We start from the raw sequence: 144,179 nt of genomic DNA on the forward strand, positions 1-144,179 counted from the left end.
TTTGGATCTATACCCGTAAGTGGTATGGCTGAATCATATGGTAGTTCTATTTTTAATTGTTTTGAGGACACTGCATACTGTTTTCCATAGTGGTTGTACCAATTTACATTCTCGTCAAGAGTACACAAGGGTTCCCTTTGCTCCATATTCTCAAAAACACTTGTTTCTAGTTGTCTTGATAATAGCCATTCTAACAGGTATCAGGTGATATCTCATTGTGGTTCTGATTTACACTTCCCTGATAATTAGTGATATTGTGCATGCTTTTATGTACTGTTACCCTTCACTGTGGTGTTTACACATAACAATTTGTGAGAGAAATCATCATCATATAAAATATCACTATCATGCACATTGCAAAATATTACTGTATTTTAAAGCATGTATTTTATATATTATTTTAAATATATAATTATTTTAAAATTTATTTAAAATTTTTCATAATTATTTTTTAAATTCACATTTTTTTTGATAATGATATTTACAACAAAAATTAAGGTTTTTTTGTATGTTGAAGTGATCTCACTATCAGGCTACTTTACTCCATCTCGGTTTCTTTCTTCTTGAGTTCTTTATTTTAGTCCCTCTCATAATTACCTAGAATATGTTTAAGTAGTTTAAAAAAAACTCACATATGTTTACTTTATGAGAGTATCTGAGAATGTCTTTTTTTCTTTCACATGTGGAGCATTCACATTTTTTTTTTTTTTGGTGTTAAAGAATAGCTAGCTTATAATATTTTCAGTCCTCACAAATCTATAGACTTGTTTCATAATAATTCAGAACAGCCTGGGGCTAATTCAATATATTTTTCTTTTGTTTTTCTACCTGGATGTTTTTATGATTCTTTTTTTGGATTTTATGCTCAATATATTTTTTTTCCATAAGAGTGCATTAGGTTTTTGTATCTATTCCTGAACATTGTCCTGGAAAATTTTAACTCCATTTAGATATGCAGATTGTAACCTTTATCTCAGGGGTATATATGTAACTATATTTATCATACATTTGATTGTTGCTTCTAGTCCATTTTTATGATCATTTTTGGAGATGTGAAATAACCATTTTTGTACACTACATTTATCCTATTTTTATTTATAGTTTTCATGTCTGTTCTATTTCAGTGTATTCTGATAATTCTAATCAATTGATTAGTTTCTTTTCTTTTCTTTTCTTTTAAATCCACTGATATTTATTGGGGGCATCCATTCAGTGATGTAGCAGAAGGACCATAGCTCGGGCCTGCACCACACAGAGCACACCATGTCCGTGTGACCGAGAAGCCCAGCGCTTTGACTGTGACTGCGGCTGAAGGCAGGTACACCGCAGCTCCGTGCACAGTGAGAGTGTCCCTTCCTCTTCCCCACCTGCTGCAGCCGTCCTTCATGATGGCACCCGTGCTGGGCGGGCTCTGAACCGCGCCTTCTTCCCTTCATTTTTAACCACTCCTTCTTCAAGCCGACGGCGGTGCTTCGGAGGCCAGGCGTTGTGGACCAGGGCGGTCGCGGGCTGGACGCAGCGGTGCGGGCGCCGTCATTTCTCCGGAGCTCCTCCTGACACAGCGGAGCTTCGTCTTTGTGTCTGCCTCGGGAAGAGTTCACTTGCCGACGACGCAGAACTAGGACCTTTGCTTTCAAATCTTCATTTATCTGAGCAGCAACTCAGGGATTCTGTCTGAGCATCTGGAAAGCGATGGCCCTGGGTGTCATCTGGGAGTGCCCCATCGTGGTCAGCTTCAGGCTCGGTCCCTCTCATCTGGTCTTTCCTGTTAGTTTCCAGAGCTTTCCACAGACAGGCAGCGATGGCTGACCCGTAGGTGTCTAGCAGCTCGGAGACCACGTTTGGAGAAAGCGAAGGACCCTGGGTGCTGACATCCATGTTTCCCATGCTCTGTGCTCACGTGGGTGTTTAAGCCCCAAGTCAACAGGCCATGATGTTGTCTGCCTCCAGGACCCCCGATGCGTCCCCAGCATCTGTGTGTCAGGACCCGGTGGCCCATGATGTCGTCTCTTCCAGCCCCCCCTCCGCCCCCCCCCCCCCATGCGTCCTTGGCATCTGTGTGTCAGGACCCGGTGGCCCATGATGTCGTCTCCTCCAGGCCCCCCGATGCATCCCCAGCATCTGTGTGTCAGGACCCAGTGGCCCATGATGTCGTCTCCTCCAGGCTCCCTGATGCGTCCCTGGCATCTGTGTGTCAGGACCCGGTGGCCCATGATGTCGTCTGCCTCCAGCCCCCCCCCCCCCCGATGCGTCCCCGGCATCTGTGTGTCAGGACCCGGTGGCCCATGATGTCGTCTCTTCCAGGCCCCCCCGATGCGTCCCCGGCATCTGTGTGTCAGGACCCGGTGGCCCATGATGTCGTCTCCTCCAGGCCCCCGATGCGTCCCCGGCATCTGTGTGTCAGGACCCGGTGGCCCATGCTCAAGAGATTCCTGAAAATCTCATAATGGGGAAGAAAACAATGAACCGCCCGTTATTTTTCTTTACTAACCATGAAGTTGTGTAGGATATGGTCCCTTATGATGTCCAAGTGGCCAACGAGCCCATCTTGTCTCCCTGGTGTCTGCTTGCAGTGCCCCGGGTACTAGTAGTTACAGTTCTGTCCAAGATGGCAAACATCTTTCCCTTCCAATTATTGTGCCTCCCCGAAGGAATGCAGCAAGTTTGCTTTTCTCAGTCCAGTTATGTACCTGTCAATTTTTTCTTTCCTTTCCACGATCCTGACAACGGACACAGCAAGGTGGGGTCAGGGCGGCCGGGTCCCTGAGAGCTCTGCGGAAACACCCACCCACCGCTGCTCGGCTTGCCGGTCGCAGAGTCCTGTGCGCTCCCGAAGTGGCCGTGCTTGGGGGTCATGTCACGTGTGTTCCCATGGTCCTTGCGGTGCTGGGACATCAGCCACTCCGGGAGCACTCCAGGGTCCCCAGCTTCCGGCAGGCCCCGCTGGAGCACCCGTGTGCAATGAGGTCCTGGGTTCCTCTCGCAATCTCGGGCCCCGCGCGAATGTTCTGGAAGCTTTCCATGGCAGCATGAGCTGGATGTGTCTTACCACGCCGTCCTTCATGTCCTTGAGGCACCCAGACGGTGTTGGGCCTCTGTCTCCTGTTCTTGCGGACGGACATCCACCAGGGAACACTGGTGTCCTTCACGTCCCTCGTGCCCTGTGGAGCCGGCTCAGGCCATGATATCCCCTCTAACTGTGACTGGATCCTGCCTTCAATCGGGCCAACTTGATTAGCATAGCTTAGATGCAATCTTCTGAGGCGTTTCTGCTTCTGTAATGCTGTTTTTATCGATGGCTTTCTAAATTTTAATTTTTTTCTTTGCCTTATTCAGCTGTTATTTGTTTTCCTAGTAATATCAGGAACAGTCTCCATATTTTATGTCCTTAACTTTGCACAACAAATATCCAGGCCCAATGTTGGATTTTGTTCATATATCAGTCCAACCTGGTAGTTATCATAAACGCAGTCAGAAACTGCATTTGCATCCCTTCACTGTGCCCAAGGATGTTAACAAAATTCTTTTCTGGGAGGTTTTACAGAAGAAATTGTTAATGAAAGGTGACATTATCAGCTCTGAGATTTAGCAGCTCAAAAGTGCATTCCAAATATATTATAAATGGACTATATTTCAGTACAGTTTATTCTCTGTACCCAGTGATGTTGGTTTGGCAGGGGTCAGTGTTCCATTTCTAATTCTTCACTCAGCCTTTATTCTAGGTGTGTGTGTGTGCATGTGCATGTGTGCCTGTGTGTGTGTGTGTGTGTGTGTGTGTGTCTGTGAGGGGGTGTCTCATGTCTGCTTCCATGCTGGTACTACTGACCAATATGTCAGAAAACGCTCCACCACTGGTCCTCCTTTTATTGCATGTGGCTGTCTGATCGTCTGAGCACTGTAGCTGTCAAAAAGGGTTGTGAAATATTTTCTGTTCTCTTTTTCTTTTTTCATTGAGAGTAGGGGAGATTCAGAGACAGACTCCCATATGAACCCCGACCAGGATCCACCTGGCAACCCCCATTTTGGGCTGATGCTCTGTCCCTCTGAGGCTGCTAGCAACCAAGCTATTATTAGCACCTGAGGCAGAGGCTCCTCGGAGCCATCCTCAGTGCCCAGGGCCAATGTGCTCAAACTAACTGAGCCATGGCTGTGGGAGAGAGAGAGAGAAAGAGAGAGAGAGATAGAGTAAGAGGTATGGAGAGGGGTAGGGGTGGAGAAGCAGATGGTTGCTTCTCCCGTATACTCTGACTGGGACTTGAACCTGGGACTTCCACACACCTGGCAGATGCTCTACTGCTGAGCCAATCTCTGTTTCCTATTCAGCCCATCCTCCCAGGATTCATACTTTAAATTTGAGGGGTTCAAATAATTAATTTACTAGATCTTTCAGGCTTCAGATGACACTTTCTCAATGATTGTGGCATGGGAATGTCATCTTGCCTTTGTATTCAGTGTTGTTGCAGTTTCTTCTTGATTTTATTTTTCTTTAACCATTTCAATAGGGATTTGAGAAAAAACAGTGGTTAGATTTCTGTGCTAATATCATATAGTTAGCCTAGAATTTCCCAAACTACTATTTTTAATACCCATATAATGTTAATAATAGCTATCTTTAACATTTGAAATTTTCTGTACATTTGATGAGATGTACTATTCATCATTTTTTCTAATATGTGTAATTTTGATATAATAAATTTATTTTTCTTTGTTGACCTCTTTTTGTTGCAGATACTTGGTAATGGCTTATTTCCTGTCGGGGTGGAGAAGAAGATGGTCACTTCTCCAAGGCTGTGGCACCATGTGAGGAATGAAGGAGATTTCATGGTTTCTTTGTACAATCTCATTACACTCCAAAAGACAACATGTATTAAGACAAAGGGTTGGTTGTCTGGAGTTGTTGTTAAGCTGCAAATCAGTCCTCTGGAGCTCTGGAAAGAGCTGTTTTGTCACATGATCTGACTTCTAAGTGCAGGTCATAGGTTTATTGGACCCTCTGTGACCTCCCCAACTGGGAGTCCCTTCTCATTCTCATGTTACTATTTTTGGAGAAGAAAGGCACATGTTATTATTTCTCAAAGCTTGAGTTTATAAGCTCCTCATTAAAACACTGACCACTGACCTTTTATCTGCAAATGCTTGTATTCAAACATGTAACAAAGAAATTTCTGTTCGCCCTCTGGCATTCAAATCTGTGCAATTTCAATAGTTTTACAAAATGAAATGCTGTAAAAAAAAACAAACCCTGACCTCTGTGTTAAGCAACCTTATAGAAGAAGCATATAAAATGGACATTCCTTAAGTCCCTTAGTGTTGTGAGCTGTAGAAAGCAATAAATTGCCTTTGCAGATACTTGTAGTTCCTCAAAGATTGTCGGAGACTCAAAATGCCCCTATTTTCAAACTTTTTAGAGACTGTGCCCTTGTTTTCCTGCCTCTCCAAGGCTGTGGCACCCTGTGATATACGGTGCTGTTTCACTTGATGTATCACCTCCTGTGGACTGCAGCGTATGTTTTCTGTGCCAGTTATATCAAAATAAAAGGATCAGAAAAGACGAAGATTTTTCTCTAATGGTTTGCTTATGCTCACATATTTGTTTTTTATACCCAGCACTAACTATGCCCATTTTTTTCCTGGAGTCATTTTATTATTTTCTGCGGGCTTAGTGAATTGTTTCTGTGAAAATATTTTAGGAACCTCAAGAATGGACAGTGTGGAACTAAGAAATATTTGGAAGAAAACCAAATAACTACACTGCTGACCACGTTTACGGGAGTGATTGGGAATGAGCTGCACTGTGTGAACCCGTTGTTTGACTGACACTTAGATCCTCTTTGTGGTGGCAACTTAGGGTGCATGGAAGTACTGGGAAAAAGACACCATTCTGTCTTGTGGAGTCTAAGAATGTCCTTTCATCCTCAAAATACAGGAAGCATTTTATGAGTAAATCATGAAGCCCAGCTTGTAGAACTATGCTTTTTATAAGAATTCATAAAGCCCCAATCCCTCTTCGTTTAGCACCACTTGGGGCCACTCTGTCCCGTGGTGCTTTTGCTCTCTGGCACCGATGTAAGAACCATTTACTATAAAACGCATAATACAACACAGGTCATTATCCTGGGGAATTTTAATGTTAATTCCTCATCTTTTATTTCCCCCTAAATTTTTATTGACTTAAAGAGAGAAAAAGGAAAGAGAAACATAAAGACAGAGAGAAACATAAATTTGTTTTTCCACTTATTTATACATTCATTGGTTGATTCTTGTGAGTTCCCTGACTGGGGATTGGACGGGCAACACTGGCATTAACCAAATGAGCTATCAGCCTGGGCTTGTTTCCCATCTTTTTAAGGGATATCTCTCCTTTTGCATCATCTTTCTCCCTGGATTACTTCTTTTCTTCAAAAATATATACATGCAACTGATGTAAAATGAATCTAGAGCTGTTTCTCTTTAGGGACAAGGCTCTTTTAAATGTAGAGGATGAACATGTTCAAGAATGAGACACAGAAGAAATAGTAGTATGAGAGGCCATAGAAAACTTTTTATTGGTTTTTCTTTTTCTTTTCCAAGTGAGAGGAGGGGAGATAGAGAGATAAACTCCCGTATGTGCCCTATTGAGGATCCACCTCACGACCCCCATCTGGGGCCGATGCTCTGCCCATCTGGGGCCATGTTTGCAACCAAGCTATTTTTAGTACCTGAGACAGAGGCTCCATGGAGCCATCCTCAGTGCTTGGGGCCTATGTGCATGAACCAATTGAGCCATGGCTGTGGGAGGGGAAGAGATAGAGAGAAAGGAGTGGAGAAGAAGATGGTCACTTCTCCTGTGTGTCCTGACTGGAAATCAACCCAGGACATACATACACTGGGGCAACGCTCTACCACTGAGCCAATTGGCTAGGGCCTGGTTTGTCTTTCTATGCCTCTTTTCACCATCAGACATTAAGACAGGATCAGGAGGTAAACCTAAAGAATAATACAAATGATAGCTAACATTTACTGTGTACTTAACATTAGCCAGTAATTTTCCAAGTCCTTCCCATTTAGTAAAATATTCAGCCTTACAAGAACTTGGCCTATTCTTCTTATATACTCGAAGGGGAAAAGAAATTCTTGGTCTCTCTGGTCCATCCCCCTCTCAATGGTAGGATAGAAGTTAAGAATTTGGAGCCCAATAATTATTAGTAATGAGATGAGTTCCTCTGCCAGCTTCTCTTCTATGTGATAACATTTATTGGGGAGATAACATTTAACTAACTGAGAAATTGAGGATTCAAAATTTTGTACAATGCTTTCTCTGTCTCAGAGACATTATAAGTATATGGAGATAAAAAAAAGTCTGTGGACAATAAGTTCTCTACTTTGTATAAAAGGGCTTCTTTTTAATGTGTTATTGGAAAAGACAGCTTTTAATTTGATTGCAATCTTAAGCCCCTGAGCATATAGGTAGAATAACTCATACTCAATTTTACTGTTGCTCAGCAGTTGGGTCCTTGATTAGTTTCTTCCCTTTAGTCAATATTAGAGGAAATTACCGAAAGTAACTTTTTTTTTCTTTTTTAATGGCTTTCTGGATCTACTGGCAGTTGAATTCACTTAATGGGCATTTCAGAATCTATAATTTATCTCTCTCTTAAATTTTCTTTTAAAAATACTACTATTTCTCCCAACATAAGTACTCTTATGGTCTCCATAAATCTTAATGCTTGATTTTAGAAACGTCCTGAAGGTCTTTTCCCCAATCTGAAGATGACAGAATAGGATATAACCTAGCATTTCTGGGTCTGCTGACACTGAGGCCCCTTTATGAGGACCTTTACTTAATTTGTGAGATACAATGGAAACATACTATATGAAACTTTATAGAAAGATATCCTCTTACATACCACCATGGTTAATAATATGCTGCAAATGAATATACATATTTGAAATTTTCTCACAGACTCTCATCTAGAATTCAATGAACAAACTTTACCTGTAAAGTTTCTAATGACATTAAATGACAAATTTGGGGATTCAGAAGGATATTTTTCTGTTCCATTGGACCAACTGGATTTTGTAGTGATCTACAAGATTCTGCTTCCGATGTGAGGATTTGAACAAATATATATACACACACATAACACTTGAGACCTAAAGGTTTTTAGTGGAGGGAAAGAAATGGAAACCCTTCTTTCCCTCTTGAAAATGGTCTTTTTAATAAGAGAAATAATTATTACTCCAAAGATATTTTGTAGAAATAGCGAGGTAAAATTTCAAAGAACGGGAATTTATTTCTGCTCAGGACTCTTTGGTTTTAATGTTCAGTGCTCACTTGGTACACTAATCAATGCTGTATTGGCATCAGCTGATGCCAAGCTTTCCTGCTGCCTGAAGTCTAGTCTACTACTGCTTTTAATACCACCATCTATTTTCTTTGCTTGCCTCCATTAGAGAAACAGTTTCATCGCTTACCGGATAGACAGAAAAAAATATGGTCAGGGCCCTTTTGAATGGTACTATTGCAGTTCTGAAGAAATTAATAAGGACAGGAACAGAGTAGTGGGCAGTTATAAGTATCTTCATAGCAACATTAATCCTAACAGTCCCAACTGGAAACAATCCAAATGCCCAGTAGAATGGATAAACTTATATAATAAATCATGATGAATATGTAAATTCAGACAATAGAATGTCGTTCAATAACAATAGTGAAAAACATGGATAAAGCTGACATAATGTGGGCCTACGGACCCATAAACAGGAGAATATATATACAGCATGATTCTTTTTGTATATAGTTAAAGAAAAAGTGGCAAAACTAATTGATTTTGTTAGAACTCGAGACAGTGGTTACCATCAGGGCTTTCTGTCCTGTCTGGAACTGGGTTCTGGGATGTGTGGGGTTCTGGTAATGCTGTTTCCAAGTGCTTTTATTTCATGGATGGACTCTTTTTGCAAAAACCCATTGAGCTGAATGTTATTATTTGTACATTTTTTTATATCTCCATAAAAATTTTTACATTGGTGATGAGGAGCCAAGGGCAATGTGACAAGTCTCAATAACATGTTTAGTGACACGTGAAGTACTCTTATTTTAACAAATGTCTTTTTACTTAAATAACAGTCACGTCTATTCTAATTTAAGTGTCATATGATTGACTTGTTTTCTGTTTTGACAGCTCTTAAGAGGGAAGCCCAAATAGCATAAGGAGAGAAGGTGCTCTAATTTTTAGGAGCCCATCTATGATTAGAAAGAGAGCAATAGCAGGGGATTATTAATATTGATTAAAAATGATAAGCCTATACATCTCCTGGATAATTTCTAATTTATTATTTGGCTTCTTCTAGCTAAATTGTCTTCTGAAAATATAATGTAACATGTTGCCATTGTTAGTTTGTTAGAAAGAAGGAGAAAGAATCTACATGGATAAAGAAGGGCCACACATTCTCTTTACAAATGACCAAAGGTCACTCTCTATTTCATAACTAATGTCTTACTGAACATGGGTGAGTGGATTTTGTCTGCACTTGCTTTTTTCCCAAGTGGAGCAATCTGGGAAATTTTCATAACAGACTTTATATTTTAGAGCAGTTTTAGATTTGCAGGAAAGTTGAAACACTGATACAAAAGGTATTCATATATCCACACCCGATTTTTCCTATTATTCACATCTTACAATAGTATAGTGCATTTGTTACAATTAGTGAACTAATATTTGTGCATTATTATTAAGTAATTCAGATTTCTTTAGGTTTTGCTAACGAAGTCTTTTTGTTTGTTTCAGAATCCTATTTTGATACCACATTCCATTTAGCTGTCATGTCTCTTTAGGCTCCTTTTGGCGGTGACAGTTTCTCAGACTTTCCTTGTATTGGATGACCTTGACAGTGTTGGACAGATATTTTGTAGGATGCTCATTAGTAGAATCGTCTGTTATTTTTCTGACGATAAAGCTGAGGTTCGTGGTTACTGAAGGGAAAATCATAAAGGTGTCATTTTCATTACATCATATCTAGAGTACATACTATCACTATGACTCACGGCTGCTGATGTTGAACTTGATCAACTGGCAGAGGTAGCTTTTGTCAAGTTTCTTCAATGTAAAGTTACTCTTCCTTTCTTCCTCACCTTGCTTTTAATAGGAAGCAGACCAGAGAATGAATTACTTTTCCCTGTATAATCACGACCTCATACTCTCTGAAACATAAAACTCTCTTGCTTTTAAGAAGATAGAACTGATAGGAGAAATGACATGACCATCAAGATTTCTAACACAATGTTCATGGTTCATGTGTATTTCTTCATAGTGTTATTTCTTTGTTTTAAATTTTTCTTTTGGAAATGATGAGAGGAGATGATACTACCTAATATTTTGAGAATACTTGTGAAATTAACCTTTTATTCACTTAATCTGTTTGGATATGATTTTAAATTATCCACAAAACATGTTTAATACATAGATCTTTAAAAATAGTTGGTGGTACTAATATTGTTATGTCAGATTATTATATTTTATACAATATTAAAAATGTATTATTTTTATAGAAATCCTTACATTTTTGTATATTAGGTGAATTAGATTTTGGGATAATCTAACTTGAAATGAAAGTCCTGCTAAAACAGAAAGCTTACTTTTTACCAAGTGGGAGGGGACTCTCTCAGTGTTACTTATTCTTGGTAAAATTCAAATACTTGAGAAAAAATTACAAGTGCAACAAACTGCTGACATGTAAATAGAAGAGATTCTAGGTTGACTCAGAAAAACTGATGATAAGTTTTCTAGGGTTGAACAGAGGTTTTTGGGTAAAGTGTTATGAAACATAGCATTAGATAGCAAAGTAAGTTCACAATGATTTCCAATTTTACGTTCTAGTTTATAATACAGCAGAACTCTAGGTATGAAATCCTTTAAATCCTTTAGAATAAATAATTCCTTTTGCATTTGAGATGTATGGAATATACATACAAAATAGAGCAATACTTTTAAAAAGTTATGTTTATTCCAAAGAGTTTATAAATGAAATTTATTTAGGCAAGATTAATTAATATATTAATGTAATTTTGCAGAATAAAACTAAGTAATGAAAGATTAAACTATCTGTGAGATGCTGAATTGATCAGTAAATAACATGGTTAAAAAAGGATCTCCATTTTATTTTATATTAATAATGTATTATTAAATCATATTGTTTCTGATAACCTTGATTCTACCTGAGTTGACACTGTCAGGGGTAAAGGTTGGTACATTTGCATCTGACTTAGTCAAGTTGCCTGGTTTAGTTATACTCTAATGCATACCAACAGAGTTAAGGTCACTTTATTCAAAGGTCGTAGGATTACTTCCATAATTAACCTGGCAGAGTCATGCATGTCCTACTTGCAGTTACCAAGTTTAACAGCTTCCAGCTGATGGAGTGTTGGCTAAATGAGCCGTTGTCAAATTTTCAATTTTGGCTGCCTCTGTCGAAGTTGACTAAGCTTGTGGCCAGCGATGCCCCCGGCTTTCATGTAGCTTAAGAAAATTTAGTATTGGAAGAAAACCTGTAGAAATAAGGATACTACAGCATAAGTAGAAGAGAATAAAGTTGGAAGGAAAGACAGAAACTGAACATGTATTTATGCACATATATGCACATTACATACATTATATGTAAACAGTAGAATGGAGGACTAAGGTTTGAAACAAGGACATATATAGAATGTCAATTTGCTCTTGCTTTTTTTAGACAAATCTTATTTAGCTATTTATTTTATTATTTTTTGGGGTTTTTTTTCTGAAGTGAGAAGTGGGGAGACAGAGACAAGACTACTACTGTATGTGCCCGATCGGGATCCACCTGGCATGTCCACTAGGGGGCAATGCTCTGCCCATCTGAGGTGTTGCTTTGCTGAAATTGGATCCATTCTAGTGCCTGAGGTGGAGGCCGTGGAGCTGTCCTCAGCACCTGGGCCAACTTTGCTCCAATGGAGCCTTGGTTGTGGGAGAGGAAGAGAGAGATAGAGAGAAAAAAGAGGGGGAGGGGTAGAGAAGCAGATGGGAGCTTCTCCTGTGTGCCCTGGCCGGAAATTGAACCTGGGACTTCTCCACGCCAGGCTGATGCTTTACCATTGAGCCATCCAGCCAGGGCGCAAGACAAATTTTAAAGTAAGTCATTCCCTGGACTGAGGTTCATTAACATAACATTCGAAGCTAAAAGAAAAAAAAATCCAATTTTTATAGCTCTGAAAGCACAAAATAATGAAATGAAAGAATTCTAGATTTAGGAAATCTGGTGTTTTCCCAAGATTTTTTTACTCCTTGCTCTGGTGCGGTTAGTAAATCATTCAAATCTTTAGTGTATCAATTTGTTCATTTTTTAAAAATTAGGTTTGGGCCAGGTAATGAGTTTCAATAAGTGGTTGGTGGTATGTGCCAGCCATACATAAAATAAGTATATACATTGTCATAGTCGGTCCTCATAAGAATTCTCTGAAATGGTCTTCTACCAATGAGTAAACTAGGCCGAACAAGCCTAAACAGTTTACTTAAGGTTACCTGGCTTGGATGTGGCCAAATGCAGATTAGAAGGCAAGTCTGTCTTCCTCTAAGACTTTGCTCTTGAAAATAATGATAACTTTTATGCCAGATACTGTTTGGGGCCTGAGGATACAGCAGTGGGCACGAGAGACAGAAATCTTGTCTTCATGGGCGGCATCTGCTGGTGCAGGGGTTCCCACACTGCCGGGGCTCAAGGTACAACAACACACTCACGGGGTCCCACAAAAGTGTTTAATTGTTTGAGGAATCACGGTGATACCCATCAAACCCATGTGAACTCCGGATGTGACTGTTCCGTAAGCTAAGAGCAAGCATTTATTTGTTTTGAAGTAAGGGTGTTGTGGCTGAAAGTTCGAAAATCTCTGTTCTAGTGGGTTTTGGTAAGGGGAAATGGTTGAAAGGCCTAGAACATTTCAAAATGTACACCAAACAAAAGAGGCATTCAAGGCGAGGTACTCTATAATAAATTAACGTGGTCAGGTGACTGAGAGGAACTGTACATAGATGGGGGGTGGGTAAGGTCTGACTGAGAGGAAGTGTACATTAGATGGGGCGGTGGGTAAGGTCTGACTGAGAGGAAGTGTACATTAGATGGGGCGGTGGGTAAGGTCTGAATGAGAGGAAGTGTACTTTAGACGGGGCAGTGGGTAAGGTCTGACTGAGAGGAAGTGTACTTTAGACGGGGCAGTGGGTAAGGTCTGACTGAGAGGAAGTGTACATTAGATGGCGTGGTGGGTAAGGTCTGACTGAGAGGAAGTGTACATTAGATGGGGCGGTGGGTAAGGTCTGACTGAGAGGAAGTGTGCTTTAGACGGGGCGGTGGGTAAGGTCTGACTGAGAGGAACTGTACATTAGATGGGGCGGTGGGTAAGGTCTGATTGAGAGGAAGTGTGCTTTAGATGGGGCGGTGGGTAAGGTCTGACTGAGAGGAAGTGTGCTTTAGATGGGGTGGTGGGTAAGGTCTGACTGAGAGGAAGTGTACTTTAGATGGGGCGGTGGGTAAGGTCTGACTGAGAGGAAGTGTACATTAGATGGGGCGGTGGGTAAGGTCTGACTGAGAGGAAGTGTACATTAGATGGGGCGGTGGGTAAGGTCTGACTGAGAGGAAGTGTACATTAGATGGGGCGGTGGGTAAGGTCTGACTGAGAGGAAGTGTACATTAGACGGGGCGGTGGGTAAGGTCTGACTGAGAGGAAGTGTACATTAGACGGGGCGGTGGGTAAGGTCTGACTGAGAGGAAGTGTACATTAGATGGGGCGGTGGGTAAGGTCTGACTGAGAGGAAGTGTGCTTTAGACGGGGCGGTGGGTAAGGTCTGACTGAGAGGAAGTGTGCTTTAGATGGGGCGGTGGGTAAGGTCTGACTGAGAGGAAGTGTGCTTTAGACGGGGCGGTGGGTAAGGTCTGACTGAGAGGAAGTGTACATTAGATGGGGCGGTGGGTAAGGTCTGACTGAGAGGAAGTGTACATTAGATGGGGCGGTGGGTAAGGTCTGACTGAGAGGAAGTGTACTTTAGATGGGGCGGTGGGTAAGGTCTGACTGAGAGGAAGTGTACATTAGATGGGGCGGTGGGTAAGGTCTGACTGAGAGGAGTGTACTTTAGACGGGGCAGTGGGTAAGGTCTGACTGAGAGGAAGTGTACATTAGATGGGGCGGTGGGTAAGGTCTGAATGAGAGGAAGTGTACTTTAGACGGGGCAGTGGGTAAGGTCTGACTGAGAGGAAGTGTACTTTAGACGGGGCAGTGGGTAAGGTCTGACTGAGAGGAAGTGTACATTAGATGGCGTGGTGGGTAAGGTCTGACTGAGAGGAAGTGTACTTTAGATGGGGCGGTGGGTAAGGTCTGATTGAGAGGAAGTGTGCTTTAGATGGGGCGGTGGGTAAGGTCTGACTGAGAGGAAGTGTACATAGATGGGGCGGTGGGTAAGGTCTGACTGAGAGGAAGTGTACATTAGATGGGGCGGTGGGTAAGGTCTGACTGAGAGGAACTGTACATTAGATGGGGCGGTGGGTAAGGTCTGACTGAGAGGAAGTGTACATTAGACGGGGCGGTGGGTAAGGTCTGACTGAGAGGAAGTGTACATTAGACGGGGCGGTGGGTAAGGTCTGACTGAGAGGAAGTGTACATTAGATGGGGCGGTGGGTAAGGTCTGACTGAGAGGAAGTGTGCTTTAGACGGGGCGGTGGGTAAGGTCTGACTGAGAGGAAGTGTGCTTTAGATGGGGCGGTGGGTAAGGTCTGACTGAGAGGAAGTGTGCTTTAGACGGGGCGGTGGGTAAGGTCTGACTGAGAGGAAGTGTGCTTTAGACGGGGCGGTGGGTAAGGTCTGACTGAGAGGAAGTGTACTTTAGATGGGGCGGTGGGTAAGGTCTGACTGAGAGGAAGTGTGCTTTAGATGGGGCGGTGGGTAAGGTCTGACTGAGAGGAACTGTACATTAGATGGGGCGGTGGGTAAGGTCTGACTGAGAGGAAGTGTACATTAGATGGGGCGGTGGGTAAGGTCTGACTGAGAGGAGTGTGCTTTAGATGGGGCGGTGGGTGAGGTCTGACTGAGAGGAACTGTACTTTAGACGGGGCAGTGGGTAAGGTCTGACTGAGAAGAGTGTGCTTTAGACGGGGCGGTGGGTAAGGTCTGACTGAGAGGAGTGTACATTAGATGGGGCGGTGGGTAAGGTCTGACTGAGAGGAGTGTGCTTTAGATGGGGCGGTGGGTAAGGTCTTTTCTGAGAGGTGGCACTGGAAGTGAGGGCTGAGAAGGAGGCCGTGTGCAAAAGCCAGAGAGGCCAGCAAGGGGCCATGCCTGCAGGAGATCGGAAAAAGGAGGAGAGAGAGAGAGAGAGGGAGAGAGAGAGAGAGGAGTGCTGGGTCATGCTGGGCCCAAAGGACATAATGTGGAGTGTTTATTCTAAGTGCAATGGGAAACTGAACTACATTCCAGCTACACTGTCCAAAGAGTCTTCATTTATTTGCCATGTATCATTTTTCTGCATAATTAATACATAAAGTATAAATCCAAAATTGTTTAGATTTGTTTGTGCTTTTATGAATATCTTTACACTTACCTTGCATTATTGTCAGTTAATCTATGTTTCCTGTCACATACAATAAAAAAAATAATAAGTCAATGCTAAGGAAATGTCTGCAGATGCTCAAGGTCACCTGGCTAGGATGAAGTTGAACCTAGGAAAGTAAGCGGAATTTTACCTTATTTCATCCAAATGCAAAGTTAGCCAGTTTTTTTTTTCCCAAACGAACTGTTGTGGATTGAACTGTGTCCCCAAAAAGATATGTTCAAGTCCTAACCTCTAAACCTTTGCATGTGACCCTGTTGGGAAACACTGTCTTCTCAGATATAATATGTGGTTATATTGGATTAGGGTTGGCCCTAAATCCAGAGACTGGTGTTTTTATAAGAATGCAATGTGAAGGCTCAGAGACACACAGGGAGAAGGCCATGTGGAGACTGAGGCAGAGTTTAGAGCCATGCATCTATGAATTGAGGACTCCAGGGACTGGCAGCAACCATCAGGTGCTAGGAGAGGGGCATGGGAAGGTTCTCCCTCGGAGCCTTCAGAAGAAATCAACGCTGTTGACGCCTTGATTTGAGACTTCTCGTTTCCAAAAATGTGTGCGATTAAATTTCTCTTGTTGCAGTTCTTTGTCATAGCAGCCCTAGCACTCACTATAGAAGGCATTAAAAAAAGAACACAAACTTTCAAAATTATTATTTTGATGGTGCCAGGCTGTTAGTGGGACCATGATGCTATCAGGTTGGCATTTTCTTTTTCTTTAACTACATAGTTATTTTGATGCTAGAATTTGGGAAATGTTTATCTTTGTGTGTTGGCTAACATTCTTACAGAGGATGGCAATTAAGAAAAAACTTTTTTTCTAAGGTTGTAGAATATGAGAATAGACTTTCTTCTCATTCTTTTCAAAGTGCTATGTGTAACTGTTAATAGGTAGTATTTTTATTCTATTATATCAAATGTTTCTTATTAAATATATCCTTGTTTTAGAAATTAGATGAATTAATTTCTTTTGCTTTTACCTCTCTTTTTTTGGGTGAGAGGAAGGGAGACAGTAAAGCAGACTTCTGCATGTGTCCCAACCTGGTTCCACCTGGCAACCTCATTTGGGGACCGATGGTCCAGTACCAAGCTATTTTTAGCACCCGAGGCTGATGCCCTCCAATGGAGCTATCCTTAGCACCCGGGGCCATGCGTGAACCAATTGAGCCACAGGCTGTGGGAAGAGAAGAGGGAGAGAGGGGGGTGAGAGAAAGGAGAGAGAAGCAAATGATTGCTTCTCCTGTGTGCTCTGACTGGGAATTGAACTCAGGATGTCCATATGTTGAGCCAATGCTCGGAGTATACACTGAGCCACCAGCCAGGGCCATTTTGTTTGGTTCTGATATATACAGTAGGAAGAAAATGCTTTCATTTCTCCTATCCTGAACTATCAGGAAAGACAAATTGTCTCTCTATAGAGGCCCTGTCAGCAGTGAAGAGGTAAAGAAGCAGCTTGTTATGCTGTTGGGTAGCAGCATAGACTTCATGGGAAATTGATCTAGCTCACGTACATACAGAAAATATTGTTTTCAGTCGAGGGGGTAAGAAAAATAGTCCAGTTAAAACAAGACAGCCACATAGCCAGAAGTGGCACTTGGAAACATGACCAAATTTGACACATTGCACGGTTAATAACACTGTCAGTCACATTCATGAATTTCATATTGATGATAAGTTATCAATGAAATGTGATGACTTTAACTTTTTATACTATTTGTTTTCCACAGATGTAGCACATCAGAATCACCTGTGAATTCTTTTCATAATATAAATAAATGCCTGATTTTAACTCTGAGATTCTGATTCAAAGGTGTTAGTTGAGGTTTGGCTATGTACAATTTCAAATCCAGTGTATGACTCTGACATGCAGGCAAGGTTAAGAACCATAAATCAAGCATAACTGAGCATTGAAAAAAAGGTATTTTTCTGGGGGGGATGTTATAAAAATATAGTGTAGGGTCATCATACAATAAAATATTTTATTTGGATAGTAGAATTTTCATAAAACAAGTTTTTTTCCTAATTGTCCTTGTTCAACCGGTGATAGGGACAGGTTTAGAAGTTAATTTTCAACCTAAACTATCAATAGTATCTCTTTCACAGGCCAAGATGATTTATATTATTTCTGTTAAATGATTAGCTCATAAACTTTAACATCGGCAGAACCACAGGAAAGGATTGTGACAAGCTTACAATTAGTAAAAGCAGGGTATAGATAAGCAGGCCATTTCAAATTCTGAGGACAGTTGCATGCTATATCTCATTCAAAACATATCTATGTCACAAATTAAATGTGGTGCATGTACAATTAATAACTGAGTTGTTGCTCACAGGATGACATATGCTAAGTATGCAGAAATGATATAATTTGGAATGTTTAGTTTTAGTTGTCTTCACATTTCAGAGTCATTTTTTTTTCTAGATCTCAAAAGGGTTTTTGTTTTGTTTGTTTGTTTTTTGTCACTGTGGAACTAGGAGTTGCTAGATGCCAGGCCAGTAGAGCCTAATGGTAAAATGATCCTGGGAATATTAAAATTATTTCTGGAATGCAGTCTAAGATATCTTCTGATACCTTTCAAAACCAGTGTAGAGCTCATCACTCAGTCTGATGTGCAATATAATAAGATTTCAGTCAAAATAGAATATAAAGGACATATGAAGACTTCTGAGAGCCAGGTGCTGCGGCACTTTAAGAAATAGCCTTGAGACAGTAAAAGCTTGAGAAATGGCTTATTTTAAGCTCCTGTAATTAAAGAGAAATCATCAGGCATATGCATCGGGTGACAAGTCAGAGCTGCCAGAAATGGTTGTTTTTGCAGAGAAGGCTGGAGCATCACACACCGCAATAGCAGGGTTCTTAGTATTAGATCAACTAGTAGCAGGTGTGTGAAACACACACACACATAGCGCATGCACACACACACATGTGCGCGCACACACGCGTACACACACACACACATGTGCACACACGCGCACAGCTTTCCATGGGCCCGTGACTTTGGATAGGTTGCTCTGTGAGTCTGAAGGAACATTTATCTCACCTCAACAGATGCCAGTTATGTAAGTGTAACCGCTTTAGTGCTGCAGCGAATCTGATGCTGTTTTTCTGAGTACCATAAAAACTCCTTGTGGTGCAGCTGGGGGATTTTATAGACACTTCACTGAATATTGTATCTTTTTTTTTGTACTGTGCTCTCTCTTAATTCTAAAATAGTGGGCTATGAACAGAAATATGCTGTTACAGAGTAACAAACAGATCAATAGAAATGACACCCTTTGCTGAATGTGAAGTTGGATGATGAATTGAAGATAATTCAAAGGACAGATACACAGCATCTCAAGACACACACACACAGACACAGACACACACACACTGTTAGGAACACATATCTTGATGTTATATAGTACTTACTACTTTCAGTGACGTTTTATTATTGTTCTTGCCACTGACTGTCAATTCTGAATCAGATATTCCCTCTCTCATACCCTATATTGCCTGTATTGAATTCTGGCAAAATTATTTAACACACCACAGCAGATTCACTAAAAGTAAAAGCTAAAGACTCTCTTTGATGGTATCAACATACAGCAGTTCATTTTCTTTAGCTGTAATAAAGGAGGATGCAACTTTCTTTTGTTCCCAAAGGCTGAGTTGTTGTAAACTTATGGGTGAGTCGATTGTGGGTTTTGGTGTGATGAAACAGCACGGTGATGTGGCCAGATGCACAGACGTGGGGGCAATGTCGTCTAGGATTGAGTTCTCACACTTCCCCTTACTGCTGGGCAGACACGGGCAAGCATGTAAACCCTCTGTACTCCCGATTCCACGCCTGGGCACTGAAGCTAACACTGGTACCTAGCTCAGAGGTGGGCGAGAGGACTCAATAGTCCAATGATTGCTAAGCAGGAGAGTAGTAGTTAGCAGGAGCAGGAATGTTAACCCTTGCTATCCTGCAATGATTAAAATAGACTTTTCATATCCATTAGAACAGACTTTCACCTTTAATTTTCTTCCTTACAATTTCAATTGGTAAAAACAAAATTTGAAGGCACTGACATTTCATTTAGTATAAAAATCAATATACATGCAGAAAGTTAATTTCTGGTTACTTGACCTCTAAGAAAAGATAATGTATGCCATTATGCACGTGGGCAGGGTTTTGGACTGGGAAAAAAAAAGTATCAACCAAAGAAAGCTTAGGGTTAAAAAAGGATATTTTATTTAAAATGAAACTCATTTTTCAAAAGCTTTTCAAGATATTGATTTACAAATTTGTTAAGTAAAAGGAGAAGTGAGGCCAAATATTAACAAATAAGTAAGTATTAAAAATCAAATATGAACTGAGAAAATGAAGGTTAATTATTTCTGACAATCTGCTGTTTTAAAATTTTGAGTTTTGAAGTAATCTTAACCTTAATCATTTTGATTATAGCATTGATTTTTAGATTTATTAAAGGGAAACATATACCTTATAAAAAACATAAAAATACAAAATATATTGTAGAAAATGCAAGTTTCTCTGTATAGTCTTACCACTCTGGGGTAAAACTGTTAACGTTTTGATGTATTTTATGTGAAATTTAATATCCACTCACAATTTGAATCTCACTGTTTAAAAAAGAATGTCATAGCCTAGTTTTATTTTTATTTAAGACATGTCATTAGTTTGTCCACTATTCTCTGTAAAGATTACTTTTAACAACTGATTACTATTCCAGTATTTGTCTCCATTATAATTATTTTCACCATTTCTGTTTTGTTGGACATTTAGTTTTTATGGTTTTGCTATTATAAATAAAATTACAGTGAGCTTTCTCTTATAAAAATCTTTTATCTCATTTATTTTTGTTGTCTTCAAATAGATTTCTAGAAAGGGATTTGCTGCAACAAGAACACGATAGTTAGTACTCAAAAGACTGGTGGCCAGCTTGCTTTCCTTTTTCTTTTTTTATTATTAACTGAGAGTTGGAGGCAAAGAGACAGACTCCCCGAGGTGCGCGACCAGGATCCACCTTGCAAGCCCACTAGGGGCCGCTGCTCTGCCCATCTGGGGCCATTGCTCAGCAACTGAGCTATTTTAGTATCTAGGATGAGGCCACGGAGCCATCTCAGTGCCCTGGTTCACCTTTGCCTGAACCAATCAAGCCAGGGCTGCAGGAGGAAAAGAGAGAGAGACAGAGAGAAAGAGAGAAGGGGGTGGCAGCGTTGGAGAAGCTGAAGGGCATTTCTCCTTTTTTTCCTGACTGGGAATAGAACCCAGGACTTCCACAAACCAGGCCAACACTCCACCACTAAGCTAACCGACCAGCGTCCAACTTGCTTTTCTAAATATTCCAGTTTACACTCATGCCAGCAGCTTATGGGAACATACATTTCACTGAAAGCATGAGGACAGCAAGAATGATGATTTTCTAGAATATTTTTAATTTGATAAAAATATATGTATTGCTATATACTAAATATTTTATCCCCTCCAAATTTATATGTTGAAATCTAATCCTGAGTGTGATGGTATTTGGAGGGAGGGCCTTTATGAGATAAATTAGGTGGGATGATGTGAGATTTCATCACCATACTTAGAATAGCCCTCAATTTAAAACATGAATTACTCACTTCTGGACTTTTCCATTTAATATTTTTGGTTGACTATAGTTGACTGTGAGTAACTTAAACAGTGGAAAATTAAACTGCAGCTAAGGCGGGACTCCTATATCATTATTAGCTTCCAAAATTAATAGAACTTAAAACAATGGTCATGGTGGTTGCCTTAGCAGGCATAATGGCAACTCTAGACCTCATCAGTTATCTTTGTAAGAAAGGAATCATAATGTTAAAGAATTCATAACCAATAATTGAATTTCAAGTAAAATGATGTCAAACACAAAAAAATTATTTCTCTGTATTTGTCTTGTTCTACTGAATTATCTAGAAAACCTAGGAAATGTTAAATTTAGATTTTGATAATGGATAACTTTTTTTTGTCCCTGGAAATATGTTTTGCTTATGGTTTATTAAAAAATATATTTTGTATCATATTGTAAATGTATTTTTATATTATACTTCAATTTTGTTGTATATCACTTAAATAATTAAATATATTTTTTGAGTTATATGTCTCTTCAGCATTTATTAAGACAATTCTATGCTTTTTCTTTTAGTTTGTATAATCAGCACATTAATTATGTTTTTTTATGGAAATGTTTTTACAATACTAGAATTTATCTGATAATTATTATTATAATGTACTGTGATAATTGAGTTAGTAATATTTTACTTAGTTTTTTGTATCTATGTTCTTAAGTGAAATCAACAGTTTTTCCACTTTGTGCCCATTTTTCTGGTTGTTTTGTTTGTTTTAAGAATATGCTTGATGCAAAAATTGAGATATTTTATTATATTTCCAAGCTCTGGGGAAAATACTTGTGCCTCAAACTGTCTAGATCTCATACATTTCTTGAAATTAATATTTTTTGTCAACCCCCATTTTTTTCATGCTCTTTGGTTTAGTGTTGAACCATTTGTGTTTTAAAATTCAATTGTCTTATATATATTTTTTCTTTCTTTCTTCCTTCCTTCCTTCCTTCCTTCCTTCCTTCCTTCCTTCCTTCCTTCCTTCCTTTCTTTCTTTCTTTCTTTCTTTCTTTCTTTCTTTCTTTCTTTCTTTCTTTCTTTCTTTTTTGTATTTTTCTGAAGTTGGAAACGGGAGGCAGTCAGACAGACTCCCGCATGCGCCCGACTGGGATCAACTTGGCATGCCCACCAGGGGGCGATGCTCTGCCCATCCGGGGCGTTGCTCTGCTGCAACCAGAGCCATTCTGTGCCTGAGGCAGAGGCCATGGAGCCTTCCTCAGCGCCCGGGCCAATTTTGCTCCAATGGAGCCTTGGCTGTGGGAGGGGAAGAGAGAGACAGAGAGGAAGGAGAGGGGGAGGGGTGGAGAAGCAGATGGGCATTTCTCCTATGTGCCCTGGCCGGGAATTGAACCTGGGGCTCCCGCATGCCATGGTTAATGCTCTACCACTGAGCCAACCGGCCAGGGCTGTCTTATATATATATATTTTAATGTTTTAGCTTAAAGTTTCATAAAATATTTTTTAAGCCTTCTAACAACACCTCTGTATCTATTTTATCACTTTTCTTATTTGTTTTTCCTATCATTGTTCTTGACAGCGGATGCTTTGATACCCTTAGCGGCAGCCCCCCAGGAAAGGAGGGAGCCCTAAATGATACCATGGTTGTTTTCACTTCGCTTATTACAACTGCCTTTTCATTGGATGCTTTCAACTTTTTGAAATGGAGGGTTTTGAAATCTTGTTAGGGTTTCTTGGTATGTAGGCTTGGGGAAGAGACTGTTGTTAGCTGTTTTGGACTCATTGCCTCTTTCATTCCAACCATATATGTGTTCTCAGTAGCAACCATTATTCAAATTTCATGTGTGCAAAGCAACTCTGCTAGTTTCCAGTGGTGATACAGGGTTTTATTTATTTTTGTATTTACTTGCTGCTTTTGTCCAGCCTCTGTGGTGGGGAGGACTCGGGTTTTACCCAGGGGTTTGGTATGAAGGTTAGATGCTTCACTTACTTGACCATTTTATCAGGATTTTCACATATCACTTTTTAAAACAATTCAAATCAATTTTGGGGTTATAGAGTTGATACCGGATAAAAGAAAATGGAATGCGCATTGTTAACAGAGTCACGTAAAATAGAGTCAGGAGTCTATTAAGGAAGTGGGGATATGTACCTCTAGTTCTCAGAGCTGCTATTAAGTTTGTGAAACCTGATGCCAAACTAAATGCAAGGCTGAGCCATAGACAGCCTGGAGAAACAGCTGTAACATGGACACATGTTGACATTTCTTTCTTCCTTGTAGTTTTTTACTATCTCTTGTTTGGATGTTGGAACTAACCAATCCCTGTTAACCTAGCCAACAATCTCATCTGCATAAAAGCCTTACACTTTCTAATTTTCACCTTTCTAAACCCTGCCTCTCTTTGCTCTCCTGAAATGCTGGTTGGGTTACTACCTGGATCTGTGTCTCCAGGTTGCAATTGTTTGTGCTCAAATAAATGCATATTGCTCTTTATTACAACCTGGACCTCTACTTTGCTTAACAGTCAAACTTGATTTTTTTTCTCCAAGTACCCAATTCTTCTAGCACAATTTCCTCAATAATCTTGTCCATTTTGGATTGGCTGGTTATAACTCTTATATCATGTACTAATATGTGTATTAGATTTCATTCAGAATTTTTTTCCTCTATGCATTATTTTTATATAAGCTACGCATATGATAGCTTCATACTATGTGAGGAGCCACTGAGCCACTTCACCCACAGGTGTTGTAAGGTACCCAAAACTTCAGAATTAATATTAATATTTTAAGAGGCTTGGAGAACATTTCATTAATTTGGGTTAAGGTGTGCAGAGAAATTGTGAGAATAGTCCCTGTACTGTGTGATTGGCATAGTCAGGATGGCCCTTGGCATTGTATTGCAAATGCAAAGGGGAGGAAAACATGGATTCCCAGACATTCCACCACACCTGTGGGGGAAGGGGTGAATGGCTAGCTAGGTGCAGGGAGAGAAAAGCCAAAATAAACCTTTTCTTATAACTATGAACCATTTGCGGGCATTTGTCCTCACAGGAACTACCTCTCCTATGTAAATGCATGTAGTTAACACGTGTGATTCTGGACAGAGAGATAGCAGATGAACACTAGATAATATGGGAATGCCTTTTAATATGTAAAAAGATATCTTTCTGCCATTGTGTTGACTTGTAAATTTTGTTTTCTCCAAGAGGATGTATGGCTTGCAAATTGAACGTGGTCTTATCATGTTAAAGGACATATGACTATAACCAATAGTGGTAAGGGGCTCCTAATTACAATTTTTGCTTCTGTACTTCCCACTTACAAAACTATAAAAACTAAGTAGAACAAAGGGCCGGTGCGCTCTCCCTCAGATTTCTGTTTGGAGTTGCTGCCGCTTGGCCAAGCTAGACAATAAAGCTTTGGTGTGTAATCGACGGACCTTGTTCGTGTCTTCAACGTTTCGGGTCCCTCTGGATTAGGATTAACACTATGCATGACATTTCAGTCTAATTTTAAATTTCAGATACCTATACTTAAAAAAAATTCCTATTGATTTACGAGAGAGAGAGAATTAACTCATTGATCCACTTAGTTGTGCACTTATTGGTTGCTTCTGGTACATGCCCTGAGTAGGGACGGGGATTGAGCTCATGACTTCAGTGCCCCCCGGACGATACTCTATCCACTGAGCCACCTGGCAACGGTGACAACTATGCATTTTTGTAACACATTTTATTCTGTTTTATTCTAAACATGATTCTGTGTATCAGATTCGAAGCCCCTAGAGGGCTTACCCAACTGGGCTTCCCTATGTTAGCACAGTGCCTTTTTAATGTCGGCTGCTATCAGTGCTTGTGTCCGCTTGGCTAGGCTAGAGTACCCAGCAATTCAATTAAACACTGTTGCTGTGAGAGTATTTTGTAGATGTGGTTAACATCTATGATCAGCTGACATTTAGTAAAGGCATTGTCCTTGCCAATCTGGGTGAATCTCATCCAGAAAGTTGAAAGGCCTTCAGACTAACGTTTCTCTGAGGAGGAAGACACCCCTCGGGGTGCAGCCTCAGCTGCTGCTAGAGAGAGACCAGCTTGTCTACAGACTCACCTGCCCGCCCCATACTCTAGGGAGCCAGTTCCTGAGCGCGCTTTCCGAGCACGGACTGATCAGGGCTCTGTATTGATAAAGAATCTTTCTCTAGACAGTTTCCATTTCACTGATGCAATCTGCTGCATAAGAGCCAAAAACTCTTCTCATGTCATTTTAAGTATTGTGAAAATTTATAGTATTAATCTTAGCATTTAAACAGGAAAAAAAGGCACTTTTCTCCCACTTACTATGACACTAACTTAACACATACTGACACTTGGCACTTTTTCTCTGTACGAGCCAACAGCAAGATGCAACGTATACTGTATCTGCCCAAGGTGAGATGACAATCATCCCCCCAAAATGAGTTTATTATCTTATCTGTGCAAACGTCCTGTTATAAGAGTGGAATGCCGAGTAAAAAAATGGGGATAATTCACTTTAGCGTGACTTTCCCACCACCGGTGTCTTCTCTGGATAGCCTGGAAGCTCACAGAAGTGCTGTTTACATTTTCTGTTATGACAAGAAAAACCACGTGCATTACCGATTCATGGGGAATACATTTCCAAAAACGAGTCTCACTATTTTCTAGGGAACACGATTTGATGTGAGAATGGGGATACCCCTGCTTCTTTCTCCTTTTAGATACCACACCAGACTCCTGTGGCGGTGTTGTGTTTCCCCTTCCTGTGTGCGTTCACACGGAGGCATATCCATTCTGAAACACATTGGGATCGTCACCTTCTACTAAAAATACCAATTGCAGCAATGCTGAAAACGCAAACGACTTCCCTGTAAATGGAGGCACATTATCAGAAATTCTTACTACTAGTGCTCCACGGATGGGTATACAGAGCATTAAACTTATTCTCGCTCTCCTTTCCTGGGGTTATAACAACATTCTGAAGCACTGTATAAAGGATGATTATTAGAGGATAAAATCAATATCTCTGCACTTTTATCAGTCTTCAAGAGAAATCAGCTAAAGAGGAATAAAAGAGTTATTGTCTTTACTTTGAATTTTTCTCCAAGCTTGACAATAAACTATTTTTGCTTCAGAGAAAAAAAAATGCATTAGCGTCAACCTGGTTAAGAACTACAGAATTACACATACCTTTACTTTAACGTAGTTTATTGTTTGGCTTGGTAATAAATCTGTTTTAGCCCATGCTTCTGTTGTCTCTGTGTGTGTGTTTGTGTGTGTGTGAAACTTGCTGTATGATAAATGTCTTATTAATTAAACATAGCATAAATATAATGCAGTAGTCCGTAATTTGAAGAGTTAGGCATTTTTTAATTCCTCTGCAAGCTATTTTTCATACTATACATCCATATTCTGTATGCTTCCTACATAGAACAGTTAGAGTTGATGAAGGTAGAAAACTTAAAGGCATGATATGTGTGTATTATGTGTGTGTGTGTGTTTGTGTTGGAAATAATTTGTAAAACTCACAAAGAATTTACTAAAATTGAAAACTGTCATTTTAATGATCAGATTCCCCAGAATTTTTATGTCATTTTGGAAATACTGCAGGATAAGAAGATCCTTTCAATTATGCATAATTTTAGATAGAAATCAAAGATGAGACAATCCTTCGAATGACAAACAGACAGCCCAAAGTACCACATTTACATTTGCTTAGAAATGCCTACACCGCAGAAATATGCTTAGGTCTCTATACCCACATACACAATGCTAGAAAATTTACTTTTAGCCATTTATTAACTTTGGTGACCGTTTACACGTCTGTCTTCCATGAATGTCACTTCTATGCTTCAACCACCACCATTTTCTTGAATGATACTGTAATTCCAGAGTGTCTTCTTTGGTAAATTCAGTCATCAACATTCTGGTCTCAGTGTACTGCATATGTCAGTAGCATTTAACACAGTGACTTATTCTTCCCTCTTTAATCATTTGGCTTCCAGAACTTGTCTTGCTCATCATTTTCTCTTGCTCACTGATTACTCCCTGTATTATTTTCCCATTGCTACATAACAAATTACTACATATTTCATGGCTTAAAATAACAGCCATTTATTATCTTGCAGCTTTTGTAGGTCAGAAATTCTGCTCAGGATATCAAGAAGCTGAGCCTAAAATGTTGGTTAGATGACCTCCCCACCTGGAGGGTGGACCGAGGCAAACCCACCTGCAAGCTCATTCCTGTTGTCAGAACTCATCCCCCGTGGCTGTTCGACTGAGGTCCCTGGTCTCTTGCTACCTGTCAGACTAGGGTTGCTCTCACTCCCACAGTCACTTCCAGGTCCTTGCAAACTGCCTCAAAACATGTCTGTGGATTCTTCAAGGCTAGTAGGAAATTCACACTTTGAGACTCCCCCTGAATATTTATTCCCTTCAGAAATGGCCTGGATCTACTATTTAAGTGCTTGCTTGACTAGGTTGGGCCCACACGGGATCCTCTCCTTTTGGATTAACTCTCAGTCTACCGATTAGGGACCTTAATCATATCTGCAAAACTCCTTTGTCTTTGCCTGGTGATATAACCTAACCATGGAAGTCAAACCCTATGATATTCAAGTCTCCCTGCGGTCAAGAAGAGGGGATATGTACACCAGGGGGCAGGGATCTTGGGGCCCTTCTTAGAGTCCACCTACCTCACTCTTTCTCTGAACCTCTCCCATCTCTCCAAACTCTTCCTGGTGCTCCGGGGCCCAAGGGTTCAGATTTTGGTTCTCTTCCGTCTGTATCTTTGCCTGTCCCCTGGATGATCACATCGTTCTGACCTGTTTTAATACTAAGGCTGATAAAACCCAATTTTATGCACCAAGCCCTATTTCTTTTTTTTTTTTTTTTTAAAGTCAGACTTATGTATCCAACCATGTATTTGATTTGGATGTAAAAACAGTTATCTCAATATTAACCAATCCAAGATAGGACTTTATCTTTCCTCTCAAATCTGCATGTTTATGTTTTCCCTTCAATTCTTCATTTTTTTTTTAAAAAAAACATCTTATCAAATTACACTACTAGCCCTTTTTAAAATCTTTATAAAAGCAGTCTCCTTTACTTTTCCTTCCTGAAATCACTCTTCCACCTCTGCCTTACAGACTTTCCATCAAGATTAATCCTTTCATCCTTTGCACCACCTTTTACTGTAGGGGCTCGAGCCGTGGGAGAACATTCATACGCATGCATTTTTGTGCCATTTTGTGCTATTACAAGTAAATGGTTTCCAACTTCAAGAAGCCTCAGGGCTTTTGAGGGATAACTTAACTCATTCTAAGTCCTTCTCTCCTCCTGACATAAATTCCTTTAAACCTTTATTGTTCTTTTAACATTCTGTGCACCAACTAAAGTCCCCCACAAACAGGAGATGTCTCTCCTTCTAATATCTAATGCCCCCTACGTGTCTATGTATACTCATAATACTCATTTAATTCTTTTCTCAAGGTCTCAGATATTAATCCTTCAGTTATCTCCTATTTCCTTTATATTTTCAATGTTTTCCTTGCCAGTGGCTCTTTCCCATATCAGTGATTTTCAACCTTTTTCATCACATGGCACACATGAGCTAATTACTAAAATTCTGTGGCACAACAAAATATACATGCCGATCTGGCAAAAGAAAAATAGGTATAATTTTGATTCATTTACACCAGATGACTATTGATTGGTTGGTTGTTGTCATTTTTTTACTTGATATTCTAAGGGAAAAGAAAGAGGTCAATGCCCCTAACTAAATAGTCGGGTATGATATGTTTTAAAAATTCTTGTAGCATACTGTTTGAAAATCGTTACCTTAGCTGATACACATTACAAGTCTATTGGATCTAAAAACAAAGGCAAGAACAGACCATCTTGTCCTTGAATACCTTTCTGCGTGCTGCCTTTATATTCTTATTCACTACACAATCAATCATCTTGAGAGAGTGGTTTTATTTACCCTTTTTATTTTCTGCTCTTGTCTTTATTACATGACTCTAAAACCAGGCTTCTACTCCCACAATGCCATTAAAGGACTCATCTCTAAAGTTACTAACACTGCTAAATTGTCAAATCCAAAGGACACATTCACTCCTCTCTTACTCCCATCGACAACGTTACTTTCTGGAAACAACATAATTCTTTGGCTGCAGTCTTACTTCTACCTAATTACATTTCATTTCCTCAGAAATGTATTTCTTCATTGTTCTGTCTCTTATTTTTTTTATTTCTTTATTATTATATCCTACTATTTCCTGTAGTTTTCACTACATCAAAGAGTCTGGCAATATCAATATCTGAATTTACTTTTCAGATTTGTCTCATAAGTTTGAGATCCTTCTTCCAAATCTAGATGTTAGATGGACCCAAAACTTTTAATTACACTCCCGCATAATTCGTTATCTTTTTTTCTCTAACCACTTTTGTCCTTCTGATCATGGCACATTTATCTACCTAGGCACAAACCAAAAACTTGTGGGCAATCCTTTTATTTCATATTTATTTATTAAACACATGAGTTTGAGTGTCTACTATATGTTATGTATGGACTATGCTGAGTGCTGACAGTACATTAATGAGCCAAAGAGGTATAGTTTTTCTGCCATTTTGGACCTTAGATATTCTCATGGGAGGGACAAAAACAGGTAAACATGTAGATGAGTAATTATAATTTGGTAATAGTTCTGAAGAAATACTTTTCTCTGTCACAGACTAATGGTGAAAAGTCTACTCTAGATAAGGAATGGTTTTTTGGGAGTGATGAAAGCAAAGATCTTCCTTTGTAGCTAGGACAACAAAGGCCCAGAGGTATAAAACTACTTGTCTTATTATAGGGCCTGACAAGTCCTGAGAAGCAGACTGTATTTAGTCTACCCAAGAAGTTACCCAGACTAACTCCAGCTTGTGTTTCATGCTTATGTAAATTAAATCTTAAAAAGAAGCTCAAGGCTTTTCTCTACCCCCCTCATCTTACATCATTCAGAAGTTCATGCTTATTGGCTCTGATAAAATCTCCCACAGTTCCCTAATCTCTTTTCATCTTCCCTGTGTGTGCCCTCTGGAATTCATGATTAACAATTAGCCAAATGCCATGTACAGTATCTTAAACCTCATCTCCAAATGTTCCTTATACTTTCATTCTTGAATTAAAACCGGTTGTATTTTTATTCTACCATTTCTACTGATGGTCTAAAAGTGATGGCTCTTTTTCTTTAATAGCTTGAATACAATGGAGGGAGAGTAGATGTTAAAGTTTCTCTTCATGGCTAGTTCTGTCCAGTGTTCCTTCTTCCTAATCACACCCCCAGATGCCCCTTTGAAACTCATGTTATGAGCTTACATATGTCTTGTTCTTCTTTGCTTCAATTATTTTCAAACTGTTGGGACAAGTGATCAGTTTCTTGGCCATCTCAACTTCAATCAACATCTACTCCTCCAAGTGATATCATAGTCAGGATGGGTTTATCTTTCACTCATTCTTTTAGTAAAAGTAAAGTGCTTTGGGATGCCATATTCATTAGGCTTGTCATATTAGACTCCCCATAACATATTAGAATCTTCTGTTATTTTCTGTCTCATGCAGTCCAAAGGAGAGGGGAAAGTTCAGTGTATCTCACAATTTGGCAGAAGTTTGCAGAAAAAAGTTAAATTTGATATATTCATTTTGCTTCCTATTTCTATTTTCATTTTATTTTAGTTTTTTGCAGTTTCTTCACTATCTCTATAGCTTGGTGATACATTTAAATATATTTAATTTTTTCTGTATATCTATCTATCTATAATAATATAATATCCTATGGATCTGTTCATAAGGGGTATTCTATAAAAGTTATTTTGTCCTTTGTTTTCACTGACATGTCTTTAGATATTTATTTTTCCCTACTTATCTTTATTTATAGATGATTAAATTACATTTTAATTTAATTTTTATGTCTATGTATTCAATTGCCTAAATCAGAATGTTATAAGGACTTAATAAAAATATTCTGCCAAAAAATTTAAATTAATAATTTAATTTATTTTTTACTAATCAATTTCATTATTGATTATGACTTGTTTATTCTTTTAACTAAAAATATTTACATTCATTTTAGAACAGAATTACAGATGGTCTTTGACTTATGATGATTTAATTTAAGTTTTTTTGATTTTACAATGGTGTCAAAGTGAAATGCATTGAGTAGAAACTGTATTTCACATTTTTATTTTAATCTGTTCTGTGCTAGCAATATATGATATGATATCATTCTGTGATTTTGAGCAGTGACAGTAAGATGATTTCACCCAACTATAGAGTAATGGTAAGTGTTCTTAACACATTTAACGTAGACTAAGGTAAGCTTTATTTTCAGTAGTTTAGGTACATTAAATACATTTTCAACATTATATTTTCAACTTACAGTGGGTTTATAGGGATATCATAAGTTGAGGAGCATCTCCGTATTATTGCCCCAAAAGCAACTTTCCTGAGATAGCAGATTTTCATGACAACAAGATGATTTTATGCTCATAGAAGAAACTTTGGCTGTAAGTTCCCATCAGGACTCTACGAAGTCATTTTTATACATTGCTGTAAAAATGTCATCTAATGTGCTGTGTTGTGATCATGTTTATTTAGTTTGCCCTGTTATTCTCTTCCTTCCTAACACTAAATACGGTTTATTGCTGGAGTTATTTCTTTATGGTAAATTATGGTACACCTTGCAGTGTCGCTCTGACAGGACACTGGAGTGCAATTCTGTAAGTAATATAACCATGAGTACTCTCAAGGCCTCATCACAGCAACGCTGTATCTGGAAGGACCTGATTTATAACCTAAGAGACAGCCAGGCAGAATTTTGCAGGGTGAAAAATTCAAAACTCTAAATAGTGTATAAAAATAAAAATAAAATAGACTATATCTCATTGCATCCAATTATTAGTGAGTCTTATTTTTAGTTAAATCTGCAAGAGTAATGACATGAATTCTTTAGAGAAAAGGCACAGAAACAAATCTAAGTGGTTGTAAAAACAGTGAAAGATACAATATTTATCTCAGAATAAAAGTTAAATAAATGTACTTGAAAAGATCTATATAAAAGACATTTCACAGGGATATGAAGGAGGTTTTTACAGAACTATTTTTAAGATCCTTTATTTTGATAGTGTTTTCTACTGCTGGATATATAGTCAAATTTGAAAGAATTCTACAATTAAGCGATGACCTTAAAAGAAGAAAATAATGCTTCGTAAGATGGTAACTAGACTTATCCTGGGGATAATTTTATAGTGCATATAAATATTGAGTCACTGTGATATATACTTGAAATCAATAGGATATTCAATGTCATTATACACCAACCTAAAAAAAAACAAACTAATGCCAATGTTGTCAATAACATGAAGTAAAGTAATTCTCTTACTTTCTTATTGGGAGCACAAAATATTGCAAAGTTTAAATACCTTTTATAATTTAAAAATATATTAAACAAACAAATTCATATTACCCCACAATTCCTCTTTTATGTATTTATCTAAGGAAAGTCAAATCACATTGTCACAAAAAGTTTTATACAAAAATTTACATAGAGGCTCTACTCATAGTATCCAAAAAACTTGGAAAATGCCCAAATATCAACAGGAAAATGAATAAATAAACTGGAGTCAATAAAAAAGATGATACAATAGACTGTGACCTTATAGTGAAATATAAATTATTTAAAAAATGGAATTGGACCCTTACACTATACATAACAATCAAACCAAAATGAATTAAACATTTAAAAATAAGATCTAGAAATATAAAATGCCTAGAAGAAAACAAGGGGGAGAAGATTCATGATAGTGTTCTTGGCAATTGTTTCATGGGTAAGGCATGAAAGCCCAGGGAATAAAAACAAAGAAGTAAACATGTGGACTACATGAAAATATGAAGCCTCGGCACAGCAAGGAAATAATCAACAGAATAAAAGGCAACCTAAGGAATAGGGGAAAATATTTGCAAACCTTATACCTGACAACAGGTTAATCTTCAAAATATATAAAAACTCATATCATTGAATAACAATAAAAAACCCTAATAACCTAATTAAAAAATGGTCAAAAGACCTGAGTAGACTATTCTTCAAAGAGTACATAATATAGCCTACAAGAATATGAAAACATGCTCAGTCATTATCATCAGGGAAATGTAAATCAAAACCACAATGAGATATCACGTAAAACCCATCAAGATGGCTATTTTGGAGATATTGTTGGTGGGAATGCAAAATGGTGCAGATGCTATTGAAATCAGGATAGATGTTCGTAAAAAAGTAAAAAATATTTAAAAAATACAATTCAGTGATCTGAAATCCTCCCAAAATTTTAATCAGGATCTTAAGGCGATATTAATGCTTTCTTGTTTGTTGCACCTTTATGATAGGCAAGATGTAGAAACAACTTAAACATCTATTGATAGACAAATGGTTAAAAATGTGATAATATATGTATATTATCTATATATGTGTGTATCTATATATATAGATACACACACACACACACACACACACACACACACACACTATTCATCCTTAAAAAGAATGATGTAGTATGTGACAACATGAATGAAACTTCAAATCTGACATCGTACTTAGTGAAATAAAATAGTCACAGAAAGAAAAATACTGCCTGATTCTACTTCAATGAGGTATCTGGAATTGTCAGATTTGTAGAATCAAAGAATTAAATGGTGCTGATGGGGGGTGGGAGGTGGAGGAAATGAGTATTACTAATCAATGGGCATAAAGTTTTAGTTAAGATGAATTGGCTCCAGAGAGATAAAATCAGCACTGTGCCTATAGTCAATGATAGTGTACTGTACACTTTAAATTTTTGTGAGGGTAAGCCTTATGTTAAGTGTTCTTACCATACCAAAATTTTAAAAAGAGGAACTACTGGTACACTTACAACAGAGATGAATGGCACAGACATTATACTTACTGACAGAAATCAGAAGCAAAAACATTTATAATGCATGATTCAATTTAGATGAAATTCTAAAACGAATGATGAAGATCAGAACAGTAATTGAATTGGGGGTATGTGTGGTATTGACTTAAAATGAGCATGGTTTAATGTTACAGTGTGACAGAAATATTTTATATTTTGATAGATCTATGGACTACATTTCCACAAAACAGCCATACACACTTTAGAAGAACATATCCAAACAAAATCATTTATTGAGCACTTTGGATGTTATACAGGCATAGTACAGTATTAGACTATGGGAATAAAAGGTAATTAGTAATAATGTAAAGTGAGATAACGGACTCATTCAGATTGATAATCATAATGTGAACTGTTTATCTTTCCACCAGTAGTAAACAAGGGTTCCTTTTTCTCCACAACCTTTTCCAGCACTTGTCATTGCCTGTCTTGTTGATAACAGCCATTCTAACAATTTTGAGGTGATATTGCATTGTAGTTTGGACTTGTATATACTTTCCAAATAGCCAGTGACGTTGAACATCTTTCCATATATCTATTGGAAATTTGTATGCATTCTTGGGATAGATATCTGTTCAGATCCTCTGCCCATTTTTAAAAATTGGATTATTTGGTGTTGAATTGTATGGGTTTCTTAGATATTAATCCCTAGTTGGAGCTGTTGTTTGAAAATATCATCTCCCATTTGGTTGATGGCCTTTTTGTTTTGTTGTCAGTTTCTTTTGCTGTGCAGTGGCTTTTTAGTTTGGTAAAGCCCCATTAATTTATTTTTGAAGCCTTTGAATGAAACTGACAAAAGACAGATCACAAGTAGAGAAAAATTTATTTATGCATAAGGAAGCAAACCAAAGAAATAATTTGCTCTTTAAATGGTTGAAGTTAAAGGCTTATATACCTAACTAATAGGGGAAAGGGAGGAGAAAGAAATGACTTTTATTGAAAGAATAAACAGCTTTCCTTAGGAAACAAATGGGTTTTTAAAAGAACATATGAGAAATAAGAGAGTTTGTGATACTGTTTGTCTATGCAGGTGTGAATATCTTTGCAACTGGAGAGTGTATTTATGGTAGTTTACTTTGGTCTCTCTCCTGGAGTAGAAGCTGCCCCAAAGAGGAAATTTTTGGCAGTTCTATTTCTCAGAAATATTTGCTTTTATTTTAGTCAGTTAAAGGGAATTCTAAGAACTCTTCTTTTTGTGTCTATTAGATCTCATGTATCTTCACCTTAAAATAATCTTTATACCAACTCTTGGTCTTCAAGAAGGTCCCCAAAATATTTTTGTTTCAAGTTGCAGTGTTTCATTTTCCAATAAGGGTGAACATACTCTCTTTTGTTTGATAGGCTTTTGGATTTCCTGTAGGAACTATTCATATCTCCTCAAAGGGGCTTCTCTATCTTTATCATACAGATTACTTTATTACCTTGTGACTCAGATCCCTGATGGGTTCAAAATTATAATTTTGAAGTTTTCCTAGCAGAAGAAAGGGTAGTTTACAAAGGGCGCACATGGTGGTGGTGGTGAAAAATGCTAAGACAGCAAGGAATGATCACTAAAGTTTCATTAATAAAATGTGAGAGATCAATGTTAGGAAAATGAAACGAAGGCTAGAATGTAAGAGAAGATTAGAACCTGTCTAATGAAATGCCTGTAGTTTAAAGGACAGAACAACAGTCACAGCTAAAATACGTACACCTGGTGTCTCTTTATTTTTCTTCGTAAGACACGTCACTAATCTATTGGCTGTATTATACACAGTGATTAAGAAGCTGGGTTCAGAACCAAACAGTCTGATTTTGAATCATGACCCTCCTTCCTAGGAGCCATATTTCTTGGGCAAGTTTCTGTTCTATGCATCAGTTCTCATCATACAATAGGGAAGTTAATACTATCTACTTCACAAGGTGGTTTTAAAATAAAATGAGTGCACCCGTGAGACATGTCACTACATTTAAATACAGAATGTCTGCCACTTCCTAATCACTTAATCACATCTACATTTTTAAAAATTAATGTGGGAACTTAGAGGAGTGCTTTCCCCAGGGTAACCCAACATTAAATAATAGAACCTGGGCTGAAAACTCCATGCTCTTAATCTCCAGAAAACTGATTCTTCTCTATGTAATTTCTCTTTAGTCACATTTTTTTTGGTCATTTTTCATATCTTTGAAATGAAGGAATTAGTTAATTATAATCTATATTCATTTCTAGCAAAAAAATATGTAATCCACATAATGTAAATTTACAAATAACATGGGCTCAGATTTTATTTTCTAAGATAATTTACTTTTATACTTTGTATGTTTAACCATATGCTTATGTAAGGTAAATCATTTTCTTGGGTTCAAAATCAAAGAAAATATAGGTAGTAATCCAAAGAGGTCTTATTTAAACCTAAAATCATCTTTCTAGACTTTGCTCATATTCTACCTTCCCTAGAGAAAATTCAGTTAATGTAACCTGTCACACAAAGAAAATAAAATCTATAGATTTTTTTTTACCAGCATCCAGCAGCTAATATCCCTAAAATAAATAGTACATAAACCTTTTTCTTCATGTTTATGCTTAAGGCAGCTTTATTGGCTGCTCTTCCGCAAGACATATTATCTTTTTACTTATACTACAAAGTTTTATAATAACAGTCTACTTTGAAATTATCTGTCAATAAACATAGTTTATATTCTGCATCATACAGCTATAAAACGAGTATATTTTGATTAAAGAAAAAAGATAAAAACTCAGCATAAAGCTTAGTTAATTACTACTATGACAGGGAATATACATGATTTATAATAGATATTCAAACGAAGAGTTTTAAATTGATCAGAATTCCAAGTTTTTACTCCGTCTGTATAACATTCAGCTCTAGACCTCTCCTAAGGCAATACAGTAGGGTAGAAGTAAATAGACCTTGATGTGGAAGTCAACACTAGCCATGTAAACACTAATGCTCACAAAAATTAGGGGATATTTTATCGCTTCACATTCATTTTGAAATAGCCCCTAACTTTTGTGAGCAGTATCTACCATCAACCATCATTACATCCTTTCTTGATGTAACAGCTTCAGTTACTGCTCTAAGTACTCAAGTATAGCATTTGACCTTTTCTTTTTTTTTTCTTTTTCTTTTCTTTTTTTTTAATCTACAGAGTGTAAACCTATGGTTAAATAATTAAACGCAGTAAGATAAGATCAACCCCATTAAATCAGTTTGAAAGAAGAGGCAGTAAATGCAAGGCTGATGAGAGCTGCAAACCCACTGTGTGCTGCTGTAAATGCAAGGCTGATGAGAGCTGTAAACCCACTGTGTGCTGCTGTAAATGCAAGGCTGATGAGAGCTGTAAACCCACTGTGTGCTGCTGTAAATGCAAGGCTGATGAGAGCTGCAAACCCACTGTGTGCTGCTGTAAATGCAAGGCTGATGAGAGCTGTAAACCCACTGTGTGCTGTTGTAAATGCAAGGCTGATGAGAGCTGTAAACCCACTGTGTGCTGCTGTAAATGCAAGGCTGATGAGAGCTGTAAACCCACTGTGTGCTGCTGTAAATGCAAGGCTGATGAGAGCTGTAAACCCACTGTGTGCTGCTGTTTGAATAGTCGTTCATCAAGGTAAGAAAAAATAATAAGGAAAACAAAACAGAAAGAAGCACAGTGTTTAGGACATTATTTTAAACTTCACTAATTAGTTTACATTTTATTTTGCAATAAATTGGCAGCTGAATTAGAGTTCAGGATGATGCAGAGAACATTTATTATTATGGGTTATTAAGAGATGATGCTTATCATAGTGAGATATAGCAGAATATATCACCCCAAAATAAACCACTTCAGAATAAGGATTATTTTGAGCTGAAAGCAATTGAGAAGCAGCAGATGTAAGAGGAGCTCTCTGACTCCCTCTATGGGCCTAAAAGAGGGATATAACTTCATAAAGGTGTCTCCTGCCCTCATTTCCAGAGACAACCCTAGACACTTACTAGCCCAGAGACAGCACCAGAAAAGTCTATATAACAAGGCTTGTTAAAATTAGCCCTTATCTACCATTAGTTTCCCACATATTTGCCTTCCTACAATTTGTTGCCCTAGAAGATCAAACACTTTTCTTTGTCTTTTTCTCTAAAAATGTATTGCTTTTTTGTTAAGGTGCTTATATAGCCCGAGTTCTAACCACCCTTTTAAGTTACGCATCATGAATTGTTCCCATGTGTGTGCATGCACAGGGTAATAACTTCTGCTTCTCTTTCTCTTATTAATCTTTTGTCAGTATAATAGAACCCCAGCAAGAAGACCTATGCTGATAGAAGGCAAAGATTCATCTCCACCCCTCCTCTGCAATAGAGTGCTAATGAAAACAAAAAGCCTGAGAATAGTAAATCTATGGGTTTTTTTTACTTTGATTATTGTACAAGAAGGAAGGAATAGAACTCTTCTCCTACCAAATAAGCAAAGATGAAGGGAAGAAATCAACTATTAGATGAGAAAAATAAAAAAAAAATAAAATGAGTGAAAAAAGTCTTAACTGCTGTTTCCTTGAAAGATTCAAAAAAAGGACACCTCATCGATTACCTAGTACTGGAAAAAAAAAAGAGAAGATGCAAATAAATAAAATGGAGGATGCATTAACCCATTCACTCATTCAGAAATTATTTCTGAGAATAATTAAAATCAGTTGAACCATTTTTCATGTGTTTGCCTATGGAAAACTGAATTTTGTGTACACTGTAGCGTTTCCTTTTACATTATGTGTTACTTTCAACAGTCATGAAAGTAATGTGCTACTTCGTTAAAATTTCTGAAAATGTAAAAATAAAATAGAGCTAATGCAAAAAATGACATGTAATTCTTAATTTTACAATCCTAGGATGCTGTTTAGTTTATAACTCTTTTTTCTTTTTAAAATAAATAAAATTGGAATATATATCTATGTTTATATATATTCACACTTTTGAACTATTTATTTTCCAATTAACATTATATCATGAATGTTTATTATTTTAAAACTTCTTTGAAGAACATAACTTTTTATGTGTGTGTGTGTGTGTGAGAGAGAGAGAGAAAGAGAGAGAGAGAGAGAGAGAGAGAGACAGGGACAGACAGGCAGGAATGGAGATGTGAAGCATCAGTTCTTCATTGCCTTAGTTGTTCATTGATTGCTTTCTCATATGTGCCTTGACCAGGGGCCTCCAGCTGAGCCAGAAACCCCATGCTCAAGCCAGAGACCTTTGGGCTCAAGCCAGCGACCATAGGATCATGTCTATGATCTCACGTTCAAGTCAGAGACCCTGCACTTCAGCTGGTTAGTCCGCGCTCAAACTAGTGACCTCGGGGTTTCAAACCTGTGTCCTCAGAGTCCCAGGCTAATGCTCTATCTATTGCTCTAACACCTGGTCAGGGAAAGAACATAATATTTAATTATTGTAACATATTTACTTCTTTGGAAATAACAATTTATTGTTTGCTTATTTTGTTTTTAATGAATAACTTTTGCAAATAGTATTTTAGTAAATAATTATGTTAAAATGTTTGCTTGGCCCTGGTCAGTTTGCTCAGTGGTAGAGCATCGGCCCAGCGTGTTGATATCCTGGGTTTGATTCCTGGTCAGAGCACACAAGAGAAGTGCCCATCTACTTCTCCACCCCTCCTCCTCTTGCTTCTCTCTCTCTTGCTCTCTCTCTTTCCTCCTCCTGCAGCCATGGCTCGATTGGAGCAAGTTGCCCTGGGCACTGAGGATGGCTCCATGGCCTCTGACTCAGGTACCAAGAAGAGCTTGGTTGCTGAGCAATGGAGTAACACCCAGATGGGCAGAGCATCGCCCCCTAGTGGGCTGCTGGATTCCTAGCAGGATGCATGCAGGAGTCCATCTTTGCCTCTCCTCCTCTCACTGAATAACAACAATAAAAAAATGTTTGCTTAAAAACAATTTCCTTGAGATAAATTGACAGATTTCTTAAGAAACAGTATTACGATCAGCTATCTCATTCTGATAAAGAGAAAAATTAGAATTTAAACATTTAAAATATTTATGCTTATATCACTGCTTTGAGACTTTGAGACGCGGTGTTCATTAATTATTTTAAAATTTATAAGATGCTTTTTGTCCTTGTGTTTTTGAGTTTCTATCTTTTACTAGTGAAGAAAAACTAATTCAATACCAAAAAATATGTAAAACTTAGAAGTAAAATAACCAAAGCCAGTTAGGAGAGAAGCTGTTTATGGTGTTGTGATCTTGACCTGGATGGGGGAAAGAGCAGGCTCCTATTTTCAGGGGCTGAGGCAGAAGCTGTTTAAGGAATGGAAGTGCAGTGGGGTGGGGGAGGAGACGGAGCCACGAGCTTGGTTCCTGGATGAAACTGCTACAGAGCATATCTACTAGTTTAAGTAGCACTTTGAAATCGTTAACATTTCCCCTTAAAATGAGTTAGTGAAGTTTAATTTCCAGCAAAAACTTACAGCACAGAAGGAATCACTAACATAATACTTCCTGCTAGACATCAGCCATCCCGATTCAGACATTGAATACCTGTAGTACCAAACACTGGCATTGAGGCTTCAGGTTTGTGGCATGCTTCCTTACTGGGCCACTTTATTGCCAACAGATAGGTCTAGACTTCCACAGTTTGAGAGTTAAAAGTAAATTTATCTTTTCTACATAGAAGGATTAAGATGCATTATTTCTCAGAATAGATCTATGATTGTCTATAATGGGCTGAAATGAGAACATCGGGGCATGAATATATTCAAGATATTTAATCTCATAGTATTTCTAAAGTATTAATTTCATTCCAATGTTTAAATAGATTTTGGAGGGGGGGGCTGTTAAGTGCAGAAAAACAGCAAGTGAAAAGATTCCCCATGATTCTCCCTTCCCACTTTCTCAACATATCAGACGTAGTTACTGCTCACATTTTGATGTGTATTTTTTCCGGCCTTCCCCCCACCCCCACTCAGTCTTTTAAGTACATATTTCATTATTTAACTAAGGCTTAATTATATTGCAGTGGCAGAAAACTAAAAATAGGACAACACATTTTTGTTGGTCATATTATACGCTTATTATAGATCAGCTGGCACTTAGATCTTCAATGTCTTGAGTCCGGATTTCAGGCTGATGGGCAGCTTCATACGGGCTTGTGCTGCTCTTGTGGTGGAGGGACAAGAGAGGAAGGAAAAACGTGGGTAGACTCTTCCAACCTTCTGTTTGGAAGTGACTCATGTCACCTCTAGTTACGCTTCATTGATTAAGTCAAATCCTTGTGGCTGAAGAGGCAACCCAGAGTGTAGTCAAGCTATTGAAGATGTAGTGACTTCTAGATTAATGGCTTCTCCAGTGGTTTTTGAGTAGCTCTATTGTGACTGATTAATCAGGGCCAGTAACAGCAGAGATGTAATGAACCCGTGGAGCCAGACAATCCTTTATAGAATTCCTTTATTTTACACTTGCTTTGAACATTTGCATTTTCTCCGCCAACAGCACCATCACAGGATTTGAGGATTAGCTAAATGACTACAGTAAATTTGAATGTACAATATTTGAATTTCTAAAAATGTACCAAGTAAAATAATGCCGACTTTAAACAATTCTCTTTTGATCATTGCATTTTTTTTTTTTTTTTAGACAAAACAGAAAAAGAGAAAGGAGACTGGCGTTGGGGCATGGAGTCTAATCCACCAGTGTCAAGGTTCGGTAGGAAAAGACAAAGGTGTGCACTGTCCCAGATTTCTGCACACATTGTTGTGTACCAGGCTGGAAGATGTAAGCCCTGCTAAGAGGATAGACACTAGCTCTAAGAGGATGGGAGAAGGTGAAGCAGGGCCAGCTGTGGACCAGGTGCAGCAGAATCCACCAGGAAGGAGCGCTGCTCCTGTGGGTCAGCTGTGGGCAGCAGACTGGACAGTTCACATGTAAATAAGATGTGGAGGTTCCAGTGGTTCTACGGCAGCGGCTTCATCTCTCTTTTGGATCATCACAGAAACAGCCACCTGGAAATTAATGCTAACTTCCAACAGATTAACAGGCATGTGAGCAGTCTTTTGTCAGAGCTGGTCCGCGGCCATTAACAAGCCCACTGTTGTTGTCTCTTTCTCTCAGCCTTTGGCCACTGTAATTTAATTTAGACCATCTCAGAATATTATTTTTCCTTGTCATGTTATATGATGGTTTTCAGAATGGTGCATTTAAGCCACTCAACTGCAACACAAATTATATGTGAAGAGCTAGAGACGAGTTTCTTCAAACCCATGTCGCAGCTCGAAGTATCAACGTAGATACCTATGTCAGAACTTCACAATCTACCTCTAGTTTTCAGTCTACCTGTACTTAAATAAGTTTGCTTCCTATTAGTCATTTGATATAATTTATAATTTAAAAACATCTTGCCACTGAAAAGGTAAATTAATTAAAGTTACACAACTTGCATTCCAATTTTTCTACACTTTAAACCAGCTAGACCATTCACTTGAGAGCATATTGTTAAATGGATTAGCAGCCGAAAGGTGTTCCAGCAGGGCAGTTAGATAGAGAATTAGAAGGTGTTTGAGATTCCTTCCAGAATTCTGATCTTATATGTCTCAGAAGACTATTCTAGATTCTCCTTTGATGCTATTGCGGCAATGTTGTCTTCTGTTTTCTGTTCATAAATGCCTGTAGGAGTTTCCAATTTATGCCAAGACTGCAAATTAGCACAAGCTGTTGCCTCCCTCCAGCAAATCAACCCTAGGGAAACTATTGAGGAAAACACAATATGGCCTCGTAAAACTATGAGAGATTTCTAGGAAAAAAGAAGGCTACTTTGAAGTGACAAAGGCAGGTAGGTGACTGCAGCTTGCAGCGAAGGCCTTGTGGCTCAGCTGTTAGAGCCTAAATTGGAAATGAGCAGTTTAAATAGTGTCGTAGCTTCCCCTTGTCTTTACTCTTACGGCAGAAATTGGCAGCGGTCATCCAAACGTCTGAAAACCAGAACATCAAGTGGCCCATAATCCTGCTGGACATGTCCTTGGGGTTAAAAACAAGGCGGGGCAATACTTTGATAGGGTGGAGAACTGAGGAAAAGTAACTGTGAGTACTGCCCAGCTCTGACTTTCTCTTTCAGCCATTTCCCTCTCAACTTCCAGGGCTGATGGATGTCAATCTAGGGAGATGCCTTTTCCTCGGCGTCTGAAGGTAGATCATTGGCTGGAAAGCTGATTGATGTAGCGAAACCAAATGGGAGCAATTACGTCTGGCTGTAGTAAGTGGAGCTCTTCACTTCAATGCCCATCCCTTCATCCACAATTGTTCTCAGAGTACTGGTCCAGGCTCTTTCTTCTGCCCTTTCCTGATTCACATGAACAGTTAACCTGTCCCTTTAGGGATGAGCCAAAGTAGTAATGATAATAATACTAATAGCTAAAATAAAAAGGTAATATATTTAAATGAAAACTATAGGAATACAACATCTTCAAATTAAAACCTACCAATTGGTCAATATATTAGCTGTCGGAATTTGAAATAAATATGTAACAGGAACAGGGAAGATATTATCAATATGGAACAAGATGTGATCAAAATAATCAAGTAGAAACATTAAGTGTGAAAAAGTTAGTTGAAATAAGGAATAATAGATGGATTGCCTAAAAGCACAGATACCGCTGAAGAGTAAATTTATCATTTATAAGATAATTTCCTAGAAGAAAATAAATATGATAAAACAGCTGATAAACACAAAGACTAGAAGATGGACAAACATCTAGATAATGGTTTTGAGAGAGGAAGAAAAAAATTGTCAAGGTAAATTTCTAAGAATTAAAAGATTAAAAAAGAAAGGTTTTAAAACCGATATATCTAATGCAGTGTCAAATGAAAAACTCTTAAGGCATTTTGTAACAGTTTGGAGGAAGTGGCCTATTGAAGTGATCTTCTTAGAAGAAGTTACTACATTCTGAAATTAAAATTCGCTAACAATGAGTATGCTATAGTGATGATATTATGATAATCACCTCTTTGGAGAAAGAAGATCAGGATGACTAAGGGATCAGAGTCACCCAGAGGTGACTGATCAGAAAACAGAGGTTGGCTGATAAATCCAGCTAAAATTTAAGGTCCAGCCCAACCAGTGACATTCCTAAAAGTCACATGAACTGGAGCAACCAGTGGTAGTCCTACTGCGAGAAACAAATGCATAGCCCTCCCGCATACTGATAGGCAAGAGGCTTAGAGACTAGTAAGACTATTTAGGTTTTGGCAGAATTATATTTATTAATCAATCCTATTGGCTTACTTCACAAAGACACTAGAAATCTGAGTTGGAGGGGGTGTTAGCAGAAACAAGTATTAAGCATAGTGGAACAGATGTTTTCACTAGATGTTTGTGATCTCTCTGCTCGGATAATATTTGAAGTGTCTGTAACTGGTACGCATACAGATGGCAGGGATTTTCAGAAATTGAATAGGGAGGGCTATACCAGGAAGTTCTTTTGAAGTATCAGACAATTCTGAGAGCCAGTATACAGATAATGCCTTGAGTGATATCAATGAGACATTCCACCAAGAAGAATGTAGCATAGCAACGCAAATTCACCAAGAGGAAACGATATAGTAGAAAAATTCTAAGGGGAGGAAGTTCAGAAGGCATCTAACACTTACATTAGCAGTTGCTTCACTAAATTTTTGGCCATAAAACAAACCTCAACAAGTTTAAAAGAATGTACAGACATACCTCAAATATATCGTGAGTCTGTTTCAGACCCCCACAGTAAAGTAAGGACCACAGTAAAACGAGGCAATCTTTTAGCAGATAAAAGGTCTTCAATTTGTGAAAAAAAAACCCAGTGTCTGTGGAGCAATACACAGCAAAGTACCTTAAAACAAGGTCTGCCTGTACAGAGTATATTCCTAGATCATAATGAAATTAAAGTAGAATTCTATGGTGTAAAATTTTACTACTTTCTTTTCACTTGAGGCATAACACACATATAGTAAAGGGCATAAAATGTGCTGGTCATAAATTTACCCCACAATGGATTTTTACATATGCCTGCATAACTCCACTGCTCTAACATGTTCACCTGTGTTACTCCCCAGTCAGTTACTACTTTCCTCCCACCACGAGGTCACCTATATACTGACTTCTACCGCAACAGGCTAGTTTTGTCTCCTTGTGAACTTTGTATAAATAAAATCATAGAATACATAATATTTTGTAACTTTTTTTTTATTTGAAAAAATGCTTATAAGGCTCATCCTTAATGCTTTTCTTTTTTCTTTTATAGATGTGTAGTATTCCACTGTCAGAATATACCATGATTGTTATTTGAATTGAAAATGGAGGATAACAGGAGCTCGTATTTGCTCAGTCTATCTCACAGGAAAAGATTATATGGTTCTCACAATATAGTACATCAAATCTGTCTTCTGTTGTGTGAGGTTACACTGTCACCCTTCAAAGATGGTGAGTTACTTGAGAAGAGCATTATGTCCTGTTGCATTTTCTGTCCTTGAAAAGTATCTGACTTAGTACAGATTATGTAGTGGAAATTCAAAAATAGAATGTTCAAAAGCAGAAACTTTAAATTTCTGTTGCAAAAAAATAAATAAAATAAAAATAATAGCAAGTTATTTTCTTCAAAGGCTAAATATAATTACTCTAATACCAAATGGTGTCGCAAATTAAAGATGTTATATATGTGTGCTGATTTATATCCATGCCCAAATAAGACTTCATTTTGAGAATCCACTTAAAGTCTAGCTGCATTGAAAAAAAATTGAACTTCACCTTTTATTTTTTCAACCTGTGTTATAAAAACTTACAAAGAATGTATAATTTACATAAGCAGTGATGTAGTGAGTAGGTTTGGCAAAGAAAAAGGTCTAACACTATTTGCAGTACAAGTTATTACTGACCTTTCATAATTATTGTTACTGTAATTTTAGATTAAGAGATGATTTAACTTAACTTTTCCCGGAGTGATCTATTTTTATAAATGGATTACAATTAATTATTATAGCATTTGGATAAAGCATTAGCATCAAAGAAGGCAAGCTCAGCAATATATTTAATTTTGAACACACTGTGTATGATGATAGAATCTGCTCTGCAGAGGCAAACTAAGGGGAAAAACAAATGTTTAGACATATTATTTGCCAGAATGGAGCAATAGCATTTTGCAGTAGATGATGCTGTGATTGTGTTATTTGTTCATTATTTTAGTTTTTCTTCTTATATATCAATATATCAAGTAACTAGTATTTTAGTGGTAGATTTTTTAGACAGCAGAAGAGATGTTAGTTAAGACAACTATGCTTGTTTCTAGTGTATTAAATTCAGGCACGTTAAAATGTGGAGAGGTGCTGAGGAAAACGAAATGCTATTAAAGTGTCTGTGTCTCCGTGATATCCCCAGGGAGATTCCTCTCAGTTGAAAAGTTAGCTTTCACAAAGCTACTTATAAAGCCATTCAATGGCTGGCCTCTTGCTAATGGAACTTTAGAGGAAATAAAACCTAGTGCAAGAGGCAAAACAGCAACAAAATCTCTACTCAGGAATTTCAAAGGGCTAAACCTAAGTTAAAAGGTTTAAAGGAATGTGAAGAATGTATAACATGTATTAATAATTGGAAGCTGACATGATGTTTGAGAGTTGTGGGCATGCTGTCATTTCTATGACCTTTGAGGAGAAGTTCACGTTACGTGTGACCACAATACTCTTTTAAGTGGAAAACGATAGGATGTGGGTTGGAAGAAATTTCTCATGTGAGTAATTAATTATTCATAGAGAAGCTGTAGGATTACTTCAGGATATTATAACATTATATTGTAAGCAAAATATCATCCCTTTTTGAGAAAAGGAAATAAAATTCTTAAAAAAAGATTAAATTAACGACAAAACTACGTATGATTTTGATGATTAACCATCTTCTCTGGTTTTCCAGAGACCAATATATTTGAGAGTCATTCTAATGTTCTGTATGCCAGGAATAGATCTAAAAAGGAACCAACCTGCACATTTTGAGTGAGGTAGTAAAGATGTAGCTGATACTTGAATAAGTAAAAAGAACAATTGTGCTTTGTCATCTATCCGTATTAATTTTAAGCAAATTAATTTGGTTCAGTGTCATTTGGAAGAATAGATATACTAATTTTTAGGAAAGTTTTGCTTAATAAAAGGGATAAATATTAGGAAAATCTTTGGCCTAATGCCTGAAGCATAAAAAAAATTCTCATTGTTTTCATTTAGTTCTGTTTTCTGCAAATTTTTGTTTTGTTTTGAAATGGATACTTGTTATTCTTTTATTCTATTTTATTGAATTTGAGGTGACACTGATAAACAAGATTATATAGGCTGCAGGTGCACAATTCTATAACACATCATCTATATACTGTATTGTATGAGCAAAAAATGAAATACTTTTTATATTTATGGACATGTAACAAATGTTAATTTTTAACAATACTTTGATAAAAATATAAATGATATTTTGAAATAATAAACAATGTAAAATTAAACACAAATTATTTAGGAAAATATGTTTAAGAATGATTGGGCCTCTTTGTTTTGAAAAATGATTTTGCTTGGAAAACTCTAGAATGTGTTTAGAATCCATCTGTCTGAGGCTGATTATCTCATGGTAAATGCTCGTCATTTTTCGTATCAGAACAATCTTTACCTAACGGAATCTACTTTTCAACAAATTGGATTTTTTCTTGGAATTTTCCAATATTCACAGTCTCAAAATAAAAAAGAAAATAAACAAATAGATAGAATGCCCCCTTAAATACTCCCCCCACAGGAATAACTATTTAAAAAAAAACTGTAGACGTGATAATGAATTGGATGCTTGAATGGAAAATACATTTAGCAGTATACCAGGGTGCTCATTTAAACATTGGCCTATTGCTAAATGAACCCTAAATCACAGGACATTTGGCCATCAATTATTCATTTAATAAACTGTTATTATGCTAAAAAAGGGGGTAAAAATTCTGACAAAAGTCATAAGACAGGCCTGACCTGTGGTGGCGCAGTGGATAAAGCATCGACCTGGAAATGCTGAGGTCGCCAGTTCGAAACCCTGGGCTTGCCTGGTCAAGGCACATATGGGAGTTGATGCTTCCAGCTCCTCCCCCCCTTCTCTCTCTCTGTCTCTCCTCTCTCTCCCTCTCTCTCTCTCTCCTCTCTAAAATGAATAAATAAAAAAAGTGCTTTAAAAGTCATAAGACAATAAATAATAGTTCTAGGACCAAAAACCATGTAATTCTCTATCTTGTTTAGACTGAGTTCAATAACAAATTTTTACATAATAGGAAATCGGCAGTAAACCACGAGACTCCTCTTCACTTATAAAACCACATAGAATAGTTTAATTTTAAAAAATGTTCAATTTATAAATATATTCTTCTGTAAATAGGTGTTTTCTCTGAGGTTGTGATTTATAGTAGTAGGCCAAAATGATATGAGTAAACTAAAAAAGTTAAGAACATATTTGAAATACCAATAATGCTTAGAAAAATTAAGTAAACCCAATTCACAATTAATCACAAAATAAGAGAAATTCTTACCCATCAAATTGCAGAAAGTCAGTAATATTGATATTTCAGTTAAGTTGCATATATGCTTAGTACATACTTGGACCTGGGACATATAAACCTGCTCTGATTCAGAATTTCCCATTTACTAGCTGTGTGGCCTATGGCACTTACTTTTTCTTTAGATTGCTTTGACCCTAAACTCTAAAATGAGAATAATAGTAATATCTACCTTGTTATGCTATTGTGATTATTTCATAAATTAATTAATGAAAGCATATAGGACAATGCTTGGCATTTAGTCAACACTGAAGATAAGTGAAAGAGTATTAGTACTTCCCTAAGTTTTTGATAACAAAATAAACAGACAGCCAACTAAATGGGAAATGATATTTTCAAACAGCAGCTCAGATAAGGGCCTAATATCCAAAATATACAAAGAACTCATAAAACTCAACAACAAACAAACAAACAATCCAATAAAAAAATGGGAAGAGGACATGAACAGACACTTCTCCCAGGAAGAAATACAAATGGCCAACACATATATGAAAAGATGCTCATCTTCTTTAGTTATTAGAGAAATGCAAATCAAAACTGCAATGAGATACCACCTCACACCTGTTAGATTAGCTATTATTAACAAGACAGGTAATAGCAAATGTTGGAGAGGCTGTGGAGAAAAAGGAACCCTCATCCACTGTTGGTGGGAATGTAAAGTAGTACAACCATTATAGAAGAAAGTATGGTGGTTCCTCAAAAAACTGAAAATAGAACTACCTTATGACCCAGCAATCCCTCTACTGGGTATATACCCCCAAAACTCAGAAACATTGATACACAAAGACACATGCAGCCCCATGTTCATTGCAGCATTGTTCACAGTGGCCAGGACATGGAAACAACCAAAAAGCCCGTCAATAGATGACTGGATAAAGAAGATGTGGCACATATACACTATGGAATACTACTCAGCCATAAGAAATGATGACATCAGATCATTTACAGCAAAATGGTGGGATCTTGATAACATTATACGAAGTGAAATAAGTAAATCAGAAAAAACCAGGAACTGCATTATTCCATACGTAGGTGGGACATAAAAGTGAGACTAAGAGACATTGATAAGAGTGTGGTGGTTACAGGGGGAGGGGGGAGAGGGGAAGGGGGAGGGGGAGGGGCACAAAGAAAACTAGATAGAAGGTGACAGAGGACAATCTGACTTTGGGTAATGGGTATGCAACATAATTGAACGACAAGATAACCTGGGCATGTTATCTTTGAATATATGTATCCTGATTTATTGATGTCACCCCATTAAAAAAATAAAATAAAATTATAGTACTTCCCTAAGTTTCTAGAGTTTTGAATGGAACTCTAATGTGGATTGTACTTTTGGTTTTGACATCGTAGTTTCTTGGAAATCCTCTTTTATGAGCCTCAACTCTGAAATCAATTCAATCTGTATTTGCATTTCCCTAATGGCGAATGTGCACTAGTGTTAAATGTGTGGTCCCTAGAGCCTGAATCTCAGGGTTTCATTTCCAGTTCTGCCAATTCACTTTATGCAATCTGGAACTAGCCACCTAAATCTCGTCCTCAATTTCCATATCTGCAAACCTGGGACACGAGTAGTATCTATTTCATACAGCTGTCAAGAGAATCACGTTTATAGATTACTTTAAATTAACTTTAGCTACTGTTTGCACTATTTTAAATAAATGTTTTATTCCTATGCATGCTTTTCTGTTCCTGTCTCATGGACAGCATGGCTCTTGCATCTTACTTAAGGAGAGCAAGCTGACATATCTTTCAGTTTCTTATTTTATGTGAAAGCATTCTCATAAATCCGCTCTTTACTTTGACTCCCTTTCACGGTCTGTTTTTTATATAAATACCCACTTCTCTTTGAGAAGGGAAAGATTTTTTTATCAAGCTTCAAGATTTTTCTTGAGGTTTCATCAGAAGATTTGTGGCTCCTACTTGACCTGTGTGCTCTGCTCCTGAGTTAGCTGAATCCTTTTATAGATTTATGACGACAGGGAGTTTTGCTGTTTGTGCTTCTTAATCCAACATCCTCCAGCACTGTGAGGCTTTAGTGGAATCTCTCTTGGCTCTAATGACTACTTCTTTGAGTCAGTGGAGAAGCTGAAAACCCTAATGCTTGAAATAAAACAGTGTCAAGACTCTTCCTTGTGGTTATTGGTAAATATCCTTTTGTTTTCCATGAGTTTTCATCCGTGACCCTAAAATAGGAACTTCCAGTAATTTGTAGGCTCTGGAAAGTAGGTTCGACACTTCACCTAACAATTCAAAAGGATTTGGTCTCCATACACATGTCATAGACTTTTTCTTTTCTTTCTTTATATTTTTAAAAAGCTTTAAAAAATTTTTATTGATTGATTTTAGAGAGACAGAGGAGGAAGGGAGAGACAGGAAGGAGAGAGAGAGAGAGAGAGAGGGAGGCAGAGAAGGACTCATTTGTTGTTCCACTTAGCTGTGCATTTATTGGTCACTTTCTGTATGTACCTTGAGCAGGGATGGAACCTGCAATCTTGCCATTTCCAGACAATGCTCTAATGCAGGGGTCCCCAAACTTTTTACACAGGGGGCCAGTTTACTGTCCCTCAGACCATTGGAGGGCCGGACTATAAAAAAAAACAAAACTACGAACAAATCCCTATGCACATTGCACATATCTTATTTTAAAGTAAAAAAACAAAACGGGAACAAATACAATATTTAAAATAAAGAACAAGTAAATTTAAATCAACAAACTGACCAGTATTTCAATGGGAACTATGCTCCTCTCACTGACCACCAATGAAAGAGGTGCCCCTTCTGGAAGTGCGGCAGGGGCCGGAAGTGCCCGTGGACCAGCCATATTTTGGGGACCCCTGCTCTAACAGGACTAACGTTTCCCATTATGGAAGAGCAGTATCCAGTGGCCATCACTACTTCCTACTGTCAGCGTGCTGAGGCAGCTCTCTCTCCTCAAGTACACGACACATCATTGCCCATGTATTCTGTTGGTGAACACAGGGTGGATTTAATTGCAGGGACAAATAATTCAGAAGCTTGATTTTGACCACAGGTCAAGCTATATTCTACAATCCAGTTTTGTGATAAAGTGGATAAAAATCTATTTTGGCTGATATTAATGTAGCTACATGAGTGTTTAGTTAATATTCTCATGATACTTCCTTTTTCATACTTTTTCTTTTAACCTATCTATGTACTTATAATTAAAGTGTATCTCTTACAAAGTAGCATAAATTGAGTCCCTTTAAAAGCCATCCTGCACATCTTTGTCTTTTGATTGGGGTGTATGATGTAGGGGAAGAAAGACTTTCCTTTTTCCTCCCTAGGTTTATAACTGAGTCTATGATACAAACTGTCAACAGGGAGATTAGTAAAAGATATACAAATTTATTAATTTTTAATATTATGTGCACGGGAACACACCAGGGAAAAGTGAATAACCAAATGAATGATGAGATTTTAGAGCTTTTATACTGCGTTAATAGAGGTAGAGGGAAAACGATGTGGGCAACATAAGAGAGAGGAAATGATTTTTAGGAAAGATGAATGGCCTATAGAAGAATAGTTGGGAGCTGGGGTAGTTTGTGACAGTTTGTCCGGGTGCGGTATCAACTTCTAGTATCCTTTTCTGTGATGAATTAATCTTCTCTGATTAGGAAAGTCCTGGGGAGGGGATTTATGATAATTGTGTTCCTTTTGGAGGATCTGTCTGTAGACAGGGGAGGGGAGTTATTGCTTGTAAAACTTATTCCGAGGTTCTTTAAGGGTGGATTTTCTAATTTCTGCATTCCTTCTATATGTGTTAATTGGAATTATTTCATAAGAAAGAGTTGTCCTTTTATTTATTTATTTACTCATTTCATTTTATTGTTAGAGGCTCAAGAATACTTACTATATTCTTTGTGTTATAATCCAATATTAATGTCATTTTGTTTATTGCTCAAACTGCCTCAGCTTTAGCCATTGAGAGAGTGGCAGCTGTGTCACTTTGATATGTGCCTTTCTGTCTTCTTCCTTTCTCTTAGTGCTTCCTTTCTTTTTGGTATCACAAGATATGACAGGCTTACCTCATATTTTTGTTTATTCTCTCTTCTAGTAGTGTCCAATTCACCCACTTCACCAACGAGCTCTGGTTCCCTTTATTAGGGAATTGTATTTAGAATCTGTGTGTCAGTACTTCAAGAAGCCTGAACCTTATATATAGGTTTGTTACATTTATACTCTGCCTCCATCCTGACTGTTTATTTACTAACAAATTATTCCTGTAGAGTCTTTTAGTATGAAATACAGTGCTTTACATCACTGCTACTTTACAATATGTAGTGCTCCCAAATACATACTTTATTTTTTATTTATTTATTTTTAAGTGTGTGTGTGTGTGAAAGAGAGAGAGAGAGAAGAGAAAGAGAAGAGAGAGAGGGAGAGAGAAACAAAAAGAAACATCAACTTGTTGTTCCACCGATTGCTTCTTATATATGCCCTCATACAGGAGATCAAACTGATGACCTCGGCACTCCGGGGTGGCACTCTATCCACTGTGCCACTGGCCAGGCCAACCAAATACAGATTTTAGCCAGATAATGAGATGACAGACAATAGGCCAATGATTTACCTGACCTGGATTGGTCTTCAAAGTGTTTTTTCTTTTTAGAGGACAGATACATTTTCTTTTGAGACACATTATTAGATATTTGGCCACATGACTGTCAAATGAATGAATTAGTGAACCATGAAGATGCCTCTGTGCTTGAAGTCATGTAATATAATTAAATATTAATGAACAAGCCCGGATAATGTTGTGACAGAGATCAATATTTGTTAGCAAGAATAGGATGAAAAGAATTGATTTGTGGTCAAGATCAGATGCCGTTTTATTCAGGTACTGTTTCTGGTGAGACAGGAATTCTAAAGAGTATCCAGCCTTAGAGACTATAACTGTTTAAATAAAAGCAGAAGTATAGAAGAATGTGAAAAGAATTACAAGAACAGAAAGAACAGAAATATAGAATCTTTTTTTTTTTTTTTTCTGACAGAAACAGAGAGGGACAGATAGGGATAGATAGGAAAGGAGAGAGATGAGAAGCATCAATTCTTCATTGCAGTACATTAGTTGTTCATTGATTGCTTTCTCATATGTGCCTTGACCGGGGGACTACAGCAGACTGAATAACCCCTTGCTCAAATCAAGCCAGCGACCTTGGGTCCAAGTTGGTGAGCTTTTGCTCAAACCAAATGAGCCTGTGCTCAAGCTGGTGACCTTGGGGTCTTGAACCTGGGTCCTCTGCATGCCAGTCCGATGCTCTATCCACTGCACCACCACCTGGTCAGGCAGAAATATAGGATCTTAAGAACTGTTTACCAACATGGGCTTTTATAAAACAGAAAAACAAAAGCCCCAAAAGAACTGATCATTCAGAATATTTAAATTTAACAATTATTTTTGAGCACTAGCTATGTCAACTAGTGAGCCAGGCAGTGGAGATGCAGTGAGCATTAGGATTTGCCTGCCATCACGCCCACCTCCCAGTCTCAGCTGTAGGTAAGAATTGGTTCCTCGGGACTTCTCAGACTTCCTCCTGGGAACATGCATTATAAATAGATAATAAGAAGGGGATTAATCTTTGGGCGCTTAGCCATTTTGATAACAAAGTTCATGAATTCTATTAGTTAATTGCCTTATTAGTGTCTCCTTTGATATTATAAGCTTCTGAGTACCTTTTTAAAATAAATTTCCTTTAAGAAATCATTGAGCCCTGGCCCAATAGCTGGATTGGTTAGAGCATCATTCCGAAGCAGAGAGGTTGCTGGTTCGGATCCTGATCAGAGCACGTACAGGAAGAGCTCCATATTCCTGTCTCTCCATCCCTTCCTCTCCCACTAAAATCAGTAAATACAAATTAAAAAAAAAAATCATTGAGCTAGCCAGAATCTGTTTGTAAAGAACCCTAAGTGACAGAGACATTAAATAAACTTTCTTATGACAAAATCCAAATGTATGTTTCTAAGCCTTCTGGAGCTCCATCCCCACCAATTTCTAGTGGATGGAAGCTCATGCAGAAGAGAAGTGAGCTTGCGCTGGGAGACAAAGAGGTAGAGGTGGCATGCCCTCAGGGTGAGGGTGAAATGGCAGTCATGCATGTCCCACGTGCAAGGTGGTCTTAGGAAAAAGTGATGGCAGGATGCCTGTGCCAGGGCATTTATCACCTGAACCCTGAGGACAGTGGTGGGGCTTTGTGTGGTTGGGTCTGTAGCTGCTAAAGAAGATTGAATAATGAAGCCTCCTTTACATATACCATGGCCCAACAGAATTCAAGGCTTGGCTTCAGCTTGCAAGGGTGTACTTGAATGCAAAGATTTGAAATGTATTATGTAGTCATTCAGTTAAAGTGGTTATACGTTGAAAGGTGAGGGTTCTTATTGACTTTCTGACTGCTGACATCTCTATTCCTTAAAATGCCTCCGTTTGTAAATATAGGCCAGTCTGTCAGTCTGGAATAATTTTGAACCCAGATAAACATCTCTGTGGGAGACTAAGTTCTGGTGCCTTAGTCTCTTGGTTCTGATCTGCACTTTGGTTACCCTGTTCCCTGGGCTAAATCCCTTGATTTCTGTTGCCAATAACCGTGCTCTCTGAAGTTCTGTAACTGCCAGTTGTTACATATAACCTCTGGCTAATCTGTTATTTCCTGAGCAGTTAGCTCTATGGATTTATGTTCACAGAAGCCATCCTTACATTGGCATCGTCATAGCCATATCCCTACAAGACCCTGCATCTTTTGAGACATTGGAACTGGATATAGAACACCATTTCAGTCAACTCTACTGGCTTGGAGTCTGGAATGGTAAGCTAAAGAATAATTAACTGAAGTTTCTTATCTACTAGCTAACATGGATGGCTTTACTTCTGCCATTATTCTGTCTATTGAGGTAAGGTGTTACTCAAACTGTACTGTGGACAAAAAAGAAAAAAATAGAGACCGAGCCACAAACTAAACCTGACAAGCTCAGGTGAGCCCTCCACAATGGCCTTGCAAGCTCATAGACCCAAAGAAACTGCACAGGATGGTCTGAAATTAAAACTTTCTAACTAAAAGTGGTTCATGGCGGGTAGTTATGACCTAGGGTGGTATTTTTCTCTGTCAAAGGTCACTGCTTAGCTGAATCAAGCCTATCTGTCATCTTTTGCATCTACAGTAATGTACCTGATAACACGCCTTTGAAATGTGAGGGTGATCTTTTCCTACCCCCACAGGGCAGGCATCCCACCAGAGCAGGAACCGGCAAACCCTCTCATTATTGTTATCATGTTAATTAACCATCTTATTCCTGTCCATCTAAAAGAAGTTTCAGGATATACATTAGTATATTTTATGCAATCCCAGAGATTTCGCTTTGCTTTCTCTGGGCTTTGCTAATCTTTTACTAATCAATTACATGAAACCACCTCCTCCCTTTTCCTCTTTCCCTTTGATGCTGACTGTTGGGCAGATAAAATATATTATGCTCACTTTGCTAAAGATGGCACTGCCCACGTAGAGGCCCTTCGCCCAGGTGATGGTATTGGTTGCCCTTCTTGATTGGGAAGGGCATGATTATATGAATGTGTGTTGGGGGCAGGCTGTGGACAAGCAGGATCCTTGTAGCCTGGGGGTTGGTTTTAGGACTAAGCCTTTCCCACCCTTTTTGATGAGGGGTGGTGCCGTCTCATGAGGAATCCCATTATGCCTCAAATAAGTGACTTTGTAACAGAGACTTCTTTGTTTGTATCTTGGATTAAAGGTTTTGATTTCTACACTATAAAGTGGGGCAGACTGGGAGCTTAATCTCTCTCAGTTCCTGAGATTAGCATTGGAGAGCAGAGAGCAGAAAAAGGCCACGTGGAGGAGAGATGGGGAACAGAGGTGAATAAGTCTGGTGAGCTAGAAACCTTTGATTCTAGGAAACTCGGATAAGTCAGTAACTTTGTGAGCACTGAATGAGTGGGTTTTGGAGCCCAGTGTGTGTTTTTACTTGCCCGCCAGGTGCAAGCTAGGATTAAAGGTAATGGCCCACCAGTTCTTGCTCTGTTGTTTCTTTACGGTCTATTTGAATCTAATGTGAACCTGCATGGGCCAGGCGGCTGTGATGGTGGCCGTGGATACTGGCTTTACACTGATGTATAAAATACGTGATGAAACCACCATTTCCAGAGCATTTTTTCAATCCATTGAGACTTTGCTTCCCTGTAATAGTTGACAGTTTGGCTTAATGTTGGTCAAATAAGTTTGTAAATATGATATATACAGTGTGTCCATAAAGTCATGGTGCACTTTTGACCAGTCACAGGAAAGCAACAAAAGACGATAGAAATGTGAAATCTGCACCAAATAAAAGGAAAACCCTCCCAGTTTCTGTAGGATGATGTGACAGCATGTGCGCATGCACAGATGATGACGTAACACCGTGTATACAGCAGAGCAGCCCACAGCCATGCCAGTCAAGATGTGGACAGTACAGAGGAAAGTTCAGTGTGTTCTGTGGCTCACTAAATTTGAATCTGTGACCAAAGTGCACCGTGAATATTGACGCATTTATAACGAAGCACCACCACATAGGAATAACATTACTTGGTGGGATAAGCAGTTGAAGGAAACCGGCAGTTTGGTGGAGAAACCCCGTTCTGGTAGGCCATCAGTCAGTGATGAGTCTGTAGAGGCTATACAGGATAGCTACCTAAGGAGCCCTAAAAAGTCTGTGCATGAGCCCACATTGAACTGCACTGAATAGGTATGAAACTGGGAGAGTTTTCCTTTTATTTGGTGCAGATTTCACATTTCTATCATCTTTTGTTGCTTTCCTGTGACCAGTCAAAAGAGCACCATGCCTTTATGGACACACTGTAGGTTTGCTCGCTTATAGTTTGCATTGGGTGTGGGGCACAGGCTGTAAGCAGGCAGGGTTGTTATACCCTAAGGCTTAGTTTTAAGACAGCCTTTCCCCCCAAGTGACTTTGTATCAGAGACTTCCTTGTTTGTATATTGGATTAAAGGTTTTGATTTCTACACTATAAAATGGGGCAGACTGGGAGCTTGCTTTCTCAGTTCCTGAGATTAGCATTAGAGGAGAGAGCAGAGAAAGGCCACGTGGAGGAGAGGAGAAGCAGCCAAGATGGCGGAATGCTGGAGGAGAAGCCAGTTTGTGCAGAGTTTATGCAGAGAGAAAGAGATGGGAACAGAGGTGAATAAGGCTGGTGAGGTAGGAACCTTTGATTCTAGGAAACTCGGATAAATCAGTGGCTTTGGGGAGCCCTGAATGAAAAGGGAAGTGTTTTCCCACTGTGTGTATTTCTTGCCCGCCGGGTGCAAGCTAGGCTTAAAGGTAATGGCCCACCAGTTCTTATCTTTGTTGTTTCATTACTGTCTGTCCAAATCAAACTTGAACCTGCACAGGTCTGGCGGCTGTGATAGTGGCTGTGGCTACTGGCTTTACACTCAAATAAACTCATAAACAAATTCTTACAGGTTTGGAAGTTTCTTACGTTGATAGTAAAAAGGTCCTTGATAGGGACAAATGATTTCTTTCACATTGGGAATTTACAAATTTCAAGGACACCGCTGCTAAAGGAAACAGATTTGTGGGCTTGTTGTAGTGCTTGATTTCTAAAAGGCAGCATGAATTTGTCTAGTAATAAAATATGCAGACATGAGGTCAAGAAATCACTGCCAAAATTATTGTTTGCTGAGTTTGAAGATAGGCTTCCAGGCTCAAATGGTATGTAGGAAAATTTCCATTGCCTTCAATGCCGATGGAATGAAACTGGTGAACACTAGAAACTCATATATTATTAACCAATGTCACCCCAGTAAATGTAATTTAAAAAATTGGTTAGTAATGCTATGCCAATGTGAAATAGGTAGAAATTTACTTTGTCTCTCTTTTGTTGTTCATACCTTATCTAAAAATTCATAATCCATAGCAGACAAAATAAAAGTGTAGCTATTCTTCTACGACAAGATGAAATTACTCATTGGATCTTAAACTTCACACATCACATTCTAGATTAATTAGGTGAATATAGCTCTCAAAAAATAATATGTACAGAAGTGACAAATTATAACTATGCTGGCACACTTTACACAATTAACCCCATAAAACTGAGTGGATGCAGAAAGAATTCTGGTAGCAGACAGAAGAGAGGAGTTTAATTTCACACAAAGTTCAGAAAATTTACTAAGTGCTGGAAAGAAATCTTATTTGCAGCAGGCAGGTGGCTGGAAGAAATTGAAAATTGTAACAAAAACCATACTTTTCAACTGTCAGTCCAAGAAAGAGATTTAAAAACCACCCAAGTGGTTATAGAATGAGACAATGTTTATCATATGCTCTAGATTTTGACAAAACTCATATCTGGATCAATTTTTACTTGTTTGAAATGGAATAGGATAAAAGAAAATATTATATTGTAACAAAGAAGAACATTATGCAGATTTAGGTTAAGAGGATACATTCATTTTCTATTGCTACAGTAATAAAAGGCCACAAACTTACAGGCTTAAAGAAACACAAATGTACTATCTTATAGTTTTGGAGGTCCTGATCCCGAAATGAGTCTCTCCGGTCAAAAATCAAGGTGGAGGCTCTGCAGGCAAATCTGTTTCTTGCCTTTTTTGATCGTCGAGGCTGCTTGTGTTTCTTGGCTCACGGACCCCTCTCTCCATCATCAAAACCAGCACAGAGCCGAGTCCTTTCTGTGCTGTCATTTCTCCAAGTCTCCCTTTTCTGCCTCCCCCCTCCCCTTAAATGACTCTTTTCATTATATGTGGGCTGCCCTGTTAATTCATTATAGTTTCCTTATTTCAAGGTCAGTCAGCAAAGTTAATTATATCTACTGATGTAATTCCCCTTTGTCATTTAATCTTAACATATTCATGGCTTTGGAATATTTTGTCAAATACATAATTAGGTACCTACAGAAAGCAATATAATTCATACTGATACTAAATTCATAGGTCTATAAATTCAAATTTAGAAGAAAATTTGAGAAATGGAAATTTCAGAAAAATGTTTGTTTTATAGGTAAACAATATACAATTTATACAAATTATTAATTTTACTTCTTTGTGACTTTTATAGTTTTTAATATCAGCTAAATTTTCTGAAACAATAGGAAATAATAGGGATGATAAAAATGGCAAAAAAACCCCAAACCCACAACAGAATAAAAAACCTAACACAATACCAACAATGTAAAAAATTTAAAGAGACAGTCAGTTTTTAGTTCTACATATAAGGAGCTTTGAAACTGTCACTTGGTGCTAAGTAAAAAGCTGAACAGTTGAAAAAATTGAGAACTCTTCTAGGATCCACAAATGAGGTAAGGACGCAGGCAAAATGCTGCCCCAGATTGGAGAGACAGAAGGGTGAATAGAGGGAGTCATGGCTGGCTTACCAGAGCAGGCACTCGAAGCAAAAACCGCCCTGGGCACTGGTGTCGGGGTGGGGACACCTGAACCGTAGCTGGTGACGTGCTGAAGGCGCAGTGTGGGCAACCTGGAGACTCAACATTTCTAGGGGAATTCAGTCATAGGGTGGTCCCACACCTTGGTGAGATTTCCCTCCAGGATCTCACAGTTAATATCAGAGAAAACAAACAAACAAAAATCCTGGGTCTTTGACAGAAAGAAGAGACTATTTGAAATATGACAGAGCATTTTGTGATTTTTAACAAGGTCTGCCCTCCGGAGACACTAGTTAACCAGAGGCTGATCTGCAGAAGTATCTTGAGAGCCTCATTGAACTGGGAGAAAAACAGTACCAACTCCAGGCCTTTGTAACCATCCTGTCCCATGTAACAGGGCAATGCAGGAGTGGGAGATAACAGAGAAACACTGTAAAGTTTATCAGTTTAGACACATAGGCTTCTTGAAAGACTAAGACATGATCATGGACTATAGAATGCCCCCCTCACCCCCTAAATCTTACCACCGCAATTGAAGTTCTATTTACAGCTGTTTTTGTATATAGTACATCATGTTTGTCTACCAAGAATAATTACAAGGCATACAAAAAAAATACCTCCAACATTTTGAAGACACAAAGCAGGCATCAGACATCACAGAGATGTTGAAATTATGAGACAGATAATTTAAAGGGACTGTGATTATTATGCTTAGGGGTGCAGTAGATAAAGTAAACAGCATACAAGAACAGATGAGAAATGTAAGCATAGAGACAAAAATTCTAAGAATGAACTAATAAGAACTGAGAGATTAACAAGATATTGTAACAGAAATGAAAATGTCTGTTGGGTTTAATACACTGGACAAGAATTGTTGAGGAAAGAATCTCTGAGCTTGAGGATGTCTCAGTAAGAAGTATCAAAACTGAAAAGCAAAAAGAACAAAGACTAAAAAAATAAAATAAAATAGAGCAGAATAGTGAAGGACTATAAGGAAACTACAAAAGAAATAACATGTGCATAATGGAAATACCAGAAGAAAAAGATAAAGAGGAAAGAATAGAAGAAATATTTGCTATCAAATGAGAATTTCCCCAAATTAATTCAAATGAGATGCCACTACACTTCTATTAAAACGGTCAAAATCTAGAACTCTGACACCACCAATTGTTGAGAAAGAGGTGGAGCAAGAAGAAATCTCATTTATTGCTAGTGGAAGGTAAAAATGGTACAGCCACTTTGGAAGACATTTTGGAAGATTGCTATAAAGCTAAACATACTCATACTATGTAATCCAGTAACAAGTGTCAGAGAGGATGTGAAGAAAAGGGAATCCTTGTAAATGGTGGATATGTAAATTCATGCAGCCACGATACAAAACACTATGAAAACTTCTCAAAAATTAAGAATAGAATTGTCATGAGCCAGATATTCTATTGGGTATTTATCTGAAGAATAAAAAAGCACTAATTTGAGAACTGTACACTTGAAAGCTATATAATTTTACTAACCAACATCACCACATTAAATTTAATTAAAAATACTAATTTGAAAAGATATATGCACCCCTACGGTCATAGCAGCATTATTTATAATAGCCTAGATGGAGAAACAACCTAAGTGTCTATTGATGGGTAAATGAGTAAAGAGAAAGAACTACATGTATACAATAGAGTATTACTCAGTCAAAAAATGAGGAATTTTTGCCAATTGAGACAACATGGCTGGCTTGAGGTTATTGTGCTAAGTGAAATAAGTCAGAGGAAGAAAGACAAATGCTGTATGATTTCACTCATATATGGAATACAAAAAACAACAACAAAGAATAAAAACAAAAAAACATCTCCAAGATGCATACAAGTGATTGGTGGTTACCAGAGAAGTAAGGGAGAGGGGGGTGGGTAAAATGGATGATGGGGGCCAATTGCACGGTGAGGGATAGAAACCAGACCTTTTGAGTAGTCTGTAATGTATACAGGTGTCGAATTATAATGTACACCTGAAGCTTAGATAATATTAAAAACCAATGTTACCTAAATAAAGAAGAAGAATACACACATGAAAGGGAACTTTAAAAATTATAATTATCATGTTACCAGATTATTTAGCATCACAAGATAAGTCATTTTTACTCTTGGCAGTTATAAGAGAGCAATGTCTAGAGCTCTCTATTACATTTAATATATTCAGAGCCTCTTCCTTACAATCTCTCACATAACAGTGTACCTAGTTTTCCACACTATGCATAGCTTACATCCAGAAGCAACAATGGAGTTGTGATTTATGGTGTTGTTTGTGCTGTACAGAGGTAAAGAAATCAATGTAATGTAAAATTTATCATTATTAATATCAGCTAGAAATAACATATGCATCCATATATATGTAATGCTGTTATTCATGCTCAAACTACTTTTGTGTTACCCTACAGACCTTTATAATTGATGAATTTTAAATTGGATGTAAAAATGAAAATATAGATCTTTGGGTACTAAAAAGGCATGTCAAAGTAAAAATGAATAAGAACAGGTTTTAGAAATAAATTCTCATACTTAATAATTTTGGTTTTAAAATTTGTTAGAGAACATTGGTCTTGAAGAAGGCATCTTCCCCATGGGAACTATATCACTATCTTTTCATCCGAATTTAATGGGATGTGCGCTTCTGCCCAGGTGCACAGCATATTCTACCGGTTTTAGATAAACACATGCATTTTCCGATGTCTGGGACAATGATCTGAGGATGTATTTTGGTCACCATCATCAGTCTAGAATGTGGTAAGTCCCAACATATACTTTGGGCTGGTCTCCTCCTCCCCATGACCTGCATTAGCTACACCACTCACTTCTAATTGTTTCATATAAAACTAGTAGTTTTTCAGTCTTCCATAAAGAATCATGGAGATGTAGGTTAAAAAAAAAGTCTCTGCACTCTGCCTAATACACCAGACAGTCACCGTAAGCCTATCCTATTTAGTAATCTAAAACAGCCACTGACTACAGTAAATGATTGTCTTACCTTATTTCTAAGAATGATATGCAGAATTTGTCCTTCAGAAATATTCTGCAATAGGATAATTGCTGTAGTTAAATAGACACCCTGACCTTGCAGCTTTTAATAGGGTGCTTTGTCCTTCCTGTTAGCACCATAGGAATTGTGGATGCATCTCTATAAGTACCGCGCGCTAACCGATTGCGCCACCGGAGCTCCTGGATGCATCTGGAGATAGTGGTTGTTTAGTAAATACAGAAGATATATTTTTGCTAAAGTACATGTTTGGTGGCTGCAATCAGTGGAGTAATGGGTTCTAAATCTTAATGTGTGGTTTCACTAGAATTTAATGGAATGGACAAGATCATTTCTTTGTGCTGATTTCACAAGAAAATGCATGGCCAGAACATTCCAAGTTCTTTTTGTAAATGTCCTCTTCCTTTCTTTCTCTTTCTGAGAAGATGGATATGCTCCATAAAATGGGAAGTGGGCATAAGTAAAGCAATCAGAAAAATGGTCCTAAGAGAGGTGAGTAATTAGCACAATTTACAAGAGTTCTTGTTGTTATAGGAGCTCAAAGAAGAGGCAAGTTCACTGACAGAATTAACCAATAAACACACATGCTTTTAAAAGGTGAATATTTTTTTCTGTTTTTTTTTTAATGCTTAACTCTGATATCTCTAATATCAGACTAAGTTTCTCTTTGAGATTCTATCTCTGCATTTAAATAGTCAAAGGCTTAAATGGATTTTTAAAATACCAGAAATTCAGGATTGAGATTGAGACCTCCCTTTATTTTAATAGGCACATGTAAAAGTCAATAAATAAAATGCCCCATTTTAATTTCAAAGATACACATTTTTTTTCATATTTGTTAGTTCTGAAATCAAGATGCGTTTTGAAATTGCTGGTATGTCATATACAAATCACCAGTTTTTAAAATTGTTGATTGAATACTAGCTAAGATTGCCTCTTACAACTGATGAGGTCTTAGAAGATATGAAATAGTGTATTTTGGTAGTGTGTAATATTTCTTCAGTTTGCTATTTATTAACTTTTTATTCTTTTTCTGTGGCTGCTGATGTAGTTTCTTGGTAATTTAGTTCAATCGGACTATTCAGAATCTGAAAGGGAACTCATTAGCCATGTAAGTGCATATCCATTTCACTCAGTATGTGTTACTCACAGCTCCAAATGACTAAAACTTCTCTCTAGGCTCTCCAACGGAGCTGAACTAGTCGTTTTCTGTAAAATTATGTTGAAGATGTTTAAGTGAGAGGAGGGGAGACAGAGAGACAGACTCCCATATGTGCCCCACCCAGAATCCAGCCGGCAACCTTGTCTGGGGCAAGGTGTTCAGACTGTGTTGCCAAATTTAAAAATCATCAGCTACTTCATCAACTTTAATATGCTGGAATTAAGTTTATTGAAAGGTCACCTGTATATCTTCATGTGCCCTTTAGGTACAATTCTCTTATTTTAAGATTCCATGTGTGCCTTGGTTCTAAAAGGGTAAGGAGGGATGCCTGATTTGAAGGGTCACTTGAGAAAGGAGAACTGAAAATCTGAAAACAAAAAAAGGATCCAGGAGGAAGCTAGTCATGCGGACACTTTAGGAAGCTGTGCATTTGATGAAAATTTTCTAAGAGAAGACATTACTTCAGACACAGCTTTTAATACATTCTCTTTTGAGTGTACCTATCACATTTTATAGAAAAAATATGCATTTATAATACAAATTAATTACAAAGCCTTCAATTGGTACTTAGCAGATTATCTCTATTACTGTTTCTAAAAGGGGAGTTGCCCTTTCTGCTACTTTGAAAATCATGGTTTTTTTATCTAAGGTGATAATGATCAATCCTCAAAGGGCAATTTGATTCCTTTCTGACAGTTAGAATTCACCTACATACTCACATTGATTCTTAATTCTCCACAATTCACAGCCTACTTTTCGCTTTCCCCCTTGTGTTCAGAAGCATTGAGCTTCCTCCATGATAGATGCCTCAGAAATTTTGTTCCTGATCTGAACTTCAATTCTTGCTCGGTGTTACTGCAGTCACTGCTGTGTCGGAGTGAACCGCTTATATTTTATGATTTACTCCCATTTAACAGAATATGGCATCCTTATAGAGATAAATCACGTGCATTCTCCTTATTATCATTTTTTTTTTCCCATTGCTTCATTTCCCATCTGTAACCTAAAGAATTGGTTGGGAGTGGGGAGCTATGAATAGTTCATTTGAGCTTTGAAAGAATGTGTTTGACTCTCCAACTATACTTTGAAAGATAAAAATCAAACAAACAACCCCACTTATTTCTGTTTTTTCCTCTGGCTTATGTCCAAATTCAAAGACGAAAAGGAATGGAGAGAAGAGAAATGATGGAATGTTTATGTGGACAGAAATAATTCAGCCCGGAGGGAAATCCTCGTGTCTACTGAACTCTGGCCGTGCTATACAACTCATTGGTACTCTCTGTACTAAGTGCTTAATTCCTGATTTAATCTTCGAAACAACTTTATATGTTCGTTGGTAATATCATGGTCACTGTAGGGGTTAGACAATTGGAGATGCAGATTTAAGTGATTTTTCTTTTCTTTTCTTTTTTTTTGTATTTTTTTTCTGAAGCTAGAAACGGGGAGAGACAGTCAGACAGACTCCCGCATGTGCCCCACCGGGATCCACCTGGCACGCCCACCAGGGGGTGACGCTCTGCTCACCAGGGGGCGATGATCTGCCCCTCTGGGGCATCGCTCTGCCCCGACCAGAGCCACTCTAGCGCCTGGGGCAGAGGCCAAGGAGCCATCCCCAGCGCCCGGGCCATCTCTGCTCCAATGGAGTCTCGGCTGCGGGAGGGGAAGAGAGAAGAGACAGAGAGGAAGGAGAGGGGGAGGGGTGGAGAAGCAGATGGGCGCTTCTCCTGTGTGCCTTGGCCAGGAATCGAACCCGGGGCTTCTACACGCCAGGCCTACGCTCTACCACTGAGCCAATCGGCCAGGGCCTTAAGTGATTTTTCGAAACTCCTATAACTATTACAAGTATAAGGATTTGAAATGTGTTTTGTTTTACTCCAGAGCTCATCCTCACACAATGTTCTTTGTAAACACTGAAGTTGCTGAGGAAAGTAAAACATGGAAGTGGTAGCCTTGGCTTTTCATACGGGAACGTCCATCGGGCAGCAGGATGGAGACAGGCTGGATGCAGGCGATACAGAGTAAAGAAATCCCGAAAGCCCGTAAAGAAGTTGATTCAGTGAGATGATCAATACATGAAGTAGAGCAAGAGTAATAGTAATCTTTGCAAGTAATAAATGATGCTACTTGTAATAGTATCTGTAAATAACAAATGACTAGATAATTGAAAAGCTGTGTTAAAGACAGAAAAATCAACTTAAAAAGGTATCTGGACACTAATGAAGAAATACTAAATAAAATAAAACAAAAAACAAGAAAAGAAATACTAGTCTGGGATTCAAGGAAACAAGGAACCCCCGACTGGCAAGCCCTGGTATTTAGAGCCACGTGCCCCTTGGGTACTAATGGAGAGGCCGAGTTTTGCTTTTGACAGTCTCACAAAGCTTAGTGTAATGGGGTTAGGAATCCACATCTCACCAGAAGCAAAGGCGCTGGTGAATAGCCTTTATGTTTCATTGGGACCTGAGAAGCTACACCTTTGAAGTAGAGCTGAACCAGAAGCAGAGAGACCTACACAGAGACCACAGCTCCGCTTTGAATCATTTTACTCTCTGGAATTGTACTGCAGTGATTCCTATTGTCAGTCATCCTGGTACTGAACAAAAACACCCGAGTTCCTCTCTGAAAGAAGGTGAAATCCTAGGCTCTGAGTAATTTCTACAATTTTACAAATATCATGTCTGACAACAAAAGAAAGCAGGCAGAGGAAGAGACGAGACATCACGAATGATACAGCAGAAAATGAAACACAAATGAAACACATTTACCAAGGGTCCCAGAATATAAAAAACACACTTTAAAATAACACCTTTCTTCACAGGATGGAAAAGAAATCATTCAGAATTTTCCAAAAGTACTGTAAACTACTTTTAAAAATGAAAACTTTGAAACTGAAAACTACAATGTCATTACTTAAGATATCAATGGATGGTTTTAACAAGAGGTGTAAGCTTTGGCCAGGTAGCTCCGTTAGCATCATCCTGACATGCCAAGGGTTAGAGCACAAGAATCAACCAATAAATGCATTCAGAAGGGGAACAACAATTCGATGTCTCTCTCTTTCTCTCTCCCTTCCTCTCTCTAAAACAAGTCAATCAATAAAAAACATTTAAGAAAAAATGCAATGCAAATGAAGAAGGAATTCATGAAATGGATTATAAATCAGAAGAAAAAGAAAGAAAATACAAAAGATCATATATAAATGACAAAGTGAGAAAATCTAAATTTGTTGTTAGAATTGCAGGAGAGGAGAGAAAAATCAGACAAATGCAATGTTTGAAGGAATAATTGCTGATATGTATCAAAATTAATAGAAGGCACCATGCAACAGATCTAAGAAGTCTTATGAACACCATGTAAAATAAGTGAGAAACACTAAATCATAGTATACATCTCACAGCGATGCATTTGGCTGTATAATATATGAACAGCTTAGAGGGAACACCAGAAAATGGTATTTTTCAAAGGTCACATTTTGCAGCTGTCTTACTGACATTTCACTTTGGCCACCTAGTATGCATCCCCTGTTTCCAACCTACAGGCACTTTGGCCACGTTATACAGAGGAAACTTGGCGATATTGAATATTCAGTCATTTGTGTTTTACGACCCAAGATTGCATTCTAAGAAGAAACCCTTTACTGTCTTCAGATATCCTTCTGGCTTGACTCAGACGGGCTTTTATCCAGGTTTGGGGCTAGTTTATAATCTCCCCCTCTTAGAGATTCACTAAGCAAACCAGCTGGAGTGACTTGCAGAAATTCTAAAGTAAAGAAACATTTATTTACCTAAACACTAGACTTTGCAAACTTGATGTCAGAAACCTTTTTGTTTAACAGTAGTGATCTTGGACACCCCTTGGGAAATATTGTTAAATTCAATCTCACTGTTACTAAAATAAGAACATGTGATTCAAAGAGTTAAAGAGGGTTTAACCTTGTCCCACAATAAGTAAGCAGACCAAGAATACAAGTGTGCTTGCTTGTTATTTGGCTTTTTTAAAATTGATTTTTAAAGTTTCTTTCTAAAGAATTATGTTTTCTAGTGTTAGCTCAAATGTTTATAATATGCATCTATTAAAATATATTTAAAATTCTAAAGTGTTCTTCTATCTTACTAGCCAAGTAAAGTCACTTGTAAAACTTTGCAGCTATTTTGTCTGGCAGAAATTTCTATATTTCTAAATTATACATATAGGCTATATCTTTTCTTTCGCTTTATTTAAGTGTATTTTATTAGGAAAAAACTTTTAAGACAGCCGCTTTTCACCTTAACTAAAAAAGGAAAATGTGCATTGTTAGATTAAGACAGGGGTCGGGAACCTTTTTGGCTGAGAGAGCCATGAACGCCACATATTTTAAAATGTAATTCTGTGAGAGCCATACAATGACCCGTGTATGTTATGCATTATTTAACAAAAATTTGGTGTTGTCCCAGAGGACAGCTGTGATTGGCTCCAGCCACCCGCAACCATGAACATGAGCGGTAGGAAATGAATGGATTGTAATACATAAAAATGTTTTATATTTTTAATGTTATTATTTTTTTTTATTAAAGATTTGTCTGAGAGCCAGATGCAGCCATCAAAAGAGCCACATCTGGCTCGCGAGCCATAGGTTCCTGACCCCTGGATTAAGATATAGTTCATGTACAGCCCCTCACCTCCTCTTCTATTTTCTCAAATGATTTACAACACAAATATGATTGTATCATGAGCTTTTTAGAAGCATGTTATTCACTTCCCAAATATGCAGGAATTATTCAGATACCTTTCTATAGTAAAGAATTAAACTCATTTTTGACGTTTGATCACTGACAGCTTCAAAGCCTCGCCCCTTCCCTCTTTCCCTTAGCCCCTATCTGGACAAACTGATAAAAACACCAGGAACTCCCTCCCTCTCTTGATGCTGATAGGGCTGTTCAAACAGGCAAATCCTGCTCACTCCATCCCAAACACAATAAAAACCAGCCACCCACACTTCTCACTTTTTCCTTCTAGAAGGAACCTGAGCCTTTTTCTAGGGGACCCCTGCTGCTGTTTACTATGTGAATAATAAACTTTATTCATATTCGGTGGTATCTATGTGTTCTTCCTCCCGACATCTACCAATTCCTGGGCGGAGAGGGCTGCCCACTTTCAGCAGGGAATGCTGGGTTTCAAATAAAACACTTTGTGCTGTTCATTTCATTCCACTGTGATTAGCGATGATATAATCGGAAATCTTTTGCAATTGGATGAGATTTGTTTCATGGGCGAGCATATTTTCCATTTGGATTGAATGTTTTTTGAATGCTTGGAAAGAATGTATCTTTGTGGGTGGAGGATTCTATAACTTTCAGCGAGGTCAAGTTGGTTTATCGTGTTGTACAAAACTTTCATATCTTTACTGATTTTATTTCCATGTATTATGTCAATTTTTGATGGAGGAGTGCTTACATTTCCAATTAAAACTGTCGTTTCTCTATTTTTCTTTTTAGTTTCATACACAGGATTTCTGTTCTTATGAATACACATTTTTACAATTATTAATTTCCTTGATGGATTAATTTTTTATCAGATAATATACTTCTTTATCCTTGGTAATATTCTTGTTCAAAAGATTACTTACTGTGATATTATAGAACACTCCTGTTTTCATTTGATTACTGTTTACATGGTATGTATTTTTTCCCTCATATTTTACTTCATGTTTTTATAGATAAAGTTTTTTCTTCCCCACAACCGAGAATTGAGTCTGCTTCTTCAACCATTCTGACCACTGCTTTCCATTGGGCTGGTTAGATGATTTATACTTTAATATAATTATTGACAAGGTTGTTCCTTTGCTCCCATTTTTCTTCCTTTTTCCTTTTTATGCCTTCTTTTTGATAACAGTTTTTATGATCTCATTTGTTTTCACTATTGGCTTATTAACTTATGTTTTTATTTCTCTTTTAGTGGTTGCTGAGATGTTTATAATATGCGTTTTTAATTTATCACAATATATCCTTCAAGTAACATTAGGCCTCTTCACATACAGAATATGAACATCATAAATCTACAATATATACCTCCAACTCCTCACTCTTCGCCTTTGGGCTATTGTTGCCATACAGTTTACTAATACATATATTATAAACCCACAATAAGTAGTTATTATTTTGCTTCAGAAACTTCCATCACTGGGCGCTCCTCAATATTGCTCAATGTTGCTGTGGGATTCTTTTTTTTTTTTTTTTATGGTAACTAACCTTCCATTCTTCTTTTTTTTAATTTATTCATTTTTAGAGAATAAAGAGAGAGGGAGAGAGAAAGACAGAGAGGGAGAGAGAGGAGAGAGTGACAGAGAGAGAGAAGGGGGGAGGAGCTGGAAGCATCAACTCCCATATGTGCCTTGACCAGGCAAGCCCAGGGTTTCGAACCGGCGACCTCAGTATTTCCAGGTCGACACTTTATCCACTGCGCCACCACAGGTCAGGCTGCTGTGGGATTCTTGATGTCACCATGACTGACCTGAACAGTTCAACTACCCTTGCAAATGTATCCTTTCTAAAAGATTCAGTCTTGGGCAGGTACATCTAATTGATTGAGCCTAGGTCATCTCTGATTCTATGATAAGAGAAGAGGGGTTCTTGGTGCCTAGGTTACATAGCTTTTCAATAAACACCTTCCCTATGTATATGAGCAAAGATTTGTAAGCTTTGCCTACCACCAAGACCTGTGATTGATACAGTGGTGTTTGTTTTATGGTTGTTAAAATATTTTTACTTATTTATTCACCTGGAAAAGTGGCTACAGTTTCAATATAATTTTAGCACCAAAATGTACTAAAGGAAGTGATATAGTTCTTCCATGGAATTTATCATAATTTATGTGAGAACACTGTAAAAATTTGTTAGAAAACAAAATAAAACAGGACAAGTTATACAATTATTTTCTAATTTTTCATTTTCTAGCCTCTTGATATTCTTCATATTGTCCAATAGTTCTTTTAAGTATTTTTTTGGAAAGAGGTAGCAATTTGCAGGATTTTCTAGGTTTATTAGAATGTTGAAGAAAGAGCCAAAGGTATTCATAGGGAACCTGATGAAACAATAACCAAATACAATTAAAATTGAACTTATTTTAGGCTTGCTCAACTAAAGAGTTTGCTCTAGTAAATGAAAAACAAACAAACAAACAATTTTCTAAAGAATTATGACCTAGGATGTAAAAAGACCTACACAGCAGGTGTTTGGGGTGAGGTAAGAATGACATGAGAAGCAATGAAGCCTATATTCCAAGAGTGAAGATTCTATAATAAACTCATGATGCTTACAATAAGGAGACACCCCAAAGTGATTCAAACGAGTTATACAATATATAAATTATATTATATTTCTCCTTCATTTAAGTATAAAAAGTCAACACATCTGTATTTTCTAAAAGTAGTATTTGATTTCTCCTCACATTTGCTGTGGCAGGAAGAGCATTTTTCAAAAATGAAAAGTTTAGGCATGTTTAATGACGAGAACAATAGCTTAATTAAGTGCAACACAGAGAAGTCATTGCTTAATATAAATAAATGAGAGTAGATTCTGTTGGCACTTCAGATATTGCTATGAAGCATTATTTTTAAATTGATTTTATTGAAAATTGCCAAGAGAAAGTTTTTACTTCAGTGTTTAATTCTGATAATTTGTAACATATGTAGTTACCGAAAAGTAAAATGAGGTTAAATATAGTTAAACTTTATAAACAATCTATGTTAGGTTGGTTAGGTACAAATAAGCACTTTTGCTTTCATAGGTTTTAGGAAAACTGAGTGAAATTGCAAGAGTCAATAAACAGTGTACTCAACAAGTAAGTCTTATTCTTGAAAACGAATTATATTTTTTGTTCAATTTGAAATTTTATATTTATTTATTTATTTAATTGTGTTTACATAGATTCTAGGGTCACCCCGAATGCATCTCCCCTCCCCCCTATTCCCCTCAAGAATGAATTATTAGATTATTCTTTGAATATTTAAAAGGCCCTTTCCAAAACTAATCTTCTAAAATAATGTGCCCTCTTTTCTTTTATTACTCGAGGTGGGCCACGTTAGAGTTTCTCCAGGTAGACACTTTTTTAGCAGTTTGCACAAAAGACACCAGAACATCTTGGGTAATAAAGTAAAAAGTCCAATTAGGTTGTGAGACAAAGGCTCATTAAAGAACTCATTTGAGGAAATGGCTTCTCTACTGTATCACACACAAATTGCTTCTAGGTACTAAATAAGCTCCCTCTGTGAGAAAAAAGCAAATCAGTCATTCTTGTGAACATTCATCTTTATTTTTTTAGTGCAATTAAGAGAAACGAGGAAGGCTGCCCTACTTAAGATGAAAGACTTGACAAATCTCTCCTCTTTTCCCTTTCATTAATTAGAATGTATTGAAGTGAACTAGGACAAACAGCATCTCTTTCCATGTCCAATATTGGTTATCTTCACCTGTCCTTCCCAAAGGAACTGTTTGAATGAGATAGAATTTTAATGTCATGTGTGAATTTTGAGAATGACAAACCTGTCAGTCCTTATGTCGTCTTCCTTCAAAGTTATCATCTTTAAGATCTTGACTTTAATTAATTTATTATATTAATCCTATCTAAGAGATATGAAAAAAAATGGTTAAAAACCATGTAGGGCCTTGATAAAAAAAAGGAAAGTAATTATTGAAGAATTTACTCTTTCTGAGGGGCTGGGCATGTAAACGAAAGAACCCTTGCATTAAATGACTATATTTGCTCTGGTGAGGTTACTTATGAAGCAAAGTATTTAAAGCCTTCACTGCATTGTGCAAAACCTCAAGGTCAGACACAAATGAGAACATAGGGCCTTCTCAGAGCTTATTGGGGTGTTTGCACAGCCCTGCACATGTGTGTGGTCTTCTAGATTCTCAGAAGTATATCAGAACTTCAAAGCCTCTTTTAGATATTTTGTCTTCTAGATCTTCCGTTTAAGGTTTGGTTGTTGTATTTTGTTATCACTGTGTAAGGCAATTACAATGTTATGCAATTGTCAGTGATTATTTTCAACAAATATTCCTGGGGAAAAGACTTCTTGCAATGGGTGAATTGTGTGAGGTTAAAGACAGACAATGCTTGTGGTAGTTTTTTTACTGAGACTTTCTGGACAGATGAAATAATGAAAATTGTTTGAGAACAAAGATTTAAAAGAGTTCCAACCTTCTTCTGGCCCATAAAGTCTATTAGATTACTGGATTTCACTGTAAGTGGTGGCTTGTGGCCATTCATTTTCCAGGCTATCATGTTTTAGGAGGGGACTTGAAATTGGGTAATTTAAAATATCACAAAATTGTCTGTTCTTACAAAGAATTAGACATTTTCTTGAGGAAGTGTTCTGTGGATTGGTGCAAGATTTTGATTAATCTCTAGAGTTTTTGAAAAAGTCTATTCTGATCAATTTTCTCCTGCTTCTACTTTCTTTTATAGAGGAGAAAATTTTGGAGGTACTAACTCTGCCATTTATGATCACATCTGAGTAAATTTACCCTAAGTAAACTTATTTCCTGGGTCTGATATACCATTACTATTTTATGCTGCCATGCTTTTATTGGTTATTCATCCTTGAAAGGGGACACTTTTATTCTTGCCTGCTAAAACATAGTACAGGAATATTAAAAACTAGGTTGCCTTACTTTTTTTCTAGGTACCATTATCATTATTAGGTAAGAATGTAAGCTGGCTGACTGGATGAATTCATTTCAAATGATCATTTAGCTCACTTCCCAGACTCAGTGTTTGTGAGTCATGGGCTTGCAGGTTGGGTGGCTGAGCAATAGAAAGTGTGGCGTTGTACAACCTAAGGAAGGCAGTATTCTTAGGTTGTGTTGCTTCACTGGCATGACTGTAAAGAAAACTGTATTTTTTGACAAAGGAATAGAAGATTAGCTCTGTTTTACATTTGTGAATATCTTCTTAATATGTGGCTTAACAGATTTACCTGCATTCTAAGAGCTGATTCTGTATTCAAAGTATTGAAATATGTTGCTTTGGTTGAAATATATGATGAGAATTTGCCTTCACAAAGTTAACTATTAAGACAGCAGCTTTTCACCTTAACTAAAAAAAGAAATATAATTTACATATGTTATAATATATAATTAAATATATTTTATACTCTGATTTATTGATTCTAGATTATATCTATTATATTCATGATTTATATCTAAGTTATAGATATAAATGAAGATATAGGACTTATATACTTGCAACAGTCTATTAATTTGATTATTTTCAGCCCCTCACCTCCTCTTCTATTTTCTCAAATGATTTACAACACAAATTTTTTAATTGTTTCTGTTGCTCTGCAGAAGCTTTTCAGTCTGATGTAGTCCCACTGGACTACTTTCTCTTTTGTTGTGTGTACTTTTGGTATTATAGTCAAGAAATCATTGCTAAGGCCAATGTCAAGAAGTTTTTTGTCCTATGTTTTCTCTGGAGTTTTAAGATTTCAGATTTTATATTTAGGTCTTTAATCTATTTTGAGTTAATTTTTTGTTTATGGTATAAGATAAGGGTTCAACTGGGCAAAGAAACTGAGTAGACATTTCTCCAAAGAATACACACACATGGTCAATGGGTTTATGAAAACGTGGTTGATCAATATCGCTAAAAATCAGGGAAATGCAAATCAAAGCCTCAATGAAATATCACCTCACACTTATTTTTAAAAAAAACCTTCACAGATAACAGGCAAAGACATACAGAAAAGGGCACACTTTTATACTGTTGGGGGAATATAATTGTCACAGCCTCTGTGGAAAACAGTATTGAGGTTCCTTAAATAATTAAAAATATGATTCATTAACCCCATTTCTGGGTCTGTATTCAAAAGAGTGGAAATTAGAAATCTCAAAGAGATATCTGTTCTTCCATGTTCATTGCAGGATTAGTCACAAGTAGTTAAGATATGGAAATGATCTAAATGTCCACACACAGATAAATGGATAAAGGAAATGTGATATATATTCAGCCTTAAAATAGAAACTACTTTTTTTTGTGTGACAACTGGGGATGAACCTGGTTAAGTAAAATAAGCTAAATATGGAGGGACAACTACTATATAATACTACTTACATGAGAATTAGAAAATAATCAAATTAATAGACTCATAGAGTACAATGATGGTTGCCAGGGCTAAGGAAAGAGGGAAATGAGAAGGTATTAATTAAAGAATACAAAGTTTCATTATATAAGTCCTAGAAATCTACCGTACAGCATAGTGCCTAGAGTTAATTATACTGTGTTATATACATAAAAATTTGTTAAGAAGGTAGATCTTAGGTTGACTGTTCTTGTCACAAAATAAATAATAAACAAAGGGAGTAGGAGTAAACTTTTGGAGGTGAGGGATATGTTTGTGGCATCAAGTTATATACATTAAATATATATATATAACTTTTTGTTTGTCCATCATATCTCAATAAAGTAGTTTTAAAAACACCTCAGGAAATTAAAGATGGTTCAAGATTACCTAAAGAGAAAACAGTAGATGAATTCACTTTCTCTGATGTTTTAGCTAGAAAACACATGAATATAAAACTATGTCCAGATTGTACAGCTAGTCATATTTGGGTCAAATCAGTTTATTCCAAATTTTATAATTAAGGTACAATCAAATTAAAGAAATATGATTAAAACACAGACATTGGAATGACTACAAAAGGAAATACACTATTTCTTTGAGAAGAAAGTGAAAATATTCACCCAAACAAGCATTAATATGTCAAATCCCGGAGCATCAGAGAGAAGATTTCAAAATTGGGTTGGTTTGTGACTATGCAGTCAGGAATCTGTGTGTACATAAAGTGTAGGAGTCCTGGTCACACCTCTCAGAGCCATTTCACAGGGGATTGAAGAAGGTAAAATTAAATTTCAAAGGTAAAGGGACAGAGTCTGCAGAGCAAGAAGCTCCCAGAAAAACTCACAAGGCAGAAAGTAGTAATGAAATAACTGTAAACAGAGGGTGTTACACCAACAAGGTTGCTTTACCAGGTAAATTCCTACAGTGGTTCTGTGGGTGAGTTCAAGGCCTTTGCCATGCTGAAAAGACCACAAGTCTGTCCTTATTCTACCAATAATTCCCTGCAGTGTCAATGTCCTGACCAGGGCCAAATATGCAAAAAGTTGTCATTCCACAAAGCTTTCATAAATTCAGGTTGATGACAAGGGCATAGAAGGTCATCTTGTTCAGCCCAAGGAATTTATAGATGAAGAAAATGAAGTTCTTGGAGGTTAAGTGGCTTAAAATATTCTAAATCAGGAGTAAAAATCAGGTATCATTATTATTTCATACAACAGCTTTAGTTGAATATCACCTAAGATTCTTCAAACAGAGAGTATTTCTTGTCTATTTAAACATATTTTTTAAAAAGGCAAAATTTCTACAAAATGACATTTTTACTACATATAACTCAACTATATCAAAAGCTGATGAACTAGGCCCTGGCTGGTTTGCTCAGTGGTAGAGCATTGGCCTGGAGCATGGAAGTCCTGGGTCTGATTTCTAGCCAGAGCACATAGGAGAAACGCCCATCTGTTTCTCCACCCTTGCAACTCTCCCTTCTTTTTATTTCTCTCTTCCTCTCCCTCAGCCAAGGCTCCATTGGAGCAAAGTTGGCCTGCGTGCTGAGGTTGGTTCCATGGCCTCCACTTCAGGTGCTAGAATGGCTCCGGTTCCAATGGAGTAATGCCTCAGATGGGCAGAGCATGGTCCCTTGGTGGGCATGCTGGGGGGATCCCAGTTGGGCGCATGCGTGAGTCTGTCTCTCTGCCTCCCTACTTCTCACTTCAGAAAAATACAAAACAAACAAACAAAGAAAACCTGATGAACTGTGAGAATATTGTTAATCAACAGAGAAGAATTTGGATGGTCTTTTATGAATGATACTGTCATAGTGTAAATAAACTTTGGTTCTATATCATTATAATTTTAAAGCTAAAATAGTATTTATTTATTTATTTTTGTTTAGTCTTTACTTAATCTATCAAAAATAACTAAACCTCTATTTTCAGAGTTTGAATTCTGCAGACATTTTATCACAGTTTGAAAACTGATTCTACCATAAAGCAGATATGTAGCCTTGGGTAAGACACTTAGTCAATTTTTACTTCAGGTATGACATCTGTAAAATGGGAGTAATAATAAAATGAAAGTTAAATGACTTAATATATGTAAAAAGTTCAATACTGTGTCTGGTGCAGAGTAACTAATATGTATGTGCTTGCCAGTGTTATAACTACAAGCATTATTCTTTCTTTTCTCTCTTTTTTTCCCTTTTCTTTGTATTTTTCTGAAGCTGGAAACAGGGAGACAGCCAGACAGACTCCCGCATGCGCCCGACCGGGACCCACCCGGCACACCCACCAGGGGCGACGCTCTGCCCACCAGGGGGCGATGCTCCGCCCCCCCGGGGCGCAGCTCTGCCGCGACCAGAGCCACTCTAGCGCCTAGGGCAGAAGGCAAGGAGCCATCCCCGCTCCAATGGAGCCCCGGCTGCGGGAGGAGAAGAGAGAGACAGAGAGGAAGGAGGGGGGGTGGAGTGGAGAAGCAAATGGGCGCCTCTCCCATGTGCCCCGGCCGGGAATCGAACCCGGGTCCCCCGCACGCCAGGCCGACGCTCCACCGCTGGCCAACCGGCCAGGGCCAACTACAAGCATTATTCTTATCATTACATTTTATGCATTAAGTTTGAGAGAAAATAATAACTTTGAGATATTGCTTAGGTCTCATATTATTTAGTGCATGCTAGGGTGATCCAAATACTTATAAGTTAGTGTTCCATGTTGTTTATGCTAGAGCGTGCTGTGATGATTTTGTTGTGAATTTATTTCAGAAAGCAAAACATTTGATTAAACCCCTTGAAAAATTTTGATAGGATACATGCCACATGTGATTTAGAGTGGATATTTATTTTAATCTCATTGCCATAGAATGTTGATATCCATTAAGTTTATTACCCTCAATATTTAGGTTAGGGGTTGATCTTTGCAAAGCTAAATAGGTCTGAGACCTGTAGACTAATATGCCTATTCAAAAACACAAATTTATAGTTAATGTTCAAATGTTGACAGGACTAATAATTTTTCAGTTATTTAAATTTAGGCTATAAATATTTTGACAATATTTACATGTAATACAAACCTTTCAGCTCTAGCAAAAACTCCAGATTACTTATTAGCTTGTTACTTTTCTAATATATATACACATGTGCTCTATGAAATTTTATTTTTCTAGTATTATAATTATTTCAGCCAGATTGCTAAAATTTTCCTGCCAAGAAAATCTCAGGGAATTATACAGAGAATTACATCATTAGGAGAAATATGCAGAGTTAAATAAACAGAGAAATGAAAATAGAAGACATGTCAGCATTTATATTACCCTCATACAATTTAGACTATATGATCCTGAAGAAAGGCATCAAAACTCTAATAGGGAACAACTAACATCCCACAAATATACAAGAATCTGGATGCAATAATACAAATTATATTTTAGGAAAATACTGAATGACACAAGTAGCTCTATAATGCAGATAAGAAAGGAAATACTTCTAGATATTGTCACAAACAATGAAGATTTATAAATGTGTCAGATTTTATGCATGTTTCTCATGGTACCTTAGTTTTAATGATAACTCAATCAACCTATCTGAATAGTTTTTCTTTGAAGATGATTGAATATTAATAACCTTGGAAAATTTATGTTTGTCAAGAACAGACCCAGAATCAATGAATTTAGACTAATTTCCCTAATGTTTAGCTTTGACAGAAGGCAGCATAATGCAGAACACATTTCAAGTCAACCACAAAGAGAGTAGCTAATGAAACTACTACAATGTTGACTTTGCCCAACGAAGGTAATGTGAGTCATACAGACTCATAAAGCATGATGCCAATTTACTGAATTCTCTGGACAATAACTATGTGTTCATCTTAGAAACCCCAGTACTTTCCAACTCTAATTTCCTGATGTGACTGTAGGAGATTATTATCCTAGTATTCCCATTAGGATGACATCAAAATAAAAATCTTTTCCAGTTATAGGGTTTGATTTTACTGTGTGTTTGCCTATTAGAGCAAAGAAGCTGTGGTGAAAAAATTTAATTTTTTAGTACTTTATTTGTTCTTAATAAATATGTATAATATATAACAAAGGAAAATCAGCAAAAACGGTTCTATTTTAAATCCATGCCAATTTAAGACATCCAAAAAGAGCAAATTAATAAAAAAATTTTACTGTTTAGTCATTGCTCCATTGATAATTTCTCAAAGTTTAGCAGAAAATTAAGCTGTTGACTACAGAAAAAGAAGGCTAATTTTCTAGATTGCTAGTCACTTTATTCTTTAAAACTGTCAGTTAATAAAAAGATTTCTCCTGTGTTTTCCTGTTACTCAAAAATTTTCCTACTGCCTCAAGTATAAGTTGCTGCTTTAAAAAGATTTTTTTTTCCTAATGTGTTTGTCAAGACTTCAATGGCCACACTTTAGTGACTGAAGGACACAAATAATAGTCAACAAAGTATCAAAAGAACTGGATTATGTTCCACTTATTTCTCTAAAATTTTGGGTGACTTTGGACAATCATTTTAATTCTCTGGGTTTAATATTTGTCCTTTATAAAATAAGAGCTAAGTAAGTAAATCAGCTCTAAAATTCAAAGTTTGTGTTTTTAACAATATATATGATTAATGTTTTTAATATAAAACTAAATTCTTTTTTCTTTTTTCTTTTTTTTTGTAGGTGAGAGGAAGGGAGATAGTGAGTCAAACACCTGCATGTGCCCAACCAGGATCTACCTGGCAATCCCATCTTGGACCAATGTTTGAGTACCAAGCTATTTTTACTGCCTGAGGCTAATGGCTCCAGTGGAGCTATCCTCATTGCCTGGGGCCACACCAGTCAGGGCACACAGGAGAGGCTCCCATCTGCTTCTTCACCCCTCCCCCTCTCCTTCCTCTCTGTCTCTCTCTTCCCCTCCTGCAGCCGAGGCTCCATTGGAGCAAAGGTGGCCTGGGCGCTGAGGATGGCTCTGTGGCCTCTGCCTCAGGTGCTAGAGTGGCTCTGGATGCAACAGAGAGACGCCCCAGAGGGGCGGAGCTTCGCCCCCTGGTGGGTATGCCGGCTGGATCCCAGTCGGGCGCATGCGGGAGTCTGTCTGACTGCCTCCTCGTTTCCAGCTTTGGAAAAATGAAAAAAACAAACAAACAAAACAACAACAACAACAACTAGTCAAGCCACTGACTGTGGAAGGGGAAGAGAGAGAGAGTGGGGGAGAAGCAGATGGTCACTTCTTCTCCTGTGTGCCTTGACTGGGAATTGAATCTGGGATATCTGTAATTCCTGGCCACACTCTATCCACTGAGCCACTTGCCAGGGCCTAAAACTCAATTCTTTATATTTTTACTAAAGAATAATGTTGTCTTTATCTGAGTATGTAGAACTCTTACTGAAGAATATGACCTCAAAAATCACTAAATTTTGTTTCAGATTTTTTATTATTTTATCAGTTTACCATTATCCAACAGGTAAAGCTGGATAAAATTTTACTCTCAATCTAAGTTATGATTTCAGCAGAATGATTTTTGTAATTTGAGTTCATGGCTATTACAGGTGTCAGTGTCCAGTTAAGCAGAGGTTGCTAATAACAAATATGTCTTATTCCCAACTTCAAAGACTATTGGACAAATGGCTACGTCAAGTCAGGCAAATAGTGTTTGTTTCTGTGCCAGTGGAAGGGACTTTTCTTTAGCAGTATCCTGCAAACACACCACCTGATTTCATATTTTGAGCCCTGATAGGTTGGTCCAGTTAGAAACACTTGAATTTGCAAAGAAAGACTGTAAAGCTCATATTCTATATTCTTTTCTCTAAGATCACTCTCTGAAATAGAAAGTCTGAAAGCCTATATATTGTACTGTTATGAAAATAAAAAAGAATATTTTAAATTCTTTATCTATATATAGGGGTGGGCAAAAATAGGTTTACCATTTTTTTTGTATGAGAAAAACATGCAAGTTATGATTAATACATGCAGGTTATGATTAATACAATAGCTTTATTAACTCAAAGAATGTCACAATAGCATAGTAAACCTACCTTTTCCCATCCTTTTATAGTCCCCAGTACTTAAGAGCCAAATATCTATGAAAACGAAAGATTGGGTTGTTTCCAATACATTTTTAGTATATATAATTGAAGTAGTATGTTTTTCTCAGGAAGTGTTCTCTTAGGAAGGTCCTTTCAGTCTGAATGTAAGTTTATTTCAATATAAAATCTGAATAGGAAATCAATAGAAATACAACTTTTTTTTTTTTTTCTGAAGCTGGAAACAGGGAGAGACAGTCAGACAGACTCCCGCATGCGCCCGACCGGGATCCACCCGGCACGCCCACCAGGGGGCGACGCTATGCCCACCGGGGGCGATGCTCTGCCCATCCTGGGCGTCGCCATGTTGCAACCAGAGCCACTCTAGCGCCTGAGGCAGAGGCCACAGAGCCATCCCCAGCGCCCGGGCCATCTTTGCTCCAATGGAGCCTTGGCTGCGGGAAGGGATGAGAGAGACAGAGAGGAATGTGTGGCGGAGGGGTGGAGAAGCAAATGGGCGCTTCTCCTGTGTGCCCTGGCCGGGAATCGAACCCGGGTCCTCCACACGCTAGGCCGACGCTCTACCGCTGAGCCAACCGGCCAGGGCCAGAAATGCAACTTTTTGAAACTAATTTGAATCATGCCTTCTTCCCTTAAGCTATTAATTTATTAACTGAAGTTTTATAATGCAAGAATTTGGTAAAAAAACAAACAACAAACAACTAAGTTATTTTTTCTGAATTATTTGAAAAATGTGGGTATATACAATTGTCCCTAATTTTTTTTGATGTTTCTTTCTGTATTTTTCTACCACTCCAAAAAGATGTCTAACCTCATATATGCAGCTAGTGGATACCTTATCTTATTAGCTACAAGTTAAATAAAAATAAGAAAAAATGTCAGATGATTTTTATGCTAAACAGAATTCTCTTAAAAACAAATAAGAAAAAAAATGTGTGTTAGGGTTGTGTAATGAAATCTTTAATATAAAGACCCTTTGCCTTCTTTTGATGTGCACTAAATAAGAGAGTCAGTAAACTGGTGGTTGAAATGCTTCTGTCAATAAAGTTGATGACATTTCACACTAGTTGTGTAACGCTCACCTCTGTTTTTTTTTCAATGTAGAAAAATATTTTTTATTACATTTTTTTTATTATTAATTTTAATGCAGTGACATTGATAAGTCAGGGTACATATGTTCAGAGAAAACATCTCCAGATTATTTTGACATTTGATTACGTTGCATACCCCTCACCCAAAGTCAAATTGTCTTCCGTCACCTTCTACAAATAAGAAGCAGTTAATTTGAACTTGCCAGTGCAACAGGGTATGTCATAGTTCATTGATTTCTCTAATGACAGTAAAAGGTGCTTATATTTTTCCTGGCAGACATTTTTAGTTTTGAGAAACTTTCATGTAAACTCCATTAGTTTTTTTTAGAAGGAGTAAAATATGTATAGTATGTTATCATCCAATTTTATTATAGTAATTACTTTTAAACTTCAGAATTTCAATGTGAAGCCATTATTTAAAAGTTGTTTGCAAAGGGATAATTGGTTGAAGACATTTATTCAACTCTTACGAAGTTTCTATAACCTTGGAATCATCACAAAATATAATATGACTTTAGAATCTAATGATTTTCTACTGGGTGTATTGCTGTGAGGGTAAGAAAATGCATTCATTCTGATTATCTTGGCTGTCTCACTGAGAAGTTGCAATTGTTTGTTTGTCAAACAGCTTGAAAAGCTAGACGATGCTATTAGAAGCAATATGGAAATCATAGGTAGAGAGATTATTCTTATCTACTGCTTTGTTATTTTGTAACGTCACGGCAGTAATATATATATGTATATATTATAATATATATGTATGTATCCTTTCATTCCTAATGAATTGCCACAATAAGATCTCCAGATTGTTCTTTAAAAGTCACAGTATAATCACAGCAGTGGTAGAAAATTCATTTCAGAAACACCACATCCATGTATCCCTGTGGAAGGCATTTGTAGAATGATTTGAGAAATGATGAACTTGCATAGTATTAGACAAATGAATTTTATATACCTCTTATCTAACCATGCTTTCAGTGCTTCTTGTTTTCCTGTATAAATGCAGTTTTCTATCAATTATTTTGATGTACTGTTTAGTTGAACACTTTATTTCTATTTCTATAGTCTTGTGCCTTTTTGTATTTCCTTACATAAGATAAAAATATTATGATTTGAATTTTAATGGTTTCATAGGACAATTAATATAGTACCTCTTAGATATGTGGTTATGGCTTAATAGGACAAATGTGTAAAATCTCATGAATGTGATTAGGATGGGAGGTCATTCTACTTTACTTTCCAATTATTCATTGATTCCATCACAATATCTCCTATCGGCACTGTTTTGCCAATTAAAAAGTCAGTGTTGTATGTGGAATTTAGAACAGAAATGTGTAGGGCTTCTTTTGGCAATTAAAGGAGAGGCAGGGAGAAAGGAAGTGTAATTTTTCATTTTCAGTATCACAGTTCTATTATAGCACATGAATTCCACTGTATCAGAGCATAGAGGTTTGGGGTACAAGACGTGTAACTAAAACTAGCTTGAGTGTTATCCAGAGTAGTAACACAGATGATATAATGCTCAATAATGCAAGACAAAGAATTTGGTGACACTAACTTATGTTAATTCAAAATTTTCTATGTTACATTAATATTTGCGTAGGCCTGAGAAATATCCCTTTCCACAGTGAAATCATCTCCAAATGATGCAAACACAACTATTCATTTCTGCTGACATGGTTGACTCCCCAGTCTTGTAACAAGAGCAGAAGTGGGGAGGAACCAGAACATGAAAATACCTTCTCCCACTTCACACATCACAGCATGACACGTTTACCTTCATATTCCAAAGAGAAAACCAACAGTAAGTCTTAGCAACACAAAACAACACCACACATGGGAGTATAGAAGAGCACAGACATAGTGCAGTGAAATTCAGGGGCATTTCATTTTGTTTGATGACATTGTGAACAATGTCATTTCTACCCCTAGTGACTGGGCTTGTTCTCCTAAACCAGAGTAATAGTATAAAACTTTCTTATTCATCTTCTGGTATGAGTTACCTGTATTACTTCAGATTATAACTCTCAAAGCACAACACTTCTTTTAGTGGCTCTGGATGTGTTTGTAGAAGGAGAAAGGACATTTAGGGATTAAAAATGGAAGTCCAGGTACTCTTAGAGTAACATTCTGAAGAACACCCAGGAAAGGCAGCCAAACAGAAAGCCTGCTTCACTTACACTTTTTTTCCTTCAACTTCATACAGTTAATGAATAGTAAGTAGAATAGTTTTCATTTATATAAAACATAGTACATATTAGTATCATATACACTATATATAATAATAGTTAGTAAAATGTTGAACTGTATCCTAAGGTCAATGAGACTTACCAAAGCGAAGAGCAGCAGCAGGGAGCCCTCTCCATCTTTCCAACTTAACATCTTCCTAAAGGAGCAAGAGTAGGTATTTGACTCATGAAATATATGGCTCCTTCCCTGTTCTCTTTCCTTCAAGGATGGGCTATGCTCAGCTCAGTTGAGCTGAGCTTACCTTTCAGTTCAAGTCCCCTGTGGTATGCAAATTAGGCCAAGCCAACCCGTTTCTTTGCTCTTTGTAGCATCGATGCTTCTGGCGTATGTTAATTCAAAGTCCCATAGTCACCATGGTTTCAGTTTTGGTGCAGAAAAAATAGGATCCTCCACTGTTATTAGGGTGCACTGTGGGTTTTCTAGCCCCTTTGCCATGGATCCCCATGTTGCCGTGACAGGTTGATCTGCAGTTCTCTCTGTAATTTGTTTTACTACTCTATTGCACAGAAACCATGAGGTAGGTATGGGGACACTCTGAAAATAACCATAACTATGTATATTAATATAGGAAGGGTATTATAATGGGGGGTAACTTCTTCACCTGAGAATTGTCTTGCATTGATGTGTTTCATATACTTGGCCATGGATAGCTTTTCTGCTGATATAAGTGAACTTATGCTGGAAAATAATAATGGGATATAGGTTTTGAAAAATTGGTCTTTTAATCACACAGAAACGCTCTATTAGTTTTGTAGCTGGTCGTCAGCAAATAATGAAATTAAGTAGGCAATAGTGTAATTAATTCTAATACAGTTGTTTGTTTACTTGCAAATGCCAATATACAACTGACTGTAATAAATTGTGGTACTCTAAAAGCTCAATAACTATTAAACCAGAAAATTCCAAGAATATAAGTTATGTGTTTATATATGAATATGTGCTTGAAACTTATATTAAATTGGTATAAAGATAGGCATTATACTACAACAATGTAGTTATTAATTTTTAAATGGTCTTACTATTGTAGATCCATAGTCAAAGAAATTAGGAATTCCAAGCTTTAAATATGCTCTAATCCATTCATTTTGTGGAAGTATATAATAATTTTAAGAACAATTTGACAAATAAATCATCATTATTAACAATGTTCCAAGGATTGACTAAATTAATGACTAAACATTCTCTAAGTAATATATCAGTATTCTAAAAAACTTGAGGCGTTCTATAAATATTCAATACAATTTCTAAGAGTGTGTTTTCCTATAGTTATCAAGTGTCAGTTTTAAAATAAATTATTTACTGATACTGAATAAATATTACATATTTATCAATAGTCTCACAATCATTGACAATATGAATGAACATTTGAGATTTAAAACTCACAAATCAAACATAGAAGTCGCAAACCGCTTGCCAAAGTTATAAAATCATTAATGTTGAAATAAATATCGAGAAAGAGTGAACTGTAAAAACTGGAGCCTTTGACAGTTTGTAGATCAACCCAAATGTTAAGTACAAATAGTATAAAAAAATAAATTGACATTCCTGATGGCTTCCATTGAATTTCTTTGTAATATGATTGTCTAGGGTTGCATTTATAAAGATACTTCTTACAACCACATGGGTATCCCAGAAACTATGATGAATCACTTTAGAGCAGCTAAGGTCATCAGCGAAGAATCCTAAATGTCAATAGCATTCATCTGTTTAATAAAGAGTGTTGTTTGTATAGAGGGTGGGGTAAAAGTAGGCTTACAGCTGTTTAATGGAAATAATGCAATAATTAATAAGTAATAATACAAGAATAAACTCTGTGTTTGTGTACTCACAACCTACTTTTGTCCCACACTGCATGGTCCAAAAAATTGCCAACCAATCATGGGTCAATAAAATCAGCCAAATAGTCTTCAGCTCAAAGAGCATAGCCTATTTCCTTAGCACCACTGATGAAGTTTTCTAAGAGCATTTTTCTCATTTCCTACCTCCTTGCTCCTAATAGCCATATTATTCTCAGTTTTTTATATTTCAGTCAGAACCATTAGTTTGTTATTGGTGACTTCTGGAAACAGTGATTGAAAATCTCTCAGAAGCAATTCTGACATGTTTAATCTCACACTCTACTCTAACACTTTCTTTTTTTTTTTTTTAATTTTCTTAAGGTGTTTTTTTTTAATTTTATTTATTCATTTTAGAGAGGAGAGAGAGAGAGAGAGAGAGAGAGAGAGAGAGAGAGAGAGAGAGAGAGAGAGAGGAGAGAGAGAGACAGAGGGGAGGAGCTGGAAGCATCAACTCCCATATGTGCCTTGACCAGGCAAGCCCGGGGTTTCGAACTGGCGACCTCAGCATTTCCAGGTCGATGCTTTGTCCACTGCGCCACCACAGGTCAGGCTCTAACACTTTCTAAGTGTGATTCTGTACTGTTAGTTTTTAGTTGAACAGGTGCGTCATTACCCTGAAATTCATTCACATATTGTCCCATCACAAACTCATGTCATTCACTTGATTAAAGTTCTGCTAGAACAATATCAGGTAACCTGGTTTTTCTTCTGTGCCAGGGTCCCATTGAGGGGACAATCAAAACCTATGTTCTCAGGAAGCTTAAAATTCTAAATTTCTGACCTTGAAGTCAAAATGGTCCCATTTTATCAGGCCATAGTGTTTGAGAGCATATGTGGGAAGATGCAGTAGTTACATAGACTCATCAGAACCTGAAGATCCTGCAGTTGAGAAGGCTTTGGCATTGACAACCCTTTTAACTCAAGAGCAAAATCCTGAGAGATAGAAAGTCAGTCTATTAGAGAGCACACGGGCCACTTCCAGCAGATGCAGCAGATGCAAAGTATCTTCCCTTTCATAAAATTGTTCCAAGAGCTGTGGCTTTCCCCACTGAATATACTCTGAATCAGGTAAAAAATAAAAATAAAATAAAAAAGAAAGAAAAGAGAAAGAAAGAAAGAAAGAAAGAAAGAAAGAAAGAAAGAAAGAAAGAAAGAGAAAAGAGAATCTCTGTTAGTAGATATATTTTAGGGGGCTACCAGACATAAAAATGTGGGAGTAAGCTTTCTAAAGAGCCTTAAACCCAACTAGTTACCTCTATGGGCTGTTAGGCGGCTCATTTTCATGCTACCATGGCTACAGGCTGCTGTTTGTCCAGGGTACTGTGTGGCCCCTCAGAGAAGGGAGGGGATAGAGCAAGTCCAAATTGATAAGGCCCTTGCTGTTTTTACTGAGATTTAGCTTTTTTAAGAATTTTAAATAAATTCATGGCTTTATTTAATAACATTTGATAAATGTTGCAATTTTGGTTAATTTTGGAATTTTGAAAAAGTTAATTTTGACATTTTTAATTTGTGTTCTCATTGTTTTTATGGAAAAACAAATTTTGGGGGCCTTTACTCTGCAATTCTGAAAACTATCCCTTTCTAATAGTGTTTTATAATTTTTTCCCCACTTTTCCACTGGGCCATGCATGGCACAGATGTTGAACCCATAAACTCTTTAAAGGAAGTATTTGCTCACTTACTGAAGTTTATCTTCTCTACTTCTAAATAATCCTTCTTTGAACTCTGTTTTCAAATAGCTGAACTACTATCAGTGTTTAGAAGTGTTTAGGGACTGTGTAGAGGTTTGAACTTGAGCTTTGTTTTTCCCCTAAGATGCCAAAACACATCCTTAGTGTCGTATTAGCATTTGGATAGCCTGGTCTAATTTCATCTGAAGTCATCTGGTAATGATAGAGTAAAGCTTTTGAAAATCTGTCTCAATGACCTTGTGCTCTTCTAACAAATTCATTTTAAAAAATTCTTGTATAGTTACAAGGATATAAAGGCTATTACATATTTCAAAGTAATAAACACATTCTTCGTGTAAGTCTTTCCAACACATTAAAGAAGGTTGATGGGTTCCCTAGGATTTCCATTCCACTGTTTTCTATTGCAACCTGGCACTGTAGGCTTCAATAACTATAATGTTATCTCCATAGCTCAGTGATGAATGAACATCAGATCTTTTCAGTGGCACTGACTTCTTCAGAGGCACAGTTATCATTGAAATACCAGCGTGCTAAAGTAATTGTACTTAAAATTACAATTAATTGGAAAAATACAATTTAGTAGTTCAGTGATTGTTAAAAGCAGGGTAAGCTTCACCATGGAACAGATGAATAATACCAAGCATCAACTTTCAGTTGATTTCATAATATGAGTTAATTTTTTTCTTGTAGAGCGAATGCATGGGGAGAAACACACATTTCTTTTACCATGACACCTTTTTGAATGTGCAATTAAAACACAAGAAGAAGGTAGACCAATCCACATGTCAGTGACCAATCCTCATAGTTTCCTTAACTGATAGCAAGTCTTCTGATAAAAGTTTCTGCATCAAGGCTGAGTCACTCTCTCAGCTCTATTTCTCAATTACTTTCCTGGCAAGACAAATATATTTTTGTATGCAGAAACTAGTGTTGTATTTAATTATCTCTGCAGATACACTGCATCAATACAATTTTAATTAAGAAGTTCTTCTTGTATCTTGAAAGTAATCTGTTCAGTGACTCTTAGAACGTTTAGCTAGCAAAGACACCTCAAGTCAATGTTTGAAAATTTTTTCCCCATCTTTCTTCTTCTCTTCAGCCAAACAGACCCCTGAAATTTATTTGACGATACATTCTGATTCTAGTTAGCTAAAAAATTGTGTATGTTAACCATAGAGCTCCACATGTCTATAATAATGCTGTCTATATGTAAGATCTTCTCCTTTGTTTTTATAATAAAATAATAAATTCCAATTAAAAATAATATTATAATCATTCCAATTCTCCCAAACTCTTGATCATATTTGTTTTTGTAATGTGTGTGCAAAGTTACTGGTATTTTAGACATGATTTGAAATCATATAACAGTATAACTACTGGAAAATAATTCAGAACCATGCTTTTGCTGTTTTAAGATAACATTATAACAGACTAAATAACTCCTACATTCTCATAAAATCAAGAAAAATAATGTTAAAATATATTGAAAACTATTAAAAACAATTCAAATATAAGGTGAAATGACAAATACTAAAATCAGTATGCTTACTGAAACCTATAGGCTTTATGCAGAATAATGATATGATTTTGAACAAAAGCTACATTAGGACTAGTAGGCATTTTAGAAAATAAAATGAAATATAAGTTTTGATTTTATTTCTAGATAAGTTGAAAGAGATAAGAATTGCATTGTGCTAAGAAGAGGTAAAGTTCCCAAATATATGACTTTTTCAAAAATGAATTACTCAACACAATAATTAAGGTAATATGATTTTTAATAAAAATACATTTGTAAATATCCTAGTTAAAATATATATATTCATTGCAAATATTTTTGGCTGTTTATTCTCAAGCACAAGAATTGCTGCTAATCTGCTTTTCCAGAGAAATGTTTTGGTTCATTAAAGTAGTCTAAAACAATAAAACCTTTTGCAAGTATCAGTGGAGCATGAATGTTAAACCAGTGTCAAAGAAGTGATCACTCCAATAATAAACTAAATGCTTGTTTAAGCTCACTTATTTCACAGGACAATCAATACCTTTCAAAAAAGCTATCATAAACTTACTATTAATAGTATATCATTCTTACGAGGTGTCAGATGAACATATATTTCTTTTATTTTTCAGATTTTGCTTGCTTTACAAAAAGTTACAACTGACACTCTCTTTGCCTATTCTGACCTCACCTTTTAACATAGTAATGAAAACTGCTTATTTCATTGAGAAACGTCTCCTGCTTTGACTTCCCATTATATATAGAGAATAGGAAGCTTTAACTTGGAAAAACTGATTAGAAAATTTAAGTATATTTTAGCTGATTACCACTTCGTTCTTGAACTACTAGAGTGATTTTGATTAAATTTAAACATACTTGGAAGGTGAGAAAGAATTAAAAAAAAGAGATTGTCTTATGTGCCAGACTTCTATATGCTGGTCCTAGTCTGGTTGGTTCACTAAACCCAAACCAAATATATCACCACTAGATCTTTGCCTTAGCTAGGTACCAAACGTGCACATAGTCTCTATATTATGGTGTGAATATAGGTATTTGTGTGGGAGTCAGGGTAGCAATGGGGAATGTACCAACACTTATGAACATGTGAAAACACTGCTAGGACTCTTCATATATCCCTGTTATAGAGTTCAAGATCACTTGAGATTCTGTTTGTTATTAGTTCAATCTACTTGTTATTAGTTTAATCTACTTGTTAAATTAATAATATAGGTACAATATTAAAAACATTAGTACTGTTATTATTACAAAAATTCTACTAAAATAATGTGAACATTATTATTAGTGTGCTAATAATAGTATAATTAGTGTTATTCTCACTCAGGCACTTCTTGTAAAAGAATACTTTTAAAGTATGCTAGCACAGTGCAAGTGTTTTAACCTTCCTTTTTTATTTTTAAATACGATTTTCTCACATGTCCAAATCCCATGATCATCAGTGCTCTAAAAGATCTGCTGTCTGTTCATCATTGACCTATGGTGATAGCGTTGTGGTTACTGGAGCCTACAGTGGCGAGGCTGAAATAGAAAACAGTGCAGAGAGAGTCCTGGGGAAACCATCAGCCTAGTTAAATGTGTGTAATAGACTTAGAACAAGAATGTGATTGTTGTTAAAATATTATTTTTTTAAATGCTTAATAAGAATGTATTTATTTATTTAAAATATGTTTTTCAGCCCTCACCGGTTGGCTCAGTGGATAGAGCATCAGCCTGGTGGTGTGTGGACATCCCAGGTTTGATACCCAGTCAAGGCACACAGGAGAAGCAACCATCTGCTTCTCTTTCCCTCCTTCTTTCCCTTCTCTCCCTCTTCCCCTCCTGCAGCCAGTGGCTCAATTGGTTTGAGTGTCAACCTAGGGTTGCTGGGTGGATCCCAGTAGGGAGCATGTGGGAGTCTGTCTCTTTATCTCCCCTCCTATATAGTTGTTGTTCAATTACAGTTGGCATTTAATATCATTTTATATTACTTTCAGGTGTACAGCATGGTGGTTAGATAGTCAGAATGGCTGTCATCAAGAAATCAGCAAGCAATTGCTAGCTAGCAAGGATGTGGAAAAAGGGAGCTCTTGCGTCCTCTTGGTGGGACTGCAAATTGGTACAGCCACAGTGGGAAACAGCATGGAGGGTCCTCGCAAAGCTCAAATCTTCTTTTACAAGTCTTAAATAGCCTGGCTGTATGAGCGCAGAGAGGTAGTTTTCAAATCTTTATCCTTAATACATATGGGCCTCAATCTCATGTCTTAGAAAAATCACATGACAATATGTTTAAATGGTAAACTCACCTATGAACTTCAGGCTGAATTTTCTTATAATAAAAGTAAAATGATTGCATGGAAACCATTATAGCATACTAAAAAAATTTCAGGCGTTGGAGCTGAGGAAGCATGAATTCCAATTCCATTACTACTTAGCCTTGTCACCTTTGGCAAAATGAAAAGAATAATGTCAACTTATAGCTTTTCTGAAAGGGTTAAAAAAGCAATATATGAGCCCTGGCTGGTTGGCTCAGTGGTAGAGCGTTGGTCTGGCGTGCAGGAGTCCCAGGTTCGATTCCCAGCCAGGGCACACAGGAGAAGCTCCCATCTGCTTCTCTACCCCTCCTCCTCTCCTTCCTCTCTGTCTCTCTCTTCCCCTCCCGCAGCCAAGGCTCCATTGGAGCAAAGTTGGCCCGGGCGCTGAGTATGGCTCTATGGCCTCTGCCTCAGGCGCTAGAATGACTCTGGGTGCAACAGAGCAACGCCCCAGATGGGTGGAGCATTGCCCCCTGGTGGGCATGCCGGGTGGATCCCGGTCAGGCACATGCAGGAGTCTGTCTGCCTCCCTGTTTCCAACTTCAGAAAAATAACAAAAATAAATAAATAAATAAAAGAAAGAAAAAAAAAAGGCAATGTATGGAAAGCACCTAGTTCACTGCCACAGAATAGAAGAAAATAAGTTATATTGTTTTCTTCAAATTAGCAGATATAACTATTAAGCATTATTTTTCTAATACAGAAATCATTTAAATGCATGATGATTTAAATTCACTCAGCCTTAATTAATTTCTTATTTTTTCAATAAATTGCAAAAAGTAATGATACAAAATGCAACACTATTTTAAAGTAAAGCAAGTAAAATTACATATATAAAAAGGGAAACATTCTTACCCAGGCAGTATTGAGTTTAATTTTAGAAAACAGTATTTTGAAAAACCCAAAGCTAATCCTTTGGGAGAAAAAAAATCATTGATCTATTGTAGACATCGCTACTTCAGTTTCCATTCATATTAGATCGGAAGCCATGTAGAAGAACTGAGTAAACACTTCGGTAGCTCAGATCTTAGAATCATAACGTAGTGATGGAAATGGCATCTATGAGAGTTAATGAAACACTAGGACACCTTTATTGTGCAAATACTCTAGAAAAGAAATAGAAATGAATATCACACTTGGCCAGCAGAATGTAATTTTCAAAGCAGTCAGCAAATTACATACCTGAATTTTGTTCTAAAGTTTTGGGTGGCAGAGTACTAATCAGAACACAAGATTCGGAGAAACAATTCCACATAGTCTTTATTAGCATAAAGGCCATTGTTCAGAAAATAGGAGGTCCTAAACAAGCTCAATTGAATATATAGGCATAATAATTAGCCTCAACAATTAATATTGATTGAAAAATGTTGGTACAGTGGAACTTGAAAGTTTCTTAAGACATATCCTCAAACCTGACCAGGTGGTGGTACAGTGGATAGAGCGTTGGACTGGGATGCAGAGGACCCTGATTCAAAACCCCAAGGTTGCCGGCTTGAGTGCGGGGTCTCTGGCTTGAGCATGGGATCAGAGACATGACCTCATGGTTGCTGGCTTGAGCCCAAAGTTGCTGGCTTCAGCCCAAGGTCACTGGCATGAGCAAGGGGGTCACTCACTCTGCTGTAGCCCCCAGTCAAGGCACATATGAGAAAACAATTAATGAACAATTAAGGAACTGCAATGAAGAATTGATGCTTCTCATCTCTCTCCCTTCCTGTCTGTCTATCCCTATATGTCTTTCTCTGTCTCTGTTTCAAATAAAAAAAAAAGACATATCCTCAATACCATGTAACATGTATCTTTTCTGGAAAAGTATTGATGGAAGCATTTATTGATATTTTAAAAACTATCTTATTTGTCTCTGTACAGATCAGAAAGAATAATGAGTTCATTTAGAATATTAATTTAAGCCACTGCAGAATTAAAAATCTTATTGTATTATTTTAACTAAACATGTTTTCTGCCTAAAGATTATCCATCACTTTTTTTAGACTTCTTAACTTTTCTCTTATTTCAGTCATCAGGAATTGAATTTTCCCTCCCTCCCTCCCTCCCTCCCATCCTTCCTTTGGTTTTTTAACACAAGGATGTATGTCTTACACAAAGAACAAATATTTTAAAATAAATAACATTTGCCCTATAAATGTTAGTGCATATGGAACAAAGAGTAAATGTATGGTCACATTATGGTTTAGTTTGAACCCTGGCCAGATGGACCAGTTGGTTAGACCTCATCCCAAAGCACAGAGGTTGCCAGGTTGATCCTCAGCCAGGGCACATACAGGAACAGATCAATGTTTCTGTTTCTCTCTCTCTCTCTCTTTCTCTCTCTCTCTCCATTTCTCTCTTGCTAAAATCAATCAATAAAATTTTTTTAAAAAATTAAAGGTTTGGTTCAACTTTGTAGCCAGAGGTCTATATAATGCATGACATGTATGTATGAACTCTAGTCCAGTTCCACATGACTGTATATCAACAAGCCTTTAGATTCTCTTCCAAAAGAGTAGAATCATAAGTAATATATTAAGATTTGCTTTTGGTTTAATGACAACATGTTAGTAAAATTCAATGAAATAATGATCACCACATGTGCAAACTCAAAGTATTTAAACTCAAAGTATTTATCTGTATTTGTCTAAATTCCCTAAGAAACCAACAACCACATCATTACAGAGTATAAGGGATGTGATTTAGCTCACAGTATCTCCCCCAATGTGCTAGTTCTTCCACTTCAGGAGTCCAAACATATGGTTTTGAGATGGTCACACCCTCTAAGGTAAGTCTTTCTGCCAAGGCAACTGTCGTCTCATTTCAGTGTATTCTTGATTATTAGATACATTCCTGCTGTCACACGACTTGCTTCAACTTTACCCATTGCTTTAGTTATTCTGAGTTCACCGTAATTTGCTCTAATAACTGGTTTATTTTAATCGGATCTTACAATTTCCAAGATAACCTCTGGGCTACTCCTTTACAAGGAACTAGTGGGTCTAAAATATCAGCATTTGAGAAAACCAGATGTGGAATCTCATTTTCAAAGGTTTCCTTTTCCTTCTCAACTCTAACACTGGCATTCTTGTTGACCTTTTGAGACAGAGATATGAAGATCTCACAGGCTTTTCTCTTTCTTTTTCTTCAGCCTAAAATACTTGCCTTTCAGAAATGTGTGTGGTTTTCCCTTTTGCTTCCTCTCATCTCTGTTCAGATGGAGTGTCTCAATGAGCCTCCCTCTGCTCCCCGGATACTTACCGGGGTGCCCAGACACTGCTTCTTCCTTAGCAGTCTGTACAGAACTTATCGCTCTCTGAGGTTCTCTGTACTGTATTATTTGTTTACTCTCCGTTTCTTCTCACTAGAATGTAAGTTCCAATTGATTGGGTGTCTTTGTTTTGTTTACTTTTTTCACCTCTATAGCAATGATGGCCATACAGAAGTTAATAAGTTTCTGTGGAACTAACAATATACTATCTCAACAAAGTGGTGGAAATCAACAGGGTTGTCTAATAGTCTATGAGACAATTGCTGAACCTAGACATTGACTAAAGCAATCTGGACACAGAGAGTAAGTCTGAATTGTTTGGTTAAGGCGGTGGTGCTTGCCTCTGTGTGTGTTAGGCAGAGGGTCCAGCACCTTCGAAGGCCTTGCAGTGGGAGGAAGTGTGTTCCCTGAGAGAGATGACGGGAAGAAAGCCTCAGAAGGCACAGAGTGAACCAAAGGAATTCAGGTGGGAGAGTTTATCAGAGGGAGAAAGATGTAGCCTGCCCATTCTTTGATTCAAGGGAGAAAAAGAGAATGAACCATGTAAAAAATTTAAGTCAAGGAGTATCTCATCACATCTAATGTTTAGAATGGTCAGTATTGCTGTGAAGTGGAGACTGAGCTGCGGGAGAGGAGATCTTGAAAGGAAGATTGATTAGGAGTTCGCTCCAGTACTAGGGGAAGAGGCGATCATGTTGCTATTTATTTCTTATATGTATTCTTAAATATTCTCATTAGTCTCATTTAATGAAACTTCTAGCATTTCTCATGGGATGAGATTCCTCACATCCCTTTATATTTGCTTGTGTTTGATGATTGATGTGTTTGCACCTATGTTTCAAGGAGAGAGGGAGGCAGGGAGAGAGGGTGGGGGAGAGGGAGAAGCAGAGAGAGAGAGGAAGATTTTTAAAAAAATCAAAATAATTTTCTTTCTATTCTTATTTTATTGGCTCTTATGCTGCAGCTAACACTTTGGTGCTTAAAAAGAACAACTTGAACTAGGTGGTGGCGGCTATAACATAGTACTAATGACTGCACAGTCACAAACAACATGGTATCAAAGCCACCTGCCACTGATCCAAGTCAAAGGAAGTAAAAGTGAAAATAAATAAATGAGACTATGGCAGACTAAAAAGTGTCCGCACGGCAAAAGAAACCATCAACAAAATAAATGAGAGAAGGTATTTGCAAACAAAACCTCTGGTAAGAAGTTAGTATCCAAAATATATAAAGAACTCATACAATTTAACAATAAAAAAAGCAATCTACTAAAAACTGAGCAGAGAATTTGAACAGACACTTCTCTCAAGAAGACACATAAATGGTTAAGAGATATGTGAAAATATACTCAACTTCACTATTAGGGAAATGCAAATCAAGACTACAATGAGATACCAACTCACACCTGTTAGAATGGCTATTATTAAGACAAGAAATAACAAGGCCCTGGCTGGTTATTTACTTGGTTAAGAGTGTCATCTGGAAATAAGTTTGTGGGTTCAATCCCTGGTCAGGGCACACATGGGAAGCAACAAAAAATGCACGACTCAGTCCACTAAGCAATAAATGCTTCTCTTCCCTCTCCCCTCTCTCTCCTTTCTTCTTTCTGTCTCTCTAAAAATTAATAAAAGTTAAGCCCTGGCCAGATAGCTCAGTTGGTTGGAGTGCTGTCCCAGATTGCGGAGGTTGCCAGATTGATTCCCTGGTCAGGGTATATATAGGAGCAGCTTGATGTTCCTGTCTCTATCTCTCCCTGCCTCTCTCTCTAAAAAAAAAAAAAAAAAAAAAAAAAAAAAAAAAAAAAAAAAAAAAAAAAAATAAAGAAGAAAGAAAAATAAAGAAAGAAAGAAATAACAGGTGTCGGAGAGGTTGTGGAGAAAAGGGAACCCCCATTCACTGCTGGTAAAATGTATTGAATAAATTGGTACACCCAGTATGGAAAACAGAATAAAGGCTCCTCAAAACATTAGGAATAGAGTTACCGTATGGCCCAGCAAACCCTTTTCTGGGTACCAGCTGGAAAAATTTGAAAGCATTTATTCATAAAGATATATGTGCCCCTATGTTTATTGTGGCATTATTCATGGTGGCCAAGACATGGGAACAACCAAAGTGTCATTTGATAGATGACTGGTTAAAGAAGATGTGGTATATATATATATATGTGGTACATATGTATATATATATACAATGGAATACTACTCAGCCATAAGAAAAGATAAAATACTGCCATTTGTGACAACATGGATGGATCTTGAGAATATCATGCTAAGTGAAATATATCAGATGAAAAAAGTCAAGAACCATAGGACTTCTCTCATATGTCTGATATAAAACTGAAACCAACAAAGAAACAAACAAACAACCACCACTCACGGTGGTTACCAAAGTGCAAAGGGCAGTAGAAAGGGTAAAGAGGTCAATGACATGGTGACAAAAGGAGATCTGATTTTGGGTGGTGGGCCCATAACACAAAATATAGGTGACATGTTATAGAGTTGTACACTTGAAACCTATATAATTTTATTAATTTCACCTGAATAAATTTAATAAAACTTAAAAAAGAGAACGTAAAATACCTCAATTTTTTATTAGCCACATGTTAATATAGTAACATTTTGAATATATTGATAGTTTACAATAATATAAATAAAATATATTATTAAAAAATTGAAAAACTTACTTTTCCACACTAGCCAGAAAGGGTTTCCTAAGACATTGTCCTGCGTTCCCATGGTCACTTAAAGAAAACCTCTCACAGTATTTGGAAACTTTGATGTGCTACAAATAAAGGAGGAGAACACCCTCAAGTTCCTTCAGCAGGACCCCACTTGGGTGGCACCGAGCTCTACATTCAAATGGAACAGTACATTTACAAAAAGAAACGGGACAGTACCCACGTCTGGAGAGAACCTGGGATAGCGTCTGATGGCAGCTTCTGTCACGTTGCCAATGACATCCCTCTGAAGTCTACTGCTGCCACTGAGGACGCTCCGATTGTGGCTGCCTCACTCCTGCCACCTTCACCAAGCAGATTCACACGGCCTCCTGTGAGCAGACTTCCAGTGCTCACAGGTCCCGGGGCTGACCACCAGCCTGTCACAAAGGCATCTTAGGTTGACCTGCCTAGCATTGCTCTGTATTACAGACCCACTCTCTTCTGCGCTATGTGGACACTGCCATCCTGCACAGCAGCAGGTCTGTGGTCAATGCAGCTGGACATCTACGGGTGTGACATCATCTCGCAAACACCTGGGGACCTCACAGCTGATTGCTTATTCTCCCGAGACCCTGAAGAGATGGAAAAGGAAGAGCAGGCGGTGCCGAAAAGGCTGTGACGCAGGAGGAAGTTCAGGGTAAACGATCTGCTCCGGCTCCCAGGTTTACAGCTACTCAGTCTGCGTTGCAAGTGGTCCGAAGGCACGCAGGCCCCCTCTTGGCCAGTGCAAGGGGTCCCTCCTGAAGACCGGGGCACGCAGCCTGCCCCCGAGACTGGTGGACCGCTCCCAGCACTCCGGGACTGAAAGGGTAGGAAAAACTGCTGAGTGATCTTAAGCTGTTTATGTAGATTCTAAAAATGAATGCACGGTTGTTAAAAATAAAGTTTCTAAAAAAAAAAAAAAAAAGAAAAAAAAAAGAACTCAAACAATATGAAATCTCTAGCAATTTTTAGTAGTTTATATGAATTGCTACAGAAATTATCTTCCCTCAACTTCCTGTTGGTCTCTTATTAACAAACTGATTTTTAGTTGTATTATTCAGATTTGAAAGACGTCTTACTGAGTGTTTGGGTTTATAATTTTAGTCATAGCGTTTAACATGTGGAATAATCGTATGTATTTTGCTTGGTTATTAGTTGGTTAGGTTTTTGGCTCATCTGTCTTCCTTTCTAGAATAAAAACTACTTTCAGTTTTTGTCTTGTCCTGGGACCTAGAAGAGCACCCAAATACAAAGTGCCTTGTTCAGTGAGTACATTTTGGCTAAATGAGTTACTATTTTGATATTAGAAAATTGCTTTTAAAAAATATACCTGTTTTGAAACAAAACTGTGAGTTTATTGTTTGGGCCTTAAAGTATAGAAAAGTAATAGCTGCTGCTAGAAAAAAAACAATTCCTCAAGTAATAAAGAGTAAGGCAATGCTTTCTGTTTCCACGTGATGCATAAAAAGTTTCAGGGTTTCAGCAGCTCTATTTAACAAACTGAGTAATCTTCCATTACGAAAACCTGGTCGCCATTGTAGCCCAATTAGCTCACCCATAAAATAAAGAGATTGAGGTAGATGATCTCCCTGCTCTGCTCTAAAATACTATGCTTGTAGGACGAACAGTACAATCATCTGAGCCTGCTATCATATATATCTGTTACGGTTCAAATTTTTCTTTTTAGGTCTATGACTTTGGGACCAGTGTTACCATTTTGGGGGGTCTTTAATTTCTTCATGTAAAAAGTGAGGAGGTTTAAATAGGTGTTTTGTTTTAATCTATGTGAGCTCTATAATATATATATATACTTCTTGAGTTATATATATATATAATATATATATATAAATATACTTCTTGAGTTATAGTAATGTTACAGCTATGAAAGTGACTTTGTACCGTCACATGAGGTTACACCATGGAATGGTAAGGGGATTAGACATTTCTGCAGTGCCCAGGGTTCTCAGATCATTGTATGTGGGGCTCATATGGCTCAAGACACATGGCAGTGTATGAGGTGAGAGGGTGGTGTGAGATCAATTACCATTCAGAAGCCCCGAGATGTTGAAAATCAGAGATCAGTACACTTGAAACTGGGGTTCTTATGCCTGCTATTCTGGGAGTTACCCTAGAGATTTTAATGTGGGTGCCTGTCTCAGGACAGTTTGCTTAAATCCATACATTATCACTTTCTGAAATATTCAAACATCTTACAACAAAGTATGGATGAAAAAGGAGCCATGTGCAGAACCTGACAAGCTCAGGGAAAGCCTGCTTGGTGGCCCTGCACACTCAGAGACCTAAAATGACCACACAGGATGGTCTGAGATTAAAATGGTCTGACTAAAAGCAGTTCATGGTGGGTTGTCATGTCCTAGGGAGGTATTTTTCTCTAAAAAAGATACCTTAATCAGTGTTTACCTTAATCCAGCCTGACTGTTGCCTTTTGCATCTACAGTAATGTACCTGATAACATGAGGGTGATCTTTTCCTGCCCCCTCAGGACAGGCATCCCACCAGAGCCAGGACCAACAAACCCCCTCTTTGTTGTTATTATAATATTAATTAACCATTAACTATCGTATTCCTGACTACCTCCAAGAAATTTTGGTATATGCACTTTTACTTTGAATCTAACCTCAGAGATTTCCCCTCTTTGCTTTCTCCCCGTCCCCTAGTCTGTCACCAATAAATTTCACATAACGGGCTTCCCTTTTGAGTCTGACGTATAAAATAAGTGGCGAGACCGCCATTTCCCGGCGCCCTTTCTCAGTCCCTTGAAACTTCGCTTCCTGGCAATTGTCGACAGTTTGACTTAGATAAACTCAAAATTTTTTTACAGGTTTGGAAATTTCTTTCGTTGACAAAGTCAATTTATCCCCTTTGGACCGTTATTTTTCACCTTTTGAATTGTTATTGTCCTAGTTATTTTTCATTTGCATACGTTATAAAACCCATGAGGTACTACTGTATTATCATTCTTTTATTCTGTTAATTATATTTATAATTACTTAAAAATAAACTTCACTAGTGGTCTTTATTCCTTGCTGTAGTTTCATTTTCATCTGAGATCCTTTATCTTCCGTCTGAAGCACTTGATTTAGGTTTTCTTGTATCAGGTCGGCTAGTAATACATGAGCACAGATTTTTTGTTTTTGAAAACATTCTGTGAGTAGATGATTCAAAGATAGAAGTGTTAGGTTGTCAAAGGAGGGTCGCACAAGGCCCGATGAGTTTTACAAGAACTTTATGCATCTGCTCAGACAGGCTGAGACACCACTGGCCTCTGTAGAGAGCTGCAGGAAGGGGCGTCTGATCCAGGGCAGGCATCTGCTTGGTGCCCCTGGATATGTATGCTCCAATTAGCCAATCCCGATCCCGGTTGTGGCCTTGGTCACAGCTGTCTCTCTTTTCCCAACCCTCAGGCCCCTCCTGAAGGCCTTGTCCCAGAGTATCCTGGGGTGAAGGGCATTTCTTAAGGGGAGGCAGAGGTTGGGTGAGGGAGATGCTTCATAGGGAAGTTGCCCCAGTGGGAGACTGGATGAAGGGAGTTTGAGTTTAAAGGTTTAAAATGGGCCCCAGACCAAAACTTAACAAGATTATTTTTTACCACTTAGAAATATTATTCCTTATTTATTTATTTTTTTACTTTTTCTGATAAAAAGTCAGTCATCAGTTTTATTGTTCCTCCTTTAATGAAAACATGTCTGTTATCTCTGGCTGCTTTTAAGACTGTTTTCTGCATCTTTCTTTTAGCTGTTGGACAATGATGCACATAGGTGCAGTTTATTTTCCTTTAAAAAATTTTTTTTCTAGAAGTATGCTAAACTTCTAGAAGCTGTAAATTGATGTCATTTTATCAGATTTGGAAAAATTTAAGCCATTATTTCTATAAATATTGCTTCCCTCCTATTTACTTCTTTCCTTAGACTAAGTTACACTTTAAATAAAACATTTGACAGCATTTTACATTTTTACCTTGTTGTTTTGTTTCTCTTATAGGTACTTCCATTAATTTTTTTTAGATCTCTGTACCTCAATTGGATTATTTTCTACTGATCTAGTTCAGTACTCTTATTTTCTGCATTTTTTCTTTTTTTAGGAGAGAGGAGGGAAGATAGAGAGATAGACTCCTGCATATATCTCAACTGGGATCCACCTGGCAACTCCATGATGGGCCGCTGTTCTAGTATCAAGCTATTTTTAGGGTCTGAGGCTTATGTGCTCCAACAGTGCTGTCCTCAGCACTTGAGACCACCCTCAAATTAATTGAGCCACTGGCTGTGGGAGGGGCAGAGGGAGAGAAGGGGGAAGGGAGGAAAGCAGATAGCCACTTCTCCTGTGTGCCCTGACCAGAAATCAAACTCAGGACATCCATACACTGGACCGATTCTCTATCTACTGAGCACTGGCCAGGGCCTTCTGCATTTTCAGCATATCCAATGACTATTTACTTTACATATATTGGTTTTTGCTTATAGAATGCTGATTTTACTTCTTTTTGTAGATTCCTATTCTCTGTTGATATTCTTTATTTCTGCATCTATGTTGTACCTTTTTTCTCTATTATTTTGAATGTATAGACATTTATTTAAAATTTACCACCAATATCTCCAATATATAAAAACCTTTGTGTTCTTCAAAACATCTGCTTTTCTTCCTCTTGGTTTTTAGTCATTTTGAGTCTTAGTGTGACTCATATATTTTAAAAATTTGTTTACACATTTTATATTGTTTAGACATTTTTATTTCATTCATAGTCATTGCCAATTAGGAATTTTAGAGTCTCTGAATAGAACTATATTCCTACTTGAGTATTTGAAATTTTTTTCTCTCTTTTTTTATTATTAATTTTAATGCAGTGACAATAATAAATCAGGGTATAGATGTTCAGAGAAAATATCTTCAGATTAATTTGACATTTGATTATGTTGCATACCCCTCACCCAAAGTCAAATTGTCTTCCGTCACCTTCTATCTGGTTTTCTTTGTGCCCCTCCCCTCCCCCCACCCCCTCTCTCTCCTTCCTCCCCCTCACCCCACCCCCGTTACCATCACATTCTTGTCCATGTCTCTGAGTCTTATTTTTATGTCCCATCTATGTATGGGTTCATACAGTTCTTAGTTTTTTCTGATTTACTTATTTCACTTCGTATAATGTTATCAAGGTCCATCCATGTTATTGTAAATGATCCGATGTCATCATTTCTTATGGCTGAGTAGTATTCCACAATATATATGTACCAAAGCTTTTTAATCCACTCATCCACTGACGGACACTTGGGCTGTTTCCAGATCTTCACTACTGTGAACATTGCTGCCATAAACATGGGGGTGCATTTCTCCTTTTGGAACCATTGTATGGTGTCCTTGGGGTATATTCCTAAAAGTAGGATAGCTGGGTCAAAAGGCAGTTCGATTTTTAATTTTTTGTGGAATCTCCATACTGTTTTCCACAGTGGCTGCACCAGTCTGTATTCCCACCAGCAGTGCAGGAGGGTTCCCTTTTCTCCACATCCTCGCCAGCACTTATTCTGTGTTGTTTTGTTGATGAACACCATTCTGACTGGTGTGAGGTGATATCTCATTGTGGTTTTAATTTGCATTTCTCTAATGATTAGTGATGTTGAGCATTTTTTCATATGCCTATTGGCCATCTATATGTCCTCTTTGGAGAAGTGTCTATTCATTTCTTTTGCCCATTTTTTGATTGGATCATTTGTCTTCCTGGTGTTGAGATTTATAAATTCTTTATAACTTTTGGTTATTAACCACTTATCAGATGTATTGTCAAATATGTTCTCCCATTGTGTAGTTTGTCTTTTTATTCTGTTCTTATTGTCTTTAGCTGTGCAAAAGCTTTTTAGTTTGATATAGTCCCATTTGTTTATCCTGTCTTTTATTTCACTTGCCCGTGGAGATAAATCAGCAAATATATTGCTGCGAAAGATGTCAGAGAGCTTACTGCCTATGTTTTCTTCTAAGATGCTTATGGTTTCATGGCTTACATTTAAGTCTTTTATTCATTTTTATCAATAGTTTACTTTTGTGAATGGTGTAAGTTTGTAGTCTAGTTTCATTTTTTGGCAAGTAGCTGTCTAATTTTCCCAACACCATTTATTAAAGATGCTGTCTTTACTCCATTGTATGCTCTTACCTCCTTTGTCAAATATCAGTTGTCCATAGAGCTGTGGGTTTATTTCTGGGTTCTCCTTTCTGTTCTATTGATCTATATGCCTGTTCTTATGCCAGTACCGGGCTGTTTTGAGTACAATGGCCTTGTAGTATAACTTGATATCAGGAAGTGTGATACCTCCCACTTTATTCTTCTTTTTTAAGATTGCTGAGGCTATTCGTGTTCTCTTTTGGTTCCATATAAATTTTTGGAATATGTGATCTATATCTTTAAAGTATGTCATTGGTATTTTAATTGGTATTACATTAAATTTATAAATTGCTTTGGGTAATAGAGACATTTTAATGATGTTTATTCTTCCTAACTATGAGCACTGTATATGCATCAACTTGTTTGTATCTTCCTTGATTTCTTTTATCAATGTTTTATAATTTTCCGAGTACAAGTCTTTAGTTTCCTTGGTTAAATTTACTCATAGGTACTTTATTTTTTTGGTTGTAATAGTGAAGGGGATTGTTTCCTTTATTTCTCTTTCTGACTGTTCATTGTTGTTGTATAAAAATGCCTCTGATTTCTGAGTATTAATTTTATATCCTGCCACTTTGCTGAATTCATTTATCAGATCCATTAATTTTTTGACTGAGACTTTAGGATTTTCTATATACAATATCATATCATCTGCAAATAATGATAGTTTTACTTCTTCTTTTCCAACTTGAATGCTTTTTATTTCTTCTTCTAGTCTGATTGCTGTGGCTAGGACTTTCATAATTATGCTGAATAAGAGTGGTGAAAGGGGGCACCCCTGCCTTGTTCCTGATCTTAAGGGAATTTCTTTTAATTTTTTCCCATTGAGTATGATGTTGGCTGTGGGTTTGTCATAGATGGCTTTTATCATGTTGAGGTATGTTCCCTGTATTCCCACATTGCTGAGAGTTTTGATCATGAATGGGTGCTGGATTTTATCAAATGCTTTTTCTGCATCTATTGAAATTATCATGTGGTTTTTCTCCTTCCTTTTGTTTATGTGATGAATCACATTGGTTGATTTGCTAATATTGTACCAGCCTTGCCTTCCCAGAATAAATCCCACTTGATCATGGTGTATCATTTTTTCCATATATTTTTGGATCCAGTTTGCTAATATCATATTTTGTTGAAGATTTTAGCATCTGTATTATTCAGGGATATTGGCCTATAATTTTCTTTCTTTGTGTTGTCTTTGCCTGGTTTTGGAATCAGAATTATGCTTGCCTGATAAAAGGAGCTTGGAAGTCTTCCTTCCTCTTGAATTTTTTGAAATAGCTTGAGAAGGATAGGAGTCAGTTCTTCTTTGAATATTTGGTAGAATTCTCTTGTGAAGGCATCAGGCCCTGGGCTTTTCTTTGTTGGGAGTTTTTTGATAACTGTTTCGATCTCATTTGGTATAATCAGTCTGTTTAGATTTTCTGATTCTTCCAGATTGATTTTTGGAAGATTATGTTTCAAGGAATTTGTCCATTTCATCTAGGTTGCCTAGTTTTTTGGCATATAGTTCTTTATAGTATTTTCTTACAATATTTTGTATTTCTGTTGTGTCAGTTGTTATTTCTCCACTCTCATTTCTAATTTTATTTATTTGAGTCCTCTCTCTTTTTTTCTTGGTGAGACTAGTTAAAGGTTCATTGATCTTGTTTACCTTTTCAAAGAACCAGCTCCTAGTTTCATTGATCCTCTGTATTGTTTCTTTAGCCTCTATGTCATTTATTTCTGCTCTGATCTTTATTATTTCCTTCTTTCTACTACATCTGGGCTTAACTTGCTGTTCTTTTTCTAGTTCTTTTAGATGCAGGGTTAAGTTGTTTATTTGAGCTTTTTTTTCTTTTTGACTATTTGAGCTTTTTCTAGCTTCTTAAAGTGTTCCTGTAGTGCTATGAACTTCCTTCTCAGTACTGCTTTTGCTGCGTCCCATAAATTTTGAGTTGTTGTATGCTCATTATCATTCATTTCTAGGAATTTTTTTATTTCTTCTTTAATCTCATTCTTAATCCATTCATTATTTAACAACCTGCTATTTAGTTTCCATGTGTTTGAGAATTTTTGAGTTTTTCTGTTGTGGTTGATTTCTAGTTTCATGCCATTGTGATCAGAGAAAGTGCTTGATATGATTTCAATCTTCTTAAATTTGTTGAGACCACTTTTGTGCCCTAACATGTGGTCTATTCTAGAGAATGTTCCATGAGCACTTAAAAAGAATGTGTTTTCTGCTGCTTTAGGTTGAAAGGTTCTGAAGATATCTATTAAATCAAGTTGATCTAGTGTGTCCTTTAAGTCTGCTGTTTCTTTGTTAATATTCTTTTTTGAGGATCTATCTAGTGATATTATTGGGGTATTGAAATCCCCTACTATTATAGTATTGCTGTTGATCTTGCCCTTTAAATCCATCAAAGTCTGCTTTATATATTTAGGTGCTTCTATATTAGGTGCGTAGATATTTATAATAGTTATATCTTCCTGTTGAATTGCTCCCTTTATCATTATGTAATGGCCTTCTTTATCTCTTACTATATTCTTTGTTTTAAAGTCCATTTTGTCTGATATAAGTATTGCTACCCCAGCTTTTTTTCATTTCCATTTGCATGAAATATTTTTTTCTATCCTTTTACCTTTAGTCTGTGTGCATCTTTTGTTTTAAAGTGTGTCTCTTGTAGACAGCATATGTACGGATCCCGTTTTCTTCTCCATGGAGCTATCCTATGTCTTTTGATCGAATCATTTAATCCATTTACATTTAAAGTTATTATTGATACGTAGTTTTTTATTGCCATTTTGTTCTTTAAAGCTGTATTCTTCTTTTGCTATATTATTTTCCTACTTTGATCTGTTTACAACAGGCTCCTTAACAGTTCCTGCAGCATTGGTTTGGTTGTAATGAATTCCTTGAGTTTTTTTTTTTTGTTTTTTTTTTTTGTCTGGGAAGCTTTTTATTTCTCCTTCAATTTTAAATGATAGCCTTGCTGGATAAAGTAGTCTTGGTTGTAGGTTCTAGTTCTGCATTACTTTGAATATTTCTTGCCATTTCCTTCTGGCCTCAAGTGTTTCTGTTGAGAAGTCTGATGTCATCCTTATGGGGGCTCCTTTGTAGGTGATAGCCTTTCTTTCTCTAGCAGCTTTTAATATTTTCTCTTTATCACTTAGCTTTGGTATTTTAATTATGATGTGTCTTGGTGTAGGTTTCTTTGGGTTTCTCTTTAATAGAGTTCTCTGTTCTTGATCAGAGAAAAAAATGCTTCTTGAACTTGTGAGAGTTTCTCCTCATTAATTTAGAGAAGTTTTCAGCTATGATATGATTGAACAAAGTCTCTATCCCTTGTTTTTTCTCTTCTTCTTCTTGAACCCTTATGATGTGGATCTTATTTCTCTTCATGTTGTCACAGAGCTCTCTAAGAGTTTCCTCAGACTTTTTGAGTCTCTTTTCTTTTTTCTTCTCTGCTTTCATGCCTTCATTCAACTTGTCCTCCAACTTGCTGATTCGATCCTCAGCTCCATCTATCTTGTTTTTAATTCCTTCCATTGTGGTCTTCATTTCTGACATTGTATTTGTCATCTCCAACTGATTCTTTTTTAATATTTCAATATCCTTTTTTATACTTGCTATTTCTTTATTTAGGTGTTTGTAATGACCATCCATTGTTGTTCTAAGATCCCTAAGCATCCTTACAATCATTATTTTGAACTCTGCATCTGGAAGTTTTGTTATTTTCATATCACTCAGTTTATTTCCTGGATGTTTCTCTTGTGGTTTCATTTGGATTGCACTTCTCTGTCTTCTCATTATGTCTGTGTGTTTGATTGTATTGTTTGCAGAGCTGGTTGAGTCTAGGCTTGGTGTTGTCTGCCTCCAATTTTCAATTGTGTTATTTCTAGGTCTTTTTGGGTTGGCATCAGCTATTATTTGTAAGCTACTTTTGGATTTGGGTCATTTAGAAGTCTTAATTTTATTGTTTTCTTAACAGGTGATAGTCTTGTTTACTGATCTCAGCAGGGGGCTTATTTGAAACTGTATCCAGGAATGTGGTGGGTGTAACCTGAGACTCTGAAGGCCTCTTCTGCCAGTTTCTCTCTCTGGGGGTAGGGTGTTTTCTCAGCTTCACTAGTGGGAGGTGTACCTGAGATCTCCATGGAGACCTGAGTTACTGCCCTCCTCCCCACTTCTTGTTTTCAGCTGTGTCTTGTTTCGCTGATTGGAGCTGGAGAGATATCTGGAGATCTGTGACCTGGAAGCACTTTTGTTTTGTGGAAGGATCAGTCCCTCCCCCAGCTATGGCCACCTCCGGCACTGGATGGATCAGCTTCTCAGGTCATCCGCTACATTCCTCTGCCCTTCACCATCTCTCTCCCCCTTTATTTTTGAAAGACAAGCTGGCCCTTTCAACACACCTTGTTCCCTGATTGCCAGGCAAGTGGCTGTGAGTATATTTTCTGCTCTTTTCCTTGGAGTGAGAGCCCTTGTGGGCTCTCTGCCTTATCCTCTCCCTCCCCATTCCTGTAAGCAGGGGAGATTCAGGCACTACCTACCAGGTTTGTTGTGGCTTCTTCTTTGCTCCTTGGTTTTCAAGAGCTGTTCTTGTAGTTCAGAGTTGGTTTTTCACACTGATTGTTCCTAAATTAGTTTTTAATCTAGTTTGGTGGTGTGAGCTGGGAGTCTGTGCGTCTGCCTACTCTGCTGCCATCTTCAGGTTTCTGAAACATTTTTTATATCATGCAGATGAGTACAATTGTCACCACGATCCTGTCAAAGCTTGGTTTTATATATTGTTAGAGTTGTTCCATTATAATTTTTTCCTGACTCTTAAGTCATGGAGTATTATATTAGGACATTGCTCTGTCATTGGGCTTGTGATACTTCCGGTGACTCACACAGAAGCTCAGAATATTTGCTGAGATATGCCCATCTTCATAAAGCTTGAACTCCAACTTCTATGTTTTCAGCTTTTTGACATTCCAGGAGCTACTTTCTGCTTGGTTTCTTAGAGTTTCACCCTGTCTATGATCAGCTTACATGTCAAACAACAATTTGAAGGGGTTTCTGTCCATCAAGCCTCACCCATCTTGGCAGCTCTGATTGATGTTGGGGCCTTCCCTCCAAGGCCCTTGAAGACTGACACGTGGTGGGTGCTGGCCTTACATTGCAAGTTGGAAAATGCTCTCAGGAAAAAGGCCGAGGCAAATGTGTTAATCACTTTTTCTGCTTTTTCTTCTCTCAAGTATTATGCCCCTCAAATTCTACCTGGGTTTACTGACCTCCAACAACTTCAATATTATTGTTTTGTTTTAAGATATTTGCCCAAGCTTTTGTACTTACTGTATTGGTTATTTCAATATAAACTGTTTCTCCCAGCCCAGTTGGAATTTTCTTGATTAAAACTGTTTTCAATTACACTAAAATTGCTTTAGGGTTTTTCCCATCCAGGTTTCTACTTTGCAATTCATTATTATATATCTTAAGTCTTTTTTACTCCAGAATAGTTACCATACCTTTTTCCTCTCAAAAACTGATTTTCAGATAATCTAAGATGTTAATCTTGTGAAATGTCTCAGTCTTGAATTATCTCATTGTTTTCTCTTGATGTTTTTTAACACTCTATTATCCATAATATTGACTGTAAATTGTAAATTTTTTCTTTAAAGGCTTGGGAATGTACATTTGTAATTGTTTCAGCAAGAACAGTGAATAGCCAGCATTGTGTATTTCCTATTGTTCTGTACCTTCTGATGCTGTCTGAATGCTTGGTTACAGTATTGACTGCTAAATCTCTGTATTATAAAAGTACGTTCATTCTTTCATTGCTATTATTAGGCCAAATTTCAGTTGATATCTTGGTCCTTCTGCTTTGGAATTTTTCTAAATAAATAAATAGAACTCTTAAGTTTATCACATGGACAGGTAAATGCAGAAGTTATAATTGTACAGTTTAAGGAAATTTTTACAACATGAACACATCCATAAAATGACCATCAAAATTAAAACATAAAACATTACCAGCACTCCTTCATGTCCCCCAGTTATGAATCCTAAATATAACTATATTCAAATTTCTGTAACTATAGATTACTTCTGTCTTTTTTTGAGCTTTTTATATATAGAATGAAACTATTTGTCTTGCTTCTTTCACTCAATGTATGTTTGTGAAATTTATCCATGCTTTTGCTTTAAGCAATAGTCTTTTTTTTCACATTTATAGAGTATTTCATAGAGTGAATATAATACAATTTATTTATTCATTCTATTCTTTAAGGATTCTTGGGTTGTTTCCAATGTTTGCTAGTGATAAATAGCATTGCTATAAAATTCATGTACATATCCTTTGGTGATGTGTGTTTGCATTTCAGTCAGGCATATGCCTAGGAGGGAAAGTGGTGATTCATTGGCTATGTGTATTCATTTGATGCTGGAAAATAATTTTCCAAAGTGGTTTATATATATACAAATATATACTCCCATTTACAAGGATAAAACTTCTAGCTGTTCCTCATATTTTAAAATTTTGCTTCTTTCAAGTGCAATTTTATTCCTAAATTTTCCCACCAAATGACAAACCAGACAGATCCTAATCATAATAATATCCAAAAATTGTTTCATACATTTCCAAATTCACTGTGGGGAAAGTAATATTTCTCTTGATGACCAATAGACTATGCTCAACTTGGAAGGTCAAGTAAAGCCCAGGGAATTTCTTAAGGTAGAAGGCAGCAGTGTAGGGGCTCCTGCTATGTGATACCCTTACTGCTATTTGACTACATGCATCACATTTAAAAAATTATTTGCTTAAGCCTATCTCTACCTTTCATTCCAAGCTTCATGAGTTGGCTTTGTTTGACACTGTATTTGGTACAAAGTGACAATCAGTAAATGTTTGTGGACTGAAAGAATTTCTGGATGCTTAAATGCGTTAACTGATAGAACCTTGGCTTGGCAGAGAAAGAGAAAGATTAACAGTAGGTTCCCTGAGGGGGAAAAGGGAAGGTTGAGACTTTGGCTATCAGAAAAGCATATAAAGGCTTAAAAGGAAACAGAAGCCAGGCTTAGAATTAGAACTTAAGTTCAAAGGCCTCAAGTAGCCAAAATGTTATGTCTTGAATAGAATGTTCTGTTTTGAATGGAAAGGTCTCTGTTTGACTTTGCTTAAAGCCAACCTTGTGACTCTGTTACCAAGATTAATGTGTTTTCAAAGAATTCATATTGGTTTCCACATTACCTATTTTGAACAACAACAAAAATACCATGAAGTAATCTTATAGATTCTGATGGCTCATTATTCTTCTCAACACAGCTAGATGATAAACTTTATAATTCCCACTTTATAGGTGAGGAAAATCACTTTTTTTTTTTTTTTTTTTTCATTTTTCTGAAGCTGGAAACGGGGAGAGACAGTCAGACAGACTCCCGCATGCGCCCGACCGGGATCCACCCGGCACGCCCACCATGGGGCGACGCTCTGCCCACCAGGGGGCGATGCTCTGCCCATCCTGGGCGTCGCCATATTGCGACCAGAGCCACTCTAGCGCCTGAGGCAGAGGCCACAGAGCCATCCCCAGCGCCCGGGCCATCTTTGCTCCAATGGAGCCTTGGCTGCGGGAGGGGAAGAGAGAGACAGAGAGGAAAGTGCGGCGGAGGGGTGGAGAAGCAAATGGGCGCTTCTCCTGTGTGCCCTGGCCGGGAATCGAACCCGGGTCCTCCGCACGCTAGGCCGACGCTCTACCGCTGAGCCAACCGGCCAGGGCAGGAAAATCACTTCTTTAGCTAGCACTTTTTCTTGAATGTGGATGCATGTTTTGAAGCTTACTTTGTACTTTTAAGAAAAAGACTGTCACCCACTTAGCCACGTGACAACTTTATTGATACTATATCCCCATGAAATTTATATTTCATCGTTCCCATTTTACCTGTGAATTAACTAGTCATTGAGGTTACTTGATTCAGACAGAGCCTTAAATCAATTTCACTAAATTATTTGACCTTTACTCAAATAGCAATTAGCAGTGTATTTACCACTGCTGCCAAATACATCTTAGTATATCAGTATTCGGTGATAGCAATTTTGGAAAAACAAAATACCAAACCTTTTGGAGCATATGCTAAAATTTATTACCATACAGGCAGCCAATGTTTTTTATTATGATGATTGTTTTGATCCACTATGCTATACTTCCTTCCTAAATAAAGAGATCTATTATATAGATTAAGATTCAGAGCTTCTGCCTTTAGTTAAGTTTGATATCTTCAAATAGTGTTCATCTTATTTGTTGTACTTGATGGGTCTTTTGCACAATTCTTACTCAGAGTATTTTAGTTGTATTTAGTATCCCCGATTTATCTTCCTTATTATTTTCTTTCTTGTTCTTTCAAATGTTTCAAACATTGCCAACTATTTACTCAGAGGAGATACATATTATTTTTGAGATTTATATTTTGTATACCTTGGTATACAAGTTGATAAATTAGATTAAATTATTTTACTGTAAGAGATAAGATTATAATTTTGAAATTATTATATTTGAAGTATAATCATGTAATAACAAGATGTTTCTAGAAAGCCTTAGTCACATTCCAGATACTTTATATGAAAACCAAAATAATTTGTATTTAGAACATCTACCCAAACTGGAAGATTTAAATTTGGGATCTCATTGGTAGGGATATAGCACAATTGTTTTCTATTCATTATATGCTAGCTGTGTTTTACAAGGATTTGGCTACATTACAGACAATTTTGAAAGCAGAAAAATGTGAGGTCCGAAGAATGCCAGAGAAAAACAATTGCTGTCTCTATATAACTTATAACAATGAATCTTAGATTATCAAATTATTAAGTCCATGAATAATACTCTATGTGGGAAGGCTTCTATGGATGCTTAGGTTCCTCCAGACACTTATTTAATGAACTGTGTGAATCGACTATGTAATTGTGATATAAACACATTTGAACAGTCTAAAAAAAAGTCAACAACTAATACAGTGAACTATTTGTTTACAATTCTGTATTACAAAAGCTTTATTGTACATAAAAGGATTTTATGTTTTAATCATAGCATAGAGTTTAGTATGCTGGCCCTTTCAATTAACATGCATTTAACATTATAATTTTTTAAAAATCAAAGCCTTGTATGATATCGTCAATTTTTACCCCAATCTGTCTCCCAAGGAAACCATAAACCTCTCAAGTAGGAGCTTTATTTTAATTTTCTTCTGTATTAATCAAAGTTATTTGCATAATTTATATTATCCTTATCACTACAGATGGGAAAAGAAAGAAACAATAAGAATCCAGCAAATATTTTTGAACTATATATGACACAGAGTGATAAGTATAAGAAGACACAGAAAGAGTTGGCCCTGATGTTTAGAAATTTGTGACCCAATGGTAAAAGATTTATACACTATATATCAAAGAAGAAAGCAAAATGGTAAATATAGTCCAATTAAAATGATATAAGCAGGTAGAGGAAGGAATCAATAAAATGAGGGAAAATGGAGGAAGCACAGAGAAGGCTTCAGAAAAGAGGTGGTATGTGAACTGAGTCTTGAAAGAAATATAGACTAATTCTACTTCCAAAGGAGGTGAGAAGAGGCTCAGGGAAGATAACATTTAATTTCATTTTTTAGATTACTTTTTATTATTTCTGAAACACAATCAAAATCACTAAGATTCTGTGGGGTTACAGCATTATCTTAGGTACACAATCATATCTCTAGGTGGGAGTATAGTTGAACACTAAGCAAAAAAGAATTTGGTTTTTGAAGCTTACTATATACAAAGAACGTAAGAATACATTATTATTTTATAATTAATACTATTTATTTCCCATAATTTAAACTCATATACTGAATTAGAATGCCAGAAAAGTAGTTAAGTATGAAAAATTTGCTTTTTATTGACACACTAAAAACTAAATGGGATATTTTTCTTAATATACTGTCTAGCTATAGTTTTTATTACTTTCAAAATGCATTAAGTATGCATTGAATCTGAATTTTACTTTGTTCCTTGGAGAGTTTCATAAATTTTGTTTTCCTTCTAATATGATTTCCCTATTTGTTTGTTTAGAAATAATTTACATATCTACTGCATAATGCATAATTTTGGTATATATATATTTATAAATGTAGTTAGACTCATATATGTAAAATTAAAAGTTTCATATTTGCTTTATTATATTATAGGGAAACTCATTCATAATAACTACTCTAGTAACAAATAATTGGAATAAGAAATTATGTCTTGAGCAAAGAATTGCAATAGGAAAAGTAGAAAATACTATTTAGTTGTTCACACCAATAAGGAAATGCCATATTATGAAAATAGAACAAATTATAAAAGCATATATTTGAATAATTAACACACAATGTTATTTTAAACAGTGAAAAATAATTAAGTTGAAAATTTCTAGATAATTTATAATATTGTTCCTGATACTTTAAAAATATTTACATCTATTAATTTGAGACTGGTGGTAAACTGTAACTGTATTTAGTTTTCACTAATTAAGTTAAAACATAGAATATGTTGTCATTTGCAATTGAGCAAATTTACAAAAAATTTATTATGACTCTCATACTTATATAACCACAAAATACAAATATATAAGTTGTAGGATGATTATACTCCAATTATATATATTTGCATTTACTCTTTTGGATCTAAACTATCAGTTATTTAAAAACAACTTTTTGTAAATAAATACTACCAAGTATAAGCATATTTTCAATTCCAGAAATATCAGTATGTGTAAAGTATATAAATAAATATTTGTCTATAAAAGTATTTTTGCCTGCATTATATAGCCATTTATTTATTCATTCACTTAACAGAGATATTGGGTCTTTACTGTATGTATGAAAGACACTAGATGTCAGCAATAAGTCAGTAAAGAGATGTGGTCCATGCCTGAGGATTTACATCTTCTTACCAGGTATAGATATATACAAAAATAATTGTTGTAAAAATACGACAAGTGCTATTATAGAGGTGTGACTAAATACTAAACATACAAAGGAGAAGGGACACTCAAATGTGCATTGTTAAAACAATACAACTGCAAGTGTGTTTTGTGGAAGAAATACACATCCATCTGGCGTGGCATCCGCAGTCCAAACGTTGAAGGGAATCCTGGAGTCTCTGAGTCTGGCAGAGGGAAACAAATAGGTTGTTTCCATTGTTTCATAGCCATCGCCAGAGAGTTGTATAGAATCTAACAAAAATATTGACAATTCCCAGCCCAGTCCTGTCTCTCATATAGAAACTAACCCCTTTTATTTTAGAAGTAAAACGGACTCTAGTTTTCCCCCAAAAGCCAATTTGACTCACCTGCAAATCACAAATTTCTTTTGGAGATGGAGATCCGAGAAGACAGTGTTTGTCCTTGCTCTCTCTGCACTCTATCTGTTGCTCATCCTCATGCTGTGTGGGCGAGCTCCGACTTCCCTGGAAGGGTTAGTGTGGTGGATGGAGAAGTTTCCCCGCAGGAACACATTTCAAGAGAAACAAATCTCAAGAGTTCATCAGTCACATTTCTTTTACTTCATGTTTATGAAACTTAATGCATTCATTTTCAAACCATGTTGGAGGACGGACGAGATACACATCTTTTTCACTTTCTTACCTATCGGTTTACCCATCTATTCATCCATCTATCCATTCATCTATCCATCTATACACCTACCCATTTATCCATCCATTTACTTACCATTTATCTAGCCAAACACATACATGTATAGCTATATATATATGTAGATGTGTGTGTGTGTGATTCCATGGACCTTTTTCTCAGCTAACTTATTCTAGAATATAAGGTCCCTCACTTCATGTGTCTTTGTAATAATGTTTCAGTTAACATTAGAAGAGTGTGTAGTGCAAGATGCTTGTTAATAAATGTTTCATTGTGCTGCCCCCATGCTCTCTTTCCTGTGTGCCTTAATGTCAATTTCAATATTCCCCATTGAGAACGAAATTGAGGTAAAATATAAGATTCATGATTTAATTTTTATAACCTAATTGCTGAATTGGAAGGCTCTTGGCATTTATAATGTGCCAAAATTAAAAATAACTGGAACCTGTTTTTGTGTCACATCAATTATTCTTAATAAAAATGTATATACTTACAAATACTTAACCCTTCATTTGTGCAGAACATATTGCCACTCTGAAAGATACCACAGGAAGGGTGGGAGGAGGCCTTTGCTGGTGCACAAGGGAATTTTTGGAAAATGTGCAGGTTTGATGCCTCGGTGAAGCCAAGAATCACAATTAGTACACAGCAAAAAGGGTAATTAGCTGGAGAGTCGCTAAGTAGATAAAGGCAGCATTTCTGAGGACAGCCCTGGGCCAGTAATAAGAGGATTGAGCTCATAACTGTAATTAGGTAATTTGTGCAGTGGATAGGAAAAGATAGAGTTATCTGTGGTTAGTATGTAGGCCCAGGCATTTAGGACAGGGAAAGATTATGGGTGGCACAGGATGTGGGTATGAAATTGCTCCCAATTATGTAACACTGAAAATACAACTTGATGTCTCTTGCTAAAGAGAAGGCTCATCAAGAGAATAAGTGTCTGTATACAGATTTAAAGTGGTTTTTTTCTTTTCTTTTCTTTCTTTTTTTTATTAAAGAAATAGCAAAAAAAGGAGGAAATACATTGTCACAATAGAAGTATAACTGAAAAGAGTAATCAGAAGGAGCTCTCCATAGTCAATCTACACACATTAAAATGATTCAGAAATTGTTCCTGTCCTCAAGTGTTTATTAGTTAATAAATACTATGCATACACACACACATAGAAATAGAAATGGGGGATGCTATAACAAAAACACCATAGACTGGGTAGTGTATACAACAAATTGATTTCTCTCAGTTCTGGAGGCTGGGAAGTCAAAGATTGGGGTGCTGGTAAATTTGGTGTCTAGGGTGGGGGATGCTATAACAAAAACACCATAGACTGGGTAGTGTATACAACAAATTGATTTCTCTCAGTTCTGGAGGCTGGGAAGTTAAAGATTGGGGTGCTGGTAAATTTGATGTCTAGGGTGGGGCAGGATGGCGGTACACAGAGACACTACAAAGAGGCAGGAGGAAGCCGTGAGGTGTGAAGAAACTATTTTGTAACTTGATTGAGGCATTGGTTTCATAGGTAGGTCAATTTTTAAAACTTATTGAACTGTTGAAAGAATTCACTTTATTGTATATAAGTTAAACCTCAATAGAATTGATATATATGTCTTAGCACAAGTGAATTTATTAAATGCACTTAAAACAAACTAAATATTCCAATTCGGTGGCAAGATACCTCCCATTGTTTTGATGCTGTGTGTCAACAAAGAAAAATAACTTCAGAGACAATAATATCAAAAAAATTTCAAGTATCAAAAACTGCAGTACAGCCTGAACTAGTGGTGGCGCAGTGGATGGAGCATTGACCTGGGATGTTGAGGACCCAGGTTTGAAACCCTGAGGTCTCTGGTTTGAACATGGGCTCATCTAGCTTGAACACGAGCTGAACAGCTGGAGTGTATGGTCACTGGCTTGAGCGTGGGATTGTAGACATGACCCCATCATCACTGGCTTGAGCCCAATGGTTGCTGGCTTGAGCAAGGGGTCACTCACTGGCTTGGCTGGAGTCCCTGGGTCAATGTAAATATTAGAAGCAATCAGTGAATAATTAAAGTGACACAACTATGAGTTGATGCTTCTCATCTCTCTCCTTTCCTGTCTGTCTCTGTCTATGTCTCTTTCACTAAAAAAAAAAAAAAATAAAGGCAAAAAATAACATTGCAATACAGGGAAAAAACTCCTAAGATGTCTTGCTCTCGCTCTTTCCCCCTACCATAAACTATGATCAGTGCTTTTAAATTACAGAGGTTTTGCAATATGTTGTATTAGTTTACAATTGCAATTTCAAACTTTATTTTGTAGTCCTAATTTCTTCTATCATGTGATTCCATATAAATGCATTTTTTTGCATATGTACTTGAATTTATTATAAGTAAACACACTTGAAAAATTACATCATTAATAAATTATTGAAAGTACTGAGAACAAAGTTATTGTATATTCTTTAAAATTTTGAAAAACCATCATTACAACTTATCTAAAAAGTGTTCCTATAGATATTCTAATTATGATGCTCATAACTAATGATAACATCATGTAAAATAAAATACTATTAAAATTTTAAATGATATATTAAAGCAATATATCATCTATTACATTTGTATAACTCAATGCTATAGGATTAAAATGCAGTTATATTTATTTTTAATCTAATACAGTATTATAGCTAACATTTCAATAACAATATTTGCTTTATTTTATCTCTTTATGGGTAGTTTACAATAATTTCTATAATAAGAATATAGTTACATAATAACATTTTTATAATTTATTTATATTTGATATCTTCACAGTAAGGTATTATTATTCACAGTAGTTTTTTATTTCCTTTTTTTTATTTTTTATTTAGTGAGAGGAGGGAAGGCAGAGACAGACTCCCGCATGTGCCCCGACCAGTATCTACACAGCAAGCCCAGAGTGTGATGCTTTGCCCATCTGGGGACCTTGCTCTGTTGCAACCAGAACCACTTTTTAGCATCTGAGGCAGAGGCTATGGTGCCATCCTCAGCGCCCAGGGCCAACTCACTCCAATTGAGCCATGGCTGCAGGAGGGGAGGAGGAGAGAGAGAGATATAGAGAAGCGAGAGGGGGAAGGTTAGAGAAGCTAAAGGGTGTTTCTCTTGTGTTCCCTGGCCATGAATTGAATTGGGGGCATCCACATGCTGGGCTGATGCTCTACCTCTGAGCCAACAGCCAGGGCCAAAGAAGTTTTTTTTAAATGGGAATGAGCATGTTAGTTAAAGAAAATATGTTCAGGGACTGGAAATCCAGTGCTCTGTCTTTTCCTTCTGTACAAAATCAGTTTCTCTTCCTATCATTTAAAAAATATATACACATGTGTATATTTCTGTATTTGTGGAGCATGCTGTTTTATGTTAAGAAATATTTCCTGACATAAGGGAAAGAGAAAATTGGGTGAATATCCTGAAGGTTGTTAAAAGAGATTCATTTTATATTTTACAATATAAAATGTGAAAAATAACATAATATTCTATCATCAGGTTATGAACCCATGCTGAGTGTTTAATATTTAGGGCCCATGCTATTATGCTTGAAATCTTTCATGCCTTAATAGTTTGACTTCCAGAAGTGGAATGTGGAAAAAAATGAGTTGTGAGTAAGGACAATGCTTTAGATATGTTTGAATTTGATGGGAAAGTAGGATGATAAAATATTTAAAAACTTTTTCATGATGAAGAATATGCATGATCAATAATAAGAAATAGCTGCTAAAAACAAGTAAACTGATGATAGACGGCAGGAAGAAATCATTTAAAGTGAGTGATTTCTTTGAGAAGTCAGGGACAGATGGGACCCAGAGGACAATGGGACAGAGGTTGTGTGGAATGCAGATAGAAGATGAATGGGAAGTTAAGAGAATTACCATCTGGTAAAAGTTCTCATTTTCATAAAAAGTAAAAATGAAGACACCAATTGAATTAGCAGATTGTTGAGAGAGTCAGACTTTTGGAGTTTGGAAAAGACCTTTCTTCTTATGGAAAGGAGGAAAATGAGTTTATTAAAGACATTTAGAAGAGATGCCAGCTGAACTCAGTGTTCTATCAGGCTTCAATATAACCATAGTATGTATTGCTCAGTAAATTAAAATGCCACTTCATCTACCATGTCTCTGTAATTCTTAAAATAAATAGTACAGTGTTAAATTGCAGAGGGCTGCAGTTTTATTTATTATTTTCCTTTATAATATATAGTAAAGGAAGAAAAATAGAATAGAATTACATTATATAACATGCGCACGAAACATGCTTTTCCATCTGCACTATAAATCTTTTCCATCTGTACTACAGGGTTGCTGCGTGCCATCTGGGTTGAAAGGCTACTGAACTTCCACATCTAGAGATAATGAGGAGAGATCCAGAAGTGCATTGTAAAAGGCAGGCTACTGCTCTTCTTGAAGTTGCCATTGGATTGCATTGTATTAAATGCATACTTGGCTATCACTGGGGAAAAGAAGTTGGAAAAAAGGAAGCATTGATGCACAAATGTATACACACAGACTCAGAGGTCTCTGTTTAGCTCTTTGAAACAAATGATTCTGAAAGACATTTCTGAGACGGAAAGGCAACAGAAGGTCTAGAGGAATTCAGAACTTGAATTCTCACAGAATTGCTTCACTGGGTTTAATGAACTGCTCCAGAAGATCACAGAGGATTAAGGATTGGCATTTATTCAGTTAAATCATCAAGTATGGTTGGATTGGAGGTAGGTAGGGAGAGGGAGGATGTGTAGAGAGTAAGTCATCAAGAGTAGGGAAGATTCTCCAAGGAAGAGACTGGAAGGTTTGGCAGATCTATCATTCGATTAGCATTAAGACAAAAAAGGGAGGTGGTCAAGGATTACTGAAAATAAGAAAATAACAGCAGTTGCAAAATGCATTTAATTTACTTTTCAAGCTTTGAAAACTAGCCTGTTCTTGTATTTATATACAGATATTTAGGGGCAACTTCATTCTTTTTATATTTTTAATAATGCTATTAACAGTGTTATACATACATCCTTACTCACACTTTTAATAATTTCCTTAGAATACTTGAATTTTAAGTTTCTTGGTATTTAATGCCGAACTAGAAACATTGCATCAAATTACCCTAGTTGCGACATTTTTGTTTTAGTTTTAACAATAGTATTGCAATGATTTCTTCCACCGATTCTTATACTAGTACCATATTCTTAATTATGAGAACATAATATTTTTTATTGGTAAGGCATACTTCTTTTATTATTTACTATTAAAAATTGTCTTTATTCTTTTCACCTTCGTTATTTAAATAAAAATACTTCAACCTTGGTGCTATTGACATTTGTTACCACCAATGAATATCTAACCCTACTTTTTTAGAAGTTCACAGATTTGCTATCTGCTCCAGAAAAGTATGTGTTCTCTACTAATATTATTTTCATCATCTGGACGCTGGCCAAAGGAGGGCTAAGAAGGCTAATATTCTTAATTAGTGAAGTATTTTATGAATGTGTATGACTGTATATGTATGTATTTCTGTGCTCATGTCTCTATGACATAAAATTATAGATATTGTTATGGGAATTTAGGAAACACTACATTAGTTAGACTCTGAAACACAAAGAGAGGCTTGACATTTTGAAACTCTTTGTGAATAATGAACAGAAGGTTAGTTAGTTATATACAGTAAATTGCTGAGACTGCACATGATAATCTATAAGTAGTGCCAGTGGTTTTGTAGCTGCCAGATGCCATCAATACCGGTAAGTATTCTTCTGAATAAGTATTTAGTAAAATAATAAATATCTCATTTTTCTGAGTATTCTAAAGTCTCCCTAAAGTAGGAGTTCTCTACAGACCAGGGCAATCAATTTTCCCAGTTTTCTTGTTTATTATTATTTGGTTGTTGAAGAGTTAAACTATCTACCAGAAAAAAGAAAGTAAATTTTAAACAAAATAAAGTATTGTAGAATTGAGATAAAAGAAAACATTTATCTGCATCCCCCTTCAAAAATATGTTTTGTATATCTTGCCTTATAATGAATGTTGAAGATTACATACATTTTAATATAGTGTTGTTGGGAGCCTTTTCTTGACTGCTACCACTCCATATATAAGTTTGGTATGAGTTAGAATGCCATTCGTACTCAATAGAGGATTGTGTCTGATTTTGCCTCCAAACCAGGCAGGACACGTTTACCTGTATGATGAGCAATGTAATTAAGTATTCTAGTTCAAAATCTTCAGAATCTTCAGTCGTATGTGTTTCTAATATAAACACCAAGATGTCTTAAAAGTTTGTCCTGAGTTAAAATACTTGGTAATATTCATTGAAACGATGAATTTCAGCCACTGAATATAATATTTGCATTATCAAAAATCACAAAACTTACACATCTCTAGAAGTTCCCTTAACTTTGAGTGATTTAACTAAGATCTTGATGAATACTAAGTGACAGAAAGAAAAAAATCTCTTTAATGGGAAAACAAGAGTGTCAGATATATTTAAAAGCACAGACATATCTTGGTAAAAAGTAATTTTTTATCAACAATTTTTTATATAAATATAAGAATGCTATTTCTAAAGCAAGACTCAGTACTCTGTATACAAAATTGATCCTGATGTTTTAAGAGTTATAGGTAGTCAGATTCTGTAAACTAAAGTTATTTTCAAGTGTGGGATTTCTAGTTGCATCTTTACTACATTACTCAGATTGCTGCCATATATAAAGCAGTGCACGATCCATAAAATTTACCTCCTCTGATCTTGAAAGTGAACTATAGCAGAAGCAAATTGGTTTTGAGAGCAAAGCAAAGAAAGAAATCTCTCTGGGCCCCAGTTTCATCTCTTACAAATGGAATTCATTTGATTTTAGTGATAATAAACAATAGACATAATTTAAAGTGCAGTTCAGTTCTGCCTCAGAAGAAAGCAACTTTAAAAAATATGACTAATTTTTAAGTGCTATTCTTTAAAAAATACCATAGAGGCTCAATAATTTATTATTATTATTATTATTATTATTATTAATGTGTGACAGAGACAGAGACAGAGAGACAAACATATAGGGACAGACTGACAGGAAGGGAGGGAAATGAGCAGCAGCAACTTTTTATTGTAGCACCTTAGTTGTTCACTGATTGATTTCTCATATGTGCCTTGACTTGGGGAGGGTGTACAGCAGACCGAGTGACCCCTTGTTCAAGCCAGCGACCTTGGATTCAAGCTGGTGAACCTTGCTCAACCTAGATGAGCTTTCACTCAAGCTAGTGACCTTGGAGTTTCGAACCTGGGTCTTCTGCATCCCAGTCTGACACTATCCACTGCGTCACCTCCTGGTCAGGCTATTATTATTTTTTTATTTGTTTTAGAAGATGATCCTATATTCTGGACCTACTGAAATGGGAATGGAAATGTGCTTTAAGTTTTTTATGTAACCTAATCCAAAACAGGGTGACTAGTTTAGCATCCACATAATCCAAGTTGCTGCCAAGATCAAAATAGGACATACGTTTAAACCATCTACTCCAAAGATTCATGGCAAAGTGTGTCATCTTTACTCTAATTATATATTGCTTCTTGGAAAACTCTTTATATGTACCCTATATGTGAGCCAGTGAGCATACAGTAGGTAGGGAAGCTCATATATTGAATATTAAGCACTGTTTGCTAGGTTTCTTTGATTAAGATACAATTACTATTTGGAATTCATGACCACGAATGTTGCTAAAGTTTTTTTCAAAGTATTTCTTTATTAGTTGTGTTTAACAAAAGTACAAACAACTTCAGAATGACTAGAGAATAAATGCAAATGGCTTCTAAAAATTCTGTTGTCAGCTCTGGTGTTTTAATATGTATAGAAAGGTACAGTGTTTAAGGTGTATTTCTTTTTCAATCACAAGGGATATTTTTTCCCATGTTAGGTGGCAGGTTATTGTTTTTGATGTATTTCTCTACATTCATTTTCTTAATAATTTTTGTTTTATTTTAGTCTAGGTTTGCCTATCATTATTTATATTACACAACAATTGTTTATCAATGTAAGTCAGTAGACTTTAGGACATTTTAGCAATAGCTAAATGCGTTTATTAACACATGCAAACTTAAAGTGCATTAAAAATTACATTGCTCCCTTCATGATCTAGAACTTTTAGGAAGTCAAAAATTTAAAGAGGTGTATTATCACAATGTGTATAATTATAATTATTAATATTTAAATAATGTTTTAATAAAATATAGATAGATTTTTCTCTCTAAATTTGTATGTTCTCCAAATATTAATTTAATTCATGTGGATGTTTATTATTCTTTGTATTTCTGCATGATGGCCATTCTATCATTTTTATCAATTTTTTTCCTTCCTTGATCTTGTGTCTTTACGCCAATCATCTCTGATAATACATCAAAAGTAGGAAACAAGATAAATTATTTGAAAGATACAATTTGCCAAAAGTCACATAAGGAAATAGACTATGTGATTAAGCCTGTATTTATTAGAGAAAGTGAATCAATAGTAATAACCTTCTAAAACAGAAACACCAGCCCCAGAAGGTTTCACTGGTGAATTCTACAAAACATTTAAAAAAGAAATATACCAATTCTTTACAGTCCATCTTCTTACAGATGATGGAAATAGAGGAAATACTTTCTAACTCACCTTATGAGGCCAAACAAATATCAAAACCAGATAAAGACATTACAAGAAAAGAAAAATGCAGACAGTATATCCCATGAACATAGATGCAAAAATAATCTTCAACTAAATTATTAGTAAACTGAACTCAACAATAAATATAAAAATAATTATACACCATGACCAAGTAGAATTTATCCCAGGTATGTAAGTCTGGTTGGTTGAACATTTGAAAATCATTAATGTGATCCACCACATCAATAGGCTAAAACAAAAAAATTACATGATCATTTCAAAAGATGTAGAAAAAGCATTTAACAAAAATTACCCATTTGTGATAAAACTCTTAGTAAACTAAGAACAAAGGGGAACCTCTTCAATCAATCAAGAATATCTATGAAAAACCTTTAACTAATATCATTCTTAATGGTGAGAAACTTGAAATGTTTCCACTAATATCAGGAACAAAGCAAAATGTCTCCTCTCACTTATCCTCACTATTTTTAACAGTGTACTAGAAATACTCTCTAATGCAATAAAACAAGAAAATAAAAGGTATAAAAGGTATGTATATATATATATGATATATATATATACATATATATATGAAGGCAGAAATAAAATTATCTCTGTTCACAGATGACATTATTGTCTTGGTAGGAAACATGAAAGAACTGTCAAAGCAACAATAACAGCAACAACTCCTGGAACTAATAAACAATTAGAGCAAAGTTTCAAGACACAAAGTTAATGTACAAAAGCCAATGTTTATTATGTATCCTGGGAATGAACACGTAGAATTTGAAATTAAAAACACAATATTGCCAAACCAAGCAGTGGTGCAGTGTATAGAGCATTGACCTGGGATGCTGAGGACCCAGGTTCAAAAACCTCGAGGTCACTGGCTTGAGCCCAAAAGTCACTGGCTAGAGCACAGGGTCACTGACTTGGCTGGAGCGCCCCCGGTCAAAACACATATGGGAGAGCAATCAATAAACAAGAAAAGTGCCACAACAAAGTATTGATGCTACTCATCTCTCTCTCTCCCTTCCTGTCTATCTCTCCCTTGCTAAAACAAACAAAAAAAATATCATTCCAAAAAGTACATGAAAAACACTCAACATCAAGAAATGTGTATCAAAATCGCAGTGCAATAGCAACGTACATGTGTTAGAATGGCTAGCATCAAAAACAGAAGAACTAACAGGTGCTGGCAAGGATGTGAAGAAAAGGGAATCCTTTTGAATTGTTGATGGGAATGTAAATCAGTGTAGCCACTTTGAAAAACAGTTCAGAGACTTCTTAAAAAAATAAAAATAGAACTACCATATGACCCAGCAATCTCACATTTGAGACTATATCCAAAGGAAATAAATATATGTTATTAAAGAGAAATATACACTCACCTATTAATTGCAGCTTTATTCACAATAGCCAAATAGACAACCTAAATGTCCTTCAGCAGATACACACACACACACACACACACACACACATACACACACACACACACACAAATGGAATATCATTCAACCATGAGAAAAAAGAAAATCTTGCCATCTTTGAATGACAACATGATGGACCTTGAAGGCATTATGCTAAGTAAAGTAAGATTGAGGAAAACAAATACTTCATGCTATCACTTATATATGAAATCTAAAAAAGCCAAACTTGTAGACACAGAGAGTAAATGGTGCTTTCCAGGGGCTGGGAAGCAGGGAAAATGGGAAGATGTTTGTCAAAGAGTACAAATATCCAGTTAGAAGATGAATAAGTTTTGGAGACTTATAGCAGAGTGTTGCTAATAGCACTATTATGTAATTGAATGTTGCTGCGAGAGTACATGTTAAATGTTTTTTATCACAAAATAGAAATACAAATGTGATGTATTAAAAATATTAACTAGTACTATGATAATCATTTTGTAATATATAAATTTATCAAATCAACATGCTATACACATTGAACTTATACAATGTTATATAATTATATTTCAATAAAGCTAGGGAAAATACCCATAGTACCATTTACATCAGCACACCTAAAAAATACAACACTTAAGTATAAATAAAATGTGTACAAGATCTATATGTAAAAACTATAATATTCATATGAATAATACAAAGTAATTAAATAAATGGAGATATTTTTCATGTTCATGGATATAAAGACAATGTTGTCAACATGCTAGTTTTCCCCAATTTGATTAATAAATTTTATGCAACCCCAGTCAAAATATCCAGTTATTTTATGGATATCAACAAAAGTTCCTATGAAGAGGCAAAAGTCCCAGAAAAACCAACACAATATTGAGGAGGAAGAATAAATTTATTCAATGTCAAGACTTAATTACAGAGCTATAGTACTCAAGATAGTGGAGAACTGGCAAAAGAGGAGACCAATAGATCAGTGGAACAGAATAAAGAGCCCAGAAATGATGCACATAAGTATAGTCACTGATCTTTGACAAAGGAGCAAGGGCAATACAATAGAATGAATATGATCTTTTTAATAAATGGTGCTGGAACAATAGGACATCACGTAAAAAAAAAAAAAAAAAAAAGAAAAGAATCTTGACACTGACCATCCAATAAACAAACAAAAATTCTCAAAATGAATCATAGATCTCAATATAAAATGAAAAACCATAGAACTAAGGATGATTGCCTGACCAGACAGTGGCACAGTGGATAGAGCATCAGCCTGGGATGCTGAGGACCCAGGTTCGAATCCTTGAGTTCTCAGGTTGAACATGGGATAATGGACATGACCCCATGGTCACTGGCTTGAGCCCATGGTTGCTGGCTAAAGCAAGGAGTCATTGGCTTGGCTGTAGCCTCCTCCCACCCCCAGGCAAGGCACATATGAGAAAGCAATCAATGAACAGCTAAACAATGAAGAATTGCTGCTTCTCATCTCTCTCCCTTCCTGTCTGTCTGTGCCTATCTGTCTCCAATTGACCCCTCTCTTTCTCGCTCACTAAAAATAAATAAAAAAATATAAAAAATAAAACTAAGGATGATTGTTAAACTACATTTAATTACTTTTCTATTATTCAGATTAGAGAAACAAAACATAAAGCATTGAATCAATGACTTACAAGATGGTTATTATAATCAGAAGCCCAAGCTTCTCAGCGTTCTCACAGGTCAGACTATCAATTGATAGTTTATCAATTGATAAGTGGTTTCTGCTAAGTGATATTGGCAAATTACCATAGCAAATGTATTTAAGAATCCACAGTAAGTGAATTAGTTATCTAGTTAGGATTCTATCTGAGAACTAATTAAAATGATGTAGAAAATTAGAGCAAATAGTAGATACCTTTTTAAATTTTGATCATTTATTTTCCAACTCTTTGGATAGTTATTTGAATTATATAAAATAAAAATTTACTTATGCTTTAACACTTTTTCTAGTTTTGTTTATTTCTCTATGAAACATTATTATTTGCATGAGTTGACTGTAACTGGAAGGTGAATAGAAATAGCCATAACAATCAGCTTTCATTGCTTACCCACTGCGATGGACTCATGATGAATCTGACTGTACAGTATGTTCCCTTTAGCATTGGGTGGACAACTTCATACAAGATATCAGATCACTGATTTCACAATAACTGAATTACAGAGAAAATATTAATTGTGTGTATATTTTACATGTGTGTTCTTGATAATTCAATATATCATGATACCCTACAAGGCATAATTCATGAAGAGGCCTAACCTGCTTCAAATCTCTCACTTTTTAATTTACTTTAGTGACTTATTTTGAGATTCAAAGTCACATATCAGAGAGCATCTTGTGTCATTCTAATTCTGATAAGGAACTATTTGACATTTTGAAAAATGGCCTCTATGTAATCACAATCAGAATATATAAGGTCTTTTTAATGGAAGAAATATAAATGCCTTTTTTATTCAATATGTTGGTTTTTTTCCAACTAAACCATTAAACGAGCTGCCAATTTCAGCAGACAAGTTTAACTCAGTTTGCTCAGTGCATTCGTCTTCAGATATTGCTTGGACTCGCATGAACAAGGCAGTCAGGCTCTCAGAACTATTGTCTACCATCTGACATGATATGAATAAAACAGATATTAAACATGTGAAAAATTATTTCCAGGGTAAACTCAATTTTATTTTTCTAAGTAGCTAGTGCTTTCAAGATGTATAATATTAGAGATGGAATACAGTATTGCAACATAAATTGAAGTTTGAAAAATTATCAAAAAATCTATAAAAAAAGATGGATGTTTAGAATGAAAAGGCAATCCTTTTTACTCTGCAATATGTGTAGTAATTAGAGGATTAATTGTCTATTACCATACTAGCCATCTTTTGTTTCTCTAACACGCCAATTCAGTCATTGTGCTTTCTTCCTCATGAAACATTTATGTACCCATGGTTTACACTATCACTTTCATTAGGACTCTGTTCAAATATATCATAATTGAGGTCTTCTTTGCCAACTATGGAAATAGAGTAGTTCTAATGACATTACCTTGTTCATGCCCACATTTTCTTTATTTTTCTTCCTAGCGGTTGTTGCTCTATGACCTATTCATGAAGGTCATATGTATGCAAGTATAGCTCTACCACTAAAATTTTATCTTCATGAGTGTGAGGACTTTATTTTTTTATTCAATGTTAATCCTCCATCTTCTATAACAATATTGCACTTAGTAAACGTTTTTTACTAATGGATGATTCAAGCCTGTTGCAGTACTTCAAGGATGATGTGGATATATCAAGATAGGAAACCAAGTTAGTAGACTATCAGCAAGAAGGGAAGGCCATGGGTCTGAGGCTGGCAATTTCAACATTTTCTAACTTAAATACCTTTGCCCTTGCCCAATTATTTTATAGTAATATTTCATCCAAAGGGTCTGCAGGTATTAGCATCCTTGGGATTTTGAAAGGAATGTGAGTGAAAAAACTGACAAAATTTTCCAGTTTAAGACCTCTCCCACCATATTCCTTTAAAGATCATTTGCAAGGGAATAGTTAAATTATTTAAAATTGAGCTCATTATGTGCTGGTTCAGTATGAATTTGGAGATGTGAAGATAAAGTATTTGGCATCTAATGGTTTCTCTCAGACTGAGGAAAGAGAAGATGTTATAAAATAATAGTAGCAAATGGAACATCGAGTTTACTAGATAAATATAATATAATTCCTGCAAATCCTGCAAATCTTGAGTGCACATTTGAAGTAATTTTTAATGAAGAGTTAAAACCCGAGCCTAGTTGGGTGATTTTTCTCTGGCACGTTTTAGGAGGACACACGTGAACGACAAGAGCTGCTTGGCTTTCTCTAAGGTTGGAGGTTTTTTTTTTTTGTATTTTTCTGAAGCTGGAAACGGGGAGAGACAGTCAGACAGACTCCCGCATGCGCCCGACCGGGATCCACCCGGCACGCCCACCAGGGGGGACGCTCTGCCCACCAGGGGGCGATGCTCTGCCCCTCTGGGGCGTCGCTCTCCCACGACCAGAGCCACTCTAGCGCCTGGGGCAGAGGCCAAGGAGCCATCCCCAGCTCCCGGGCCATCTTTGCTCCAATGGAGCCTTGGCTGTGAGAGGGGAAGAGAGAGACAGAGAGGAAGGAGGGGGGGGGGGTGGAGAAGCAAATGGGCGCTTCTCCTGTGTGCCCTGGCCGGGAATTGAACCCGGGTCCCCCGCACGCCAGGCCGACGCTCTACCGCTGAGCCAACCGGCCAGGGTCTAAGGTTGGAGTTTTAACTGGTAAGTAACCATGGACAGAGGAGAGTGTAACAAAATTGAAGTTCTCTGCAGACAAATGGTTATACAAGAGATCATGGCATCTAAAATAGAAAAGAAGGGAAGTGAAAATGGAGGAAGCTAATATGTAGTGAAGATATTAATTTGAATCTGCCTCTAAAACCCATACTGTTTGACCATAACCATGGTCTCAATGAAAATATCTACTGGTGATTATTGTTTTAACCCCTCAGAAAATAATTTAAAATGTAATTTTATAAATACAAAAAATTATTTAAAGCATCACTTAATTAGTTTGTGATATATTTTATCTTCATTCCTAAGCTCTGGATATGCAAGATAAGATTCTCAATCATTAATGAACTCATAGATTAATGGAAAGAATAGGCAGGCAAAAGAATTATGTAAAATGTTAAGCACCTTATAAAAATAATAAAATGCAGAGAAAGAAAAATGGCCATAATACCCTCTCTGATCAATAGGCAGCATAGTATATACATAGTTCTATGAAAAGAATATGTGATGTTAGGAAGTATATGCATTTAAAAAGCTTGCAAATATTTATGATTCATTTATTTGATTCAGGAAAATTTAGGAGCAGTTTAAAAAGCACTGACATTTAAACCTGAAAAACCCTATAAAAAACCTGAATGTCTACTTAGCCTGCCTTTTGGATACCGTATTTTATAGATGTGGAAATTTATGACTTGCAGAAAGTATAAAAGACTTTTATACTGTGCAAATGCAAATACTTACTCTTTTTTGTGCCTCTACTCAAATCTAAAGAAAACAATACAGAGGTGATTGCTTGAATTTTTGCTGGTTTCAGACATCATGTCTCACTAAGTTTTGGAGTATACTGCTTCCACATATCTTTTGTACAGACATCACTGCTAAGGATTAAATAAAATAATATATAAAATGGTCATTGCATAGAAAAAGGAAGCAGTAAATACAGGTCAGCTATACAGCTACATATTGTTGACATCTTGTAAGTACTGTTTTTTAGGTTGCATGTTCTTTCTCAAATTTGTTTCTTGCTTTATTTTTTCACTCTATACTCCCCTAGAGTGATAGTATCAACTTGTATAAATTTACTGCTTATTTTATAACAATTCTCAAATGTGTATATCAAGTCTAAAACCAAAGCTAAATTTCAGGAGGAAAATCTAGGCTTGATATATATATGGATAACAATCAGGACTTGTTAGCAGATAGACTTAGCTTGGGCTGTTAAAATACCATAGACTATGTGACTTCAACAACAGACACTTACTTCTTAGAGTTTTTGAAGTTGGCATATCCAAGTTCATGGTACCAGTATGGTTGGGTTCAGATGAATACTTTCCTGCTTGCAGACAGTTGCCTCTTGCTATATCCTCCTGTGGAAAAGAGAAGAAATTCTGGTGTTTCTCCCTTTTTTTATAAGGGTTATAATCCATCGTACAGCCTCCACCTTTCCAGCCTTATCTAAATCTAATTACCTCCTCAAATCCCTACCTCCTACTAACACTACATTGGGGAAAAAGGGCTTCAGCATATGAATTTTGAGGGAATTCAAACATTCAGTCCTTCATAGAAAGCTGACCAATCGTCCTCCTTTAGGGAAGACAGTCCTTCTTTTCTAAGTTCCGTCCTCCCTCGAAAAGTGTCCGCCTACATGTCCTTCGTGTTGATGTTGGAAGACTGATCTGCAAATGTCCGTATCTGATCGATGCAGAGTCGATCCATTGTGTGTGATGTGACAAATTTGTATTTAAATGAGTACTTTTTTCTTACAATTATTATTAAAAATTAATAGGCATGTAAGCATAATTCCAATATAAAATATTACAAGTGTTTTTATTATGCACTTCTTATGTTTTAGTGTATTAATGTTGTAATGAAAAAAATGTTGCTTTTTTATGATACTTGTTTTCTTCAATTTATTTTTGTCTTTCTTTTCATCGTAAAAAAGTTGGTCACCTTATTCATAGTGACTAAAGATATGTTAAACTCGAGACTTTGTCGTTGGGCCATATAAGTAGAAATATCTAGTAACCATATTTTTAATCAAACTATAAAAAACTCTATGCAACCTCCTGATCTCTCATTGTTTCCTAACTGAGCAAATGACTGCACGATCTACTTGGAAATTAGAGGTTATCTTTTAATCCTGTTTCTGTCAGACACTCAATCATAAACTCATCTATCCAAAATATATCTAGAATTTATCTACATTTTTTTCGCTTCAGTCCTACTACCTTGATCCTATTCATATTGCCTCTTTCCTTTGTTACAGTCATCAGTCTCAGAGTAGCCGTGCCCTTCAAAAGATGATGGGTCATATTTGTCCTATTTTTGCCTAATTACCAATATTTATGTGTAAACTTTTTACCCCCTTCCCTGTGACTCTGTTCCAATCCATTCTATACAAGAGGGTAGAGAAAAGTGCTCGAGTAAACACTTTTATCTGTTATTTACTCCTCTGCTCTACTAAATAAATCATCCCTAATGTTTTTTTTTAATAATTTTATTTTTTTAATGGGGCTACATCAATAAATCAGGATACATATATTCAAAGATAACATGTCCAGGTTATCTTGTCGTTCAATTATGTTGCATATGCATCACCCAAAGTCAGATTGTCCTCTGTCACCTTCTATCTAGTTTTCTTTGTGCCCCTCCCCCTCCCCTCCCTCCCCCCCCCCCCCCCCCCCCCCCCCCCCGTAACCACCACATTCTTATCAATGTCTCTTAGTCTCACTTTTATGTCCCACCTATGTATGGAATAATGCAGTTCCTGTTTTTTTCTGATTTACTTATTTCACTTCGTATAATGTTATCAAGATCCCACCATTTTGCTGTAAATGATCCGATGTCATTTCTTTTTTTTTTTTTCTGAAGCTGGAAATGAGGAGAGACAGACAGACTCCCGCATGCGCCCGACCAGGATCCACCCGGCACGCCCACCAGGGGCAACGCTCTGCCCACCAGGGGGCGATGCTCTGCCCCTCCGTGGGGGGGGGGGGGGGGTGTCGCTCTGCCGCGACCAGAGCCACTCTAGCACCTGGGGCAGAGGCCAAGGAGCCATCCCCAGCGCCCGGGCCATCTTTGCTTGAATGGAGCCTCGGCTGCGGGAGGGGAAGAGAGAGACAGAGAGGAAGGAGAGGGGGAGGGGTAGAGAAGCAGATGGACGCTTCTCCTGTGTGCCCTGGCCGAAATCAAACCTGGGACTTTTGCACGCCAGGCCGACGCTCTACCACTGAGTCAAACGGCCAGGGCCTGTGCCACATCTTCTTTATCCAGTCATCTATTGATGCATCCCTAATGTTTTATTCAGACTATGACAGATGTTGGGTCTCATGATTAGTTGATAGTTTACTATAATTTGAAGTGAGTAAAAGACGTCATTTATTTTTCTTTGTCCTCCTGAATTGGGTTGGTAGGGTGGCCAATGTTCTCCTCTACCTTCTCTATCTAAGCCCATTAGGACCTGAAGAACTGGGACTCAAGAGCAGTTGGAGGCTCAGTGATTCTCACTCCTAAGGGCTTCATACATCAGTACAGAAACTGGTTGCTTAGAGTTGGCTTCTTCTACAATGTATTCTGCAAATAACTACATCTCCAGGTGTATCTCCTACGGGGCTGTTGCCGTCACAACTCATCAAGTTCACATCCAGGTACTCAACCTTTTTCTCCGTGCGTAGGTAGTAGAACACAAAACTACCTCACCTTAAATAATATTCAAACAGATAAGGGCCTTAATGTCAGGGCTATCTGGTCTTATTTTTAAAATATGTAAAACTCTTTATTGGAGAATCTGTTTCTGTTTGTAGAGCTTCATGTTCTTCAAATACCATTTCAAGGTATCTTCAAGCCATAAAATCTTAATCTTTCCTGCTTTTCTGCTAAGAAAGTAAACATATTTGGACTTGTGTTCTGGAGTCATGGCCTGCAAATTGCATAATCTTCTCTAAAAATATTGCAACTAGAGAAAGGCAGATTCAATTTATATAGCAATCAAAATAACAACACCACTGTCCCATTAATGGTTAGCTAAAAGAATATATGGTAATATCATCATGTACAGAAAAAGTCAATAGCCCAGAGAGAATCGAAGGTTTTAAGGAACTATCAATAGAAATGTAGAAAGATTGATTATGGGAGAAATGTGTCAGCAACCTTAATCATTGTTTAGATTTGAGCTGACTTGTAGTTTTTGGGATTTAAATTTTTATTGCATTTTTTTTTACAAAGACAGAGAAAGAATCAGATAGAGGGACAGATAGGGACACACAGACAGGAAGGGAGAGAGAAGAGAAGCATCAGTTCTTCATTGCAGTTCCTTGGTTGTTCAGTGATTGCTTTCTCATATGTGCCTTGACTTGGGGGCTATAGCAAAGTGAGTGACCCCTTGCTCAAGCTAGTGACCTTGGGCTCAAGCCAGCAACCATGGGGTCATGTGTGTAATCCCATGCTCAAGCCAGCGACCCCTCGCTCAAGCTGGTGAGGTCGTGTTCAAGCGGGTGACCTTGGGGTTTTTGAACCTGGATCCACTGCATCCCAGTCCGATGCTCTATTCAATGTGCCACTGCCTGGTCAGGCTTTATTGCATTTTTCAAGTATTAGTAGCTTATCTTTGCTTAATCAAGTTCTCTGTATTACTAGTTCTTGAGGCTTCGACATCTATCTGACACACACACACCTCAAGATGATTTTAGTCTTTTTTCAGATAACTCTTACAGGGGTATTAAAAAAACAAAACAAAACTAAGTACTGTAGTAATTTTGCATGTTTCTATCTTAATAGTTAGAACAACTCTAGACTATGCCAGAAATTTTACTATATTATTCTCAAGTCTCATTAAAATCCTACAAGCTAGGTGGGTGATATAATATTTGGAGGTATTGTCACATTTTTCTGCCTGGGTTTTACCTTTAGCACTCCCACCCTAACACATTCCATATAAGCAAATAATCAGACTTATTATTATTATGTTCTGAATGAATTTTGGGACAACGTAGAATACAGAAGGCCCCTGTGAATCTTCTAAATCCCAGAAATGTAAGAAGGTTGGTTCATAGACAAAATATCTTGACCATAAAGACAAAGGGAGAAAAATTTCACTAAAACTAGAGAGATTTTCTAGCTTAGTGTGAAGGGAGATGGTGAGAATGAAATTTTGGAGTGTCAGAGTACAAGAAACATGTCCTTAGTTTCCAGAAGAGAAACCAGAGGACCAGCAATATTTCCAGAGGAGAAATGCCTACAAGAATCACTTGAGTAAATGGAATCACTGACAACCTCAAAGGAGATCTCAGTGCCCGAGATAGAGCCTGGACTCAGTAAAGAAATTCTGGGTCCTCAAGTTCATGCTAATGAGAAAGTAGATGGACCATGTCAGTGTGGCTGACTCCAGGTCCATATGACACCTGGCTTGAAACTGCATAAAGTTTTAAAATAAGGACACAGATTCTGAGGAAGGGTTAGAAATATCCTCTCCCTAAACACATTGAATAGAGTGGGATCGCTCCAGTTCAGTATGGTAACATTTTCTTGGCTTTGCTTCTTGCAATAACTAAGGAAAATTATTAATAATATCAGAGATGTTTAGAGAATATATTTAGCCTGACCTGTGGTGGCGCAGTGGATAAATCGTCCACCTGGAATGCTGAGGTCACTGGTTTGAAACCTTGGTTTTGCCCAGTCAAGGCACATATGGGAATTGATGCTTCTGGCTCCTCCCCCTTTCTCTCTCTCTCTCTCTCTCTCTCTCTCCTTTCTCTCAAATAAATAAATAAATAAATTAATTAAAATGAAGAATATATTTAATTGAATGAGGTTGGACAATGGTAGTCACTTAAAGAACTAGTCACTTCAGTCTCACGTAACAATATACTCTGTCTAGCATCTATTGAATTTTCAGGTGTTATATATTGTCTGAATCCTGATCTGATCAAACTCTTACTTAATGAAAGCATATTAGAGTTAGACATTGTAAAGAAATATAATTTTTCAGGATTCCTTTCTGTCATGAATTTAGTGAATCAAGTTCGTTTTGTATTTTAAAGAAGTGCAATCGCAGCAGCTGAGTCATTATAATGCATCCTGAAACATAAGTTATGCCGTGCTTATGAACCTTCCACACTAATGTATTTCTATTGTTATATTTTTGCTTACAAAGATTTTTGTGTCGTTTTATTTAATTGAAATAAAATGATATTATTTACCTTTTAGTGATGCAGTAAAAAAATTGCATCTGTAAGCTACTGTTATTCAAATTGAATTTACTTAGAATGCTAGAAGTCTTTAGTGCAGAACATTTTACATATAAATGTAAAACAAATGCTAAAACTGTGACATCTACTCCACCAGACTAGTAATAGAGATGATATGGTAGTTGAGGTTGTAATTGGTTATGTGCAAAATACTGTTGAGTCATCAGATAACACAAGATCCCAACAAATTATCCTGAAGGTAAAAAGAGTAATACTTGATATTTACAGACATTATCATCACTAAGTGAATATGAAGACAATAATATACCATAATGGCCTGTATCCTTAGCAGTATTATATGATTACTTTATGATCTTTGAAAAATATTAGCATGTTTATTTTGGAAAATAATTTAAGAAAGTGCCCATAAATTGAGCCCAATCCTGGAAAAAGTGCTTGTTAGTGACATACCCTTATGAGTTGTTTACATGTGAAAACAGATTTAGAATGATTTCTAATCTAATTCTAATGTTTGATGCCATTCTAAAATCATGGAGTATCTCTAGGTTTTGATAAACATTTATGCAAATTCTCAGCGGGATAATTATGGGTTTTTTTTGTTTGTTTGTTTTCATATTAAAATGGTGATGTTGGTTCTGAGGTAGAAGGTTCCTGTGCCACGCAGTAAAACCAAGGAAGCATGGAATACATGTTCTTTCTGTATGTTAAATTACTTATTCTTAACCCTCAGATTAAAAATATTTTAAATCTAAGTGAATACTGCCTTTGTTTCAGAATCTTCTGTTAGATTCTAAAATAACCACAAATGTTTCTCATCGCTATATGTACACACTTTTGCAATGTGATGTTGTTGCTTTTCCCATTTGGATCTGAGTCTGGCCAACTGGCTGGCTTTGGCCAATGGGACATTGACAAATGTAATGCAAGAGAGGCCCCCTCTTGCCGCTGAGAACTCTTCCCCAACTCTATGATCAAAGAGAATAAGAGATAACAAGGAGAGAGGCTTTTGCTGTCCCAGCCAATGAGTGAAGCCGTCTTAGTCCATTTAACCTGGTCAGCCAGCCAGCCAAGAACAACCGAATCTCTGGGCGCATTCACAGAATGTGAAATATAACACATATATGTTGTTTTAAGCTGCTATCTTTTGATATGGTCTGTTATCCATCAAAATTTATAGGATTATGTTTCAATAGAAAGTGGAGTGCTGTAATAATGCAGTATCAATACTTCGTCTTCTTTTTGCAAGTCTGTCTGATCTTGTGATTGGATTGCTAGTTATTTTAAATACCTCAAGACTAAAACTCAGATGAAAAGTTTAAACATCTTAATTCCTTTGCTCTCATATTATTATTGCAGTTCCCCCAAGTCTGATTTGTAAACTTAAATTAACAGCTCATTTGCTTTTGATAACTACTTTCTTGTATTTCATTTTTTTAGTGAAATACTTTCTGTATCTGTGGCTGTATTAGTTAAAAAAGTCCCCCCCACAACTATAATGCCATGTTCCCCCATGCAGTTAGTTTTTTAGGTCTACTGGGCTCCCAAACTTACTTGAGCCTACTTAGGTATTCCTCAGGCTCTTTCTAGTCTGCTATAATTTGGCCCTCTGCCTAATTTGGCTTCTCTCCTGGTGCCTTGACAGTACCTTGAATTCTTTGGCTCAGGCATTTGGCTTACAATATAATTTGAGAAAATAAATCTTTGAGGGAAGCATTATTGTTACTTCGACCTATACAACCAGGCTAAGAAATTAACTTTGTGTTATGATTTCAAATATGTTTAGATATTCCTTTGAAATATATTGTCATTATGCCAAACTATTTATGATTGAATTTACTCTTTGGAATAATTTTTTTTGTTGTTTTCAGCATTTACTAATTCTTCTGTATTAGAAAGAGCCACTCAATTTCCTAGCACAGAGAAAGCACAAGAAAATGTAACTCAGAAAGAAATGTTTTGAGAGGAGAGGTACAGTACTGGAGTTATGCAGAACATTCAATATACAGAACAGGGTAGAATGGTTATAGCACAAATTTGGAATAACAGAGACCAAGGTTCAAATATTAGTTTTACTATATACTAATTATCTATACAACTTTAGATATAAAATTCCTTGAGTTTCATTTTTGTTAAATTTGGAAGCAAATACATGGACCAGAAAGTTGTTTTGATGCTCACATGAGATGTGTATACAGCACGTACAATTTCTCCTTGGAGCTAATAGGGCCTCAAAACATGCATGCTGGTATCAGTGCTTCATGTCAGTGGATGAGGCCATTAGGAAAGGCTTTGAGGATTTCTTGGAGAGGAAAAAAGAGAAGAGTAAAGTAGAGGTGAGAAAAGACGACTAAAGACAAATTTTGTTTCTGTTGCATTTTTTAGATATATCTAATTCATGGTTTACTGTAGAAAAGATCTATACTCTTGGGAAATAAATAAGGAAATACCTAAATTCTAGGGTGCAAATTTTTACCTTGTCATACGAAGAGATAAAATTTCTTAACAATAAAGGAGTAAGTCACAGAATGATTTATTGAGGAAGATTGAAAATTTTGTGGATGTATTATATACATGTACATATATTTATCAGACTTACATCTATCAGCTTCCAAATTTAACAGAAATGAAACTCAAAGAATTTTATGTCTAACGTCATATAGTTAGTTTATTTTGTTCATTAGATTCAGTGACAAGGTCCTGGAAAAGCATGTGGACCCAGAGGTATTGCTCTGGTCTTTTTAGGAAACCAAATCTGCCACAGTCTCTCACCAGCTGGTAACAAAAATTCACAATCTTCAGGCAAGTAAGACACATTCCTTCACTCCCGTAAGATCTCCACAATGTCTCTTTCCAGCATGGCATCAGGCTGTATCAAAATCGAATGTTATCAAATAACTGATGTTAAAGAATTGTTGAAGGTTATAGATACTAAGCCTGCATACTCAGAAACCAATGGAATCAATTCAGAAGCTATTTGAACCAATCTGAAAGAACAGTAAGATAACAAATTAAAATATACAGAATCAATAACACTCTTTAATAAGCAATAGCAAGTTTGAATTAAAAGCTAATTTCTTTATAATGGTTTATAAAAACAGTGTTAAAGATATGTTAATATTCCCTAAAAATACACCGTAGGGTTAACAACATTAATGGGTGCTAGTTTCCTATTTTTAAAATACAATGAGAAAAAATTGTATTATCTATTAAAAAGAAATAAGATGAACACATCAAGAGGAAAAAGAGAAAAGCACACACAAATAGGCACAAAGAAAAGAGAAATAAATGTTGGTTCCACACTGCTAATCAGCCTCTCTATTCAATTCTGTGCCTCTGTCTGTCCCTTTCACAGGTATTGATTCGTAATAAATATCTTGCACCCTAAATTTAATTTTAGCATTATATTCCAAAGACCCTAAACTGTGATAATAATACAAATGTATATATGAGTATTGTTTCTGGAAAGAGTTTTACATTTCATGCATCTTCCTTATCTAAACAAGTTTACAATGGGTAATACAGATAAAGAAATAATGTAAAATTTCTTAGGAACTTAAGTTGTATATGCAGGGTTTTCTTAGTTTCTATTAAAAGTGTATAAGGATAATTTAAATTACTCACACTTGTGGTTTCAATAATTTAAATTAATGTAATTTAAAACATTAAATGTCTAAAAATTAGTAATAAAATTACTACTAATAAAAGTTAGTAATAAGAAAAATATTTTAGGTATGCACATTTATTTATTTAAAAAAGAACTTACTAGCTTTAAGTTAAAAAAAATTAGGTTACGTAACAGTATTTCTGAATGAATCCAAATATTTTCACATTTATATATGTGTTTATGTTATATACCATTTATCTAAGAATAGTCATATATTTATGATACAACCATTTGTGTGCTTTAGAATTATATATTTATGTAAATTATATATTGATAGACAAATTCACAGAAAACAAGAGAAAAAGGCTTTCTAGGTGAACTGTTAGATGTTTTGATGTACATGTCTGCTGGAAGAATGGGCAGCTACCTATTTTGTTCTTTGTGATTTTCTATCTTTTTAAAATTTTCTACAATTGTCATAAGTTATTTTATGTGTAAAATCATATACAAATAAATATTTAACCATCTTTTTATTTTCATGTTGATCTACTTTTGTCAAATTTATTCACCTAAATTTGCTTAACCAGTCACAACAGATGTGTGTGTATATACAAATGAATGTCTAGTGTTAGAACTAATATAATCAAAACATGGAGTCTGGTAGGAATTATTTTGCATTCCTATCAGAAAGATGAATATTTGGGTGATGTATTTAATATACAGCATAATCAAACTGCTGTTATTTTGATGAATTATTACTATACTGTATCATCAAAGCCCCTTCACTTTGATATATTAATATAGTACACTAACTATATATTTTTTGAACAAAAGAAGTTTGAACATTCATTAAAGTAATATTGACCTATGCTTAAAAACCACTTAAAAAGTTGAACAAAAAACTGTTAGAGACTATTTAATTTTTACTTGGAAAACTAACTAAAATATTCTTTTATAAAATGATTTGATTTTTATTGTTAAATGTTGCCAAAACCAAGTTCCTGAAATTTTCAGGGAATCAGAATATTTCCTTACCTTCAGGTGAGATTTTGTTTTTCATTCTGTTTTTTTTTTTACTAAAAAAAAAATGCACATTGAAAAAATATATTTGACAGTTTTTAAAATGTGTATTCTGTTTTTCTCTTTATTCAGAAATTTAGACATCTTTCTCCTAAAAACATATAGGACTTTTACACAGTAATCTCTGTTGTTGGGAAAACAAGGAAATAAGTGTGATCATGTTTCATTCAATGAATGATTTTGTGCGTATGTTTCATTTATCATCTTCACTGAAGCATTATTGTGAATATGCATAATCTTGCTTTCTTTACTGAGCCTTTACAGTGTAATTTCACCAGCAGATAAAAAATGCTGTATTTAGATGGTTGGCTGGATTCCCAGTTGTGTTTTGTTTTTTCTTTTGTTTTTTGAAATTCAAGGGCATTGTAGATTGATTGATTTTTCTACATATGTTCTGCCTTTTATAATTAACTTAGAATGTGTCATTTCTAATGTCTTGCGTGAATAATAGACTCATGGGATAATCTTAATCCATTTGCTTTTGATTATTATAATCTGAAAAATAATTTATGTATTAATATATCTATAATGTCGTGCTTGCTTCGGTAGCACAAAAACTAAAATATATCTATAATATTATTTAATTTTGATATTAATAGCAAAGGTGAATAACATATGTTGAGCTCCTTTGCCTCTCACAATAACTAGTTTACTATAATTCTATACAACAATGTTTCTTTTTTTCCGTATATGGATATTAGCAAACTAAGGGCCACAGAGATGGAAGATATGGGGTCAAGATCACAAGTCAGGTAGTATAACTTTAAAGCCCTCAAGATCTTAATCCCTAACTCCTAGTAAGAAATGAAAATAATCATAGACTGGACTTTATCTGTAAATGTCCTATTTCTTTGATGACATTTGAAAATATTGATTGAGCATATGCTATTTTTCAAGCATTGCTCCTTGGGGTTCTAATTAAACATTGCAGATCAGATTCCTGCTTTCTATTCACTGTTATATTAAAAAAAGACAAATAATTAACAGGTTGCCAAAAATAAAAAAGTAAATAACATGGTTTGAGAAAGTACTAAGTGTGTCAAAGAAGATAAATCAGTGTCCTGGAATAAAGCCTAACTTGGGACAGGGAGTTGTTAGAATTACTAGAATAATCATAAAAAACTTCTCAAAAAAGGAAACTTTTTAAAAAAATAAATCTGAACGTTGAAAAGGAGCCAGCCATATAAAGATACAGAGAATGAGCATTTCAGGTAGGGTAGAAAATTAAGTTTAAAGGTCTTCATGTGGAAATAAGATTGGTGTTTTAGAGAAATACTAAGAATTTTATTGGTAAGAGTAGTAGCCTTACCATTATGATTAATTTTGGTTGGCCGGTTACTTTTTCAACTAAGATATAGCATTGCTAGAAGAGTTTAACAGTAATCGTGTTCCTTCTGAGAAAACATAACCTTTTATGTGCCCAGACGAAAATACACTGAACATCAGTCTACCACTTGTTTAAAGACCAAACCCATATCTTTATTTTTTTGTTTCAGAATGTCAAAATGAGGCAAATATACATAGACACATGTACCTGAATGCACGGGTATATATACACATAAAATACTTTATCTATAACATTATGCTTTTATGACATTTGTAGAAAATCAATGAGTTTAATTATACAATGATCCAGTGGGTCTATTATATACTTATAAGATTAATTTTACTAAATAACTAGAGAAAACCATTAATAATGGGTTTTTAGTTCAATTTAAACTGGAAATTTTTATTAAATGATATCATATGACTGCTGTAGGGGATGAAAATTCATTGTAAAAATAATAAACTTTAGTCCTGACACCCTTGGAGCTTATATTTTATTGGGGAAGAATAAGAATAAACAAGTAATTATATAATATTTCAGCTAATGACAAATATATATTTATGAAGAAAGGTGTTTTTATTCTGGCTTTGTCTACATTTATCTTTCTACATTTGTCAAATTTTTCTGATCACTGGCTGCACTGTGCAATTCTTGATTTCCATTTTCTACACTACAGTAGTTGTTTTCTTCATTTGTTTTTGTTTTTTGTATTATTCTTTACTAAGTTTGCAATTTTTGTCCATAATTGGTTTGTGGCATTAACTCTTGATCATGGTAAGGATGCTTCATATTCTTAAAATGGTCAGGAAAATAATAAATGGCTCTTTGCTTAATATGTATGGACTTACTCTTTGAAGCATCTTCTCTATGATATTTGCTTTAATATTAAAGATTTATATCTACTTATTATGTATTGTTTCCAAGAATTAAAGTTTCTCATTTTTTGGATATAGAAAAGCTTAAACACTACTTTTGATCAAAAATTTCACCTTTGCAGTATCAGATGAATATTTTCTCTCATTGGATATGAACCTGGGGACTATGACACTTACTAGTGTAATATAAAAAAACTCCTCCCAGTTTGTCTGCAGCAATGTAGTGCTTTTTAGTAATTTCTCAATTCGCATTTCTTGGAACTACATACAAGGTCAGCTACAAATACACTAATATTTTATACATTAAACTTATTGCGATGACATTGGTTAATAAAAATTATATAGGTTTCAAGTGTACAATGCTAAGATACATGATCTGTATAATGCCTTGTGTGCCCACCATCCAAAGTCAGATCATCTTCTGTCACCGTATATTTGACCCCCTTTACTCTTTCCTACCCCAAAACCCCCTTCTCTCTAGTGACCACCATTCTTTGTCTGTGTCTATAAGTTGTTGTTGTTTTTTTTTGTTTCTCTTGTTTATTTATTTTTTGACTTCAGTTTTATATTCCACATATTAGTAAAATCACATGGTTCTTAACTTTTTCTGTCGGACATTTCACTTTGCATGATATTTTCAAGGTCCCCCCATATTGTCACAAATTACAGTATTTCATCTTTTCTTATGGTTGAGTAGTATACCATAGTCTATATGTACCACATCTCCTTTATCCAGTCATCTATTGGAGTACCTGTCTTTACTACTGTGAGCAATGTTGCAGTGAACATAGCGATGCATATATCTTTGCCAATACTGTGGTAATGTG

General features: G+C 36.6%; 2 pseudogenes; both read right to left on the reverse strand.

The window, feature by feature from the left end:
• Positions 1-2,335: 2,335 nt before the first annotated feature.
• On the reverse strand, positions 2,336-3,122 carry LOC136404118 (exocyst complex component 3 pseudogene; annotated as a pseudogene).
• Positions 3,123-43,396: 40,274 nt separating this feature from the next.
• Positions 43,397-98,143, reverse strand: LOC136404119 (cobalamin trafficking protein CblD-like; annotated as a pseudogene).
• Between the last annotated feature and the right edge of the window lie 46,036 nt (positions 98,144-144,179).

This window comes from Saccopteryx leptura, chromosome 4 (assembly GCF_036850995.1).
Source record: "Saccopteryx leptura isolate mSacLep1 chromosome 4, mSacLep1_pri_phased_curated, whole genome shotgun sequence".
Lineage (NCBI taxonomy): Eukaryota > Metazoa > Chordata > Mammalia > Chiroptera > Emballonuridae > Saccopteryx > Saccopteryx leptura.